Source organism: Microchirus variegatus (genome assembly GCF_963457635.1).
Source record: "Microchirus variegatus genome assembly, chromosome: 1".
Taxonomy (NCBI): Eukaryota; Metazoa; Chordata; class Actinopteri; order Pleuronectiformes; family Soleidae; genus Microchirus; species Microchirus variegatus.
In genome coordinates, this window is record NC_139802.1 from 19,547,267 (window position 1) to 19,691,445 (window position 144,179).

General features: G+C 41.5%; 3 protein-coding genes across 13 annotated transcripts in view; 1 reads left to right on the forward strand and 2 right to left on the reverse strand.

The window, feature by feature from the left end:
- Window positions 1-14,198, reverse strand: part of capn7 (calpain 7) — a 17,523-nt gene extending 3,325 nt beyond the window's left edge. The window contains exons 1-21 of the mRNA XM_083895496.1: window positions 13,843-14,198; window positions 12,829-12,937; window positions 11,122-11,279; window positions 10,953-11,020; window positions 10,241-10,471; window positions 9,862-9,948; window positions 9,403-9,529; window positions 9,169-9,254; window positions 8,686-8,779; window positions 7,767-7,913; window positions 7,290-7,396; window positions 7,090-7,210; window positions 6,087-6,231; window positions 5,632-5,731; window positions 5,228-5,363; window positions 4,957-5,032; window positions 3,950-4,095; window positions 2,510-2,572; window positions 2,282-2,412; window positions 2,112-2,204; window positions 1-1,104 (exon numbers count right to left, since the gene is read on the reverse strand). The exon at window positions 1-1,104 is cut by the window's left edge and continues 3,325 nt beyond it. Of these exons, the coding sequence (XP_083751622.1) occupies window positions 960-1,104; window positions 2,112-2,204; window positions 2,282-2,412; window positions 2,510-2,572; window positions 3,950-4,095; window positions 4,957-5,032; window positions 5,228-5,363; window positions 5,632-5,731; window positions 6,087-6,231; window positions 7,090-7,210; window positions 7,290-7,396; window positions 7,767-7,913; window positions 8,686-8,779; window positions 9,169-9,254; window positions 9,403-9,529; window positions 9,862-9,948; window positions 10,241-10,471; window positions 10,953-11,020; window positions 11,122-11,279; window positions 12,829-12,937; window positions 13,843-13,944 (2,472 nt within the window). The 5' untranslated portion in view covers window positions 13,945-14,198 and the 3' untranslated portion in view covers window positions 1-959. The remainder of the gene's footprint in view (window positions 1,105-2,111; window positions 2,205-2,281; window positions 2,413-2,509; window positions 2,573-3,949; window positions 4,096-4,956; window positions 5,033-5,227; window positions 5,364-5,631; window positions 5,732-6,086; window positions 6,232-7,089; window positions 7,211-7,289; window positions 7,397-7,766; window positions 7,914-8,685; window positions 8,780-9,168; window positions 9,255-9,402; window positions 9,530-9,861; window positions 9,949-10,240; window positions 10,472-10,952; window positions 11,021-11,121; window positions 11,280-12,828; window positions 12,938-13,842) is intronic.
- A 2,119-nt stretch (window positions 14,199-16,317) lies between these two features.
- Window positions 16,318-23,229, forward strand: nes (nestin). The gene is made up of 4 exons (XM_083906741.1): window positions 16,318-17,251; window positions 17,640-17,764; window positions 18,810-18,883; window positions 19,922-23,229. The coding sequence occupies exons 1-4, from the start codon at window positions 16,418-16,420 to the stop codon at window positions 22,609-22,611; spliced, it is 3,723 nt and encodes a 1,240-aa protein (XP_083762867.1). The 5' UTR covers window positions 16,318-16,417; the 3' UTR covers window positions 22,612-23,229.
- An 11,680-nt stretch (window positions 23,230-34,909) lies between these two features.
- Window positions 34,910-115,273, reverse strand: mef2d (myocyte enhancer factor 2d). 11 transcript variants are annotated; one of them, XM_083891427.1, is made up of 13 exons: window positions 115,084-115,273; window positions 102,863-103,259; window positions 93,611-93,814; window positions 78,565-78,699; window positions 78,320-78,457; window positions 67,484-67,709; window positions 63,858-63,911; window positions 55,736-55,914; window positions 53,515-53,535; window positions 50,473-50,590; window positions 49,851-50,037; window positions 47,976-48,044; window positions 34,910-36,399 (listed from the first exon to the last, which is right to left on the reverse strand). In XM_083891427.1, the coding sequence occupies exons 2-13, from the start codon at window positions 102,914-102,916 to the stop codon at window positions 35,952-35,954; spliced, it is 1,833 nt and encodes a 610-aa protein (XP_083747553.1). In that variant the 5' UTR covers window positions 102,917-103,259; window positions 115,084-115,273; the 3' UTR covers window positions 34,910-35,951. The 11 variants fall into 11 exon arrangements, with proteins under 11 accessions (XP_083747553.1, XP_083747550.1, XP_083747558.1 ...); XM_083891424.1 differs by having other exon boundaries at window positions 53,506-53,535; XM_083891432.1 differs by lacking the exon at window positions 78,565-78,699.
- Between the last annotated feature and the right edge of the window lie 28,906 nt (window positions 115,274-144,179).

Here is a 144,179-nt window from a genome sequence, read left to right on the forward strand (position 1 = left end):
TCAAATGGTTGCTATAGCAACCTGACGCTGACCATGAAATACTTGGGAGCCCATGCATATTTCCATCCAGGATTTCTATGATGCATATTTAAAATGTACATAAATATTAGGGGTGGATATTGCGATATCTTTTGGCGATCAGTATATAAGTATGCATTTTTTTTTTTTTTTTAATCCCATTGTTGTGTGAGCATATCTCCATATATGACTTGATTTGATTTAAATATGATAATATCATATTGTGGTGTTTCTGGCCATTCCCACCCCTAAAACATATACAGTAGATGGATGGAAACACAGTGTCAAGTAGCATGATCTTGACTGTGTGTCTGACGTATCCTTTTAATGCTGAAGGTTCAAATCTTTTGCCACTGAAATTCAGGGGCTTAAATTATGAAAGAAATGCCTCCAAACCATAAATTCACTTAACGACAACTACGTCACCTGAGATACTCATTCATCGACAAAACAGAACCTGAAAAGACTTGGTTGCTTTCTACGGCCATGACGCATAACTGGACACCTCTTGACTGGCACATGGATGTGGTCATAGGATTTGTCACTGACTCGTGAAATCTCATCAGATTTGGTTGATTTATCAGAGCAACGCTGATGCCGTTTCATCCACGTGGTAGAGGGACCTACAGCACAGGATGTGAAAACGTTCGATGGTTACTAATCCATATTAAAGATCAGCTTCATGTCTCTTTACCAAGGAGTTATACTTTGTTGATATAATTTTCCGTGTTGAAGGTGAAGTACACAAAATGTCTGTTAACATCAGCAATAGGAGACAAGGAAAGACTGTGGGAGATGAGGTCAATAGTCACGTTCTCTTTGGGCTTCATGGAGGTCTTGATCACTTCATCACATTCAAACTGAAAAATCCAGACTGTCCCTCAAAGCCCTGGTAAGTGCCGTCCTCTTAATCCCTGCGTCATCCACACCCAGTTCCATCTTCATTGGAGCTGGGAGACCTTGAGCGGCAAGGTGCTGGCAAAGTCCAAGAAGAAAGGTCCTTCCTGTTTGGGGAGGAAAGTGGTGGGTATAACGTTGTAGATGCCCGCTGGGACATGGTCTGCCTCCATGTAGCAGAAACCACATCTGGGGGAAAAAAAGAGAAGAAGTGAAACAAAGGTGTGTTCAATGCTGAGATGCACGTAGATGTGAACTTCATGTCAGTTGTACCTTTGAGTTTAAATATTCATGAGTCTTTGAGGCCTTCATATTGTGGAAAAATATGAGATATTGGGGCAGAAGTAAGGAATAACAACCTGCATTATAATCAAACACAAAGGGGAACTAAAGGAATATACTGTATGTTGGACGCTAAGCACGATGTAACACATCTTAAATGGTTAACATGTCGACTCATGACAATGAGTAAGCATTCCTGTTTGTGGTTAATCAATTTTATAAAAGAAATGCGGTCATGTCTACTGAATCATGAGCCGATCAAAACGGACCGATAAATATCTGGAAAATGATATATTGACCCAAAGACACTTGACGTCTTTGTCAATGATGATGTAATGTGAATGACTGGGATATTTTGAAATGATGAATACTTATTTAGGTTTCTCTACAAGCATTTAAGTTTGTTTGTTGTACATTGTGTCCGTGAATTGAGGTCGAAAAATTAATTTCACATTATTGTTGTGTAATGACGATGATGATGATGATGATGATGGACCACTGACCAGACTGTGAACCTGACTGTGTCTGACAGACTGATGTTTCTGTGCTAATGACTCCATGCCGGGATCGATTCTCTGTTCTGCTGAAGAAAACTTCAAATGTTTTGCAAATTCGGCAGCCATTTTAGCAACGCATTCAGGCAGCTACTTCAGACCAACAAGACGAGGTTCCTCTCTAAAGCCATTTTCAGACAAGAACTCAGGAAAATGTCTACAGATCTTCATCTTTATCTTAAATGGTAAACAAAAGGTAATTTGATTGATTTATGATTTCACTGCTACAAAGATATCATTAAAACTGAATAATTTCAGGTTTGTGGACTAAACTACGTATATGATTTCATGTTGATTTATTTTGTTCTTATCAGTTGATATTGTTCATTATATGTTCAAATAACAATAGATACACTGTACCTGTAATCTCCACTGCTCTTCTTCTGGAAAGCTGCTGGACCTGGATCTCCCACCATCGACACAGTCACCATCTCAAAGCCGACACTGTACTGCCTGCACACACAAACAAATTAACTTTAACAACAGGCAGAAAACTACAGTGGTTAATCACTCTTGGGCGATAGACTGACCTGGATCCTCGGAGCTCGATGAGCAGCGGTCCCGGGCGCTCCAGGTTAATCTGATAGATTGGATTGTGTTTGTATGAATCCTTATAGTTCCCACAACCTCCAGCACTGATCCCCTTCCACTGGCCATTGAACTATAAACAGAAGCAAGAGACACAAACCCAATGACTAATGAAAAGATATGTATTATACTGTACTTGGACGTAGCATCCAAATGAGATGATTACATACCCTTTTGGTGTTTGTGAAGGGATTCAGGATTTTGGAGAAGGAGAATTTGCATCCAGAGTAAACCTGGTAAAAAGAAATGATAATTACCAGCTGGTTTGACAAAAGAACATGAAGAGTTTGTCTGACTGTCACGCACACATCATATAAGATGTACTGGCCAATGTTCTGAAAGATCAGGTGAACAATAAGAACAATTCACCCAAGAACAAACCAAGATTACTCAACACAGCTTGATATATTTATCATCCTAAATGTTACGCCTGACTTTGAAACAAAGCAGTTAATTTATTCGTGACTAATCGGTTTTCATGTTAATATTTCACAGCAGAGACGTCTGTGAATTTATTTCTACTTATATCTCTGGTGAGCAGGTTTTTAGCTAGGATTTTTTTAGAGGGTGTCCCCCCCTGCCCTCCGGTTCCCCCCCCCTCACTAAAGTCAAGGCATTGCAATAATAGAGGGTGCCCCTCATCTGGTGCTTTTTTTTTACTGCGCACCGCCCCTGCTGACTGTTCTTCTCTCTCTCCTGAATTGTGTGCCGCTGTAAGTGGGCTCTCCGCAATGTCTGGATCCAATGCAGAATGGATAATATCTCTATGCGCAGTTATATCCACACATCCATATATGACACATGCATCTTTATAAAGAGGACCGAGTACAGTCGCGATGAAATACAGGGGATCTGAGTAGATCTTAGTAAAACGTGTTGAAAGATTCTCAAGAGCGCACTTTTTATTGTTTTCACGCCGTGGTCTCATTCGTTCTGTAGAAGACGCTTCAGTGCTGTAATTAAGGGAATAATAGAGGCATCAGATGAGCTGATCTCTTTAGTTAACTGCTCACAGGGAGAGAGAGAAGAGAGTTCTGTCACGGGGAGACTTGCATCGCAAAGAGACTTTCCAGCATTTAATAGGTGCTGTTCCTCCGTGTCCTCGCGTCTTGTTGGAATCGTTTTATTGGTGTTCCAAACTGATGTTTTGCGGCCAGCACGCGCCTGTCTATACCCGCACGTCATCACAACATCGTTTCGGTGGTTACCGGGGGAAACGGGAGGCGTCCTGCCAAAAAGTAGGGCGTTTAATTTCTCATTATTTTCAGTACAGGGCACCCTGGGACGCTCGGATGCCCTGCTGGCTAAAAGCCTGCTGGAGAGAGAGTTGAATTCTGGAGAGCCCTTAAACAGAAAAACTGATCTAAGCTCAGCTGAGAGAACAAGAAAGAGGCAGCGAGAGCTGGTCAGTTTAGTTTAAATTATTGATTTCAGTAAACGGCCCTTTTTACTAACAGCTAATTATGGAATTGTAACTGATAAGAACCAATCTGGAAGGTAATGTTTCCAAAGGTCATGTTTCTGTCTGTCCAAACTTCTGTGTTATAGTTGGTAAGGGTAGTGTGGATGGAGGAGCTGAAAAAAAACACCAAACACAAAAGATTTCTCACCCGTAGTGTGTAGTTTATGGTGTTCTGCTTCTCGTATTGGGATACCACCAGTGTGAAGGTGTGTGTCCCGGCACTGGTCAGCCTCATCTTGGTCAGGTAGTGTGGGCTGTTGATGCGGATGCCGTCGATGAAAGGAGGAGGGTCGGCTGTGGAAAGAGCCAAGAGGGTTTTTCACAGGAGAAGTGAACACTGTGGAACATTTTTCTTTAAGAATAAAAACATATTTTTAAAGTCTAGTCTGCTCCTGTCTTTGTGTGTATATCAGAGAAGTATAGGTGCTGTGATGAGGGTTAGGGTGTGATGGATCATCTTGGGTTGTGTGAGGGGCAGAAATAAAAGGGGTAGAATGAAGTAGTGCTGTTGTAGTTGTAGAAAGTGCAAAGTTCCCTCCGAGAAGGAAAGAGTCAGAGTGAAAAAATCAGAGTGACAGGCTATATTATTACATAACTATAAGGTTTTATAGACAAACATAATATGATTTGCAACAGCTGTTGTAGAAAAAAACAAAATGTGTAACATATCACTGTCAAACAATCTATAGAACACATCTCACATTCATGTGATGCTAAGAAGGGACATTGGTCGCACATTTCTTTCTCTCTAAACTTAAACATGCACATAGGTAATTTGAAAATGTGCTGCAGGATAATATCAATGCTATAAAACATACTGTACATACAGTGTGGTGCGGCTATTTACTGTGATGTTCATAAATAAAAAGACAGGGTTAAGAGTATAGACAACAATTAAAAAAAAAGTATTGTAGACATGCAGTCAGGCAGAGATATTAAATCCAGGTCAGTTACAATGGTAGCATGCTAGCTGACATTAGCCCAAAGAGCTAAAAAGTTCATAATCATTTCATTGGCTGTTGTTTTTCTTTCAGCTCTGAAGTACCGGCATAATCTCTGTGTGCACTATTAGATAATATGATTCTTCCAAATCAAGGTTTAATCTGAACGGAACTACTGTAGTCCGAGTCCAGCTAAAGGCATCAAAAACCTCACCTGGGTAGTAAACTTTCTTTCCATCCGTCTTATAAACGACCAGCGTGATAAACTCCCGGTTCTGTGCAAAATCATCCTGGACAAACAAGCACACAGAATTAGAAAGGTGAGACACTAAACTATCATGTCACAGTGAAAATACCAAAATAATAATGTGAAATAAAGTTGGATTTAAGGACACTTTACAGAGTTAGAAAATAAGGGAAAACTTGTGATGAAAGCACGAATGAATGTGTAGAAGAGTTCAAATAACATGGATTTGTATCTCCACCTTGTCAGTGATGTGTCTGGTAAGTAGTACCCAAACAGCAGCGCCACCTGTTGGACACTGGACCTCCAGCTTGAACTGAGGATTGTTGGCCAGACTGTAGACATCTTTGACTGGGCCCTGCTTCCCATCCCAGCTACTGTAGAGGGTACACAAACCACATCACACACTTCAGAGAGGTAACTGTGTTTTTCTGGGGGATACTGAATTGTACGTGCATGCACGCTCCCATTTTCATCTCAAATCGAAGACAATAGGAGGATTATAGAAGCAAAATTTGAAGTTCTTTGTTGACTTACTGATTTGTTAGATATTTCTATTCAAACACTACAGTCTCCAGCTCACAAAGTGACACAAGGATTTGACTTACAGCCCTACTTTGCACAATTCCTGCAATCAACACACACCTGTGAATACAGGAGGACTGTTGGAATAGGGCGGGGTTCCAACTCAGGTAGATGACATCATAATATTGACAGAGGTCCTCCCATGAAATCCAGAAAACACCTGAGGAGCAACACAGGACAGTAAAATGAAATTCATCTCAGTGATATAATAAAATTTAACATGGAGTGATTGGCAACAGATAGTTCAGTCAAATTTCTACAGGAAAAAACAATAACTTTCATCTTATTGTTCTATATTTTAGAAGCCAACAGTGTTCTGGCCCCTACTTCAGCGATCCCCTCACTGGTATACATCAAGCATCTTCCCCACATGGAAACCTAACTCACTAATATTTTGAATAGGTTAAAGTTGTATTACTGATAAATTGTATTCTGAAGTGTCTCTGCTACACAAACTCTACTAATTGCTAAACGTACACATACTGATAGTAACACCAAGAGCGGAAAAGTGATACCATTATCAAACTTCTGTGCGCTCTTGGGGTCAAAGTTGAGGTATTTGAGGAGTTCAGGCGTCCAGTTCTTATCGTCTCGCTCACTGTAGCGTCCCTTCCAACGCAGGTGACTCCAGGGATTCTTCAGCTGCAGGAAACGCATGCCCTGCAAGAACAATCGATCGATCAATCGATCAATCGATCAATCAATCAATCAATCAATCAATCAACCAATCCCATAGTCAGTATGCTTCACATAAAAACAGAAAAAACCGAACACACACATATACAAACAAAGTTCATATTAAATCACTTGGAATAGAAAAAGGGGCTGCAGAAACACTATTTTTCTATTTTTTTAAGATAGAAAAGATTTAAAAAACAAATAAAAAAAATAAATCCTTTGAGAGAATCGATAGATTACAGCAAGTAGAACCAAGAAATATGAGACAAGCAAGTATCAAATGATGCAAGTGTTCAAGATACATTAATACAAAGTAAATAAATAAAGCAATCAAATTTAGTGTCAGGCCAACAGGAGGTAAAATAGAGATAAAACTAATTTATTGGATAAATTAGCGAAATTAAAATGAGCTAGAAATAAAGATTAAAAGTAACAAAAATAAATAGATATATAGAGTATATCTGAAGAAGTGGGGATTGCTGCCCTCTGCCTAAGTTGAAGGCAATCTGTCATGCTGTATTGAACTGGTATGAATGAGAAGTTGAAATGATGATTGAATATCTCAGTGTTTAGAAAGAAATTTTAAATTTGTTCAAAAGGAAATAAATCCACAACGTAGTGCTGCTGACAAATCATCAGACTTTCTGTCCTCCAACTCTTGCGGCTGAAGTTATCCTCCAAACTCCACGCTTATTTCCCCAAATTGATGAATGACTTATTGATTTACAACACACAACTTTATATGAGCAGCTGTGATTTCATTATTTCTCCTTTGCGTAACGATAATGAAATACAACCTTGTAAAGTCATACTGAAGAGAGTAGATGTGATTACGCCAACCTTGTATTCCCTGATGTCAAGAACAGCGTAGGCGTGTGTTGGCACTAAACCCCATCGCTCCCCTTCCTCCTCTGTCATCACCCCTGTTGCCGTGGTGACGAGGACGTCCCCTCTGTGAAACCTGCCGACGAAAAGAGACAGAAGAAGTGAGACATTTCAAACTTAAACATCCAAGTGACAAAAGTTGCGCGAGTGTCCACCTCTGGAAGAGCATTCGGAAGCTGTCGTCTTTGCTGAACGACTGATTGTCAGAGTGCATAGCGATGCGTTCAGGGATCCAGCCGGTGAGCGCGTGCAAGTCGATGTTCTGCAAAATACGCACGGTATGAGTACGATGTCTGCAAAGAGTGAACCCTTAATCCCAACTGCTCACATACACAATGACTGACATTAAGGCAGTAACTAATTATTATTTTCTCAATTAATTGAGGACTTGTTGTTCAGTTCCAGTGTTTACCAAACCTGGAAAATAATGATGTTCTTTAATGTATTGTTTTGTCCAGTTTTAAGGTTTTATGTGTTATATGGAGCAAAGAAAACAGAAAATATTCACATTTAAGAAGCTGAAAAATCAGAAAACTGTATGTAGTAATCAATTAATAATGGAATAATCGTTGCAAACCTTGGACTGAGCAGTTGTACGTGAAATCAGAAGAATCACTCATGGCTTCACTCACCGAGTTGGATCCAGGAAAGTCATAGCCTCCCATCACCTTCATGTAGGCTTTCTCAATCAGGGACACCCACAGCTCGTTCCTGTTGCTGGAGTAGGAGCACAGCATCTCTCCGTTACGATCCACCGGCAGGTAGTCGTCTATTATCACCTGCACCAGAGACCGAGTGACATGGAAAAATTGAGTTTGGTTGATTAATAATAATAATAATAATAGTTCCGGTTATTTTTATGTGCAGTTACATGAAGAAGTGACGGAAAGTAGTCAGATGCAATGTGTGCGCGCACCCTCTACGACTAGAAACAGACAGACTCGCACTCAGTGAAAAAAAATAGTTGCCAACAGATTTAGCCACTTTACAAAAAGACTAATAAAATCGATGCTATCTTTAGAATATGTTGATAATTTTATCTTGAGGTTAGACATCCTTTTCAACAAACCACGGCTCACTGCCTGCACCAAAGAGCATGAGGAAAATGTGTAATTTTTTACAGTTGTTGATCCACTGATTTTTTCCAACACATTTATGCATAAAACTGTAAAAAAAATGATGTTGTCACACTTGGCCCTGCAGCCTAACAAAACCAAATGGAGGCAGGCTTTACAGCTCTAAACCTCTAAACCTGGCATGGCCTTCTACGCCTCCTCCTCAAAAAAATGAAGCAAAGGCAAGAATGTGACGTCTGTATAAATCCAATTTTTCCTGCTGTTTTCATTTAAATGCCTGCTTGTGGGCACGGCCAATCTCCACTAGAGCACAAGATGCACCATGATTATTTTCTTCTCAGGCTTTTCAAGGCATTCTGGATGCAGCCATGCCAGTCTTTGTGTGATCAGCGTTAACGGACATTTTACTGTATTGTCCTGAATGTGATACGTCTTGAACTGTCCTCATCAGTACAGAGAGTTTACAGAGAATTACCTTCCTGGGAACACCATTGATGTGAAGCTTGACCATGTACTTCCCACAGGGGTTGTACTCTGGTTCCCCTCGTCTGTTCTGAGGGTAGATGATGCTGAGACAAGACACACAGAAACACAATCTTAGAGTTGGTTACAATTTTAAAAATTGCGTGTACATCACACTAACACAGCAAGTAGGTAGAGTTCATTAAGTTTAAGGTCAATACACATCATCCCCATAAATAGCACAGTGCCATTTGTTGTTTTCCAGATGGTTTGTCTGCACTTCTTTGCTTGTCAACACAAACACTTTCATCTGAACTGAGCGTCATGCAATATTACACTGTGACGAAATTACACTGGAATTTTTGAGGGAAATGTAGTGTCTTATTGAATTAAAAAAAGTTATTTGTCTGGCATTTCTTTGCTGGCAAGAATAACTCTGTGAGAGAAAAACAGGATTTATGTGATATTTGCCTCAAACAAAAACACTGTACAATACCTTGTGATAAGTTTCTTGTTGTAACGCCTCTCATAGGCTGCACTGATGGCGAGGGATGCCACAAAAGAACAGTCAGACACCACCGTCTGGACAAAAGGAACAATGATCACTTTTAGGCGAGAGTAGGTGTGGGAATGAAGATACTTTTCTGACATATTTAGATGCAAATGAAAAGACTGAGATAATTTCATGACTAGATCAGCTGGATGGTCCCACTCCAGCAGCCACTCTGACCTGTTTGATACTGAAGCTGGATACAGACATGATCATGGTCGGGTTATTGCAGATCTCGTCTGGACGCACCCAGCGGGAGAAGATGGCTTTCTGTTTGGGTGACAACGCCAGTTTCCCTAGTTTGTCCCTGGTAGGAAGAATTAAAAAACACACACTGAAGTAAGGAGTCTGAAGAAGCTTTGTGTATCAACGCCTTTGCTGTGTTGAATTACAACAGCTGACACTTGACACTAAAAATGAACAGTGAAATACAAAACCCCGGGTTTATTAATTTTCTCTAGTATAAAACATAGCATTATAATACAAAATTACTTTCTCTTGTATAAAACATCCAAGAGTGAAATTATTCACAAAGCTAAATCTGACTGGTTTGTCCTGGCATTAATATTGTCTCTGATATTGTGGCTCAAATATTTAAAGGAAATCTGACATTAAATAAATAATTAAACTCATACTCACGAGAAAGGGACAGGGAAGGCAAAGCGTTCCTTTAGGTCGACACTCATAAAGGGAACATAGGCGATCCCATTGACTGTAGATGTGCTCCTGAAAATCAACAACGACCAAAACCAGATTTGTATTTCCAAACACCTATTTCTATTTCATGTGATTTCAGTGTTTCATGCTAATAATGCCAACAGCAGAGTACTGGGAAAAGGACTTCCTGCACAGACCATTTAGCCACTCCAATTTCACAGCAGATTCAAAACATTTCCAGGAACTGTTTTCCTCCACATTCTAGTGAACTCTGCCTATTTCCCGGACTTTTCCGGGTATGGTGATATCTATCAGTCACTAATCTTTCTGCAGAACCATCAGTCCCCCCGTGCCAGCTCACCTGAGCACCTCGATCTCCTCAGACGTGTAGCGACCCTGAGGATCACTGGACTGGACCGGCCGAACCGGCTGGGGATGAGGTCGGTCGTGGAGGCTGAATTCTGGACCGAGGGGGAAAAACTGGCGGACTGGTGCCCCAGAATTGCCGCCACTGACATTCCTGTTTGCAGAGTTCCCAGTCCTGTCCTGAGCTGGAGTTGATCTGGATTGGGACTCTTTAAGACCCTCCGCTCTGAAACAATATTGTGCAGGTGTTGTTTTTGTTTTTTTTATTAAAGCTACAAAACAAATATCTAGGCATACAGGTGGACAGAAATTCAAAAAGGAGAACCCAGGTAGTCTTGTTGCTCAGAGGCTATAATGATGATAATGATCAGAAAATTGACAAATATCTGTTTTGCTCACTTGGTTACAAAATTACCATAAATTAAATTAAGATATTATCTGCTAAAAAAAAATCTTCTACAGTTCGTAGAACTTTTCAAACTTTACTGAGTGATGGTCTTGTTTTTGTGAGGCAGTAATTCAAATAATTCAAAGAAAGACCATGAGATGTGCAGAACTTAAAGGTCAAATGTAAGAAAAATGAACGAAACAACAAACTTAAGAGCAGGGTGCATGAACGCACACTTCCTCTGAAACTGTAAACAAAGCCTGGTCCTACTGACGTTCTGGCCTTTGACATAGGTGACTACATTAAATGTCACATTTACCTGTCTAACGCTTGGCGAGCCAGCTGCTTCAGCTTGGTCTGCAGCACCTGGTCAGATGTCTCACTGGACTGTCAGAACAACAGGAAAAGAGAAAGAAAATGTAAAACAAGTTGAAATAATGTTTGACAGACAGAAAAAAAGAGTATGTGTGTGTGTGTGAGAGAGGCACCGTCTTAATGCAGAGCTCCACAGCCTGAGTGTACAGTTCAACAGCTTCGTCTTCATTTCCCTTCTCGTCTTCCTCAAAGGCCTGGGTGACCAGGAAGTGGGCACGCTCCATGTCTACCTGCTGGCGGGACTTCAGCGGATCGCTCTTCTGTGCCTGGACTGGGGTCAAAGTTCCAAGGATGTGAATAGAGCAAATAACAAACACAATGTAAATAACATGACTGAGGGGCAGGGAAAGTTGTCGCTCAAACTTTTGCAACCCTCTGTTAATGTTTCTCCATCAGTTAGTGTTGATTTCAACTCCATTGCAATTACAAACATAGTGATTTTTTCAGCTTTCTCCTTCCACTGATATTCTAGTAAAAAGGCTGGTGAAACTGGTATCCAGTTAAAGACCGGACGATGTGGGCCAAAATACCACAACCTTGTCTCTCTTTGACCAGTATTAATACATAAATGGATATGACTTAATGATTTTAAGTGTGGTTGTAGGAGGTACTTGCACATAATTAGCATTTCTTATAAAACTTACAAACCGTTGCCTTTGCTCTGCTTGCGCCCTTTGCCAAGAGGCAAGAGGAGACTGGCAGGAATCATGTCAGTAAAAACAAGGCTGCCAGCAGCAACAACAGGTAAAACAGATTTTTGCCAATTCATAAAAGGCTCTGCAAGTGTATGCTGGTTTAGGAATATATTTGCCATTTTATCTCGCTATTAGAGAGGATTTTTCAAACTGGAAGTTTAAGTTTGTGTTGCTTTGTAAACCACTCATTCCCTGCACTTAAGTCCATAGAGAAAATTTGCTTTTTTAGTTTACTGGGACAAACAAGTTGCTGATCTACTGCTGCCTCATATGGTAAGTGTGTGTCACTTCGCTGAAGTCACAAAACAGCCCACTTTAACTGACAGATTAGGACAGCAGATGGATCAACTAGCTCCTATGTGCCATAATAAAAAAACACAGATGGGGGGGGACTAGATAAATAAATCATAAAGAAATATTAGAAAGGGTGTTTAATAAAGAGATAGGTTACACAGTTACTATAGCTTTTTTTAATGTGTAAATAAACATTCAGAAGCTCCACACAGCACTGAATGTTTCCAGTCTGTGGGCACACCCATACAGCACACACCCTTAGTGGGAGGAGAGTCATGGAAACATGCGGTCAGACTGCAACAGAGAAAGTATGTCTTCAGGGTGCAGTTTCTAACACTGCAGAACATCTATTACTACTCAGATATATAACACAGTGAATACATTTGTAAAAGAAAACCTTATTAGACAACACTAGTTTAATCCAAGTGTGTTATTTTTCTTCTGTTTTTTTTTTTTTTTTTAATATAACATTCTAATGATTTATTCATAAGGTCCGTCTTACAACACTGGTGCAGTGATTACTTGGATGCATTATTAACCGAAAAAAAGTTTTCCAAAATAAAATAATAATGGAAAAGGGTCAGTTGTTGTCAGGATATTAATTAAAAATTCAGAAATATGACATCTCAGTCATGTGTTTGTGTATCTGTCAATATGTGCAGGTAGATTGACATTGAAGCAACATTACTCATATAATAACATCAAACAAAACAAGTCTGAGTGCATGTATAATGTTTAATGCCACCTTTTAGCAGGAAGTACCTCATTCAAAAACAGGAAAGCTAAACTATAACAGTTTAATTAAGTGTGTATCTGTTCAGGTGATCTTACCGGCATTATGGAGAGCCTGGACACGATCTGTGTATTCATTCACTTTGTCCTGGATTCCGTCCAGTTTGGACCCTGCCATGCCAGCATATATCAGGGCCTGTGCTGCCTCCTATTGTAAACAAATGCAAAATAAACAGGGGGTTAGGAGTATATGGATTTGTTTTTCTTGATTGTGATCCAACTTATCATCAATGTTACTCTAAACCAGTCTACATCTCTCACTCTTCTTGGTTTTGTTCTGGACAGTCATTCTCGGGTACACATCTTCAAATGTCTTTGATATATTTTTATTACCCTAATTTGTTTCTATTGATTTCTTTATTAGGTGTAATCACAGAAAATATCAAAGTAGTTCTTCAATGCTAGAATGTGGCAGCCACTCTTGAATTGGATTTTAACTTCTCTGCCATCTTACCTTAAATGGATGTGGAATGTTTTACACAATCTTAAATTACTAATAATAATAACAATAATGTTTGAACAAGCAGCATGTAGAAACTATTTTATACCTGTGTTCATTTTTCTTTCTCTTTGTTTATGTCACATCTTCTCATTTAATAACTCTTTGTGAGATTGGCTTGTTTGTTTGTACATATTCAACAGACCATAGTATTTGTTGTTATCATTAACATCATTTTAATAAAACTAGAGGAGACTGCCTAACTTGTGTCCACTCTGTTTTATGTATTGTAATGTGTTCTGTACTTTGGTTGTTTTTATTGTGAAGCGCTGTGTGATTTTATATCTGTGAAAGGTGCTATATAAATACAATTTACTTACTTAACAAGTTTGATATCCTGGGATGTGAATATTAATGACATCCTAGTAATAATTATAATAATTTGAAAACCCAAAAACGTAACAGCAAGAAACGTTGACATAATGCTGGGGTATAAGGGTATGCTCTTTTAGACACACCTTTAAATGCTGAGCTGTAAGTCAACGTTAACTTGTTATAAGTGAGAAAAGCTCATTGCTAATGTTGACAGGCAGCAGCCACAGTCACTCACTTACCTTGTAGTAAAATACAGCCTCGTTGTATTTGCCATTTTGGTCATAAGTAACGGCTGTTTTGGCGAATTTAAAGGCGTCGACCTCCAGCGCAGTGCAGTCCATCCTGAACTCAAGCTGTTGACACAAGCTGCGAGTTTATTAGCTAGCTACCTGGCATGCTAGCTACGGCTAGCCACTGTGATTCGCCAATTTATCACAAATGTCCGTCTTTCACAAGCAGCGCAGGTCGTTTCGTCAACTCTAGTGGAAAATACGGACACTATGCCTGAAGTTTGTCAATATTTCGACATTTTAAACTGCCACTTTAACGCTTTAAATCATCTCAGGACAGGGAACGAGTGTAAAGCAGCTGATTCCAAAACAATCCTATTTCCGTGTAACACATGTTGCGCAGGCGCAGAACAGGTCGCGCGCTGTCATTATTACACAGTGCTGTGTTCAAATGACGTTGTTATTTTTAGAACTTTTGTCAATTTAAAGTCGACACAGTGTTACAGTCGAGCATTTTTGCCCCACAGCAAGAATGCTGCCAGTTTGAATCCCGGTTTTGGGGATTAAGTAAATCGAAAGGGGTCTTAAACTCAAATGACCATGGGGCCACTAGGCATTTAATCTAGTCAGTAAGGGGTCATTATTGACCATGTACAGTACAAAAGCTAATAGTAAAAATGATTGTAGTGGGTATATTCTTTCAAATATAATCCGCAAATTAAAGTAATTTTGAGGGGAAACAGCCAAGAAGGTAAACGCTACAATCAATTATCAGCAACTGCAATATTGTTTGTCAAAATTTGCATTTTGGTGTTTGTATTGGGTTCTCAGTGAAAATGTCAATGGTAAAAGAGACTGAGTTTGCTATAATATACTCCTTATTCTATTCTGAAGGACTCACCCAACAACATATTGAACTCGTGCGGTAAACTGTTTATTTTAATAATAATAAACAAAATATGCACTGCAAATTGTTGATGCCTTTTGTAATGTGCAGTTGCTGCAGTGTTAAAATATGTCCACTAGATGGCGATATAGAAATCAAACATGAGCTCTCCATGTCATCACTGAAAGCATCCTCACAGTTGGCAGAGGTGGAAAAAGTACTAAAATATTGTACTCAAGTAAAAGTACTAAGTAGAAGTAAAAGTAGTCATCTGAAAATGTACTCAAGTAGAAGTAAAATGGAGTTCATTTGAAATGTACTTTAATTAAAAGTTACTTAGTTACTTTGCGTGGGGTGTGAGGGTAGTAGAAATATGACAAGGGGTCAGAAATTCAAAACTATTTTGGAGCTCACGCGCCCGCCACGACACAGGATATTACGTCACTTTTGACGCACGCCCTCTATGTTCACGCGCCAGTGCTGGTGATAATCACATCATCATTCATCTGGTTCTGGTGTATATTTCCCCCCTGTAGGTCTTCATTGTGCTTCATTGTTATTTTTACTAGTAACGAATAGGATTTATAAAGTAACTAAGTACAATACTTAGAGTCAATACGTACTCAAGTAAAATACAAAATACACAAAAAAAAGTATTCAATACAGTAACTTGAGGAAATGTATTTCGTTACTTTCCACCGCTGACAGTTGGACCTACAAACTCTCGAGACTCTATATGAGTATTTCCGTGTGGAATTGAATCGATCCCCTGCTACAGTTTCATATTATCTCAGGTTTTTATTTGTTTTGAAATCTTTAAACATTTCTGTAACTTTTTCTCCAATGGGAAATGAATTGAGGCAAAGGTGAATTTTGAGGCTATAGGTCAAAGGTGATGACATGACTTGAATAAACCCTTGTCTTCATTATCTGAATCCATACCTTTACTACAAACCTCTTATTTTAGGGTCGCCATTTTTGATTGACACTTCATGACATTTCTGGAAGATATGATACAGTGTCCACCAACCTTGAGGAGGACATTTGAACAACAGATATAAAAGGCTGAAAGGTCAGTGAAGATATCGAGGAGCTCCCTTTTCATTTTTATTGGTTGGTTTTTATCCTCTTGATTTGAATCTTAATGTCTGATGTGGTAATTCGATTTTGATATCAAGCAATTTAAATGTGACCTTTCATCTGTTGCTGATCACTATAATTGTAATCTTTTGTTGTTTCTGCATTTTAGTGACAAACTGTGTCTTTTATTGATTTTTTTCCCGACATCAAATCTGTTCATTTGATACTGTGTCTAGGAAAAGGAGAGTCAGTGATGAAAGAGTTAACCTTGGAAATTACATCACTCCCTCTCTCTGTCCTTTCCCATCTCTTTCAGCTGTTCTACTCCACCCACCCCTTCATGTCATCTCATCTCCCCCTCTCTATCCCTCCATGTCTCCTCTCTCCTCCTTCTCTGGCCCCCAGTCTCCTCCCTTTCCATCCCTCCTCCCCTCTTGTCCATGTGTCCAGCCCCTTCGTTAATTCCCATATGAAAGGGAGGCTTCTTGCTGGCAGTCTCACAACCAGTTCCTCACAAGAGCCACGCACACTCACATCGTGACCCAGGCCTGGACACAGAGCCACTGCCAAATAAGAATCAGTGTATCTCCGTGGGAGGCCTTTGTTTGTAACAGTGACATGGAGCTTCACAGAGTTCATAAAACCTTCCACCACAGTCACCTGGGTGAAGAAAAGCACCAGATGCTGGACCTGAACCGACGTCTGGAGACCTATCTGAATCGGGTCAAACTCCTGGAAGAGGAAAATGGTCTGCTTGCAGAGGAGATTGGAGCTCTGAGACGCAGCAATCGTGGAACTTCAACACGGAGGAAGGGCATGGAGGAGGAGTTGCGGCAGACAAGGCTGGAGCTGGATGCAGCCTGGAGGGACAAGCGCCACACTGAGATGGAGATTGGCAAATTGGCTGAGGAGTTCCAAGCTCTGGACCAGCAGAGACAGGTGGAGGCTCAGTCTCATGTGAAAGCCAAGAAGATGGTGGAGCAAAGCAAGAAGGAGTTAGAGGAGGAGCAGAGGGCACAGATGTGGCTGAGAGAGAAGGTGAGTCAGCTGGAGCACGAGATGAGGCTGCTAATTCAAAACCACCAAGAGGATGCAAACCACTTAGAGGCCACACTCACCTATTCGAGAGCAACAGCGCCACCCATGATGACTCAAAGGGGCAAAGACCAGACACCAAACCTCCAGCAGCTCGGACAGGAGTACTCCCAGAGGGCCAACAAAGCATGGCAGGAGGCAGCAGAGGCATATGAGGGCCAGTTAGCTCAGCTGGAAGAGTCACTTGACCAGGCCAGGAGTCGTTTGACCCAGGTCAACCAGGAGAAGAGTGAAAGCCAACTGAAGCTCCGAGCCCTGGAGAAGGAGATCACTTCAGCTCAGGACGTCAGAGTGCACCTTGAGAAGAGTGCAGACCAACAGTGGAACAAACACAGCCAGGAGATCCAGCGACTGCAGGTAAACCCAGAGCAGCTACACCTGCTCTTTGGATGCTACATAATCATTTTTGTTATCCCAGTAAACAAACTGCTATAAACCACAGGCTTCATGCTCAGTAAACAGTGGAGGTAATTTTAGTTCAGGGTCACAAGGAGGTCAAACACCCATTAACACTTTTAAGGACAATTACGCTAATTTCTCATGGTTGAAAGTCTCAAACCATTGAGGCAAGTCACAGCTGTATGTCTTACAGCATTAATAATTAATTTTCTGACCTATCTAATCCCATCTGAGGACTTTACCTTCTCTCCAACTCCATGAACAACTTTATTTTGACGATGTAAGAATTCTTTTGAGTCTTTTTTTAAACCCTTTCCTCTTCCTGCCGCCCTTCCTGTTTTTCCAGACACACTTGGAGGGCCTGGAGTCAGAGCGAGAGGAGCTCGGTGAGCAGATTGAGCATCTGATCCAGGAGAACCGAGGCCTGCTGCAGATGAAGATGTCTCTGAGTCTGGAGGTGGCAACGTACAGGTACAAGGCACTGTTGACTGCTTTTACACATCAAGGACATTTGATTTGCACCACGCCACTGCATCATACATATATACGGCATACATAAATACATAAAAATAAATACTGTATTCAACCGGAGCGGTGCTCAAACTGCCACAAACAGGCCACAGAAAAGATTGCTGACCTTTAACAAAATATTTCATCATGTAACTTTCATTGTTTGTTTCTTGATTACAGATTTAGATAAATGAGGCATAATCTAGTGAAATTTAATTTAAAGATTTTTTATTTTATTCTATTTTGAGCAAATAGGTGTGTAATATAGGCTCCCTGTGCATCCAGCTAAGCTATCATCAAAACAACTCTTTGGAGCAGCATCAGCCTCTGTTGTCCTGGTCAGAGTAACTTTGGCGCTCCATTCTCCTCCTCCCCTTCCTCCTCCTCCTCCTCCTCCTCGGATTATTGACCCTCACCCTGCAGTGAAAAGCTACCCATTAATGAGCAGTGGGAGTCTAGAATAACACCAGAGGGGAATGGGAGGAGCACAACTAGAGGACACATTTCAATGTCATCCACTGCACATGAAACTGTTCATACACAAGCAGGTTTTTGTAAAGGTGTGCAGATACAAAAAAAAAGAAAAGAATGGAGACTGATGTGGTCCACGTGTGAGTATGGAGACAGTGGTATTAATGCTGCATGAGCTGCTCATCTGCGGTCACGCTCTCTCTCTCTCTCTGTCTCTCTCTCTCTCCCTCTCTCTCTCTCTCTCTCTCTGTGTGTGTGTGTGTGTGTGTGTGTAGGGTTTGTGTGCTGCAGATGGCTCCTCAATGGCGAGGCCTTTCTGTCATTACCATAACAACAGTCTTCAGTCTGTTTCTGCTGCTCAAAAAAAGTTGCCTCTCCTCAGACATTCTCATACACAGCTCTGTTTGTAGCTTCATCTATGGTTCAATTAAAACAAAAAACATGAAAAAAAATCGTAATCTCTTGGCATTCTTACATCTCCAGAAACCACAAATAAAAATAACCTCTGTATTTCTGCTGTTGTCTGTCTCTGTAGAGCTTTACTGGACAGTGAGAGCCTCGGGGGAAACATTTCCCTGTCAAATCCATCAAGACGCATCTCCAACACAGGTAATTATCTAAATAAACAGCATCCATACATCAGCACCATGTCAGCGATTCCACCTGCTGTGGTGTTTAGAGCCTCACCATAAATTCTCTCCCTCTCCCTGTAACATCAATGCTCACCCTTGTAAAGGTATAATTTCACTTAGTCTAACTAAAAGCCATCAGAGTGTAGTGCAGTGGTGGGTGCATGTTTGATATCATATTAGATTAATTGGAGAGTGCAGGCTGGGGGAGGGGGTCGGCTATGGAGGCTGAGCTCGACAATTTTGGTCCTGTAATGTAAGCCACCAATGGCAGTCCCCGAAGGTTACTGAGCCATATGGCTTTAGTTTCCAGTAACATATACGGCAGTAAAAGGAAATGACAATCAATATCTGCCCATTAGTGTCCAAACTCCTCTTAGAGCATATGTTTCAATCATGCTTTGGGGGAGCAGGCTATCCAACATGTCTCCATCAAACATAGATTTCGAGGGATTAGTTGAAGAACTACTTAGCTCTATCAGGATGCAGTGTATTTAGCAGAAGAGGAGAAAAATATTCCTTTATTCGGTTAGTACTGTCGCTCTCTTTTTTCAATAAAAAAGTAAATATTTGATGTTATGTTTCTAGGAACGATGGCTATCTAGTAATGGTGTCAAACAACGTTTTCCCGTGGGAGCATGTTGCTTAAAATGGAAGCAACAGCTGAACCGAAAGACAGCTGTTCTTTGGTGGTCGCCATGTTGGATGTATACGAAAGCTGTTCAACGTCTCATTTCCTTTGTCATCTTGTTAAACCCTCCTCTAGCATGCCAGGAGTTCTTCTTAGATTCTGTAATTGGCCAAAACAGTGTCCTTGCCAGACGTGTGTGCAGAGGGAAATCTAATCAATGGCCGACTCAGCTGGGTTCACCCAGGCTACCTGTGCCCATTACTGTGAATATATATAAATAATATTGCTGTCTGTTAGACAACTTTTTGTGGGTTATCCACAGGTATCAGACCTCTAGAGCAGATAAACTCAATGTGTATTTATGAGCCTTGCTCTTCTCCTCCACAGACGCAGGATTATCTCCTCAAAGGATAAAAACAAATTACCGAACCCAGCTATCGGCGAGTCACAAGACCACTTCAGTTTCACCTCGCACTGCTCTAACAAGAGCAACACCAAGAGCTATAACAACAATAGCACCACTCTGCAGCAGAAAACCCACAACATTCAATGAAACCCCAAATATTTCAAGGGAACCTCCAGATGCAGCAAAGTCAGCAAAACAGGAAAGCCCTTATCCAAAAATTCTGCAGGATGGGGCTGTTGAAAGTTTCAGACCCCAGGAGGTTCATGAGAAAGTCACCTACGCTGAGCCTCTATCGCCACCTAATGAGCAGGAGGCTGAAATAACATTGCAAGACAAAGAAGCTGGAGAGGACAGGAAGGATGTGGCTGATGGATCTCCTGAAGAAACACCAATCATGGAGTGTGCTGTCAGTCAACTTGTTGAGTCAGGACTCAGCAGTGAGCCGCTCCTCGTCAATGAGGAAGTTAGTCTTCATCAGTTTGCAGAACCCAACCTGATCCTGCACCATGTTGGGATGACGGAGAATCTGCATGTTTTCTCAGATGAATCTAATAAGGAAGTGATTGTTGAAGGCCCGACTGAAAATGAAGATACGCAACAGCTACATAGTTCAGTTGAAGTACTGGGGCACAAGGAGTGTCCAGAAAAAGAAATCCAGCATGAGGAAGGGGAGTCTTCGGATTCTGAAACAGAGGCAGTACTTGAACCAACATTTGAATCCAGGACAAGCAGCCCAGTGTCTGAATGTGAGCCAGGAGAAAGTGAGTTCAATCAACTGACAGACTTAAGCCAAGACAAAAACAGCTTTGAAGACCACGCAACAGATGAGGCAAATGTTGAGGATAAGTTGTACCCTGATGGAGAAGAAATGGATACATGGGATAGTGTAATAGAAAGGAAGGTCGTACCGAACACAGACGATGCCATAAAAATGGATGAAGCAAAAACACAACATGCTGAACCAGAGGAGGACATATCAGCAAGAGAACAAAAGCAGGAAAAGAAAGAAACTTGCCCAGACTTAGGTTTAGCATTAGGTGATATTGCTGCTTCAGTGACAGAAGAAAAAGGAGACGATGATGGACAAGATGAGTCGTTACACCAAGAGAATGGAACGCCTCCTGATGAGAAAGAAGACAACGAAGAGGAGGACTCCCAAAATGTCTCGGTGTCATGGAGGACAGAGATAGAGAGTGACAGCTATGCTCAGGATAACACTCTCGCGGACACTCGTCCTCTGATTCGATACAAAAGTGATGAAACTGATGCTAACGCTCAGGCTTCTCACGTGGACGAGAGTGAATCCAGTGAAGGTGAGCTGGAAAAGATGAAAGAGATGGAAAGTGGAATGTGGAGCGAAGGCAAGGCAAAGAGGTTTGGAACTATGGAAGATCTGTGTGAAGAAGGGGAAATGTTGGATGAGGAATATGACCTGGGTTATACTCATATTGAGGACAGGGATGTCAGCCACAGTATGGCTTTTAGCAAACATGATATGAATGATACAGAAAGTGCAGGAGAAATAATACAGGAAGTCCATGAGGAATATGTGGATAAAGACCAAGAAGAATGTACCGAACCCAAGGCAACCACAAAGGTGGACTACGATGAAGAGATTGAGACAGACAAACTTGTGGAGCAGGAATTAGAAAACCTCTCTACAGACAGCTTCTGCACTCACTTTGCACAGCAGCAGATCAGTGAGAGTGAGGATATGCTACATCTACAGGACAAGCCTGTCCAGATGATGGCAAATGAGCAAGAAGACGATCCTGCAGTCGCAGTAATCAGCCAACTTGCATCGGCCACTACAATCATAGATCAGTCTAATGAAAACCTATACGTCAAAGATTTGAAGCCTCTAGCTGATGAGGTGGTTGAAAATAAATATCCAGCAGATACGTGTGCTCCAGAGACAAGAGAAGATGACGATGAACAGTATGTGTCCATGGTCAAACATGTAACAGAAGAACTCCTTGGCCACAGTGACTGTGAGCCTGATTTGGATGAAATAGATGCAGACTCAGTGCCTCATGAACACCTGCATGATGTGACTGTCCCGACTGATGTGAAAGAAGTTACACCTACAGGAGCATCTGAGCCTCAACAATATCTAGATGATGATGTTGTAGACTGCCCTGATCCAGAAAAAGCCGAATGGGAAGTCCTGAAGAACCCAAGTGAGGAACATGATCACAGATTCGATAAAGTCCTCTTCAGTGACAGAGGCTCTGATGAGGGTGTTACAGTGCATGAAGAGGAACCCATTGAATCCTCCCCTGACAGCATCCCAGGAGAAAGTGATATATTTGTGATGAAAGACTCAACACAACTCCTGAGCACTCATGGGAACGACAACAGCCTCCCTGGTGACTTCACCTCTCGCATGAAGAATGAATTCTGGGCATCCTCCTTGGAGACTGGTGCAACTTATCAACCAGATGCTGCCTTTAATCAACAAGCCAATCAGAATCTCCTGTTTAGTGAGAACCTAGTTTGGGGGAATGCAGACAACCCAAATGTGGTTAACGGGAACAGTCTGGTGGCTAAAAAAGAGCAGGAAGCGACACATTCCGAGGTGAAGCAGGTGCTTAGTCGGATTGTTGTTGACCACTCTGAGGAGTCCGAGGTTGAAGCTGAATCCTGGTCATCTGGGGAAGAACCAGTATAAAACAGTATTAACACTTTGAGTTAAACCAGTTTAACACTTGATCTGTTTTAGACAGTGGACAATTATGTTTTTGGTAAAATACATTTACTAAAAAACCCAAAGTTGTGCCTTGGTGCACACCTAAGTGACACTAACCACCAATGTGCCAATTTAATTTTCTCTTGCCTTGTTTCGTAGACATTTTCTTCTTCTTCTTCCTAATTGTTCAGTCTTTCAGAGTGCATGTTGCAGAGGGAGATTAGGAGTTTCTGCATGAGGGAACAGCGTAAAGACAGAACAAAGAGTGTCATTTGAAAGTCAAAGAGTTTATTGATCGTTGCCTAATCTGATTGTACTCACTGATGAAAATCAATGAGACAAGGAGGGTAGGATTCCTTGTATCAGACAAACAGGCAGTGTCTTCTGCCAGTGAGTTCTCTCATTTCACTGGGAAACAATTGATCACCTTTGCATGTGCCAGAATGAAAGGATGGTTCATATTCAAGATTAGCAACATAAAATTGCAAAAATTGTTATTTATTAGATGGAGTACCCAACTGGTTTATCATTTTACTTCCATGAAACTTTTTGTTTTGCTTTCAGTACATTGAGAGTCCAAAATAAACTGCAGTGATACGCCCCAGTCTCCTCGTTTGATTATTTTCATATATTATATTAGTTAATTTTCATTCAGAATGTTCACTTTTCTGGTGAATTTGTTTTAGAATCCTGTTAGCAGATCAGAGGCTGAATCTATGTGTTTCATGACCCAAGACAACACCTTGGATGCACCCTTAGGTCAAATGTGGTCAACAGTTACTCATACTACACGTTACACTCAGGAAACCCAAGACAGCTTGTTTTTGTAAGGGGATTTTTAATTCAATACTCAAAATTATGCTTGAAAAAATGAATATACTGTTGGGAATTGTGGATTCAAAGCTCTAAGATAGCTTGTGCCGGTTAGCATGAATCAAGTGCAATTGCTAGCTCTGTTTACTAGCTTGCTTTCACACACGCACTTAAGCCTATAACTCCTACTTTCTCTACAACTGATGGAAAATATATAAATATACTGTACTGTCTTTGTAGGACACCACCTCTGAACCCTGTCATTCTGAAGGCTCATCCCTGGGCTGGTTCTTTTCTGTTGAGACATAATTGTTTGATTCTCCTAAGTAAGCTAGCCTAGCATGTCAGAATGACAATGAGATTCGTAGGTGGTGTCCTGGAAAGACGTACAGTATTTATGGAGAATCAAGTATAAATATTGGGTTTAAATGAATCAAGAAATCCAATTTTCCCTACAAAACATAATTATACTACACCTAAGAAACGAAATGTTCTCAGGATAATTTTAATTTGTCAGTAAATACAGTGTTGGAAACCAGACAAGGGTGAATTCCAATTCCTTGCTTAACCCTCAATCTTAACCCTCAATCTCAAAAATGCGCGCTCCCTCTAGTGCAAGTGCTGTCCCGATTCTCAGAAAAATTAAGTTGAGGGGCAAGTTTAAGGGCTGTATCGCCCTCAATATTGAGATTTTCCGAGACTACCCTTGGGAGCAAGGGCTACCCAGAATGCATTGCGCGTTTTGAACTAACAAAGATGGCGTCGAAAGCAGTGAAACGAGTGCGATACAAATTAAGTATTTTCTTTGTTAATAGAGATATAAAAATAATGAAAAACCATTGTATTATCTTAGTTTAGGCCCTTATTATGGATTACTGACGTCATTGTTGCGTAACATTTATTTTTATTTTACGATCTTTTGTCAATAGCCGGCCGGTGCGGACAAGCGATCGTTTGCTATCGTTTACTATTCAATAAGCCGTGGTGTGTGGTAACTGTCAGCTGAATATGTCCGTGGTTGTGGTATTTGTATGAGTATCATCTTATAACTAACTGACAACCTAATAACTTGACTGACAAACGGATCGCAATAAATAATCGTGACGTAAATGAGTTATTCTTCTTCTTTTTTGGAGTTGACAGACTGGACGCAGCTTTCGCGTTATTCTGCCCCCCACAGTCTGAAGACGTATCTGCATTTAAGGGTGAGCTTGAGGGTTAAGATTGAGGCTTAAGATAGGAATTGTAATTGGCCCAAAACCCTGTTATGGATAGGAGGACACTGGTTAGCAATGACTGACGTCAGAGGCTTCTAAAACTGAACCTTTTCATAAACCCGTGACATGGTTTTCATCTTTACAGCAAAGGTCAACAAACACAGCTGTGTGCTGCCTTCCAGCAACATCCATCCCCTGTTTCCTTTGGGCTTTACACTGGCAGAGGCTCTGAAGCTGTGTGTTTGTTAAGTGTGTGTCCGGACTTGGCCTCTTCCCAGCTTCACTGATCCCAAAGCAGGCGAGCTAACAAAGCAGCCCCAGGGCCCTGCACAAATAATAGCCATCCCATCAATCCATGGGGTGGTCAAGGAAAAAGAATGAAGCCAGGAACAATGTTTCACCACCACCACCACCACCCACACCCGCTGTCATTCATTAGTCAGTTTACCAAACAATGACGGCTATTTTTGCTGGTGCTCAAATTCAGGCCGGAAGGAAAGCGCAGATGTCCTTGTTCACTGTGGGACTGCTGAAGTGCGGGTGTGGTATAATGGCATTACGGCAGCTGTCTGGCATGTCTCTTTTCTCAATCCATCAATAGAGCTTCTTACCAAAGACTCCCACACTCACTAATCATGATAAGAGGGAACATTACTGCTTCCAGAACAGCAGCAATGTGCTCGTTCACTTGGATATGCTTCTTCTCCGTGTTGTGGGAAAGAATGTGTTTCTACTGTCGTTTTAGTTGTTGTTTCAGTGCCAACATATTAACACAGACTTTTTTAATTAATCTACCTCTACTCTATCTTCTTCCATTTGAAAACTGTTGTCTGTGATATTATCTTTTGGATAACTTCCTGTCTGAACTTTCCCCTCACCTTCCCTGTGCACTTTTTTCAGTCAGGAGGGACATTTATTCACAGAAAAAGAGTTTAAACAGTAAAGAGAACCATCTCGTAGTGCAGGTGTGTCTCCTGACTGGATAACGCCAGGGTTCTCAAACTGTGGTACATGTACCACCAGTGGTACTCGAGCTTCCTCTTCAACTGCTTATACCGGGGTATGTGATCGGAGAGGAACTGAGGAATTGTTGACCAGAGTGCGTACACTCTTAGAAATAAGGGTTCCAAAAGGGTCCTTCTACAAGGGCTGAGGTTCTACCTGGAACCATTTGCTTCTGAAAAACCCAAGGGTTTCTTGGTAACACTAATGGTTCCAGTAAGAACCATTTTGATCCAGAGAACCCTTTAAAACCCCTTTCCTGAATAAAGAGTTTTAAAAGGGTTCTCAGAGGAGCCAAACAGGGTTCTCCTATGAGGACAAGCCGAAGAACCTTATATGGTTCTACTTAGAACTTTTATTATTTATTAAGAGTGTAGAAAGTAAAATGAATTGAATTGTCTGAAATGTGTACCAGTGTGTGAAGTCTATGTGAGGAAGAGGAGGATGATGAGAGACTGTATTTTAACGTTGGTGATAATGGTGTTACTTTGAGAGATCAATATTCTCTCATGTGGTATTTGGTATAAAAAGTTTGGGAACCACTGGGATAAAGGACACCGGAAAAGTTTACATTTACCATCAGAGTGTTTCTATTTAAAATCAACTTTAAAAAGCTGTTTTTTTTATCATGTAAGGATCTCAAGAAATTAACAAAAAAAATAATGATCTTTGTGCTCGACAGGAGTGACCTCTCTCAGTCTGACCTGGGATTGGTCAAGAACTTCCTTCTTCTCTCTGGAATTATATGATTTACATTACAGAAAAGGGTTATTATGGAATCATTAACACATTCTCAATTACGGCGCAGTGTTGAAAACACATATTTTCAATATATTAAAATATGGTTTGGCCTTAACTCAAAAATGTTCATGTTTGAGTAATTTTTTTTTGAATGAAGGTTAAAGTTTGTCTTGAGTTAATGTAGTTTTATAAAGCGTGTGATCATCATTTTTTTTTCTAAGTATACAAGTATTTGTGTGGCTGTGTCGATTCTGAAAACGTTCGGGTCAAAGCAGTCGTCGCCACTGAATCATCCTGGAGGTTGGATTTATCTTTTCTTTGCGGCATGAATCCGTTTATGTTTCTTGGCAACTTGATGCAGGAAAACCCCACGACCGAAGGTCAGAGCAACTGACAACAACACGCGTTCACCGCTCGCCAAGTTTCACTAACAAGCTCCCTGGTTACCACCAAACTTGGCACAGCTGCTGATCAAGATGCAGTGACATATCAACGTGGTGAGAGAATGATTTCCGGAGAATTCGGAGTGCTCGATTGTTCACCTGCTTCTTTTTCTCAAGTATTTTCTTCAGGTTTTTATTATTCTGATGTTTCTGACACATCCTGAGGCCTGGGCACCAACATTTTGTGCATTTAAAAGCATCAGTCTCATGGAAATAAGTACAGTTTAAGATAAAAATGCAGCTTAAGTGGAGTCATTTCTGAGAGGCAACACTGTCTCACAGAGATGACATTCCCACAAAAATAAATTCATAAATACATTCACAAACTATGTAGAAGGGACACATTTTAAAGACTCATATGTACAGCTTTTCTCTTCACATTCTTGAGCAGGTGCATTTGAGTGGAAGACGAACCACATTTTACTCACTGTAAACATTTATAACCAGGAAATGGTTATCATCTCAAGGGTCACGCAGTTAAAACACCATGACTTTGTTACCCTCAGTCATTTAAATAAGTAACAGATTCCATTTAGAACAAGCTTAGAATGTAATATTTAGAAGCCGGACCGTGCTCCACTGCTCCAGTCTTGACCAATGGCTGTCAGCGATTGATTACTTACTACATGAGGAGGTGTGAGTTCAGTCCATTAGGAGAGAAGTCAGCCTCTTTCAGCTCTTTGTGGTGGAGTCTGTGCACATATGTGACCTGCCATCAGTCATCCTGTCTCCATTGATTCACTGTGTAAATGATGGAGGAGGAGGAGGAGGAGGAGGCGTCTCCCCACTTCAAATGTCCATTACATCACGTGTGTCTATATGTGAGCTGCAACAGTACAAGCAAACGGTACATAAGCAATAAATCCATATCTCAACTGGACACTGAATTAAACGCAATTAATTTGATGCTTCCAGAAATTCCTGTAGCTTATATATACATGTATATATATACATATATATACATATATATGTATATATACTGTAACTTGTGTGTGACTAAAACCTTGTTAATATTGATTCAGTGCAGGCATCAATCAATCAATCAATATAGTATATCAGTACATTTGAAGACTAGTGCAACATCTCTTGTTCACCAATGCATTTTTTATGAGCTGGTCAGCATTAGCTGACAACATGTTTTCACACACACACACACACACACACACACACACACACACACACACACACACACACACACACACACACACACACACGCGCACACACACACACACACACACACACACACACACACACACAACGTGGCTGGAAAAGTGTACAGGAACATCTGTGGTAAGTATGGACCTGAGGTCCCAGGAACAAGATGGAAGATGCCTGGAAAGGTGGTTGAGCAGGACAGGGGTAAGATCCTGTGGGACTTCTAGATAGTGGCTAATCAACCAGACATGGTGGTTGTCAATAAGCAGCAGGAGCGTGGGCAGTAGTGATAGATGTGGCGATCCCAAGCAACAGCAACATTAAGAAGAAGGAACACCAGAAACTTGAGAAATACCAAGGGCTAAGAGAGGAGCTATAAAAGTGGAGAAAGGCATATGTGGCCACAGTGGTGACAGGAACACAAGGAGCTGTGACCCCCAATCTGGGCGAGTGGTTCCAACAGTTTCCAGGAACAAGATCTCAGGAGGAACAGTTAAGCTACTGCGCAGAACCCTCAGGCCTCTTGTGAAGGACCTGAGCTTGAGAGGCTAAAGGGCCGTACAATAAACGGAGTCTTTCAGAGACGGAAAGATTATTCTGTACGCAAACATCTGGTGGGAGGAGCTGAGGGGAAAGAGTGTTCAATGATCTATATAATAGATCTATATAATAGAAGCAACGACAAACAAATTCACCTGATGACTCCAGATTTAAAGGTGCCATATGTAAGAATGTGGCCAAAAACGGTTACTACATTCAAAATTCAAAATACAGAGGTCTTTTAGGTTTCGTTTTCTGACGTAACTGACAACCCGTGGTTGCTCGGCAGCTGAGACTCTACTGACTGCAATGATTGGTAGACGGCGGTAGGTGGCGCCACATGCCAAAACATGATTTCAAAACATAAACATGATTTGTGGTCTGCAAAATTTTTTTTTTAATGCAAATATTTTGGCTGTACTGTTGTTGTTGGTGAGTTCAGTTTGTTATATGAACATTATTCCTGAGTCTCTGTGACATATTAGGAGGATTTTATGGCCAGTTGCTTTAGATTTATTACATAATGTACCTTTAAAGGTGACTAGTGCAGTGCCCGTAGGAAGTATGTATACCTATCGTGGGAACTGAAGAAGATTTTTCAGTTATGCTAACACATGATAAGGAACGTAAAGGCTAACATAATACAAACACTATGCAACCTCATTAGGCACAACACAAATGTGCCTAATGTTTTTATGAAGAAAGTCAGCTCACTGTCAAAGTGCATCAGGGCAAATGGATCATTTCCTGAATTTCCAAAATTCATTAAAATTATTCCTTAAGAGGTTTGCAAACATTTTCAATGCATCCTTGTTCATGGCGACGTCGACTATAATGATGGTAAATTTCAAGTCATTCCGAGATACTTTTTGTTTTTTTGAAGAAAGTCAGCTCACTGTCAAAGTGCATCAGGGAACAGAACGCCAAGTTAGCCGCAAAGTATTTAGCATGCTAATGCAAAATAAATATGTTCTTGCGTATTGGTGAATTGACACCTTGTTGTTTCAGTATAACACCATATTCTTCGGTGAACTGTGTTGAAATGTCTCACTCACCGTGAGGACAGCCTCTTCACTCCCACCTCCCTGCTCAACACAGCGCAGCTGCTGCTGATGAGCCACTGCTGGTGTAGCGTGATAAATCAGTGAAAATTTAAATTCCTCAAAAAAATGTGAAAATCAAGGATGCACACCATCGGGCCATGCTCAACACATATCCAATGTCTTAGGGCGATCTGACAGTCAGCGAGATACAGACACACAGACGCAACTATCTTTATGATGTCACGGCATAATGACACGCCCCTCATCATGACATCACTGCGAGACGTCAGTTAATTTTTGTTCTCCATGTTCTTTTGGTTCATTTGTACGGAAGCGTATTGTTGCCACACATACAAAAAAGTGGGGTGTTCAGTATCGCATTATAATGAGAAACTATCACGTTATTTCCAGAAAAGATGCTTTCTCGTTAGAACAAGATGTTTTGACGTTATATGGCAGCAATACGCTTCCGTACATTAGTCCCTTGTGGGTCATTAGCATGTTGCTACATGTTGTGTGTGTGTGTCCCAGCATCATCCCCTCATGAGTCACTGGTCTTTATTAAAACAGCAGAGGTTGCACCGCAGACTGAAATCTGTCAGCGACAGCTGCAGCGCAAATCCTGGACACAAAATAATCCCTCACGAGGACAACGTTAGCAAAGGTCGCGATCTGGACGTTTGACTTCACAGTCATGTGCTTTGTCACGGACGAGCGCCGTTGCAGAGTCACCGCTATCACCATGACTCAGATCTCCACTTGTTCTAAAGATAAAAGAATCATTTGGCTCCAAATTCGACCTTTTGACTCACATGTGTGTGTTTGTTTACTTTTATTTATATATATATCCAGTCTATCTTTGTGGGGACATTTTTTTGTCTGGGCCCCACAACTTTAAAGTGCACTGGTTTTAGGGTCAGGGCACTGAGTGTCCTCACTAAGAGACAAAGACAAGTCATGAATTTCTATGTGTTGTTCGTCTTGCTGCTGCAGTTCCGCTAGCATACAGGCTGACGTGTCCTTAACCCGAAGGTGTGTGATAGAAAATGTGCTGTATGAACGTGTGAGGGAGCTTGAAAAACACTATATAATACAAAATAAAGAGCATTTAAGACAGAAGACATGTTGAAGATGTGTCTCTGGTGATGGACACGACGACTCTGAGGTGACTGTGCAGCAGTCAGCTGGCAAGGAGCAGCTGGTTTTGACACACACTTTTGCCTCGACAGGACGCTAATAATAAACACACACACACACACACTGTGTTTCCTGATCTCTCGTGTCTCACTATGACCCACACATGAGCGACTTTTACGTTGCATCTAAACTGTTTTCTCTGTAGATTTATATATTTATATAGATGTATAATCTTTCAAAGTCTGGAATTATTGTTGTCCTTCATCAGAAGGGACGTGTGTGTGTGTGTATGGGTGTGGCCCCATGCATAGCTAACTTCATTTGCACAGACTGATTAGATTTCTGCTGCAGACACACACAAAGAGACACACCAAAAAGACACACCACACACACACACACACACACACACACACACACACAGAGAGACACACACAGAGATGCTCTCTCTCACACACACATGCACACAGACAAATACAGACAGAGACACACACACACGCAGACACACACTCGCTGAGATGAACACAGACACAGAGACGCAGAGACACACACACACACACACACACACACACACACACAGACACAGATTTCATGAGTAAGCAATGTAATTTAAACAGATATATAACGAAGCATAAGTTTTGTGATTAGTTTGGCGTCTTCAGTATTCCACATCTTTTATATTATGTATATATCTGTGCCTCACGTGAAATTCATCTGTTATTTATTTATTTATTTTTCTTAGAAAAAAAATTCATGTATTCTATGAACTGCAGCCTTTGTCCGTCCATTTCATTACGTCCCTAAAATCTGATTTAAGCAACGTAAACATAATATCCCCCCAATTTTTCTTTTTTAAATATATAATTTAAGGATCAATTATATTTCACTTTATATGAAGAAAAATAATGATTAAAGAAAACATAGCAGAGAACCTGAACCGATGATAAAAGAGGTTAAAATAACACGTACGCTCCATTTTTTACATAATTTGAAGTCTTAAGAACCACACTTATTAATTCTTATTAATATCGTTAATAATATATATATATATATATATATTACTACAGTTCTTTTTTTAAACTGTCTCGCATGTGAACACGTCAGTCAATGAAACAATCAACTGAAATTCATTGAATCACTTGTGGGCCTTTGGCAGCTTCACTGCATCACTGCAGCTCCTGACCTGAAACACACACACAAACATTAGAGTGACCTCTTGTGGCAGAAGAGCGACATGTCACCATTAAGGAAACAAGACTCAGATGCATCTGAAGGTCAACTTGTCTATTTAATATATAAAATACGGTAAAACATACGCAAAAAAGGGGGTGTGGAGGGAGGGGGAGGAGTTGGAGGAGAAGGAGGGACCAATGATACTTTGGTACAATAACAAACACTTGTTTTGTAAAAGCAGTATAGAATTTGTAATAACATATCAGTGCATACTTTATTTATGAAAATATACACAAATTGTATATCATTCTCCAAAAAAAACAACAACAAAAGAGAATTATCTTTACAACAAAAGAGCAGACTAGCCGAAAACACAATATATTAGCTATAATTTATTTAAAACTTTTTTTTTTTTTCGTCAATTTTTCTTTTCTTCTCATTATTTTCTGTGTGATGTATATTTGTGTTGATATTACATTGTTTATTTCCTAAAGCATGATTCGCTCGCCTCTTGCCCATGCAATGACATCATTGTGTCTGGTCAGAAATAAGTTAGACGTGTCACACTGTTGACCCCCCCGCCCCGAAACCACGCCCCCGCGCCACTCCACTTCCTGTGACCATATATGGACTAAACGTTTTTGTACATTTAACTTAGAAAAGTTGCAGCATTGAAGCGATTCCGTTCCGTCTGTCACGACATTACAAATCGTGCAACATTAGTAACACACACCCCTTTTTTTCAAAGAGAGAGAAAAAAAACAAAAAAAACAGAAAGCAAATCCCTAAGAGAGAAAAAAACAACAAAAAATATATATATTTATAGAATATTTTATATAATAAAATAAAGACAAATTCCAAATGAAACAAACGATGCCTAACCTACACAACAAAACAAACAGAATTCTATATCATCCTGCAGCTCAGTGAAAGCTGCCATCATCGTGATGATAATAATAATAATAATATTAAATGTCAGAGAACAATTAAAACAAACTGTCACCAGCACAAAATAACACTGGAAAATGAGTGAGACTCCTAAACATCATCATTATACAGGAGCAACATTGAGTTTTTCTTTCATTATTATTATTATTATTATTATTACAATAATTTTAATATCTTCTGGGAGGAATTTCAGGTTCTTTAAAACGTTTTTCTCAGCACGATTGTCTTTCAGTTTTTTTTGGAGATCACAGCGACCCCTAGTGTTTCATCACCTGCAGCAGCTCCCGGAGTAAAGGACGCCATTTTGGTTGCTTATTTGGACAAAAACGTGTATGGCTTTAAGCCGTAAAACAGAACATTCAAACTCTGCCGTTGTTTTGGCGCACAATGGCCTGGCACTGTTTTTTTTGTTTGTTTTTTTGTTTTAAATGTACATATAAAGAGGATTTTGATTGGTTAGTGCTTGCGCTGGAATACATTTGCATAACGCGATTTGTTTGGCTGGTGTTGGGTTGTTTTTTTTATGTGTTTTTGGCGCGAGTAAAGCAAAAGTGTGACGTGTGTTGATCTGTTGCGGAAAAGCCAAATACTGGATACGAAAAGAAAGTACTAACCCGACATACCCAGGCTCCTCCTATTGGCCAATACCAGCTGTCAATCACACCGGCATTAAAAAACTGACATCATGTTCTACCGAAGAGGACTTCTTACGTTACTTGACGTTAAACAACTGAGACGCCCCCTAGAGTACAGTATGAGTAATGTATGATCATGGTTTTTGTTTTTGTTCGAAGCTCAGGGCACAACAGTCGTAACAGTCAGAGTGTTTCCGTCTCAGAGGTTGTTTATTGTCGGGACGCGAGAAAGAGGACGATGGCGGGGTTTAGTGTGTCACTAGGTTCGGGTTCAGAGTTATGCATCGGATTATTTGTGGTCATTTTCAGCGCTGATATCTGGACGTTTGAGCAGAAATGGAGCATCTAAATGTGCGTGCGTGTGTGTGGTCTTGAGATTATGCCTCATAAAGATGGAGGGGGGTGACAGGCCGATGATAAGAAAATGGAAAAAAAACACATCCACTTTCACTCTTGACCCCTGTGTGTTCAGAATATCTACCCGTTTATCTAAAATCACATCCTTCACAGCTCCTCTGCCTTAAAAAATAATACGAAATAAAAGTCAGCCAACCAGTGACGGGCGAGGGAGAAAACCTTAGAATACACATGGCTTTAAAAAAAGAGATAAAACAAACTGATGGACTCTTTGATAAGCTGCAAAATAAATGACTTCTACTCAATAAGTAGTGATTATAGCACAGAAACAGGGCTTAACTGGCTTTAGAGTGTGAAACAAAAGTCAAAATGATGAATTATCAATAAACGATCATATTATTATTATTTTAAATTAGTTTTTTGGCTCTTCATGTCACAATTACTTCATATCGTTTTCTAAACAGATTGAACACATTTAAATGACATTAAATTAAATTAAATTAAACCATAATTTAAACGGGGGTCGACGAAGACGCCGGGAACAGAGGCCGTGTTTGGCGAATTTAATTAATTTAAATAAACGATATGGAAGTTCATTATTATTATCAATAGTAATAGTAATAATAATAATAATAATGATAATAATAAAAAGTGCACAATTTTGTCTGATTGTATCAGTCTAACTCTGTGTGTGTGTGGTGGGGGGCGGGGCCTCAGGTAAAGTGAGCTCAATAAATCAGTGACGAGAGTCTGAAGCAAACGCTCGCTCAAAACAGCCCCCACAGCTACGACTTCCCTTTTCCGCCTCTACGGCGCCCTCTTGTGGACATAAAACACTTTATATACACGCATAAATAATTTGAAAACAAAAAGAGAGCGCTCCGCTGAGAATCAACGTTTGTTTGTTTTTTTGATGTTTGTTGTCGTCTCCTCACCCCCCAGCAGCTGCCTTTTCCACCGCCTCAAGCTCTTTAAATATAGCTATTTATATATATATATATATATATGTATATACTGATATATATGATCTACTTTTTAAACCTTCAAGACACCTTTACCCCCCCACCCCCCCGCCCCTGTCTGACACCCCGTCTCACAAACAGAAGCCACAAAGGTTTACAGACTGCTTATATACACCAGCGTTCCTGTGTCTGATGACCAAACTGAAATTTGTCCAAATTGCTTTGTTTTGCTTTTTTTTAAAGAAAATTGAGGTAACAATCCCATTTACACACACACACACATTGCAACACACACACACACAAATTGTTCTCATCATCTGTTGTTGACACGGTGTGGGAAGAAGGAGGAGCGTCTGTGTCACCGAGCTATCGCAGCTCGTCCCTGATTCAATGCAAAGTCTGTACCTCGGAAACAAATCACGTTCCTCGTTTGTGTTTTTTACAGCAAATCTTCACAGTTCAGGTTTTAAGAAAAAAACTAAAAAAAACCTGGGGGGCAGGTGGGTGTGGCGGGGTGCGGGTGAGCCGACTGTCCTCTGCAGGGCCGAAGTGGGTCAAATTGAGTCATTATTTTTATTTATTTTTTTCCTTTTAGTGTCTTCATATTCAAAACCAAATCCAAACTCTAAAAAAAAAAAACCAACAAGTTCGAGACGGAACGAACAAAAAAAAACTCCACGCTTAAAACAAAAAAAAAAAAGACAAAGAAAAGCTGAGGCTCTTCAAAAAAAACGAAGCAACAACGGAGAGCGACAGCAGCCACGTCCTCCACGAGTGCGGAGATCTGGACGGGTTTTTGTTGGCGCCGATTCGAATGGTGGCGCCGTCACGTTCGACCGACCCTACTGTGGATACATGGACAGTGAGGACAGTGAGGACAGTGAGGACGTCCCCAGGCCTAAAGTGGCCAAATTTAGTTTTAATTTCCACAGACTGAGGGGAAAAAAATTGTGATTTAAGTTCTTTATGATTGTGTAACAAACCGTCCTTGGTTTTTCCGTTAATTTGTGAGTGAGAGCTCAGCATTTACTGTGTGGACAGTTGGGTCGATGAACAGTGTGTGTGTGTGTGTGTGTGTCACTGGGGCTGGTAAGGGCATGTACACAGGCCACAAGTACACATCCTCCATCCGTCCATCCGTCCCTCTGCCGGTGTCCCTTTATGTCACCCAGTTTTCCAGTCTCATTCTCTTGACGTTGGTCCCGTCCTGCTCCTGCGGCTCGGCCGATGAGGGTCGCAGGAGGACCATGGTGGGCTGCTGGGCCCCGGCGCCGGCCTGGTGGAAGTCGGCGGCCCCGGCTCGTCCCAGGGCGCCGTCGTCCCGGTCGCTGCCGTCATACGAGCTGCCGTTGCTACTGAGGCTGTCGACAGGCGAGCGACCTTGGCCTCCGGCCTCCAGGCGCAGGGTGCCGGGATACGCGATGGACACCAGACCTTGACCCAGGCCTCCTCCTCCTCCACCACCACCCACTCCGACTCCCCCGATACCGCAGGTGGAGCTGGGAGTGCTGCGGTCGCGGTTTGGTGAAACAGGTTCGGACTTGATGTTGATGTTGGGGTTGGTGTGGACTGTGAGAGCGGCGCCCTGAGATATGTTGCCCACCGGCCTGGAGACACAGAGAGAGAGAGAGAGACGGAGAAGGAAGACAAGAAAATGAGTGAGAATCCAAACAGTTCACTAAAGAGTCTGGACCAGTGGTTCTCAAAGTGTTGTACGTGGGCCTCCAGTGGTACACGAGCTTCCTCTGGTGGTACTTAGGAGAAAAATCAGTAATACTGCTCTACGGTATATATCACGGTATGTGATCGGAGTGGAGCTGTTTCGTGTGTCGAAATGAAACAAATAACAATAATTGAATAATAAATCTTAACCTAATATCACTATGTGAAATCTATGTGAGGAAGAGGAGGGAATGAGCGAGCAAATTATCTTAATGGGAATAAAACTTTCTGTAGCTCACTTTGTTCGACCTATTAACACCACTGTATTTTAAAGTAGACATATTATACCCGATTTCCACAAGTTAAGCTAGTTCCTGGTGTCATAATGAACATGCTTTGGTCAAAATACCTTAAGGATGAAGCACCACAGCAGTTCAATCACTCTGCCAAAACAGCCCTGTTCAGAACGCTCTCTTTTGAGTGCCTGTCTCTTTAAATGTAAATGAGACACAGGAAACTACGTCAGTGTCACTGAGGCTCCGGCAGCTAACAGCAGTTAGCATTTGGAAAAGCCATCCGACTCTAGCCGGCAAATTTGCCGTCATATATAAAATGTAAATCCTCTGAGGCTGTAAGTTTGTGTAGAACTCTGTGCTGCACTGTGCAGCCAGGAATAGAACACTTCGCTGACTTCCGCTCTTCCGGGTACTATCGCCCCATCGCCTGCACTCTTGTGTTTTTTAGGGACAAAGCGGAGCTCCATGAGACAACAATGCCAGGAATGTGTCATTGTGACATAGCAATGAGTGCCGAAGTCAACATCATCTGTTTTATCTCCTGTACTTAGACTGAGGAGGAGGAAGTATTAAAATGATTAAAAATGCATTGATTTTGCATAACATGTCTCCTTTAACATTTTAACAATAATGGTATTACATCGAGAACTCACTTACTAACTTGGTAGAAAAGTTTCAAGAACCACTGGTCGAGACCATTCTTACAGTCACATTAATGCATCATAAACTTGACTTTTATCATGATTCCAAAATACGACGCAGGGCGACAAACCAGGCGAATGTCGGGCTCTGGTCGACAAAGACAGACAAAATTACAAACACGACCATACTCAAGGTCACATACATGCACAATCCAGAAGCCATGCAGCCTAAACAGTCACGCTGCACAGCAGGGATGGAAAGATGAACACTTTCATCATTAATCGCCATAAAAAGATCTCAAATAAGTTGGTTAAGGGGAGATGACATAAAATAACAAAGCATTTGTGATTTATTACCTCAGGACAGCGAAAAAAAGAGATACTGTATGATCTGATGATCCACAGAGAGGTAAACTGTGGGACACATGACACCTCTGGCCACTAGGTGGAGTGGTTTGTCCAGTTTAAGAGTCAGACTGAGAGGAGACTCAGCAACACATTTATTATTGATTTATTTAAGTTTAAGCCACTTCAGTTTCCAAAACATCAAAATAAAGAGAGTTTTCGTTATTATTTTGATTATGTTAACGTAACATAGACCTCAGACTTTGTATTTGCAATCGGTCAGTTTTGAAGTTATGTTTGTTTTTTTTAACCCAAAATGATGTGGAGACAAAGTCCCCCATGATTTATTATGATCTTATTTAAGACTCAGTTTTACACTTATTTTGAGTTCCACATGAAAATCTTCATATTGTACCACCTTCACGAGCAAGCTTCTAAAATCACTGCTGCTTCACACACACCACGCCATGTTTGTCTCTATCAGGTTTCACCAACAAACAAACAAACAAACTGCATCATATCTCAACCGGAAACAGGACCACAACTCTTTATTAATTATTCTTATGTGAAGCAGTAACTTTACATACTGACTATAAACGGCGACAGCTGTGAGGAAACAACTTTTTTCTCACGGTCAAAACAAGAAAGTTGAGATTTGCAGCTCTGGCAAAGCACCATTAACGCTGAAATAAACAACTTTTCATTTAAAACTTGTCGTTATGGCGTTGAAACTGACTGCGCAAGAGTAATGGTGATGGAAAAACAACAACACCTCCCGTGTTTATATTGATCCCCCTATAATTCTTGCTTTCGCTTTATTGTCTTTGCCACAGGGAGGCAGTTTTCACGGAAAAATTATGGCTCGATTTGCAGCGAAAAAAAAAAAAACCACCCCAAAACAACAACTCTGTTTCCAAATTCTGTTCACGTGGCCAGAGCAAAGAAAGACAGAACCTCACATAAGTTATGTTATTACAATGCCACACACTTCTCTGCAATAGTTCCTGCTGATTTGGTGTGTGAGTGGTTGTTTCTTTTCTCCGCGTGTCGTAAACAACAACAAAACAAGAGACACGACTGAAACTACACTGCAGCCAGAGAACAGGTTTACACAGCCCTTCACCCTTCTGTTGCCGTCGCCGACGGGATTTGGCACGCGTACGTCTCGTTACCGTAACTCCTATAGACCGTTTGTGATATCTAGAAAACTCAAAAACTATGGACTGGCGAGAGGATAAAGTGGTAGAAGATGGACGGATGAACAGCGGAATGCAGAGAAATAAGAGCTTTGCTCTCATGTCATTACGGTAGACCCACAGGACCAATCACAGACAAGATTGTCAGTACTGTATTCCCTTAACAGTTGAGTAAGCGCAACGCTCGCGCAAAACAGCCCCCACAGCTATGACTTCCCTTTTCCGCCTCTACGGCGCCCTCTTGTGGATATGTAAGATATTGAAAGTAAAAGTTATCTTGGGGAAAAGGGGGCAAATAATTTGACAATAAATCCAGGCTTCCTGATTATCATTATGGTCATAAGATGGTTAAATGTCTTATTGCGGGGCGTATGGAGTCTCCACTGCCCCCTACTGTCTGTTACCAATCCTGCGAGATCAGGGCGGCGGGTCTCGTGAGAAACGCAGCGATATCGGCATTTTAGACGTTCATCGTGGCAAAAAAGCAACGGAATACAACGAGGAGGTAGGTAGTTGGAGAACGTGAAGAAGAGGAAACGACTGAGATAACATTGGAGCGGCTTTTTTTAAAAAAAGCATGCAAAACGGCACAAGTTTTTACGACGAAAATACTCCCAAACTGTAGGGGGAGCTCAGAGGAGGGGGGAAAAGGCGAAAACACGACCAGACTTAGAAAGTCCCGGTTTAATGACCAGGATATCTGTAAAAAAAATTTGTTTAAAATATTTTTTTATTTTTTTTTTAAGGCACAATTTTAAGGAACGACTTCACGAGAACGTGAGAAACGCGAGACACGGAGCCATGTCTGTGTCACTGTCTGTGTCTCTACCTGCCAGCCTTCTTTGATCAAACCCTCCACCTCCTCCTCCCCCTGGCTCTCCTCCTCCTCTTCTGAGTCAAATCTGTCACTGATCCAAACCTGCCTGTTGACGCTGCACTATGGCTCATTCCTCTGACGGTGTTGGCAGGCTTTTTTCAGCATGTGCTCCTCTTTCTCTCACTCTCTCTCTCTCTGTGTGTGTGTGTGTGTGCTTCCAGCGTGACTTGGTCGATCTGAATGTGATGCCCCCCCAATTACTGTGTTTTTCCCCCTCGGGTGTGTTCTAATATGTCATATCATGAGCCATCTGCAGCACTGTATCTCTAATACTCCCTCAATTACTGGCAGACTGAGAGGAGTTAAGATAAGTCTCCTTCAGGCGATCTGGGTCTGTGACACACACACACACACTTCCCGCCGTGCCCACTTCATCAAACCTGCGAGTCATGGCTCGAGCCATTGCAGGTAGATGGATGAAGGTGCCAAGGGGGGCGCCGTCGTTATGGCGAGTGAAAATGGCAGCGTCAGCGGGCCGGTGACAGTGATGAAGGCGAGGAGAGAGGCAGTCTGAACACCCCCGCCTCCCCCCCTCCCTCACCCGCCTCCCCGAGCGCTAACAAAACAGCGAGCACAGCCAGAAGCACACACTGAGTTCCAGAGTTCCAAAGCCGTGTGAGATGCTGAGATACGGCCTTGTTTCCCTAAAATGCTTTTTTTTTTTTGCTTCTCTGAGGAACAACAAGCAGTAATTAAAAAAAAAAACTATTTAATTAAAATCCTAGAGATTTATTGACACATTAGTGAAGCTTGACTCGTTACTCGTCAATTAATAAATGGCTGTACTCAGGTTTTCTCAGGACGTCACGAGGAGGGAGGGATTAACTGGATTTTATTTTTTATTCTATTGTTTATATAATAGTTTTTACCCTATACATTAGAGCTGAAATGATTAATCGATGAATCGATTATTAATCGATTACTAAATTAATCGCCAACTATTTTGATAATCGATAATCGGTTTGAAGCTTTATTCATGATTAAAACCAGATTTCTGATTGTTTTACCTTCTTAAATGTGAATATTTTCTTTGTTTCTTTGCTCCACATAAACAAAGAAATCATTGAAACTGAATCATGTTGGTTTGTGGACAAAACAAGACGTTCAAGAACATCGTTATTTCCAGCTTTGACAAACACTGATCAACGTTTTTTAACATTTTCGGACATTTTCTGGACCAAACGATTCATCGATTAATCGAGAAAATAATCGACAGATTAATCGATTACGAAAATAATCGTTAGTTTCAGCTCTACTATACATAGTACAGTACTGTGCAGAAGTCTGAGGCAACCATTAGATTTGTTGTTTTAAGCAATGCTATAAGGACAATAGAGAGTAATTATTTCTATTTGACTTTACTGGAACACATCCAGAAAATATGTATGCAGTTTTAAAAAAAACACACAAAAAAACGAACAAAACAAACATCCTCTACATCCTCTTCATTCACAATTCACATGATCACAGAATTTGACAGACAGAAAAAAACTCTACTGCACAGTACTGTATGTACACTTGTTTTTACAGCCATCCATCCATCATCTACCGCTTTATCCTCCACCAGAGGGTGCTGTGCTATCTCAGCTGACATAGGGCGATAGGCAGAATACACCCTGGACAGTTTGCCAGTCCATCGCAGGGCCACACATAGAGACAAACAACCATTCACATACATTCTCACACCTACGGTCAATTTAGAGTGACCAATTTACCGAATGCCCAAATGTGCATGTTTTTGGACTGTGGGAGGAGGCCGGAAAACCCGAAGAAAACCCACGCACACACGTGGAGTACATGCAAACTCCTTGCAGAAAGGCCCGTGTTACAACCGGGGCTCACTACACTACCCTTTTACTGACGCATCACTGATGATTTGTGCACATTCAACTGCACTAACCCGGCATGAGAGGTGCTTTACAAATAAAGTTTGATTCACTTTGCATAGTTCCATCTCATGCTGCAGAAACAGTCTAGTGATATAAAAATACCAATTATTTAATGATTTTTTTTTTTGTAATCAGTGGTCATTTTATTTTATTACACGTCCTACATTTTATCCAGTGTCCTGTTCATATTTAACGTTGTTGTACGGAGACACAGAGACAACAGAGTGAATTCTTGAGGATAATTTAGTTAGTTTCGTTTAGTTAGTTAGTTTAGAGTTTAGTTATTTAACAAGAACTATTGCAGCGCTTCGGAATCATTTTTGTCGTTTAAGGAAGTTTAAAGCGGAACTAGACCGGAAGTTCCTATTAACGCTGTTTTTTTTGGTGTGTATCTGCGTCATTACCTTGTTTATGAAGCCTGACGGTTCTAAACAAACAGTTCAGCCATTGCTGAGAACGCTGTGTTTTATTGTAATCTCGGGGCTCAACGAGATCCCTGAAAATCCCGTAATAGTTACGTAAACAGCGGTTCTCCTGAACAACCGATCGTCCTGCTCCAGGCACTAGTCCGGGCACATCCGGTTGTGTACATTGAACCGCAGAAGAAGAATAACGTCGGTTGTGGAGGTGTTTCACGAGCGACAGTGTCTTCTGACTCTGGGTCTGACTCCGGTTTAAAGTCATAAAAGGGACTGCGGCGGGGAGTCGTGACGAAGCTATTTTTAAACACTGTTAAAACAATGTTTTGATAATGAGGAGCAGTGCATCCACCGTTCCAGAGGGGGGAGCTGCGCTTCTAAGAACGGATGTGCTGGATAGTACTGGCCAATCACAAGACTGTCTTCTGGGGGTGAAAGTTCACTCAGAAATCTCGCAGCAGAAAAACAGCGGCAGAAAAGAGGATTTCTATCGGCTCGTTTATAGCAACTAGGAGGTTTTTGACCATAAAAACAAGTTAATATATGTAAGTAGACCTCCATAACTAACATATATGTGCAACAGGACCACTCTATTTCACTTTTAACACCACAATTAATTTGTTTCTTGTACTTTCACTCTTTGTTTACTAAAGTTTAGACCCTGTGCTGAAGTTTCCTCTGAGCAGAAGCAGCAGATATTTATTTATTTTTATTGGAGGGGGGGGGAGGCAGTGTTTGCTGCAGCTGCTGAGTGACTGAAGTGCAGAGAGTTCAGTACCAGCAGAGGCCGTCGTCTCTGCCAAACAGCAGGTTGGACTGCGAGGCCAAGCTGTGGAAGGAGGTGAGGGGAAGACAAAAAAAAGAGAGAGAGAGAGACAGGCAGACATGTTTGAAAAAGCCAGAACAGCAGGGTAAACAGCAGGACGGAGCCGGTCACGGTCAGTCCACACACAGCTGCTTCAGTCACACTGAGACGCCGCTGTCAGGAGCCGCGGTTAAGGCAGGAAGTGTTTAAGCCTCCGCTGACACCAGTTTGACAGTCGTCCACGAGGCGAGATGTGTTTTTCACAGTCAGCGACGATAAAGCTGAAATCTACGGCTTCCTCTCAAACTGGACGAAGCATGTTGGAATTACGGGGAAACCGTTATTTCTCTAATCGCTTAATCTAATCTAATGATTTATAGAGCAACGGTTTGCTCCATAAAGTGTCAGAAACTTGGAAAATACACATTTAAGAAGGACTAAAGGATTAAAAGACTTCATTTAAAAGACTTTTAAATTAATTAATACAATTCTCTTGAATTAATTTGCTTTTATGATGGTGCATTTATAAAAATACAGAGATCTGTTCTGACTTCAAATTCATTTGGTGATGGTCATATTATACTGTCGCTCTTAGGGGTGGGAATCTTTTACTCTCTCAAGATTTGATTCCATTCTGATTTTTGGGTCCACACTCTTAGAAATAAAAGTGCTATGTAGAACCATATAAGGTTCTTTGGCTTGTCCTTATAGGAGAATCCTGTTTGGCTCCAGGTAGAACCTTTTTATAAAGGTTCCACCTGGAACCCTTTTTAAAGCCTTTAGTCAGGAAAGGGGTTTTAAAGGGTTCTCTGGATCAAAATGGTTCTTACTGGAACCACTGGAAGGGTTTTTCCAGAAGGACACTTTTGGAAGCCTTATTTCTAGGAGTGTACGATTAGATTCAAAATCGATTTTCAATTCAAAACAATTTGATTCATAATGATTTCTGCTTCAATCTATAGGTGTGCAAAGGACGATCTACTACATTTATCCATGATTAGATGGAATTGCTGTGACTGTTGCATAAAGGCACAAAATCACATATTGCATAAATAACAACAATAAAAGTGCCTCTTTATAAATAAAAAAAAATTGATTCTGGGTCATTTTATATCGATTGAGAATCGCAATTCTTATGTGAATCGATTTTTTGGTACACCCCTAATAGCTCTGCTATTAATAAAACACAATGTTGGATTTAACACTAACTGACACCGTCAAAATATGAGAACTTCTCAAGAACATATTTTAAAGAGAGAATCAAAAGTATGACGATGAAACTGCAGTGATTTGCTCATCGCAATTTTGTTCTGAAAATAATCAATTGTTCCGTCCTAGTCGTTTGTTTTTACTCGCAGAGCCAAACTGGTCGATGTAAAGAGACGAGTTAATGGACTAAAGACCTAAAGTTCCTGCTTTTCCTGCCGCCGCAACTCAGTGAGAAAAACAACAACAACAAACAACAAACGGCACCCAGACTCATGTGCAGCGAGCGGTAAAAGCTGGAAGCATGGCTCAGCAGCAGCCGCGACATTAACATTCAGATTGGCGCGTGAAGGGTGAGATAAGAGTCAACAGGTGAAAGCTGATTTAAACTGAGCAGGAAACAAACAGAGCGGTGGACGTAGTGGAAGAAGAATGATTAAAAAGAGGATGGGGGGAGGTGGAGGGGGGGGATGACAGATATCATTGCATCGCGGAGTCTGCCGCGAGCAAAAGTGTGGACGACAGCGAAGGCGACGCCCGCTGCCAAACCGTCAATCACCATTTGATTGGAAGGGGGCTCGCTCGCTCGCTGTGAGGAAATCAAAAACAAGCTGGAGCAGCCCGGGCTGCACAAGCACCCACGTCTGCCCATGCTGTCCAAGGACGACACACTTCTTTTTCTTTTTCATTCCGCTCTGCAGAGAGAACAGTTTGGTGTGCCGGGAAAGATTCCCGCTTTTCTGCGGCGCTTGCTTGTTTTAAGTGACAGTGATTCTGTCATTCCGTTCCCACACACAACACAGAGAAAGCTGCCTGCTGCTCCTTCCAGTGTCAGGCATGAAGGTGCCACAGGAATGTCAGGCTGCAGCCGTGACGGCTAAATTTAAAACCCTGCTCCTTTCGCTGAAATCACGACCATTGTTTCTCGGGTTTTAAGGAAAGTCAAAGCTGAGCAGTGACATTTATTTATCCCCGATAACAAAAAAAAAAGTAACCCTGCTGCCTCCCCTGACCGATTCACATTCAAGTCTGCACCATTCTCATCCAGACTCATAGAAATAACATCAGCTTCTGGAATTAACTTTAACATTCAGGAACTTTTGTGACCGTGACCCTGTGACCTTGAACTTTGACAACCCATATAACCGTTAAAAGGTCTGTATGTTACACACGTGGACCGGAGGAGCTGGGAATCAAATTTACGCAGACATTCACAGCGATCCTTTATGTAACATAATAGTTTGTGACATATGTTCGTACATTTTCTGGTTTAATTTCACATATTTAAAAGGATTCCCTGAAGGTGTTTGCAGATTATTGTGTTTTTAAGTCCAAATGTTGTGTCTTGTGACGCAAGAAAGATATTATATGAGAGATAACGTGTCCTCAAGAACAACAAAGACAGATTGACGCCATGAAAACATAAAGCCTATAGCTTCTGGCTTTTACCAGGCACAAAGGTCCTGTTGTCATGGATTAACCCTTAGAACATTTAGGCTACTTTTTTCCATTACTTTGTTAAAACATATACAGAGGCTATAAGAATGTGCACTGTAGAGTGTCTTATATCCTTTTTTTCCAGATTAAAATGTTTTTTTTTTCATTTTCACTAACTTTGTTAACACACTGAAACAAAAAGTACATTTTTTGTGAAATTTGGAAATAAGTCACAGTTTTTATAAACAAAATAAAACCCAGTCTACTTTGTGACTTCTGTGGCAATAATCACTTTAAAAAAAAAAAACTTTGACTTAACAACACATAAGATGAGGAAAAAAGTGCATTTTGTACAGCCTGAAGGTGTGGCCTATAAACACACACGCCCACAGGATGTCCATATAAGGAGTTGTGTATTCCAAGGTATCTGCAGGTATCAGGTTTTAATGACACCTTGAATAAAATTTAAGACTGAAAACACTATAAATATAGGCTATAGGTGGGGGATCCCGCTGTATGACAGACGTGAGCCAACTTTGAAAACGGACATCGTCCAGCCAACTCTGAATAAATTTGCACTTACCAATAGCTACACTCTTAGAAATAAAAGTGCTAAGTAGAACCATATAAGGTTCTTTGGCTTGTCCTCATAGGAGAACCCTTTTTGGCAGCTCTACCAAGATCCCTTTAAAATTTATTCAGGAAGGGGTTTTAAAGAGTTCTCTGGATCAAAATGGTTCTTACTGGAACCATTAGTGTTACCAAGAACCCTTGAAAAACACTTTGAAAGGGTTTTTCAGAAGCAAATGGTTCCAGGTAGAACCTCAGCCCTTGTAGAAGGACACTTTTGGAACCCTTATTTCTAAGAGTGTAGCTAGCATGCAGATAACCATTTATATCAGCACCGCTCTACATCTCCTTCTTGAAGTCCCGCGAGAAAAAGAAGAAAAATATAACATTAAATTTAAGACATTTGAGTAATGTATTTAAGAGCAAGATATAACATTTTCATTGAATTAAGCTTTAATTTTAGATTCATTATAGACTTTTTAAGGATGCATGGACACCCTGTATAATTTCCATAGTAATTTATCAAGGTTACTAAGGGTTAAAGGGTTAATGATTTAACCCTTAGTAACCTTGATAAATTATATTGATATATTATATATTATTATATTGATATATTATATATAAATATATATATATTATTATATATATATATATATGTGTGTAATTTTTTTTTTTTTTTAAATCATCATTAGTATGTTATAAGTGTCTCTAGGTTACTGGTGTTCTGGTTAAGGATCCAGAAAATGTCGGCAAAAGGTCGACATTTTCCCTACAACTTCTTCAAACGGGAATATGAGTGTCTCGCCTCCTGCATATTGTCCCCAAGCTCCACCCTTCTGGACATTCCCTGAGAATGTCTTTAAAACACTTGCTGTTGTGCTTTAACGCAGCTGTCTGGATTTCACGAGGCCCTAATGGCCGCTTCCTCACACTTTTAAGGTGACAAGGAGTTGTGTGGTGTTTTCAGTTCGTCTGAAGTCTTTGCCGCTGTTAACAATAACAAACAAGCCATTATCATATTTTTATATTTTCACATTGTGACACGGAAAAACAAATACGCGTCTCTCCGCTGACAGACCAGTTATTTCAAATCTTCTTTAATGTGAAGGGAGACTGCGAGCAGCTCTTTATCTTTGTTCCGAGACAAATAAGAGGAGGCTGTGACTGCTCTAAACTCAAGGATATCAGCATTAAATGGGCTTGTCAAATGTTTAATGCATATTTCAAATAATCACGAGAGCGTGACAAGTTACTAACTGATAATCAAATACCAAACTGGGTTTCATTTAATGTGAACTGAATCTAAATAAGTGGCTCTGACAGCAAAGCTACAACTAAATGATTCTTTTTTAGTGCCGTGTTTTTGGCCGACACGTGTCGGAGGAATTGAAGCTTGTGTGCGCCTGTCACCCGGGAGTGACAGCTAAATGGATGAAAGGTAAAATTTTAATGCGGTGAGCATGTTGCTGGTTCACAGCTGTGCAGTGGCACAGTGTCTGGGACTCAAAAGACCTGCACAGAGAGACGCTCTCTTTCATTTTCAGGCTTTAACGAGAAGCTGTCACCGCCGCGCTGATGCGTCTTTGTTGGTTTTGATGCTTCTGAAGAGAATCAGATCTGAGCCTAAGGGTGGCGTGACAACTCTTACAAACCACGTGAGTGAGAGAAGAAAAGAGAGAGCGTCAAGTGAACTGAAAGAGCAATGAGGCACAGATACAGCAAAGCAACAACCAGCACGGAGATGGAAAGACACAGCGGTTTGATATCATGTTTGTCATTTTTCTCGAGCCCCGAGAGCAGCTCAGCGACTGCTCTCGTGGATGCTTATCGTGTCATTCACCTCAGGTTAGCAGCAAAATTGGAGATGCAGTTAACCATGTCTGCGTTCTGTTTCTCTGCACCCCACATGCTGTGGAGAAAAGAAGGGGGGGGGGAGAGAGAGAGAGAGGGAGGGAGGGAGGGAGGGACAAAACGAAAAGCGGTTACAAGCGGCTCCCTTGACCACAGGTGAGCCTAGCGTAAGTGAAAGGCTGCTCACACCTATGTCCTATGTCGAGGTGAGAGAGTGAGGAGAGTAGACAAACTAATGCTACAGCCCTCACTGGCACAAGAAACATCATTTTAATCAATAATCATCAAGAATTTATCTACAACATTTTTTTTTTTTTTAAATGGTTTGATCACATCCATGCACACAGTCGCCTCCACCTCCACCAACAGGAAACCTCCAGACATCCTGCAGAGCTTCTCCTGCCGACTGACACATGAACTGTTCAGAAACAGTAACGTCCGAGTGAGTTGATGCGAGTACGGAAGAGGATTAGGGCCACACAGGGAAAAATATATAGTATAATATATATAAAATAATATAGTTCAGACTTTAAACTCAGAATTATGTCTTTATTCTCAGAATTATGTCTTTATTCTCAGAATTCTGACCTTATTCTTAGAATTCTGACTTTATTCTCAGAGTTCTGAGTTTAAACTCAGAATTTCTCACTTTAAAACTCAGAATTCTGACTTTAAAACTCTGACTTTTAAAATATATTTTTTTCTGTGTGGCCCTAATCTTCTTCCGTATGCGAGGACCCAGCACGACTGACCAGAAAAAGATGTGAAGCCATGTTTACGTGACTCCCGATTGTTAAAATGAGTCTCTAAAGTAACGCTAAACTTTAAAAACAGAGGCACACATACGCAGTACACAGGTACACTGGTTATCTGTAGCTCTGCTCTTTTTGTTTAAAAACAGACTGCTCCAGTTTGACTGTAGGTGCGCTAAAGGAGCTAATGCAGCTAACGGAGCTAACTGGTAAACTGTGCCTGGACTTTTAACAGTTTATACTCTGTCAGTGTTAAAATTATAATATTATATTATTATATTATGTATATTATTATTATTATTATTATAATAAGTTCATATAAATGGTAGGAAGCTATAGCTGCCAGCTAAACTGGAAAAAACATTAGCAAGCTGAAACGGGGGCATATCACCACCTAGCATAACTTAATTTAATACAATTTCCATGCTAGTGTTTGTACAGTGGAACAAGGACAGGCATCTAACTGTACTTTTCTTTTCTACTCTTCGACTCTTCCAGTGACAACATTCTCTGACCAATCAGTGGCCGGCAGTCTGATGACGCCAAGTTTTAGTATCGACTCAGCTCACTTGGAACATCACCAGAGCAGGCACTAAAAAAAAGGTACCAGGTACTATCGTTAATGGAAAGGCAAAGGAGTTGAGCCGGATTGTGCCGAGTTGTGCTGGAACTGTGTAGTGGAAAGGCTCCACTCCCTCACCTGGACGTTCTGAACAATCTCCTGAAGGACATTGTCTGGAGTTCATGACTAAAAACAGTGTGCTCTTTACACAAAAAAGTGAAAAGAATACTGAAGATTGAGCAGTTTCATGTGACAGAAAACACAGTTTGCAGGCTCGCTTCTCTTCCAGTAGCTAAATGAGTGAGGGACTCCAGTGGGATTCAGAGTCAGTGGGTGGGTGGGGGTGGGAGGGTATAACTAGGTCACCGTGAAGATGAATCAACCGCAGCTGGGCTGACGCTACAGCTACAGCCTCATATACAGTACGGGAGGCTACGTGAAGTCTTTGTGTGTGTGTGTGTTATGGCTGCTACGCTGCACAAATAACTAGTCAGCTGTTTAAGTGTAAAGGACAAAGGTCAGGTCGTTTACAATGTATGAAATTACTTACACCAAGTTACTGAGCGACGCCAGGTTCAGCTGCTGCTGCTGCTGCTGTTGTTGCTGCTGCTGCTGCTGCTGCTGCTGGGAGACTGCCGGTTGCTGTTGCTGTTGCCAGGCAGCCATGTTGCCAGGCACCAGCCCCGGCGGTGTGAACGTCTGGAGCGCCGTGAGATCTGCACTCATCAGATGGTACTCTGAGAACGAGGGATGGGAGAGGGGAGAGAGAGAGAAAGAGAAAGGGGGAGAAGGGGTGTGAGGGAGGGGAGGGATTGTTTTACATCATACAACTTTCTGGGGCATCAATATTAATCAGAGCTAATCCATATTAATGGAGACCTTTGAAGTGGAATCATTCCAGAAGCTCTCACACAATGAACAAAGTGAATATTCATAGTGGTTTATGGCATCACATGGGGGAGCTTTTCAAGTTTTTCCACATGACACTTAACATTTTCCTGACGCACAGTAAAGTGGACTGTACCCTTCACTCTGCTTCATGTAAGCACTTTTACATTTCTTTTTTAAACATTTCTGTTAGCTCTCTGCGACCTAATGCAAACAGACAGATTCAGTTTGAGCTTTTTAAAATGTCTCATGCGCCTCCACCACCGCCACCGCCAAGGTCTTACCGGTGTTGTAGGCCGTCTGCATGCCGGAGAAGGGCGCAAGGAGGCTGGGCGTTGCCACGGAGACCACTGGCGTGGTGAGAGGCTGGGCCACCTGGGACAACCCGAGCCGCTGAGCATTCTGGGAGGACACAAGAGATGGAAATAGGAAGTTGAACAAAGGGAGACTGAAAGTGAGAGGCTCAGGGAGTAAAGGGAGATCTATGTTCATATGAGGAACTGTCTAATATTTAAAAGTGACACTTTAGATTAGGGAATACATATTCACATTTAACTAGGTGCTAACTAACTTTATTAGTAAATATCATGCACGTTATGTAGGAAAAATTTATTAATTAGAAAAATAATTATAAATTAATGAATGTCGTAATAGAGGTAGAATTAGGTTATGTGGAATAAGGTGTACATATGTGCTTCATGATTACTAATAAAGAGCTAGTATGCTACTTATATATATATATGTCAGTTCTTACAAGTTACTTGCACATTTTGTTTTAAAACAGCTTGTGCAGAAGACACGGCCTATGTCCAGATATATCAGGAACAACCTGCCGACATACTGATGCATATGAAAACGTCAACCATGTGACATTCACACAGATTGAACATGCACATGCCGGTGAAAACAGCAAACGGATCTTATTCTCGTTTCAGAGACAACAATGAACAATAAGGAGCAGGGATTTCTTTGAGTTGAACAAGCGATCAGAGCGAGTCAATGCAAGTTTCCAAACAGGTCCATTTTCTGGGCTCTGAAGTGCCAAGTGCGGATGGCAGGCGTAACCGCAGCAACAACAGCTGTGATTATTACAGATGCAGCCTGAGAAAACGCAATGGATATGAAGCAGATTCCTTTTTCTGCAGTGATGGAAAAAGTATGTGTCTGTGTCTGTGTCTGTCCATCCTCTCTTATTGTGGTCAAATGCCAGATGTTTGTGGCTGTGAGTGGGTTTTTGCAGAGTGGAAAAAGGCCGAAAGTGCAGCATAACACTTCAAGACTCAGAGCTTAAATCCTAAAACCATATCTGGTCTGTTTTTGAGTGCCTATATGTTTAAGAAACATTTGTTTCACATCTTCAGGCATTTTCTGTGGAACCGTCCATGTAAGAGCTACAGCACAACCCAAATCTTTCCAGGATCTCATATGTTGTGAGAGCAAGAACTTGGTCCAGTTCCACAGCTGAAATGTGTCTTTCCCTCCTTATAAGGGGCTCAGTGTAGGAGAGTTCATGACTTCATCCTGTTTCGAACGGCCGTTATGATAATAGTTAACATGTGCTTTTCCACTGTGCAGCAGAGTGGCTGCAGGGACCCTATGTTGTGGTCGATGACAACTTAATTATACTTTTACTACTGAAATATTTCACTGTAAACAAAAGCTGCTTTGATTGTAGTTCAAATTAAAACAAAATGAATCATCCGTGACTCCACTGTACCCGGCAAATCAGTAGCACATAACTCTGATTAACATTTCCTGCCTTATATGAAGCTTTTTGGGCAGCTGAAGCCAAAACAATAAACCAAAACAAACCCAACCTTAATAACTAACATCTGACATAATAAACATATTATTTTCATTCTGTGTGTACGTCTGTGAGAGGGTATTTTTTTTTTATGTGTGTGTGTGTATGTTTCTGGACGCTGCCAGAACATCCAAGCACCTCACTAAACTTTTCAGTGACACTTGGGGAAGTGTCTCGCGTCTTACGGTGGCGTTGGCACGGCAACGCTGTCGCCAGGACCGGGTGCTCATGTGATAAAGCGTCGCAGTGGAAAGGTGTGATGAGACACATCGCTGCTGTGCTGGAGAATCATGCGGATAGAAACACATGCATCGACAAGTGTGATGGAGGAGCGCGGATTGTGTGTGTGTGTGTGTGTGTGCAAGAATGTGTTTACATAGAAATGTATATGCATGAGTGTGTGAAGGAAGGTATGTTAGAAATGAAAACATGACGCGAGGTGTGCATTTGTCCTAAAGAATACGTGTAGTTATGCAGTTTAAGGCCCCGAGAGTTTGCCGAGTGCTTCGAGTGAGTAGCAGCACGCTCCACCGGTAGAATTGTCAACATGTGACGTAGGCTAGCATGTTCGTTACATTCACTATGCTAGTTTGCATTTAGTGGTGTCACAATTCCATAGGGAAGCCCTTCCCTCAACGAGGGGAATTTACGGGGGAGAAATGGGACGGGGCCTACATGTATAAGTGTGTGTGCACCGTGTGTGTGTGTGTGAGCTCCATGTGTGAGACTTTGTTGATGTTTCTTCTTCACGTTGACCCTCAGAGCATCGACACTCAGGCGAAACCCAACATGCACATGCTGAGCAGCTTCCACGCAGCGGCGAGTCAGCTGGTCACTCTGGTTTGCTGTCTTTTTTTAAAACAATTCTCTGTTGTTTGGACAGACGTGAATTTCAGAAGTCAAAATCGCACACGTCAAATAGTAGTAGTCCAAGGCAGTTCAACGAAGTGCTTCTACATATTTTACAGCCAACTGTGCTCTGTGCACTCCCTGTGCTGAGAAGCAGCCAAGAGGTGGGCAGGAGTTCAGTAAATTGTGTCTGCCAGCAGGGACAACAGATAAAAAAAACTAATTTTAGCAACTTAACCAAAGACTCACCGAGTAAATTCTATGCCAGGTTAAGTGTACACAAGAATACGTTCATTGCTTTACTGTACTGTTTGACAATACATTTTAAGTTTGTGAGAGTTGAGTTTTGTAAATGGACTCTGGTGTGGGAGAGTTAGAAAAGGCATATTGCTAAGATAATGTACACTTAAACTGATATAGATTTTATCAGGTATGGTGGGAGTCCTGGAGGTTTGAATCTCGCAGTGCACCCAGCTGATTTGTCCGCAGCAGGAGAGTTGCTCTGATGCTCCGAGTTTCCGTCACTTCTTTTCTCAACACGTCGCAGCACCGGAGTCAACCCTGATGGGATGCACTTTGCCAATGGCGTCACACTCATGCTCAGTGAGATCACACAGAGATCAACAGCACATCCTCGAGGCTACAAGTCTCGAAGTCTATTCACCTCACTCACCAATTCCAGCTCGTCCTCTGTCTGCCACGGGCCGGGCGAAGGAGGCGGGGGAAACAAGAGGGCGGTTACGTTTCTATAACAACTGAACTAACTCTAGTAAGACATGAACATGTGATGTAATACTCTCACTGAATAGAGTCGGCTCTGAAGTTCATGTTAGATGGCCGACGGACAGAGAACCACTGAATCCAGATGTTGAAATATTCCCATCTGTACAACGTTTGGATGTAAAATGTTTTTTTTTGTTTTGGTTTTTTAATACTACAAAGAAAACGTATCAAAACTGCAGTTTAACTAGAGACTCCTGAGCCAATTATATTCTGATAACGACAGTCTTGAAGATCTTTTGCCTGGTTCACACCGGACATCTCGCGTGTGCACCGCTGCTGCGTTCCGGTGCGTTTTTAAAGTAGACATATTATACCCCATTTCTCCAAGTTAAGCTAGTTCCCTGATGTCCTAATGAACATGTCTGTGACATGCTTTGGTCAAAATACAAGGAGCAGTTCAATCACACTGCCAAAAAAGCCCTGTTCAGAACGCTCGCTTTTGAGTGCCTGTCTCTTTAAATGCAAATGAGACACAGGAAACTATGTAACAGCAGTTTGTCGACTCTAGCCGGCACATTGCCGTCATGTATAAAATGTAAATCCTCTGAGGCTGGAGGTTTGTGTAGAACTCTGTGCTGCACTGTGCAGCCAAGAATAGAACACTTCACAGACTTCCACTCTTCTGGATACTATCTCCCTCGCCTGCACTCTCGCGTTTTTTAGGGACAAAGCGGAGCTCCACGAGACAACAATTCCAGAAATGTGTCATTGTGACGTAGCAATGAGCGCGGAAGTCAACATCTGTTTTATCTCCTGTTCTTCTGACGATGACCACAAAAACATGAATGAGTCATCTTTTTTCACACTTTGCCTACTCATAGGGCCTCCAGAGTCTCAAATATTAAAATTATAAAAAGTTGATTTAGCATAATATGTCTCCTTTGAATTAGCTCTTGAAGTAAAACCATGATCACCAACGTTAAACTACAGTGGTGAAAAATGGTCGAGAAAAGTCAGTGACAGACTTTTCACAGGAGGCACAGGATAATTTGCTCTCATCATCATCCTCCTCACATATACTTCAGACACTGGTATAGAGAAATTAGATGAAGTTAAGATTAAATTCCTTAGCTCCACTCAGCTCACATACCCTGGAATACACAGTAGAACAGTATTTAGAGTTTCCTCCAAGTACCACCAGAGGAAGCTCGCGTGCCACAGTTTGAGAACCATGGTTTTAAACTGTTTTAGCAGCTGTGCTGCAGATTATCTCTCTCTCTCTCTCTCGTCGATGTTTTTTGCCAGAAATAAATCAGAAAGTGAGGTCAACCGCAGCCAGTGTGAACACACATACACACACTCACGTGAGAGATAGACGCGAACGAGACTCGGCACATCTGCGACGCACAAACTACTGTGCCTACTGTGAACCAGGCGTTAGCCTTGGGGTTTAGACACTTGAGGTGTTTAGATTCTGATCCATCATGCAGGCATTTGCCAGGTTCTCCTGTCATGTCGTCTGTATACTACAGCAACAAAGGGGACATGGAGTTGTTGTTGATGTAGTGGTTGTTATTTGTTTGCAGACCCACATGCCTGTAATCTGGCCCTTGTCAGAGTATTTTTGAGGTGAAGTGAAATGTAATGTGGGAAGTATCTTCTGTCCTCTACACCAGCACAAACTCTTGTTTGCGATTTACTGAACTGAAAAGTGATCAAAACTGAGCTAATTTTGATAAATCTGACCTAAAACAAAATACAACCTCACCAGCTGACATGTCAGTGGGGCTGGTTTTCTGTCCCAGTCCATCCCTGGCCATAAATAATTTGTTATAAATCCAAAAGCTGCTGGCTGTATAAAATCTGACCAAGGGCTTTGATTGACTTTATGCACATCCCTACTGGACACTTTCAGGAAAAATGTCCAGACTTCAGCAGCAGCATTAAAACTAAAGTCACAAACAGAGACGGACTACCAGCAAATAACCTGTGCGACCTGAGAATGAATTGAGAATCTTGATCTTTAAACCATCAGAGCATCCGAGAGTTGCTCTCTCATGAGCGTCACTTGATATATTGAGTTACACGTATCCTGCATTTTCCCCCTGTGAGTCTAGACCACACAGAATGGTTTGGGCTTTGTTGTCTTTGTCTGCGTTGCTTTTGCTCACCGGCTGCATGAGACTCTTGCTGCTCTGCGAGGTGATGACCCTCAGGTCCGGCTTGCGGCTGTTAACCATCTGTGGGTTGGGCGGCGGTGGAGACTTCGCCGGGACAACTTTGCCCAGGCTGTTGCCGTTGGATACAGAGAGGAGGCCTGGGGAGGCTCTGGCACTGATGTAGCCATTAGCTGGAGGGACACAGAGAAAGAGTGAGACAATACATCAAGGAACAGAGGAAGTTGTTTTTAGTGACTGTGTTTACCTGCAAACTCAGTGTTTAACTGCCTGCCTGGGTGTGTATGTCCAGCTCTTTGTGTGTGAACATGTGTGTGTGTGTGTCTGTTCTCATTAGCGAGTTGAGTCGCTCCAATACGCCTCACACTCCTCCACATTTTCCTCAGCTCAAACAGCGTTTACTGGCGGCCCTCTGATTTTATTTCTGCGGCTCCTCTTACATCAAAACCACGTCATGCTTTCTGCAAAACTACCTTATTCACACTCGCTTTCTGTCTCGTTACAGTTTCCCACTTTTGTTTCAGTCGTCATGCAAACAAACACACACACAGAAAACTGTCCCTGGAATTCTCCCATTGAAAACATTAAAAAACAACCCAGAATAGATAAAAAACAGTTTCTATTCAGCATGCTTTTATGCACACGCAGTAGAATAGATTGGTGGAAAAAAAACAGTTGTTTGTTGAGGCTCATCTCCAGGTGGTTAAATACTAGAATGAGGCTCTGTGTCCCGAGCTACTTCCACCAGAATGAACAGACCAACGTTTCATACGTCATAGATTACACAAGACAATCTCTCAATTACTTTATTGAGTTTACTGTTCACATCACTGTTAGACTCTTTAGTCTTTATATATATATATATATATATATATATATATATATATATATATATATACATACATACATATATATATATATATATATATATATATATATACATACATATATATATATATATACATATATATATACATATATATATACATATACATATATATATATACATATATATATACATATACATATATATATACATATATATATACATATACATATACATATACATATACATATATATATACATATATATATGTATATATATATGTATATTTTAGGTTAATTTGCATTAAAGGCAGTTGTTACCAATGCTGGAAAAACAACCTTTCCACTGACGAGCCGTGAAAATGCAGCATGAACTGCCCTGTGATTGGTCTAAATCTCCTGTTATGGGCATTGACTGTATATATATACAAAAGTTTTGGGTCACTATGAAATGTCCTTATTTTTGAAGGAAAATCACCTTTTTTCAATGAATATAACATTAAATGAGTCAGAAATACACTCTGTACGTTGTTAATGTGGTAAACGACTATTCTAGCTGCAAACGTCTGGTTTTTAATGGAATATGTACATAGGTGTATAGAGGCCCATTTCCAGTGTTCTAATTGTACATTGTGTTTGCTAATGGCGTTAGAAGGCTATTGGATGATTAGAAAACCCTTGAAAACCCTTGTTATGATGTTAGCGCAGATGAAAACAGTTTGCTGGTTCTTTGACGAAAGGGCAAAATTATTATGTTGAATAAAAAATCATTATTTCTAATCTTGTCAATGTCTTGACTATATTTTCAATTCATTTTGCAACTCTTTTGATGGAAAACACAAAAAAAACCTTGTATAGGTGACCCAAAACTTTTGAAAGGTACACACACACACACACACACACACACACACACACACACACACACACACACACACACACACACACACACACACACACACACACACACACACACACACACACACACACACAAAAAGGATACAGTTTCAAAAGTGAAGCACAGGTTGTGAGACATTAGCAGCAGTTAACCACTAGGAGGCGACTCTGTTGGTGTCAAAAAGGTTTGAATGGAACTCTATGGGAAAATAAGCCAACGTTTCTCTGGATTTATTATGACGGTTAACATTTTCATGACAAATTAATGATCACAATCGGCTCGTTTCAGGTCAATTTTGCACATTTTGTTCAGATTTAGGAGGTAAAAATATAAAATAAAGCAGCAATATGTTATTCATATTTGTTGATTTTCTGTTTGTTAAAAATTCTGAAGCTTCGTGGACAGTGAAGCTCAGCGACTGGTCGGGACGCGGCGACGTCGGTGTCATGACAACAAGGCTCCAGCAGACAGTGGCCCCGGTCCTGCTGCTTATAGGTTAAAATAAGACCTCGATTCAAACAGTGACTCAGTCACGGAAGAAGGGGGGGGGGACTTTCCCAGCCACACACACGCACGCACGCGCACACACACACACACACAAGATAGCAGACAGAAGTTCTCCATGATGCCACCTCCAGATGACAGAGGCATGTGACTCTGCTTCATCTCAGTCACACACACACACACACACACACACACACACACACACACACACACACACACACACACACACACACACACACACACACACACACACACACACACACACACACACACACACACACACACACACACACACACACACACACACACACACACACACACACACAAACCTGACAGCAACAACAACAAGCAAACTATATACCTCTGCTATCAGTAAAGTAGGAAGGAGAGAGGAAAGAGTGACGGGAAGGAGAACGTGAGAAGGGGCTGGTGGTGGGTGAGGTTGGAGGGGGGAGGATTGAGGGTGTAGCGATGGAGGGAAAAAAGAAAAACAGACATGAGGAGGTTTAAGACATGTTTGCTTGAAGTTAATGAACAAATTAATCTTCACTAGTAAACAGACAGCAAAAAACACACAGTTAAAATTAACTAATAACTGAGAGAGCAGAAAGAGGTTGAGAACAAACTAAAAAGGAGGACGATAGAAGGAGTAGCAGTGGCGCGTAGAGGAAAGGTAGAGAAGCCGAGGTGGGAGGTATCAGAGTAAAGAAGCAGCGATGTGAGGAAGGATGAGAGAAAACGAAGCAGATGCTGAGATACAGAGAGGTGAGGAAAGAGGTTCAAAACCAAAGGAGACGGCGAGTAGGAGACGACTGAACAGAGAAGGGAATTATCACAGGACGAATGAAGTGTAGGATGCAGGGAAGGAGGCGAGAACTGAGGCGCAGAACAAGGAGTGTAACGCCGAGGAGGAGAGGTTGGCAAAGAAGCCGGGAACGGAGAGTACAGCGATGAGAGTGAGCGAGTACGTCGGGAGGAGAAGTGTTGAAACACATCATTAACTCAATCTGATGAGAAGTGAGCTGGCGCTGTTTAAAGGGCCAATTCACCCAAATTAAAAAAAACAAATCAGTGCTTCCTCGCTGCTAACAAACCACCAAGAACACAACAGAATAGTTTTTTTTAGTGCTCAGAGCAGTGGAGTTGGACAATTTAAACACAACTACTTCTAAGATAAAATCTGTCGGCAGTTGGAACGAAACACAAATGTTATGTTAAAGTACACTACAAGTTTGGGGTCACTAAGAAATGTCCTTTTTTTTGAAGGAAAAACACTTTTTTTCAATGAATATAACATTAAATTAATCAGAAATACATTCTATACATTGTTAATGTGGTAAACGACTATTCTAGCTGCAAACGTCTGGTTTTTAATGGAATATGTACATAGGTGTATAGAGGCCCATTTCCAGTGTTCTAATGGTACATTGTGTTTGCTAATGGCATTAGAAGGCTATTGGATGATTAGAAAACCCTTGTGCAATGATGTTAGCACAGCTGAAAACACTTTTGCTGGTACTTTGACGAAAGGGCAAAATTATTATTTTGAATAAATATAATTATTTCTAATCTTGTCAATGTCTTGACTATATTTTCTATTCATTTTGCAACTCTTTTGATGAATAAAAGTGTGACTTTTAATGGAAAACAGAAACATTGAAAAAAAAAACATTTAAATGGTAGTGTATATGTGTATATGTGTATTTGTATATGTAGAGTCCAACTCAAAAACAAGGGAATATATATATATATATATATGTATATATTTTAAAGTAAATTTACAGTTCTGTGTAAAAGTCTCATTGTACCACTAGCTTTAGTTGTTGTCTCTGTCAACGAATCAAACGCTCGCGCATGTTTCTTGAACAGACCTGGTGTAATAAGACCTTTTTTAAAAAACTGATATTTGTAGCCATGAAATAGTTGGACAAACTATTGAAAAGAGTAACTACTCAACACATTTATAATTAAACTGTATGATACTGTATGATACTGTGTTATAGCTTTGCGGAAAACAACAAATCTAAATGTGCTCAGTCGTGTGAGTCAAATCGAAAATGTCTAACTAACTTTCCACACTGTGAGATTACATGACGCAATGGCACAAAAGCCAATCCTGCACAGAGATCGGCACAAATATCCTCTTTTCTGAGAGAGAATGAACAAAAAACTTGAGAACTGCGTTTTTGTACGTAGACACAAAGTTAACATACACGTTGCCTGTGGTGTGAACGCTCCATTAGTCTTGAATCTGTTATATTTTCTCAGTTAAGAGTTTTTTTTGTACTTGGGACGAAGAAGACCATTAAGAAAGTTATCAGGCTTTAGTGCTATCTGTAAAAAAAAAAAAAAACCTTAACGTGAGTGTTTTTGTAATCATTTCCAGCAAGAACGATTAGTGTCAACACAGCCTGAGTAATAGAAATGTGTACGTTAGTTCTTTATGTGTCCTTTGCATGTCTCTTACACTCTCTCGCCGTGTGTGTGTGTGAGTGCGTGTGCGTGATGTCTCCTATTACGTTGGGCTGGCCGTGGGAATGTGTGGAATGCCGAGTGACGTCAATTGTGACATTCCCAGAGCCCCGGGTCCCTGGACAACAGCTGAGAATGACAGATCCATGTGAGGAGGAGGAGGAGGGCAGAGAGAACATGGGAGGGCGGCAGAGGAGGAAAGATGTAAGACGTGACGAATGGGAGAATACGGATATGGATATGGAAGAGGTTTGAGAAGAAAGTATAAAACACTGAGGTGGGGAAAGCAAAAAAAAAGTAGAAAATGAAAAGATCAAGTGGAAGAAAAGAAGACGACAAATAGAAGGCAGAGACAGAGAGAGAGAGAGAGAGAGAAAGATGATGGAGGGATTAAGGACAAAGTAAGAGGAACAGACGGCCGATAGCATCCAGTCATCTCAGCTGTGTTTTTGGAGCTGAGGAAATATCGAGTTTCAACGTGCGATAAGAGTCGTGACTCTGTCAGGAAGCCTAAATTTGGCATTCAGACTGAAGCAACAACTCAAAAGAGCCAGTCACCACGACACTTGTGTGTGTGTGCCACTCTTATAAATAGGCAACATTTTTAGTGTTCTTGATGACGTGATTAAGGTGCTGTATGCGACAGTCAGCTTTTTTCAAGTGAAAACTACTGGCAATCCAAAGCATCTGCGTTACAGAGGAACCAAAGTGGACCAGAAAGAGAACTGAATCTGCTTTCAAATGAATAAACAATGCCTAAGAAAAAAGTGCTGAGTCCGTTTTGTGCTAATGTAAAGAGATCTCCGGACCCAAGATAATGCACATTACATTACATGTCATTTAGGTGACGCTTTTATCCAAAGTGACAATTCTCACATCTGAGAAGTAGCAGTATTAAGGGCCTTGCCGAAGGATCCACATTAGGTATTAACTAACCTGCCCTGACTGGGATTTTAACCCTAGCCCTCCACACCAAGGTCGGCGGACAATACCACTGAGCTATAACAGCTATTCACAACGAACAAGGAGAAAACGGTCATTTCTGAGGTCACAGTGACCTTGACCCTTTGCTTCCAAATCTAATCACACGTTCACTTGGCCTCATACTTGGGAACAACATTTATGCAAAGGATTGCCGTTAGTAAGTTATGTGTAAGTATGGGCATGAACGAGTGGCTGTGTGGTGCTTGTGAAGGGTTGAATCAAATCTGAAACTAGCGCTAGCATCATGTCCACTTTGACGCCGCACTAACAGAAGTAAATGAACTATTATTAATTATGTTTGAAATGTCTAAATCGCACGGAAGCGAGTTGGACTTTCTCCAGCTGAAGATGTTTCTCACAGACGGTCGTCTTGAGGCGTGAGCTGCAGGATCAACACAGAGAAAGAGCGATGGAAAACTGCCAAGGAACTGTCCTTAAACAAATAAACACACTTGATATTTACTCTTCTATTCGTTCTCAGCACAGACTGATGCACTGAACTGCTCTTTCAGCAGCAGCCGTGTCTTTGAAACTAATATCGTTATTGAAACTTGGCTTTTTTCCCTGATACCAAGCAGGAAAGTTAATGAAAATATGCTGATTGAAAAGAGTATGCTTAGAGCGAATGTGGAAAGAAAGAAAAAAAAAAAACCAAAGCATCTATTACTAAAGGCAGGCTGGCACTATCAGTCTGAGCTAATGGGATTTAAAGGGAGAGCTCTGGCCAGTGTCAAAGTCACCTCTGAGGAAAAACCTGTGCCAAGACAAGGGACAGTTGGACAGGGGGTTGGGGTGGGGCCTTAGATTATTCCTGAGAGGAGACGAGGGGGAACAGCTGACGGAGACAGGATGAAAGGGGTGGGGAGGGCGTTAGTGGGTGGAGCCAGGGAGAGTGAAAACTGACTGTTGTCAGGAGGGTTTAAAACCGTTTAAATCATCACAGTGCAGGCACAACCTGACATTCGCGAGGAGGTTCGAAGTTACCAGGGTGTGCATTCACACTGGACACAGAAATCTAGCATGTTTTTAGCAACTTTTTTTCTGTTTTCCTGCCTCGTCTGATATATCCTCCGCGTGCTCCTGGACGTCGACCAATAGGATAACAGAGTGCTCTGATAGATGGGGGAAGAGGAAGATCAACAGTACCTCTGACTCTATGGTGTCTCCTACCAAGGAACGACCAAGTTGGCAAGAAATAGCGGAGGCTAAAACCCAGTGGGTAATGATTGACAGCTCCTTGCCCCGCCTTCCCGACAACCTATGAACCTATGAAATGTAGTTTTGCCAGTTCCCCGAAAAAGACTCCACGCCACTGTGATTGATATTCTGACATTGTGGCCATCGCGAAAAAGAAAAATGCCGCCCGATCCCGGCATAAGGAGGTTCAAATCTCTAATCCAAGTTGTTCGCTTCAGTACAGTACAGTAACTTTGTGTGACACGATGATGAAAAAGCCAATAATCAGCTTTTAAATCAGTTCAAAGGCCTGGTGTGTTATCAAAAATGAAGTATTCAATTATTTAGCTATGCCATTATCCCCAAATGAGGAGTCACAGTGAGCAACCCAATTATACACACAGTATAATGTGAATATGTGCGACCTGTCCAGGGTGTACACTGTTAGAAATAAAAGTGCTAAGTAGAACCAGATAAGGTTTTCGGCTTGTCCTCATAGGAGAACACTTTTTGGCTCCAGGTAGAACCTTTTCATGAGGGTTCCACCAAGAACCCTTTTAGAACCCTTTATTCAGAAAAGGGGTTCTCTGGATCAAAGTGTTACCAAGAACCCTGGGAAAGGGTTCTTCAGAAGCAAATGGTTCCAGGTAGAACCTCAGCCCTTGTAGGACACTTTTCGAACCCTTGTTTCTAAGAGTGTCCCCCGCCTTTCACCCCATGTTGGCACTAGCGTAGAAGGGGAGTGAGTGAGTGTGCCATATGGACCAAAACATTATATTTCAATAACAACTTTCAAGTCAGTCAATATAAATCCTTTCATAACACATATATGATAATTTAACACTGATTTTATACAGAATGTACATGAAATAACAGCCGTTTTGCCTGTGTGCGTGTTTGTTCAGCCTGCTTCTCGTTACCAACGCTCTCTCCTGTTTCTCTCCCTCACAACTTGAAACCCATTCTGTTCTTTGGACTGTTTACAAGCAGCCTGTACCGTGACCGCCAGCTGTCGTCACCCAACAGGTGTTTTTGTGCTTGTGTGTGTGTGTGTGTCATGTGCACAAGACCGAGCCTGTTGCAACACACAAAATACCCTGCAAACCTCCTTCACTGTGTCAAACTAACAAGTCATTTTTTTCCTTAAAGTTCAGCGAATGAGCAGAAAGAGAGGATGAGTTGATGTAGCACTGCGAGTGTGTTTGTACCAGCACAAACCCACTTAACGAAGCATGTGAAAAGAAAATGAGGTTTACTTACGGACTGGACTTGGGCACGCTCCATTTGAATTCCCCAGATCTCCTAACAGAGCACCTGAGACGAGAGAGCGCCGTGATCATGAAATAAAACAAAACTAAACTGATTTCACATCAAACAGTTCAGCTGAGCACAGTTTCACTCAAACGGAGCATATTCCTTTCTAGTGAGTAAAATACCATTTAATCAAGTGCATAATTTAGAAAGCTCCACTGCAAACGAGACTCACTTCACTTGGAAAACAATCATAATTGGTTTTAGTGTGCACTTCCAGTTAATTTTGTAAGAGCCACTTTCACCACTTCTCAAAGGCACTTGTCTCACATTTTGAAAAGGGGGAAGAAAAAGAATCACCACACTCATTTAAAACGGCGGAAGAAAAACATGAAACACAGGAGGAATAAGTATTAAAACGGAGGAATGTTTTAACTGCATGACTTTTTTAATAGACATGAGAGTCAAAACAACAGCCAGTCAATTTAAGATCATTTCCACATCCAACCTTTTTTTTAAACCTTTTTTTTTACCTTTTAATAACCCGGGTCAAAATTGAAATCACGATTATTTCAAAAGATTTCTCATTTAATTAAACTTCAAACAAATTGAATATATTGCACGTAAAAAGTGGCTTTGAACATGAAATTTTGAATGAACTCTTTGATTTTACCTTAAAAACAACTATAAATTATTGGATATAACTTAACTCATGCTGCGGGACAGGACGTTAGACACTGTAATGTGGAGGAAACTGAATGAAAGAATGGAGAATTTACTTTAATGGGACCAACTGGTGATTGAAACTCCTCAGGAAAAATATTTATTGACGTTATTAATCAAGTGAGAAGTAGGTTCATTTTCTCACGTAATGACATAAAAACCAGTGGAAATCCAGACAACCATAGACTATAAATCAGAGGATGCTTTGGGGAAATGGCTGTGGTGTATTTGACAGATAATGGTCAGAATTTATACTTCTGGTTTCAAAAAAAAAACAAAAAAACCTAGCAGTCGCTAAACCAAACTCAGTGCTTAATAAAAAGCAGTGAATTAGCTTTTTAGCTTAAACATACATTTACAAAGACACTTTTATGTTTGTGCTGATGAACGATTTTACATAACCACTGAATTTGAACTCCTCCCTTGGTTTGAGGAAGCATGTTAGCATCTTTTAGCTAACAGTTTTGGTTTCTAAAGCTAGCAATAGCATGCTACACTGATAAAATCTCATCATCATCAAAGCTCCACACTCAGAGCTAAGGGTGGGTCAAAATAGTGATGGGCAAGATTTTAATAAACAAATGAAGGCGCTCTAAAGTAAACAGTCCATGCCAGTTTCACTCACTGCTTCGCAGCTGCTTTGTTTTCCATGACTCATTCGCTAACTGCTAGCTATCCTCTCTGCTTCAGCAGAGTAAATCTCCATGGCTCGTCGTCAGTGTGTGACAAACAGGTAAATCGTTCCACGTGAAGAAAACCATTGGCTGTGTTTATTACATTGTTGTGAGAGGGACAGACACCTGCTTTTTTTCTTTTTAACTTAAACTTTTAACTTTATTTATTGACGGCTTTCACAACCTAAGGAGCATTTAAACAAATAAGCAGAAAAAACTGTTTCAAAAACAAATTATGGACCTAAGCATGAAGGAGAGTAAATATTTGTTTTGTACTTTTCAGGTTGCCACAGAAATGACTCAAAGTATATAAGCTAATATTGTGATGTTTATGTAGGCCACTATAAAACATCTTTCCTTATGAACCTCAATAAAAATCATGACGTGTTTACAACTTGTAAACAAATAAATATCACTCACGACTGCTTGAAAATGTCAACGCAGATTAAAAAGCTCTGTCTTGACACAACACCATTTGTTGTGCATTTTTATGTTCATTCAAACCTTATTCTAACATTTCCCCACACGGCAGGCTGCATTTTTAACTGCTGACACTTACTTTCCCTGTTGTGGTACAGATTTGGTTTTTGGCTCAAAAGCTCCTTTCGGGGACCTTAAGGGCAAATATCTGGCTCGACCGAAACATTAGAAAAACACCAATTAAGCAAACACGATAAACCTAATATGTCTCTGGTAATGTGGGACCCATTACTGCCACATGAAACCTTCCTGCATTGGAGAATGGCATGTTATGAAAGATGTTGTAATGCATTTGCTGCATGTTACATCACCTAATTCTGACTTACAATGAGATTATACTGGTCAGAACAAAGCTTGATAAGTAACCTTGTCTGAGACGCAGAAATGGGACACAAATCCTTTTAGTCAGAGGGTGAAGGATTGGTTTGCCACACAGGCAGCAGGTGCACACAGGAGACGAGAGCACCAGCCTGGGCCAGAGACGAGATGAGATTTCTGTCATTATTAGTCAGTGCAGTCTGACTGCAGTGACCCAGACTGACAGGAGGACAGAACGTCAATACACCAAGACACACTTGGTCACTTTGCTGCTTTGCAAACTGAAACAATGTTTTATACAAACCATCAACAGAGCTCCGACATAGATCCAACAAAGTGCTATATCACCCTAGAAAAATGTCTCTAAAGCAGCCCTACGCTACTTAAAAAAAACATTTTTTTAAAAAAAATAATATATGCAAAATGATTTTTGATGAGTCACTGTCTGCACCCTGAGTAAGTGAATACTAATCCTGTGAGAAGCGTGTAACGTAAAGCTGCTGCAGGCAGGTTTGCTAGAAAAATTGAACTTCATATGCGACAGATGACCCGAGAAAATCTCTACATCATGACAGGTGAGCTATTGCCTTCAGTGTCCAACATTTGGAATCATTTTCTTTTTTGTAGGAGCAACCTTTCCACCAAAAGAATCTGTATACAATATAATTGTAGTGAAACAGCTAATAGAATCACCTTTTGTCTTTCTCTCTCTCTCTCTCTGAACTGCCAGTTTACGTTATGCTGAAAGGTGATAATGGTATTTTTCAGGCCCGTGTACTGAAGTCCAGATATTTTTCTGGGAGTTTTCTGCAGTGGTTGCACACAAATGTTGTGATAAATGATTAAAAAAAAACACAACAAAGTTATGATTATCTGTCTCTGTGGGCCATTTTCAATGACATCAGTGACATTAATTGCTTCCAAATGAAGTTGTTGAGTCATAGTTTGTGTCAGCCTTTTGGTGGTGGTTTTGGATCAGCTTATCAACTGAATTTGGTTGGAACGTCCAGCCTTGTATGGATATGGCTCCTTCTCTTCACAGCTTGTAGTATTTACTTACTATCTGAAATTGACTTCCAACAAAGTTGGCTTTAGCTCATGAATATGTGTCAATACCAGCTTACAGACCTGCAATGAACTTTAGACGTTCTGAATTTTCCACTTCCTTGTCAAAAATGAATGGATTTTTGCTCTGTTTCAGTTTGGTGCAGTCGTAGCTTTAGTCAAGAGGTTTTAACTGTTTTAACCTCTTAAAACTGACTGAAAATTGACTAAAAGTAGTTCTCCTTTTTAGCTGTTAATGCTCAGAAATCACTCTATTACTATTCAGGTTGGACCTATACGATCTATATGTCATAAAGAACAAGAGATTATAAAGAACAGGTGAACCTGTCTTGGAGCCACATGAAAACACCGTTTTAAGCAGAGCAGCCTCTTTACCTGCGCTGGCAGGCCGCTGTGGTAACCCTGGCGACACGGCGTTCCTCTGCAGAGCTGGTTGCTGTGGTGACAGGAGGCGAGGGTCTGTAAGGGTGGAGGTGACGAAGGACGTGGTGGTGACCAGGGCGCCGCCGGGGTTATTACTGAACTGGAGGGCTGCTGCCGCGTTCTGATTGGACACCGGCACGGTCACTGGCATGGAGAAGGTCGGCTGTGGGACTGTGGACTGGTGGAGAGACAGGAAGAGGGGCGGGGCTTAGAGTGCGTCGCATTAATGTTACTACACACACATATCATACAGTCATGGACAGCAGCACACAGTCACACAAACCAGTCACACAAGAAGAGTCTTTCCAGAACCACGTCTACAGGGTCTCTGCAGGTTTCAACAAGTCAAATTTAAGACTTTTTAAGACTTAATGAATACAATTTAAGACCCATTCCACATCCATACTGCCAAAAAAGTACATAATACATGAAGGAAATTTGGAGCCACAAATCGTTGAACTTGCACTTATCCATCTAATTTGGATTAGCTGTGGGCTTTCATTAAGTTTTCTCCCCTGCTATGCTAAGCTGTAACACGCTGCGGCGCGCGCACAGCACACTAGCTAGTGGTGCTCGATAAATTCTCACCGGGCAGCACAGGTGGCCTACTTTAGTTCCGTGTTTGAGTTATGCTATCGCATCCTCAAAACTCGAAACATTTAAAAGCCTGACTGAAGTTTATGCATGTTTTAAATAAAAGTAACATTAATAGATTTTTAAGACCTTTCAAAATTATATTTAAGACCTTTTTTTGAGATTTTAGGAGAATTATAGACATTTTAAGGCCTTAAATTCAAATGATTGGATTTAAGACTTTTTAAGAGCCTGCGGATACCCTGGTTTACTTTTAAAAACTTACATTTGAAACAAATTATAACTTTAATTATATGTCACTAACTTGTATTCATTAAAACTAGTTTCAATTATATGTTTTTAATGGTTTTGATTGCATTATCCAATTTGATTTGTGTTATTTTTAAATGTTCCTTTTGAGGAACCCTTGGAGTCGATGGATGTATAAAAAAGCACTTAATTGACTTTACAGAGATATTGTTTGAAGTTTAGTGTCAATTCTCAAGCCTCTGCATGTAACGTAAACACAAAGTAAGTAAGGGGTCTCAAACTGGGATGACCTGGGGGCCACTTAGCGTCAAGTCTAATCAGGAGGGGGCAAGGTGAAAAAAAGACAATATCAGTGAAGATATTTGAACTTATTTCAAAATAAATGTTGTTTTAAATGGCAAATAGACATTTTGCTGCATGAAATAGATTGTAGGGCCAAAACTTTTGGAGACCCATAAATTCATCCTATCATTACGGTGTTCTTAGACTGACGCACACATTTCCAGGCAGAGTTGCTGCTGTTTCGCTTGATTAAATGTGAACCTAAATGAGTTGAGATCGGTCCGGCTATCAATCAGAGTGAATGATGCGTCACCTTTTTTGTCTTTCTGGTGAAGTTTATGAAGGAAATCAATCTTGAGAAGTCAAAGTGAAAGGGTTTTGTTCAGAATGTAAACAGAGGGTTTAGGAAATAAACTCTTCAAATGCCTGAACACACACACAGACATAACAAACGTCTTTACACACACACACACACCCTCTCCGTTTTGGCATGCAAGGTGACTTGTTGGAAAGCTGTGTCGCCTTTCACGCCACATGCCGGGTTAAAACTCTTGTTGCAGCAACAGCAGCAGGTTATTGGTGACATTTTCCAAAGCGTGCGTGTCACATTCCAGCTGCATCCCAACACCCCCCACTGACATGTGCTGTTCACCGGGAACGTTTCGGAATGTCCCACCGACTGGGATAGATCACGCTCCGTGTGCCTCAGGATCATGTTAAAGGTCCAGTGTTTAAAAAAAAAAAAAAAAAAAAAAAAGATTTTAAATAAAATAAGTGAAGTTATTTTCATTTGGCAGAAATCGAGGATAAAATAGTTCTATTTAATGATCACCGGATTGTATGAAGATGTTTTTACAGTGGCCCACAATGGATACACTAAATATCTTAAAGTTTACATATTATAGGGATGGGAATTGTATGGAAGACTGTTTCTGCCAGAAAAAAAAAGAAAAAAGAGGTATAAATATAAGGTATATTTTCTCTCTCATAATTAAGACTTTTTATCTCAAAATTATGAGAACAAGTCCTAATTATGAGATTAAAAAAAAGTCTAAATTATGAGTTAAAAAGTAAAATTATGAGATAAAATCATAATTATTTGATAAAAAAAGTCAAAATTGTGAGACAAAAAGTGCAAATGCAACTTAATGGCAATGTTTGTAAGGGCCCTTTCTGTAACAATGGGAATTGTTGTTGTTTATTATAGCTGAGTCATGTTTGATTTCTTCTTTTTGATCAATATTTGTTAGACATTTGGAGAATTATGTCTTAATCTGACTAATATCAGTATTTGACACAAAAATCCCATCCCTTACGTACATTTAAGGCCCTGAACATCTAATCAGACTTCATTAAAAGGACTGAAGTTGTGCCATTTTTCCTCCTTTTATCCTTGTTAACTCCAGACTGCATTGAGTGATGACAAAAAAAAAAAAGAAGCAATTTTGGGTTGTCCTGCCATTTGACCCATTTCACCCTGTTCCATTTCAATCTGAAAGAAGGACTTCTAAACATAGAATATGGGTCAGTGCAGTACGCAAAGTGCCCGGGACCCAGTTTAACACAGAGGAGGATGAGGGCACCTTCCTTCCTTCCTGCCCTTCATCTGCACTTCTTTACAGGAAATAATGAGTGGAAATATGGAAACGAGTGAGAAACAGGTGTAAATGTGTATTAACCCCCCCCCCCCCGACATACTGTTGTATAATGTTGTTATCGATCATATTGTTGATTAAATCCCATCGGACATTGAAATCCTCAGACATCAGTGCTGAGGAGGACGTTCAGCAGAGTTCAGCACACACTGAGCTGTAAGTGGTGAAGTTAGCGTCTAACAACACTGCACCACTGCACACCGGCCAAGCAGAGGGAAGGGGGTGGATGAATGAAGGGGGTGAAGGGGTTAGTGCGAAGGGGATAGAGGTGTTTTATCCTCACAGGAGCTAAAGGAGGGAGGGGCTAAGGGATTTTCTGCAGCTCTACTCTTTTCCCCATTTATCTATTTATCTTATATCGAGAGATGCTAAACAAAAGGGCACGGCTTCGCTGCTGAAGGACGGAGAGAACTTCATTTATTAGGGTTCGAGCATGACTGTGGAGTTGTTCTTTTTATTATTATTATTGTTATTATTTTTCCATCGAAGTGAATCTCGTTTTTGAGGGCCTGAACATACCCCAAAACTCGGATTTTTGCGACCGCATCAGACCTGGTGAAAATTTACATCTGAAAGTGGTTTCGGGGAATGTGCATAAAACATTGGAAGTGGGAGGGGCTTATAAACCCTAATAAATGAAATGAGAACTTCATTTATTAGGGTTCGAGCATGACTGTGGAGTTGTTCTTTTTATTATTATTATTGTTATTATTTTTCCATCGAAGTGAATCTCGTTTTTGAGGGCCTGAACATACCCCAAAACTCGGATTTTTGCGACCGCATCAGACCTGGTGAAAATTTACATCTGAAAGTGGTTTCGGGGAATGTGCATAAAACATTGGAAGTGGGAGGGGCTTATGAAAATGAAAATCAGCTTTCACGTACATGAATGAAAGTTGGTACACATGTTGATCATGTCAGGACGGTCCAAAAAGACAATGACGACTTTGCCGTAAGTCTTACAGGAAGGCCACCATCTTGGACTGAACATCCATTTTTTTGCCCCAATGCTACAAAATCTATGTAGTTGTACATATATTTTATAGCATAACATACAAAATAACATTAAAGATACAATATGAAGCATTACTGCATGAAAATATCTCATTAGCTTCACCGTTCTCTGCAAACTTGAGGAAGGAAGGACATTGTGTTGTCATTTTCCATTTAATTTTGTGACAAGTCTATCATTTGCTTCATGTCCTGCCTCCAAAGTTCTCCCTGCAAAGCGCAAACACACTCACTTATTGTTTCGACTCATGAGAGACAGGAATTGTGAGTTTAAGGATGTTACAATAAGAAATGGTAATGTCACTTAAGCCACCATCGGTGACTGCAGCTTTGCTAAGGCTTTAAGTCTCATCATAAGGTGCCTTTATTTATTTATTTATTTGTTTGTTATATTTTTATCTCTCATCAGCAATTTTTTTTTCCCCCTTGAAAGAAAATCAACGTCGGCTGTTGAGAATCACGCAGCGCGATCAAAGGGCGAGACTGTTTTCTCTGCCGTTGCTGTGGCGACACGGTGACTAATGATGTATCGGGCGATATTAATGAAAAACCTGCACATTTCCTTCAGTCAGAGTTCAACTACTAGTTAACTTGATGAATCAGGTTTCTAGTCCTGAAACTATAACCCAGGGCAACGTGATTATTTGTTTTATTTTTTAAGTTTTCTCACTGGACAAGCTCTTTATTTCGTTATAATGGTTGTTAAATTAAGATATATTCAAAACTGTACAAATCAAATATGTCAAAATATTATACAATTCGATGTAAAAAATACAGGTTTTTTTAATGATTGCATAACTCTATTTTGGTGAACTTCATATCTACATTTTTTTCCATGATGGCGCCCACCGCCGTGGTTGCTAGGTGATCGGTGACATAACTACACGACCTCTTCTTCTTCTTCTCTCAGTGACAATTTGAAACGCCTTGTCGACCTGCTCTCTTCACTCCGCTCCGCTGAGCATCAATCCGGCAAATTACACTCCTGCTCCGTTCATGGGCGACGGCGCTAATCACAGACAGCAGGGTTAATTTGACGCCGGTCATCTTTGAGGAAAGGAACCATTGAAAATAAATCAATAACCAGATACTCATTGACTCGCAGCTTGACTAGAGGAAGCTCGAGGACTCTTCTGTGTGAAGACGCTCAGAGGAACCACTTGACAAGGTTGTTTATCTCTGAATGCTCAGGTAAATGAGACGATATTCAGCTCATGTCCTGGTTTTCTCTCTCTCTCTCTCTCTAGTCCTTGAAGCATTGAAAAGTTTTTGTTTTGCCTCACATCTGCAGGCCGCGGTGAATGGGAACACTTCAGCGTCAGGTGTTGGCTGTGCAGACGATCATTATCACATGATCGTCTGATCTGTCATCATCTCACGTTTGTTGTTTTTGCCCACTTTTCCATAAAAAAAGTACTGCTGAATAAAAGCAGATTTATCACATTTCCATCAGGATTACCACTTCATTTACCACCATTGTTTGTTTGACTGACACTGAATTCATCTGCCTGTGCTCCTTCTTTTATAGTCTAATAAAATATAAGTGGAGCTTAAGCGACAGACTGATACATTTCAAGGTGTTTTATATTGCGTATAAGTTGCAGAGCCTAATATGTGGGAACATATTGGTTTGAACTTTGAAGCCAAATGACCAATAATTTGGAGGAGGTGCTTTCTCAATTGTGAAAAAAAAAGCTTAAAAAATTGAAAATGCGACTTCAGTTAGTGACGCGAAATATTTAGAGCTGCAACGACTATTCCATTAATCAAATATTTATCAATTACTAAATTGCTCTTAATTAGTTGAAGTTTTTTGGGGGGTTTTGATGATTAAAACAAGCTCTATTTTGTGGTTTCTTTACTCCATATTAACAAAGAAATCATTAAAACTAAATAGGGCTGAAACAGTTAGTGGATTATTTATCGATTATTGAATTAATCGTCAACTATTTTGACAATCGATTAATCGGTTTTAGTGTTTTTAAGGAATTAAAACAAATTCTCCGATTTTTTTTTTTTGCTTCTTAAATGTGAATATTTCCTGGTTTCTTTGCTCCGTATAACATAGAAATCATTAAAACAGAATAGTTTGAAAAGACATTTGAAAACGACATTTTCTGACATTTTATGGACCAAACAATACTGGATTAATCGAGAAAATAATCTACAGATTAATCGATTATGAAAATAAACCCTAAAACTGAATCTTTTTGGTTTGTGGACAAAACGAAACATTCGAGAACATTATCATTTCCAGGTTTGATCAACATTTTTATATATTTTTCAACATTTTTCAAACCGAACAATCCAGGAAGCAATTGTCAGATAAATCGAAATAATCGTTAGTTTTCGACCTACAAATATAATATAACTTATTTTACACTAAAGTTAGCAAGTTTCACAGATCAGTTTTTCAGTCTCATCTTAAAGCAATAGCACCAGTCCAAAAAACATCTGTGAAATAACTCTGTTTGCTTGCCTCTTCTCTGAAATCGGAGTCTAATTCGCTTTTTTTTTTTTAAATCCACACCTTCAGACACACATTATTAACAGGAAGGTTCATATTTCCAACGCTTTCCATGGTGTGAAACGACAACATGTGTTCCTGAACACACACACACACACACAGTGCACGGGCGTCGCGGTCACCCGGGCTGAGCGACGCAGCATCACACTCTTCTCAGGTTAATGTTCATGTTGACTGATGAAAACATTATTCATGTGCTGGTGTTTTTCAGTCTCCTCACAGAAGACATTCAAAGCCAAATGAAGAGATAAATATAACATTTAATTTGTTGTGTTCGCTCACATTACTTGTGAGGAAAAGAACCAGGCTAATTTCATTTCATGTGCTTTTGACTTTTTGAACATCTTTCATGAATAAATAAAGGTTCTTTTGAAAAATACCTGCGGCAAGGATTTTGGTTTTATGGTGCCATTATTGAACATTTGCTGTATTTATACGGTGATTTCTAAGGTTGTATTGGTAAGAGGTCTGCAACTATCATTCATTTTTCATATTCAATTAGTGTGTTGATTGTTTTCTCGATAAATCGAATGCTCCGTAAATGTCAGAAAATGTTCATCAGGGTTAGCTGTACCAAACCAAAATTATTCAGTTTTAATGATTTATTTGTTTTGTTGTTTTAAGAACTACAGAAAAAAAAATCTGAAAACGTGCTTTAATTATTGAAAAAAAAAAAAAGGATTATCAAAGTAGGCGAAAAGAATAATCGTTGCAGCCATCATTGGTAAGTTTCTTGACAGGCCCGTAGTAAATAAAACATTACATTATGTTTTTTTAGTTTTATTTATTAATTTATTTTAATCAGTTGTTAATCAGTGCATTAACACATAAAAGCAGTGGGAATTCAAAGTTAAAAATGTATTATTTATAGTGAAATTATATGCTGCAGACAAAATGCAAAGGCTAATTAATATTTAATAATGAAAGCCAAAAACAGCAAAAAAAAAAGAACAACAACTATATTTGATGTGCAGCTCAAGCAAGGGTTATTAGTAATGCTGTGTTTTTATTTATTTAGTCATAGAGAGCCTCTGCAGGAGACGCACAGGTCATTGTTAAAGGAGGAAAATCATAATCCTCTAACCCAAAATTTAAAATCAAACCCAAAAACTCCCTCCAGTACAAAATATTTCTCTTTGACCCAGACGAAGAGGGAGAGATCCAGGAGCTCGGGGCTCCTCTCGCGTCCTGCTGTCCTCCCTTACCACTCTCTCCCTACCTCAGGAGGTATTTCAGTACAAGTAGGATTAAGCTTGTATATCCCGGCCCCTAGATGTCATGCTGGGGATTATGATGCCGTTGGGAGGAGTGTTGTGTATGTGTGTGTGTGTGTGTGTGTGTGTGTGGAGCTGTATGCTTCATTTGACTATTTCCCTATGAAACGTGGGGTGAAGCAGGCAGTCGTCTGGCCCCAGGGACGTAGGGGGGCAGTGGGGTGGTGGTGGTGGTGGGTGGGGTGGATAAAGACGGCATGAGCGCCAAGAAGATTGAATTCTCTTCTTTTTCTGAGCCGAGCTTCTTTCTTTTTTTTGTTGTTATTATTTTAGCTCAGCGCTCACACAGCAGCAGAGAGACTGACAGTCACAGAAGTGATTACATGGAAAGGACAGTGCAAAAAAAGTTTAAAGTCCACTTTTTTTTCCACCCACGCATCATTTATTTATTTATATATTACTTGGGAATGCTGAGTCAGCATTTCTAACTACTGTTTTTCATGTATTTTTATAGTATTGTTGTATTTTGTTGGTTAAAAGCTGAGGGAAGAGAAAAATGTGTGCTTTTTCTTGTTATTAAAATGTTTTTGTACCCTTCAATGACTGATGTCTGTTTTAAAAATAATCTCTTTTTAAACTGTTGTATGTGCTGTCTTGTCCAGGTCTCTGTTTAGAAGAGATTTCTATAAATGACAGTTGAACAGGCCAATAATCATCAATCTTCAATTACAATTAATAAATGATAAAAACAATGATGAGTCTAAATTTGAAGCGCCCGTTATGCAATTTAACGACTTGCTAACAAAACCAAAAGCCTAAAAAGACAATGTTGTGAAAATCTGCTTGTGTTGGTTTGTCGTTGCTCAGCTAGTTGTGCAGTAGTAACTGCCTTAATACACAAGTAAGGCCGAGCAAACTAATTCATTAACTAATTAACTTCAGCTGCAGATACAGATATTGCCTGAACTAGCTAAGAAATTGTGTGCTCAATTGCTACGACTCAAGCTTCAGCTGTGCCTCAACTATGCTAACTAACTGTCCTTGTCCCAGTATAGAAGAATTAGCATGGAATCCAGTTATGGAATAAAGTGTGTCCGCCTCCACTACACTAGGGGGCGATACAACCCCATTTCACCTTGTTAGTATTCAGTGGTTTCCCGTTTAGCTTTCCAGTTTTGCTTGTTGCTAACTGTTAGCACGTCCTGTGCCATTCGAAAGTCTTCCTATCGTAACATGAATTAAAAAAAATATTCAGTTCTCTTGTCTGTTTTGCCATGTTTTTGTCTCATTCTTCTGTAGACTGACTTCTCGTGTTATTTCATGGTCGAAGCCACGGAAATTGGATTTAGTTCATTACAACTTTGCTCAGAAAAACACATTTACATATATTTTAAAAGTCTGGTTTGAAATGAACTTAGACATTTCATTCATTTTTTCCTTCATGTCGTGTAAACATACTAATATGAGGAGAGAGTTTTTGTTTTTTTGTTAGTCCTATACTGTTACAACACTAACATATTGTGAAAGTTCACCTTTTTATCGCACTTGCAGTTTGTTATGAAGTTCTACATCGAGCTTGTGTCCCATGGGCAAAGCAGTTGTTGGTGAAAGGCCAAAAACAGGCCTGTGTTCTCCGACTGTGTCCCCTAATTAATGTCATAAAGTGACATATGACTAACTATTAAAATAGAAAAACACCATAAACAGAGGGAGGGGGAAAAAAGCCCCAACTTTTCCTTTAAGGCATAACCACACGTGTTAAAATGCGAGGAGTCTGACTCTCCTGCAGCGCCTCAATGTGACTGTCCCATCCCTGGTGACCAATCCGAAAAGGCGGCAGGCAGTAAATCGAGTGCTGCTCATTAAAGTGACATTAATGGCATTATTGAGCATGGAGGGGGAAAAAATGAATCATGGGGAAATTGGCACAGGAGTGCAGCGGTAAAAGGGCTTTGGCTGGACGCCAGTCAGGAGGCAGAACCGGGATGATGTGAGAGGAGGCAGCACTCACCTCGGTCATAGCGTGAGCTGCTGCGTTACCTGTGCTGGAGGTCAGCAGCAGCGCTGGTGCACACAGATCTAATTCAATTGCACTCGCGTTACTCCAGTGTTGCTCGTTGTTACACAACGGGTAACAAGTTATCCGACTGCTTAAAGGCATCCTCTACATGTGTTGATTATTCTCATAAAGCATCATTTCCCCTTTGCAAAAGCAGTTGCTATGCCAACTTTTGTGCGAGCTAAAGACCTACTTAACTCTGCCTCTCTTGTTTATAAATGAACTTGCAGCGGCATCAGAAACAAAGTATTAAAGCTTTAATTCTCCTGAGGATGCACTTCATTGTGATGACTAAAAGGTCTTAAACAGCCTTTTCTAACGACTTTTTTTTTTTTTTTACTCCCACAAAGTTGAACATCTGCAAAGAAGACGTTTTATTAATATTTTATGTGCCTTCCTTAAGACTATAAGTCTCTCTTTTTTAATAAGAACTTGATACGATGTCTGCCAGACACAGGACTCTGTTAAAACATGAGTTTAAAAAAATAAAAAGAGGCAATAAATTAAGTACACAATTTAAGTGTGAATATAGAACCGATCTCAACACTTTTTTTGATCGTTGATTAATCAGCTGCAGAGTTTGATTCTGTGATTTTAGCTTCTCAAAAGTGAATATTTTTGGTTTTGTGGATAAAATAAAACAGGCATTCGCGGATACTGTCATTTTAAATAAATGACATTATTTTAAAGGTTTTGGACAACAACAAAAAGAAGCATTTTTTGGCCATTTCCTGACAATTTTTTTTCTTCTATTTTTTAAGAGCAGAAGCAGCTGTAAATACAACTTTGACACATGAGTTGTTAGAAAACAGCTGCTTATTTACAAATATTATATATTTTTTCCCTTATTTTATAGATCAAGCTCAAACGACTTGGGTAACGGCAGATATTACTCAGACTAATTCAGTCATGATTCATCATTTTATGACCTTTTATGGACCAAACTTTTTTGCCCTCTTGTCCTTCAGCGTGGCTTCTCGGCCCCTCCCCTCCCCTAACTCAAGTCACATATCCTCTGAGGAGATAGTGGGGGGGGGTGGTGGGTAAGAGGTGAAGGAGTGAGGGAGAGTGAAGGCGAGTGCTCTGTGAGTAATCAGGCCGCCATCAGGTTGTCTGGTAGCAGCAGGGAACCAACATGAGGAGGACGAGGGGCGGTGTTACACAGGGATGGATGGGGGGGGGGGGGGGGGTACTCACTGACAGCCTATAGTTCTGCATCATTTTATCAAACTCCTCGTCAATTTTTTTGTATTTCTCCTCAGTGCGGGGGGTGAGGGAGAAGGGCTCCTCGGGGTCTGGGCTCTCAGAGTCCCGGTGCTCTTTCTTGTTCAGAGCCTTCGTTTCCCCCGAACAACAGACGAGGAAGAAAAAGACAGAGAGAGGTGGATAGAGAAGAAGAAAGAGTGGGTTAGATAAAGTGACAAACATGTGATGGTACTCACGCCGTAGCGTTTGAAGAGACTGTCCAGATCCTCAGTCTTGCGGTACTTGTCCTCGTTTAGCGGGCTTTGGTCGATGGAGTCGTCGCCGTCGGGCTCGGGGCTGTTGCAGCCGTTAAAGCCTTTCTTTCGCAACGTCTGAAGCGGTCAGAGAGGAGTAGAGGAGAAGGAGGAGGCACATTTACATTTCATTTTTCATGCACATGAATCAGGGATCAGACATGTTCTCAAACACACACACACACAGATTCTACAGAGTCGGTGAGTCGACTCCTACACTGAATCAGTCAGATGGAAGAGTTTGACCCTGGTGATGACATTTTGTACACCCAAAAAAACATTTTCTAGCAGGATTTTCAAGAAGCAGAAAGAAAAGAAAACCACTCTCAAACTCTGATAATTCTAAATCGATCAGGGAGGTCAGTGTTCATACCAAGTTATTATCACTGAATGTGCACCAGGTGCTTTCAAGAGGTCGCGGACTAAAAGGGTGCAAAACTTTTTCAAACTCTGTATAAACTCATGCATGTCAGAAAACACGGCGCGGTGTCACGCCTCTGCACACACCGGCTAATCAACAGTGTTTGTAATTGGTGTGAATCTTTGCACTGAACCGAGCAAAAGGGTAAAGGGTGAGTCGGGAAGCACGCGGCAGCAGTGTCGGTGCAGCGGCTAACGCCCGTCAGGATGTGTCAGTGTTAGCACAATCTGCAGAGTGTGAGCGAGAGAGAGGAGAGGAAGAAGAGCAGTGTGAAGAGAGAGAGAGAGAGAGAGAGAGAGAGAGAGAGAGAGAGAGAGAGAGAGAGAGAGAGAGAGAGAGAGAGAGAGAGAGAGAGAGAGAGAGGCTCTTATTTTGAGAGGATTCTGCTAAACAAGATTTGCCCTTAAGTAGCTTTGCCTGGTGGGCACTTGACCGCACAAGCCAGGCAGAGAGTGAGAGATCCTCACTGCAAAATGGATCTTAAACTAAAGCTGGAGCTTGAGGCTGGAAGGAGGCAAAGAGAAGGAAATCCCTCGCCTTGAAATTTATCAACAAAGCGGAAACGAGAAATCATCTTCTGCTAAAAGTGTGTCTGTCTTTCTGTCTTCCTGTTGTTGTTGTCCTGTTGTTTTTGTGCCGAACCAGCATTTCCCAACTAATTCATTTCACAAAACCCAACTTGTATCTGAGATCCCAACTACAGCTGCCACTGGTGCTGCAACAAGTTATCGGTTAATAATCAACGACTACTTTTTTTGATCATCAATCTGCTTAGACGTTTCTATGATCCTCTAAAGTCTGCCCCACACTAGAGGAGGATTTTCAGACAACAGACAAAACGAATCATGTAACAATCCTGAGAAAGCACAGACTCGACGATCCAGTCCAGAAGCAGGAGCACAGACTTGCCGCTTAATCGAACGATTTACAGAGATTTGGGTTTCTCGCCGAAACTTGCGTGATTTAAACGTGACTTCAGAATATAAACAAACATGGAGGCGGACTGTCGGCATGGTCAGTTAGTGGCTGTTGTGGAAGTCATGGCTGAGAATTTGGTTTGTACAAGTTACGGTTAACTGACTCTCATTGGTTACTGCGGGGTCTGCTCACGCCGCAATGTTTAACACTTATAATTTTAAATCGTGAACACTCTGATGCCAGATTATCTGTTCAAATCAGCCTAAAATCAGAAGGCACCCACGACAGTCAAAAGGGTCAGATTAGGACCCAAAATCTGGCCAATTATCCTCCAAAGTGGGACGGGCCTCTAACATCGTCACGTCTCGCCAAACTGCTTCAGAAACTTCTTTGCGATTGCTCCAGAGTGCAGTTGGATCAAAGCCTCTTCCACCAAAATGTCACCCTCTGGTAGCAGGAGAGTTTTAATACTCTGCCCCATAAAAAGTTACAGGCTGTTCTTCAGGGAAAAGATGAAATATTGATGACTGTTTGGTCCCCGTGTCCTTGATTATCTACCTGCAGACGAGAGAAACTCACTGCTGCTGAACTTTCTTGAGCGGATGATTCCGCCTCAAACACATCTGAGGCGACATGGCCGTACACGGGAGCACAAGTTCAGAAGAAAACTGCAGAGGTTTAGTATCACATTGGCTTTTTATCCACACAGAAGCAGAAGTGTCTTCTTCTTGATGTTAGATATACTTCCGTGGCAGTGTTACAGTGCCACATACAGGCCTGGCATAAATTGTAGAGCGTTTAGCGATTTTTTTGAAGGGTTTCTAGAGTAGGAAGACAAGTCTTGGGACATACGGAAAACTTTTTAAGAATGAAAATAGTAGTGCTGGGCGCATTAATGCCAGTTATGACACGCTTCCATGCCGACTGACCGGAAAAAGACGCGCGTGACCTCCTGTTTTTACGTGACTCCGGATTGTTAAAATGAGTCTCTAAAGTAACGCTAAACTTTAAAAACAGAGGCACACATGTACGCAGTACACAGGTACACTGGTTATTTGTAGCGCTGCGCTTTTCGTTTAATAAACAGACAGCTCCAGTTCCACTGCTAAAGGAGATAACGCAGCTAAAAGAGCTAACTGGTAAACGGTGCCTGGACTCCGGTGCCGCGACACGTAAACATGACGTCACAGGCGTCAATCGCCATGGAAACGCATCCATCATGCGTTAACGTTAACCGCACCAGAAAATAGACAAGATTGTACGATGAAAGTTCTTTTTCCGTGTGGACAAGGCTACATATGAATGGCTACTCTCAATGTAAAAAACCTACAGAGGACCAGGACAATGTTTTGTCCAATAAAACTTTACGTTTCTTCTTTATTTTCTTGTTTCCCCCATTCTTTGTTGTGTCCTGCTTCTGTATACTTATTATTTCTGTGAATCTTATTTCATAATCTCTACGTGCTTTGCTCTGTTCAGCTGCTGGGGGGTTGGTTTCTGTGTGTGTTGTCTTGTTTATTAAAAGTCAATTCAATAAAAACTTAATTCAAAAAGAAAGTGCAAGTGTGGCTTCTGGGGGGGGGGAGAGGCTGTAAATACAACTTTGACACATTATTGCTAACACTGATGCAGTTTTATTGGCAAACCGCTGCCTGTTTACAAATCATGGACTACATTAGAATTAATTGAGAAGCATATTTCAGACATCCTTGTGCATATAAAGCCGATATTTACTTCCCGCTTAGCTCTAGTTTGGCCTCCATTAAAACCCGAGTAAATATAAGACTTAAGTTAAGGACACAGTCGAGGGCTAGGGCAACATTTTATTTGTGGTGGTTATTGACTAATGACTTCAACATAACATTAAATCATCTAGTTTCAGAGAGAACTAGACTTCTGCATCTCCTCTAGACTCAAGTTTTGAGTGGTTTCTAAACTAAATCATGTTTATCCAACTGATGAAAAACAACAAACATACACTCACCCACAACTCCATCAAATGTCATTATTAAAAGCAAAACAACAGCCTAAACTGTAAGTGAGCTTAACGTCCTCAATGATTCAGCATCTGAGCCGAAAACATCCAGTTGCTATCACTTCTGGCACATGCTCACGTAAACATTGATGTTAGCGAGTTTAATGTAGCTTACTAGGGCTGCAGCTATCAAGCGAGCAATCTTTTTTTTTTTTATAAATAATTAAAAATATATATATATTTTTAAAAATAATAATAATAATCATAATTAATTATTAATAGTGATAGTAATTTTGTGCTTTGCGTCCTCGATACTCAATTACAAAAATATTAGATAGCTGCAGGCCTACTAATCATCCCCAAGCTTAAATATAACACAATATTCCATTATTATATCAAATAGTTTATAGTCCACAATAAAAATGTATTCATGAATTTAGTTTACTGATAGTTATAACTTGATATTAAGTGGTGGACAACATGAACAGACATGAGACAGTCTGCTGAGCTTCTAGGCTTTATATTTCCAACTCAAACAGGTGTTAAAGGTTTGAATTAGTTTACCGTTTACAAGTCAGCTCCGTTAGCTGCATTAGCTCCTTTTAGCGTCGGTTAGTGCGCCTACAGTCAAACTGGAGCGGTCTGTTTATTAAACGAAAAGAGCAGCGCCACAAATAACCAGCGTACCTGTGTACTGCGTATGTGTGCCTCTGTTTTTAAAGTTTAGCGTTACTTTAGAGACTCATTTTAACAATCCGGAGTCACGCAAAAACATGAGGTCACGCGCATCTTTTTTTGGTCAGTCGCCATGGAAACGCTTCATGCGTTAACGTTGACGCTGTTAAACGCCGTTGACGTGTTAACGTTTGACAGCACTATTTTGAATTTGAACTGAATTTCAGATAACAAAAAAAAGTGTCTGAACATGTTAATGTGGTGAGAGAAACTCAGGACAGAGAGCCTCAAACCCAAAGTGTCATCATTTCACCAGCTTAAGGTGAAGACAGACTTCTTTACACTGAGACCTGAATAGATTATCCATAAGGTAACAAAACCACTCTGAGATCATTTTCAATATTTCACAAACCCCATTTTCCCTTTAATTAACAACCACCCGCGGTGTACAGTTTGACTACAGGCGTGCTGGTCTGATTAAAACACGGGCACATTTTTCACGACTCCCCCTGCGCACAATCACTGCTAAGTGAGGATGATTCAACTCGTGTGTAATTCAGCCTTGGAAGTGGCGCTGGTGGTAAATCATACCTGCAAGAGCTCGTGACTGAACCCCAAGGAGGTGGAGAGACGTCTTTTAGTTTTGGATGAATTAGCCTTAAAGCCTCAAAATCAGACGAGGGCAGGAGGCTAATGATGCCACGTGGATGTCACAGTGGAGAATCTCTCCATTTGAATAAATCCAGCCCCTCTTTGATAAGAATCTCATTAAATCTGAAAGCCCATTATATTATTATCATTATCATGGTGGTGAAATTGGTTATGACACAGATTTGTTCCATTAAGGGTCACGACAACAAGTCAACACTCTCGGATCTGCAGCTTAATGCAAATGTAACGCACAGGAGACTTTGTTGACTGCACTTCACAGAAAACACAAAACATCCAGCGCACAGTGTGTTCTGTGTGCTCTGACCTCAAAAAGAGAAGACGAAGAAGAAAAGAAACACAGCTTAAGTAGACAGTATATCAAAATAAAACCATTTTCTACACGTTGCTGACTGTGCACGGAGGACGTGATTGAGGCGTGGACGGCCGGCCCCCGACTGTCAGAGGACACAAAGACATAAAAGGTTTCCGGAAAACCAAACTGGGACAATGGTGGTGCATCGTTCACATGGACAAGCTCACACGACACACACACACACACACCATGTATTACTATATTTGTGAGGACTGTCAACAAACAAAGCATATTTTATATGCATAAAGGGATATTTCAGCTTTTGTTGTATGAGGTGCTAACAGATAATCCGCTTCACCAGGAACATGGCAAGCTCAGTCTCAGGGAAATCACTGCAGCCTACAGTATTTTAAGAATCGGTTTCCTGCTGTTTCTTGGCATTAGACGCTTGTTTTGCTATTGTAAACCACTCGCTCCCCATGCCACACTTCAAAGAGGAAACCCTGGATTGGTTCAAGTTCAATCCTGATATTTTGTGATTCCAGCATTTGAAATCCTTTTGTTTAGATTTAACTAAGTGACACGAACTTAAAAAAGCATCCATACATCAAGTTTACACACTGCAACTCAAAGGGTTCAGTGTCTTTTCACTGTAGAGGCCTGGACTCATACTACTGGAGTTGCAAACACACGTTTTGTCACACCATTCCTAGTGAGGACACTCATGAAGAAGAAAAAATGTAATCTCGAGCCCCTTACCCTAACCCAATTCTAACCTTAAGCCTAAAACCAAGTCTTAACCATCAAAAAGCCTGGGTGAGGACCAGCCAAAATGTCACACACACGGTCTGGTTTCCATGACTTCACAGAACTTTATTACTTTGCTACATGCCATACAACATGTCATCACCTTAAAATGTTATAACTTATGTTACAGGGGGACACGATGTCTTTCCCCACAAGGAAGACAAGTCCGTATCATGTGACTGTGTAATCAGATTTAAGTCCCCACAACATGAGTAATACCTGAAACCCACACACACATGTACACATACAGTATTCTAAGAGTGCAAATATGGACATCTTTCCTCTCTCTCTCTCCTGCTGTTTCTCTGCTCTAATGTCACAGTGAAAATTTTGTGACAACGCTCACACAGACTCTGTAGTCCACCGATCAGCTTGTCCCTCAGTCAGTGAGCCATCTGTTCACCTGTCCACCGTCTCTCTCTCTCTCTCTCTCTCACTCTCACACACTCTATTATGTTGCCAGGGTAAGATTCACCCTGCAGAGAATCACGCCAGCCTCTGACTGGCTGCAGCTGCTGGCAAGCCCCGCCTCCCACTCCCTCCTCAACCTCCCTCCCTCCCTCGTTTGCTTCCCCTCTGGCTCGCTCGCTCGCCCACCTGCGTGTCCGCCCGCCCTCCGTTTCCAGCTCTCTCTCTCGCGCTCTCATCTCGCTGCCCACCACCTTCACTGCAGTTCTCGCTCTCTCGCAGAAAAAGTGCAAAGCCTCTCGTTTATCCAAAATGATCTCGCCTTTTCTTCTAAAGCCTCCATATGTGACTCTCTCCCTGGTCATTTCCTCTCATCCTCTTCCTGTGTTTTATTCTTTTTCCTACCTCTCTCTCCCTTTCTCTCTCTCATTCTCTGTGTCCTCATTTGCCCTCTCTCGCTCTCTCTCTACCTGTTCCCATCATAACCTCTCTCTCTCTCTCTCTCTCTCTCTCTCTGTCTTGGACAGTGAAAGTCAACACCGGACAAAATTATTCACGTCTTCAACTCATTCTGGAAACAGACAATTCAATCAAAGCCCACTGTTTGATTTAGGCCACGTTCCAGTGCGACAGCGAACGCTGAGACAGCGTTTATCGTTCCATCACTCCTGGATCTGCACGACAATGATGAGTTTCAAACTTACAAAGCCCAGCGTCGTCTTCCTTTTCTCTCTCGTCTTCTCTTGTTATCATTGGTACTTTTTTTTTTGCTAAATTGTGTGTCTGTGTTGTTGTCCTCTGTAATTTGGGTGTTTAATTTGATATGATAGTTTTTTTTTAAAACGACTTTGTGAGCCTAACTAACATCTACTCTGTTTAGAGAATCACACAGATCATGTTCATCCAAATCAGGGTTCCCACACCTTGGTTGACGTCAAATTCCAGGACTTTCCAGCGCCAGTTCCCTCAAATTAAAAAAGGACTAAAATGTGCTGACACAGCTTAAGATGGGAGGGCAACTTTTAAAGAGCCACTTCTCCCACGATGGTGTCCGCTTTTATTGATTTGCAGCACTGAAGCTCTGCATCTGGACCAGTGTTGGTCAAAGTCAGTGTTTGTCATTTTCTTTGTCGAGACAGAGATCTTGGGTTTTTCATTTCCCAGACATCACGTCGTCATTTGGTCTCTCTTGCTCTAACTTTACTCTCTCATTGTTCTGCATGGAATCTCATGTCAACAGTCAACAAGTCACAGTCAAGTCATAGAGTGTATTTCTGATTCATTTAATGTTGTATCCATTGAAAAAAACCACACTTTTCCTTTAACAATAAGGACTGAGTGACCCCAAACTTTTGAACTGTAGTGTACATCTGCTACGACACGAGAAGGCAACATTACATTACATTAGGCAGTGAGCAACTGTAATTAATATTTATAAGAGACAAAATGACCTCTGCATTTGGGCGCACATATCCGTACCGGTTGCAGTTCAAGCACTAAAGATATTTTAGTGTATCAGATATTTTCAAGAAGTCTGTTGTATCGGGGTCAGGTGACCTAAGCACAGGGACCACATCTGGCCCAGAGTATGACCTCTAGAATACCAGAGATTTTAGAAGGGAAGAAAAGAGGCATCACCACCTCCAGCCTGAGCATCCATCTTTAGATCAATTTCCACAAAACATTTGTGTGTTTTTATGTGGCAGAGTTTCAGTTGGAAGCCTGTGTGTGTGGGGGGGGGTTGTTACCGTAGCTCACAGATCAGTTACTTGAGGGGCGAATCCCGTCAAGTGGTATTTTGTGATACATGAGGTTCTGCCTGGCCGTGGCCCAGCAGGACAGAGGATTGAGGCGGTGCCCAAAGTCTTTGAGCTCGCTATAGAGGGCTGCCTCAGCTCGAGCCGCTCTAAGGATAGAGAGAAAAAAAAAAAAAGGGCAACCCCATTCTCTGACCATGTTGCTTTCCTCCTCTTTCGTTATTCATCGCCACTCTTTTAGCTTTCCGCGCGCTTGCGTTCCCTCTGTCCCCTCGCACTCTTCCTTCCTCTGCCCTGATTGGAATCTGCAGTCGAGCAGATTAACACATTCTGGCAGGAGCGGCAGGCCACACACACACACACACACACACACACGCGTAAAAACACACTCTCTTTCCAGCAGCATGTGCATCTCAGAGAGATGCTGTGTGTGTGTGTGTGTATGTAGTGACTCAAAGACTTGCACTCTGAAGGAAGGAGTGAAGGAATGTCTAACTCTGTGCTAGATGCCGAGTCCACACACACACACAGTGAGTAAGAGCTGCAAGGGACATTGACACACACAAGAACAGTATGTGGAGAAAGCACGTGTGTGTGTGTGTGTGTGTGTGTGTGTGTGTGTGTGTGTGTGTGTGTGTGTGTGTGTGTGTCTGTGTGTGTGTGTGTGTGTGTGACTAAATCCACACTTCATAATTCATACTCAGAAGCACTTGGCTTGGAGACACTCACAGAGGAAGGAGCACCAAACGGGCACATTTTGTGACTATCCAATTATGCCCGCCCTCCCTCATCCCTGTACTCAACCAGTGATACAGCACCACGTGTGACAACAGATTATTTTAGGACCTCTTAATCTGATTTCTTCCTCATTACATGTGGTCATTAAACGCTGGATGTGACGTGAAAAAAGAAATGAAAAAAAAGCTCAGTATTATAAATGTTTGAGTGTCTTTATACGATGAAGCAAATCAAAGGTCACAAGGAACGATGGTGCGTACATGATGCAGTATTAGTAGTCTATTAAGGGGATTAGCCTGTCAAACGATCATATATAACAATGAATGTCTACTACTGTGTGTGCGTGTGTGTGTATCAAAGACATATAACACTATATTTATGTGACGGGGCTCAATTATTGTGCAAACAACATTAAATCCACATCAGTGAACCACACTAGTGCACACACGCGTTCACGCACACAAAGTCCCGCTGCCCCACATTCCAGCTCTCCATAGTTGGATTAATCCAACACTGAAAAGAGTTCCTAACTCGTGCACTTTTTACATTTGCAAGGTTGATAATACCTTTGATAATAACAATAATAATTATATTATTAATTAGTATAGCTTTTTTTTTTATTACAATATATAGAGAACTTAAAAATGATTTTAAAGGAGACATATTATGCAAAATCAACTTTTTAATCATTTTAATACTCATATTTGGGACTCTGGAGGCGCTATGAGTCGGCAAAGTGTGAAAAAAGATGACTCAGTCAGGTTTTTGTGGTCCTCCTCAGTCTAAGTACAGGAGATAAAACACACGATGTTGACTTCCGTGCTCATTGGGACGTCACAATGAGACATTTCTGGAATTGTTGTCTCGCGGAGCTCCGCTTTGTCCCTAAAAAACGCGAGAGTGCAGGCGAAGGCAATAGTATCTGGAAGAGCGGAAGTCTGTGAAGTGTTCTATTCTTGGCTGCACAGTGCAGCACAGAGTTCTACACAAGCTTCCAGCCTCAGAGGATTTACATTTTATATATGACGGCAATGTGCCAAATAGCATCGGCAAATGATGGCTTTTCCAAATGCTAACTGCTGTTAGCTGCTGGAGCCTCAGTGACGCTGACATAGTTTCCTGTGTCTCATTTGCATTTAAAGAAACAGGCACTCAAAAGAGAGCGTTCTGAACAGGGCTGTTTTGGCAGAGTGATTGAACTGCTGTGGTGATTCATCCTTAAGGTGTTTTGACCAAAGCATGTGACAGACATGTTCATTAGGACACCAGGGAACTAGGTTCACTTGGAGAAATATGGTATAATATGCCTCGTTTAAAACAGAAAAAGAAGAATCAGTTTGTGTCTTTGTGTTTTTTTTGCATTTTTTCCCCCTCAAAATTGCCACTGGAGATACACAGTGACAAGCCTGCTAAACTGTCTGAGCAGATGAAGCTGACACCTGCTCAACAAAGTGTGCGCTGTAGTACATCTGGCAAAGGGACAGCTGAGGACAAACACACCGGAGAATGTTGCTTAATGCCTGGCAGCCTATATGGAGAGAGTGTGTGTGTGTGGAAGAGTGCGTGCGAGTGGGGTTAGCAGCATTGAGGCCGGAACAGTCGAGAACTTCCCATGCGAGCCTGAATATTGTATGAGGTGTTCTCGCAAACACACACACATGCACACACTCACATTCTTGCACAGCAATCTTAGTGAGGACACTCGTGTGCATATCGCACTCCCGAGCCCCACAGCTATATGTAAAACCGAAACCTAATTCTAACCCTAAAACCAAGTCTTTGCCCTTTAGAGTTGTGAGGAGCAGACGAGATGTCCTCACAACGATAGGTTTGAACCAAAATGTGTCCTCACACACACACACATTAAGAGAAAGAAACAGACAGAGTGGCACACTTGAAAACACAAACACATACGCACACAAACAGGGCCACTGAAGCTTGAGCTGATGCGGCCTGGAGCAGCTACACACACACACGCACACACACACCCACACACTTTAGGGCCATCTGCAGCTGGAGATACAGCCCACAGAAAAGCTTTAGTGCTGACACTCTGAGACAGACAGAAAGAGAAAGGAAAGTGGAAAAACTATCGTGACTGTGCAAATCTTGAGATTTGGAGGAAGGAGAGAGTGGGAGAAGGGTGAAAGGAAGACAGCGAGAGACAGCGATAAAAAGAGAAAGAGAGAGATTGGAGAGGTGGAGGTGAAAAATATGGCACCAAACTGTGTTGCTCCACTGACTGACTGAGAGTTCACCAGTTTACTGGGCCTGAACCCTGATGGAGTGAAATCAGATTGGATTGTGCATTTGACTTTTGAAGTCCTTGACAAAAGACACAATCACAATTCTTCCAAGAATCCAAGTATTTTGTGCCTAAAACCAAAAAAGACCCATAAATGTTATACATGATCAGCCAGGACCTGAACTGAGTCCCTGATCGTACAGAGTCTAGCAGCAACTATTAAGTGTGAAAACGACCTAAATGACATCTGGTACCTTCAGCTTTGATGAGGTTTCCGCTAGCAGTTTGCTTAGTGGTTTTTACTAGTTTTAATTTTCACTGCCTAACCCTGACTCTAACCCCCTATACTTGTGTGTAGTTGAATTGGAAAATACCGGGCCAGTGTGTTACACTCTTAGAAATAAAAGTGCTCAGTAGAACCATATAAGGTTCTTCGGCTTGTCCTCATAGGAGAACCCTTTTTGGCTCCAGGTAGAACCTTTTTATAAAGGTTCTACCTGGAGCCAAAAAAAGGGTTCTTAGTGGAACCCTCCAAAAGGGTTCCACTAAGAACCCTTTTAAAACCCTTTATTCTGGTTAGGGCATAAATAAAAGTGTTTCGATGGAGAGGAAACTCCAATGGGCACATATCTGTCCTAAACCAAGAACTTGAAGCACATTTGTTGTAAAGAGTGAGGGTCAACACAGAAATACTCAGAGCTCAGTAACTGCTTTTTAAAAGTTGGTGACAACCAGTCAAAATAAACTGGGAACTCTACTTTAATGAAAACACACACACACACTCAGAGATTTACAGGAGGTGTATGTTGTGTTTTTGAGGCGTGCGTTGAAGGCTTCACACGACTTTCAGGAAAAAAAAGAAAAGAAAAAGGGAACGATGCCTTACAGCAGCAGTTAAAGGTCGAAGTAACCTCCCAGGAGTTCATGAGATGAATCAAACAGTCTTTGCCTCTGGGCATCTTCCAGGGTTATTGGTAAAAGATGGAAACTACACTCATCATTTGGAGTCAAAGATCACCGCACCTGGGACACGGGTAGCAGTTATTGCCTTGTTCTTCGAAAGTGTGATTAAAGAAACCCTGGTGAAGAATGAAAGGTTAAAACTGATGTTTAATATTCTCACTGTTTCATGTAAGAGTTCTCTCCTCCAGTACTGGTCTGATGTTACTTTAGTACTACTGTGAGCAACACATGGGGAAAATAACACTTTTGTCTAAGTCATAAACACACAATCCTTCATGACTGCATGCTGACTGTTCTGTGGCTGACTGATGGTGAACTCTTGCAGCTGTGCGAGTGCAAACAGCGTTAAGTTGACGCTCCGTATGAAGGCTGCAGTGCTGTACTGCAGGATGCACAGCGCGCTGAATCATACCTAACCATCTCGTGTTCAATTCATGAGAGGGCCATTATGTATAAAAGGGTCAGCAAGGCGTGTGAATGTGCTCCGCGTTTGCCTGACGAGCTCCAGTGAAGCTTTTTCCCACAGGGAGTAAAGATGCCAGGAAAAAAAATTTATTCCTATTACAGCAACATAAAAGCAGAACTTACTGATTGCCCGTACAGCTTCTCTTCTAACCTCATCAATGACCTCTCTGCTAGTCAATATGCAAAAACGGGCAAACTTGCGTTCCCAACCCAGTTGCTTTCGAGGCTCTTCGTCTATCTAGTGAACATTTTGTGCCGATTCAATCAGATCTAGGCGTCATGTTAATTCAGTGTGTTGTTATTGTTGTTGTCGTCGTTGTTGTAGAGGTTGCTGGGTAACAACAAGGCTGATGCCAGAGGGGTTAGGAGAGGTGAAGCCCAGCTGTTCTCACCTCTGCCCTTCCTATAAGCTAACAGGCACTGAGCCAGAGGGCAGCCATGCACAACACTGGGATGTACGGGATTCAAAAACTCCAAACTGGACTAATCTGGACTACAGTAAATACAAATGGAAGTTGTCTACAAACTCAAACCAACATTTAAGCCAGATTTACTGTATGTCTTGAGTGATGAAAATTCAATTTTTATCACCATGTCGTACCTGTAGTTTTCTTTTGACAGGGACACTGTCTTATTTTGTCTCCATGTAGACGTTTCATCCTAAAAAACTCCTTAGGTGTTGTCTAGTGCTGGACACTAGGTTAACGCATGACGTGACGTCATGTTTTACGTGCCGCGACACCGGAGTCCAGGCATCATTTTCCAGTTAGCTACGTTAGCTGCGTTAGCTCCTATAGCGCGCCTACAGTGGAACTGGAGTAGGGCTGCCACAAACGATTATTTTGATAGTCGACTAATCACCGACTATTTTTTTATATTTTTTTTAAACATACAGTTTATCACACCTGCATGCAGCTGCTCTTGTATAACAATCATTAGCTTTCAGGTAGAAGTGTTTAAGGTATATGCTAACTAAAAATGAAGACAATTAAGATGGTAGTTCTTTGAACCTTTAATGAAATATGCTTGTAGCAACAAGCACAAAGTGCAAACAGCTGAGTAAACGGATGAGGCACTGTTATAACGCTACTTAAAACACATTAAATATGTGTGCTAAGGCTAATGAATCAAATCGTAATCGCTAATGTTAACATTTACAGCTATCAATATGAGTAAGTTAGCGATCTCCATTATCTACCGCTTTATCCTCCACCGGAGGGTCGCGGAGGGTGCTGTGCCTATCTCAGCTGACATAGGGCAATAGGTGGGAAACACACTGGACAGTTTGCCAGTCTTTCGCAGGGCCACAAGTTAGTGCTCTGTTTACGCTAATGTTAGCAGCTAATTAGCCAGTTAGCTTGTCAAGATGACGGTCCCTCTTCATCGTTGTCAGCCACAACATGCTTCCTTTTCAGGTGCTCGTGCATCGCACTTGTGCTGCCGTGAAAGGCAAGTTCTCTCTCATTTTTCTTAAAATGCTCCCACACTTTTAAGCTCTGTTGCCGCCGGGTAGCCATGATACCAGACACGGCTGACCCAGATTACCACTACTGCGCATGTGTTTCAAGGAAAGAGAGGCGGACAAAGGGGCAGACGTGGCAGTGGAAGGTGCCGCAGCAGTTTTGAGAGAGAAAACAAAGTTAAAAAAATAAATAAAGATGACGCGTCGACGATTAAATTAGTTGTTGACGATTTTAATAGTCGACTTAATGGTGACTAGTCGTCTAATCGTGGCAGCCCACGATTATTAAACGGAAAGAGCAGCGCTACAAATAACCAGCGTACCTGTGTGCTATGTATGTGTGCCTCTGTTTTTAAAGTTTAGCATTACTTTAGAGACTCATTTTAACAATCGGGAGTCATGCAATGCGTGTCATGCGCGTCTTTTTGCGGTCAGTCGTCATGGAAACGCGTCATGTGTTAACATTGTCACCGTGAACCACTGTTAACACGCCCAGCACTAGTTTTGTCACAAGCATGTGGAGAGATGGAGTGCTAATCATGTTGTTGGTTTACTAGCTTAAAATTGAGCCACAGTCAATAGGCTGGTTAGCTTAGTTTAGCACACACGTCTGAAAAACATGAGAAACGGCTAATGTTGCTCTGTCCTACAGCAACCTCTACAAACCAGCTATAATGTTTAAATGAGTGAATTTAAGATATGATAATAGGCAGATTTTTCTGAACATTTCCGGTCATTATGCTAAGCTAATTACCCCAGGGCTCTACCTCCCTAATAACCATTCGGAGAAGAGAATGACATCACTCATTTGATCTAAAACTTACTTTTCTCCTTGTAGCAGGAAACATGTAGCGACGAAGGCTGAATTAAACAAAACCAGAGTGGGATTAACAGCTCCTCACATCACCCGGGACCAATGACACTGAAGACCAGTCACTTAGACAAGACTGCAATGAACTGGACTTGACCTAATTACGGCTGAGAGAACCAGATTAGATTAGAGCTGATTAAATCTTAACGATCCCACTGGGAAAGATAAATATAATTGTTAGAGAACCAAGTACTGGTCAGACGCACAAACAAAGACCAGGATGAACGCTAACTAAATGATATTTCAACATGTGGAACTTGAGTTTGGCGAGAATGAAGCCTCGCTGTGACAGTTGTTTTGCCCCACCCCCCCTGCTTTACCTCGATGATGTCGGCGTTGGTCCGGCTCTCGTGCGGCTCGTTGTACTCGGTGTACTTGAGCAGGACCTTGTCCATGTCGGTGCTGGCGTACTGGAACAGCTTGTTGGTGTGGTTGAAGATGATGAGGGCAATCTCGCAGTCGCACAGGACGCTCAGCTCGTATGCCTTCTTCATCAGACCAAACTTTCGCTTGGTGAACGTGACCTGGTGGACGGAGGGCAGAGGGTGTGAACATAAGATTTGGTCAGTTAAACAGGCATTTGGTCACAGAGAATGTAAGAGTTTATACATTTTAAAGGGTATTTTTTTTCATTATTCAGCACCACCTGAGAAGATATTGACCTCTTGAAGCAACACCATTATCACCAACATTAAAAATGTCGAGCACAAGTCCGCTACAAACTTTTCACAGGAGGCAGATTTACTCCCAATAAGATCATTTGCTCTCTCATCATCATCCTCTTCCTAGTATACCTCACACACTGGTATAGTGAAATTAGATAGAGCGAGAGATTATTTGTTTAGTTTTCTACGATCGCAATTCCACTCTGATCACATACCCTGGTATATGCAGAAGAACAGTATTTCAGATTTTTGAAGTACCACCAGAAAAGTTACAATTAATCGATTCCTAAATAATGGTCAACTATATTGATAATCGATTAATCGGTTTGAAGCTTTTTCCATGATTAAAACAAGATTTCTGATTGTTTATCTTCTTAAATGTGAATATTTTCTCTTTGTTTCTTTGCTCCACATAACAAAGAAATCATTAAAACAGAATCATTTTGGTCCATCGTCATTTCCAGGTTTAACCACTTCTTCCCTGACCCTCTTTTCGGAGTCCCTGCTCGAAAATGACATGCCCAAACTAAATAGAGTAAACCTCTGCAGTTACAAGCTCTATGTGGATTATCTTGGTATCAAACTGAAGATAACACTTGTGAGATTCCACCAGAGGTGTAAGTTTCACGGTAGATGCCACCGCGACATTCACCTTTCTCTCATCAGAACGATCTAATGTCGCTCTGTAATGATCAATCAGACCGGGATTTGGCCCCAAAGCATGCTGGAAAGTGTAGTTCTTCATTAGAAGTGGTTTTGTTCCGGTGGAAATAACTTGTTTTGATAAATAGCAAAGGTAAGACGACATTTCTGCTTGTATTTCTTGAAAGTCAGTTATTGTTTTGCTCTTATTTTGGGGCTGGATCTGTGAATCTTGGTCGTAGAGTGATAAAAATGTCTGCTGTCCAGCCGACACGTGTTTTTTTTGTTTACATAATCACGCTGAGGCTCCGGTGCCGCTGAGGCTCCGGTGACGTTTTTTTCCCGCTCCTGCTGTTTGATCCATCGGTGAACATAAGAATGGTTTATATGAGCTTTTAGCTGAGTTTCTGACCTTGCTGTGGGTATGCAGCACCGTTGCCCCCGATCCCGGGGGCAACCGTGAAGAAGAGGTTAACCAACACTGATCAACGTTTTTTAGCATTTTCTGACATTTTATGGACCAAACGATTGATCGAGAAAATAATCGACAGATTAATCGATTACGAAAATAATCGTCAGTTGCAGCTCTAGCTAGTGTAGCACTGGTGGTACAAGTACCACAGCTTTAGAACCATGGGTATATCGCCTAGTGAGTTAGCCTGCAATTCCCTCCTCTAATCTGGACACTGGAGATACATAATAAAAATTGTAGGTGCTCACGTTAAAGTCATATGTAGAATATAATCTGAGTAGATTAGTTCTAAAGTTGGTGAGGACAGAGCTGTGATGTGCTGGTAATTTCAATGTCTGCTGTGTGCTGGATTATTTGTATTCCAGGAGCAGTGACAAGCTAAAGTCATGTTGGTGACCTCAGTGAATCTTGGCACAAAGTGTCACAAATTAAAAAGAAAAAAAGATTACTTTAGGGCTCATCTTCAGCTCAACCTGGTCAATGGAGTTTTCACCGTTCATCGTCATTTATATTTGTGCATCAGTGAAGAGGAGCAGACGCAGTGTGAGAACAGCGTGTTAAACATACGCCACAGAGACATTTTTAGGAAACAGACTTCCAGGCAGTGTCCAAACACACTCTCTTTAAAGTACCACGCGCACACACACACACACACACACACAGTCTCACACACACTCGTCACGTTCACTCTCCTTGTCATCTTCACACTCTGTCCTGCTCTTTTCCATGCTTTCCATCTATGTTGCTGTCTCTCTCCCGCTCTTTTCCACACTCCTTCTGTCACACATTATTTCCATGTTTCTCTCTCTCTCACACACACACACAAACACACACAGACTTGCACAGCTATTCTTCTTAGGACACTGCATTGATGCAGAAACTCACTTGGACCAGGCTTTATCCTGTTACTGGTCCTCATGTGGTAACAAAAGCCAGCACACACACACGCACACACACACAAGTGGCGGTTGTTGGTCTTTGAAACAGGGGAAGCTGATTTCAGTGCCAGTTATTTATACATAAATTCTTACATAAATTATGCAGATGAACAACTAGAACAAGGAAATGTGATAATTATGTAAAACTGAAATGCTAGGTTTTTTTTCTCTGTATCGCCGAGCAAATAACAACCAGCAAAATCCACACAGGACTGAGGCAGAAAAGCCCCCGCTGCTGTCGTCTTTGTTTCTGCAACACTGTCAATCAAAAACTGGCTCCGCCTTTCAGACAGTTCCTCCAATCATCCCCCGCCCACTGCTTCATCGAGTCCCAGAGAAGCTGAGCTTCCATGGAAGTGACGTTCTTTTGGCACATTTTAATGCGGAGGCTGCTACGGGAATACGGAAAACACGTATGGACGATCCGTGATGAACTACTGATTCTGAACTCGCGCTTGATTAGTATTGAAATTTAAATATGACATTTGCCCACATTTTAGAGGAAGCTGAGTTCAGGGTCCCCTCGCTGGCTTTCATATCACTTCCCTGTCATAACCCAAGTGGTATTTACAATCCACACAGATTTGGTACACATACACAGGAAGGAGGAGGCCAACAGGGAAGCAAAGCCTTCAGGTGTTCATATCATGTCTGGTGTTAACTGAAGGTCTGAGGGTCAATGACACGTTTTACACGTGACAAAAAAAACACCTTTGACATCATTTTAAGCGAATATTATTGTCAGAAAATTGAAGTCATGGCACAAAGTTGGTCAGGCAGTTTATGGTGGTCCGACACTTCAGTTAATCACCCGCCATATCTTTAAATGCAGTAATATATGGTTTCTACAAACAAAATCAGGTGTTCAAATGCCTTCAACATCTACTAGTGCAGTGCTCGTAGGAAGTGTGTAAGGAACGTAAAGGCCAACCTAATACAAACACTGTGCAACCTCATTATCATAGCCCTACGTTAATGCTAGCTTATCTTTGGAAACAGGTTCGCCAAGTTAACCACAGAGTGATCTGTAACCACAGATTGATCGGGCCATGCTCAACTGATATCCAAAATGTTAGGGCGATCTGACAAACGGTCATCGAGATATGCCTGTCACAGAAGTATCAATAGGAAATGCTGCCATCGAGTACTTTTAAAGTCCAGAACAGAAGTTAAGCTCCTTATCAAACATTCAAATTCAAAGCCTTTTATTTTTTTTAATGTTTACGCATATTAACTCACACTCCCTGTACATAAATACGCAATAAAAAATAAATTGACTCCAGTTTCAGTGTGTTTCATGTTTTTTTAGAATGCGACACAAACACAACACGAAACTTCCTGTTCCTGTGATCCAAAGCTTTGCATGTTCAAAATATTTAGTACTGAACATTTAGTTACATACATGGGCATAATAATGGGAAATGATATCATTCGTTGCCATGTAAAACCCGGCAGACGTCACCACATGCTCCCAGCGTCTACACCAGAAGTCACGCGTTGCTTAGTCACAGAAGAACAAGGAGCAGCTGTGGTTAAAAGTCTGAGCAGAAAATAAATAAATAAATAAATAAACAGCAGAGTTTTAGACACACATGGACGCAGACAATGTTTTCCCTGGTCATAATACTAATAATAATAATTACACTGTCTGCAAATCAATGTAGTCGTTATATAATGATATGTTGACATAACCTCGGGGGTGTGAAGTGAAGGAGGCAGCGAGGAGGAGGAGGAGGAGGGGATGGAGAACAGATAGAGAGACAGAGTGAATAAAAAAAAAATCATGTGACACCGTTCATATCTCTTGATCCTCTCTGCTCCGGCGCCCCCGACATGTTTATGCCTCTCTTATCCCTCGTCTCTCTATCTTCCTCCATCGCCTCTTGTTTTCTCGCTCCCTCCTTTTCTTTTCCTCTGCCACAACATCCTCCCCTCCTCTAACCCTCCACCTCCTTCCCTCTGTTCCTTCGCACTCATTGCTTCCTGCTGCCACAAATCAAATTATATCGGGGTCGTATCCACGGGCAACAGACGCCCCTCCTCCCCTCTGACCCCCCCCCCCCCCCCCCCCACACACACACACACACACACAACATATCCCACCTCATCACACACTGCTACCATCGTCTTACCTCCCTCCATCTTTATCTCTCTGCTCATCTACATATCTCCCTCGCGCACAAAATGAGCAGATAAATTATGTGGCGACGTTGGAAAAGGGAGGAAATTATGGCTGTGCAGGATGATAGGAGGGGCGGGCGATGAAAACAACAACGGCTCTCCTCACAAATTATAAGGTCCCGGACAAACATCGCCTCTTCTGAGAAAAGAGAAAGTGCGACTTTGGGGGCCCACTCGACTTTTCGATCGTCTTCATCTGGCCGCGAAAGCATAAACAAGCTCAAGGTAATTGACATTAAGAGCGGAATGGCCAGGTAACCAATGGCAACTGAAGAGTGAGACATCCATAAGGAGAGGAGGAAAGAAAGAAAAAGAAAGAAAGGAAGGAAGGGGGTGAGTGTCAGGGTTGTGGTTGTGTGGCAGATGGATGAGGAAACTTCGGCGCACAAGCTTCGTGAGGTCAAGGTCAATTTAAAGACGCAAACTGTGAAACTGAAACAGCGCGTCAGGTCAAACATGTGGACATGTGACTGAAAAACACTTGTCTGCATCAAATTAATGACAATAGGAGACAGACTTTCTTCATAAGGTCACATTTTGAACTGACTTGCTGCCGTTACTCACACGCGGTTATTGCTGCTTTCAAAAAGTGAAACTTTTAAAAGTGAAATTATGGCATTAGAGGACATCCTTCTTTTTTTTCAGAAAACTTAACAGGCCGTTAATATAACTGGGTGGTGGAGTGATAAAACATGATTGTGTCTTAAAAATGTAGGGGGAACAAAAAAAAAATTCAAATTCAAGACAGAAGTAGAGCTGCGAAATGAATCGTCAACTATATTGATAATCGTGAATATTTTTGAATGTTTTCTTTGCTCCACATAAAGAAATCATTAAAACTCAATCTTTTTGGTTTGTGGACAAAACAAAGACATTTGACCAACACTGATCAACGTTTTTTTTTAAATGTTGGACATTTTATGGACCATTAGTCCAATTAGTCCAGAAAATAATCGACAGCTTAATCGATCACGTAAATAATTTGCAGCTTTAACTGCCAAATAGGAAGGTTATTCTGGAAAAATGGGCAAAGGCACTTAACTCACAGGATATTTTCTGGCTCTTTTTATGGGAACAATAAACAAAAAAGACACTGGTATAGTGAAATTAGATGGATAAATGCTGCTGCTGCCGTTTTTTTAATTTCACTATTCCAATATAGGAAAAAACAATAAATTTTTTGATGGATTGAAACTTGATTTATGTCTCAGAAGTTAAACGTTGGGGCAGGAGACATATTTTTGTTGTTACTGATCAATAGACGGAATACAAATGTGTCAATATGGGACGGAGCCTGTCACATATACACATATGTGTATATATACATATATACATATATACACACACGTTATAATATTATATTATATACGTAGAAAAGAAACCAGAACATATTTGCATTCAAGAAGCTGAAAAAATCGAGGTTGACATTTAATTTAGGAAATGCTTAATCGCGTAATATTCGCAGCCCTAAAACTATTTATTGAGCGATGTGATGACGACACGCGTCCGCTTTTTATTCCGTGTAAATCTACAGCCTTGTACCTGGGCGTCCAGATATCTTCCCACACAGTCGCTAATCCCTCACTCTGATGACACAACCTGGTGTTTTCATGCCCATGATTCATGTTCCTCTCTGGCATTATATACTTAATCCATTCTGCCTGATGTCAAACAGCCCGTGATTCGGCATGAAATGAATTATAGTTTTGTGGTTCCTGTGGACTCTTTCTACTGAAATGCATCAACAAGCCTCTTTCATTTGAAAACTAAAAAAAAAAGGGTCTAACATTTCCAGTCCTGTTCTTTCTCTTGCCGTTTTGGTGATGCTGTCATGTTTCCAGCCGGGGCCCACACTCTGAACGCTGTTTGTTTTTGCTGAGCTTATGGCAGCATCTCCGAATCAACATGTAGGAGGGTGACGGGCTGTGTGTGTGCTCCAAAAAAAAAAAAGAATAATAATTTGATCCTCTTTCAGATGCCACAGTGTTCATTAGCTGCAGCAACACAGAGCCGGCGTGTAAAAACCACTTATTTCTCTACAGACTCCAGACTCAGCTCCACTTCAAACATGTCATCCTGCTCCTGATGAAAGAACCAGATTCTTTTTTTACCCCTCTATGTTCAATTATTCTGCAGATAAGCAGAGAAGATATTTATTGTGCAGTCTTGGTTCAATAGAAGCATCTGAAATGTCATCACCCCCCCCCCCCTCCCCGCCTCACCCCAGTCGCCCCTGGCTGCAGTAATTAAATCACTTCCTGCGTGTTGATTACCTGATCGGTGAGTAATCTTTAATCTACGACCGTGTTTGACCACTGAGCGCGGCGTCGCCTTATTGACAAACAGTTTGACATGTGACGCAGCCTGAGCGATCACACCCGACCTCCGTCCCCACTCCTTTACGTCCAGTTGTGTACTGATGAATAACAAGCTATCTACTAGCTACAAGCTATCTATACTGTTCTCTGTACCCACCCCCTCCCCGCTAAGATTGATGAGGAGAAAACCCAGGACAATTCTCCAAATCCGTTTGAGAAGGTGGGCACGTCACATTCGTTACTCAATCTGCTCAATGGAGCGGAGACCATTTACCAGTTGACTCATTTTGGATGGATCATTTAGCCTTTCATCCTCTGTGACAATGCGACCGATCCTAACGACTAACTAAAGGAACTTGAGGTTTGGGGAGAGGAAGGAGGAGGATGTATGATGATTTCTAGTGCTTTTTCCACTGTAGGCAGTATTTTTGTTGGGTTCAGAGAAGAAGCACAATGATAGCTCTGCAGAGTCATGAGCCTCATAAAACATGATGCTATTGTACCGTTCTCATGTGGCACCGCTCAGAGACAAGCGTATTTGTTGTTATGTGTTAAAGGCACAGCTGTGCAATACCAAACGTGTCTTACAGTTGTGCTTTCAAGTGAAAATCAGATTTTCAATAATTTTTTTTTTTTTTAAACTAACTTAATTTGTAATATTACATTTTTGAAAAAAATTTTGACAAAAGCCGAAACATTAATTTAAAAAAAAAAAAAACATTTATACAAAAGTTCCAAATTAATTTTTTGGAAAAAAAATATTTTTTGTTTTGTTTTGAAAACAACTGAAGTTGAAACATTTAGATTTTTGGGACAGTTAAAAATTTAATTTAATTGAAACATTACATTTTTTTAAGAAAATGTTTTAAACAAAAGTTGAAAGAGTTCATGTTTTTTTGTTGTTGTTTTTTTACAAACGTTGAAACTAACAAAAGTTGAAACACTAAATTTTTGAAAAAATATCACATCATTTTAAAGGGACACTGTGTAGTATTTATGGGTTTATATAACCCAAAATCTACTATTTTATACATATTATGTGCTCCTGCATTCTCTAGTCGCTGTATAATAGTTTTTGTTTCATTTTCGTAGTGTTTCAAAAAGTCATGTAAAATAACATGGTCGCGGGCCGCGGTTGCATAGCCACTGTTAGCAGCGAGACGCCATGTTTATACCGGAGCCTGTAAGGACAAACGCGAGTGAACAAATCAATCGTCTCTTTACTTGTAGTGGAAGTCCCGCCTCCACTCTCTCCGCTTCGTCTGCTACGGCCGCGGTAGCTCGCCCTCTCCCTCACCTCACGAACCTCATCTGCTGACAAATTTCAGCCTCTCCTCTAGATGTCACTATAAACTACTTACTTATAATATACTTGTATATATATATACTTATAAATACATTTTAAACTTTAAATAGAATAGAAAAAATGTAATAGAATGTCAATTTTCGCCAATCATCGACTTCATAATGATTGAAAGGGCAATCTACCAATCGAGATAAGGCTCTCAACTGATTTGTGACCAATTGATGGACGTAAGGATGAGGAGGATCTAAAGCAACGGCGACACGATGGCATCTATTTTGTGGTGCATAAGTGGTGCAAGCAACAAAGAGAGTCCAGAGTTGAAGTCGTCACGCGTCGAGAGCGAGACAAGCGAGGATGATGTCATGAAACCTTGTGCATGTGTGGTGGAGAAGAAGCATGTGACGAAACCATTGTTTGAAACCTTATTTTGGGGCAAAACCATATTTTTTTTTTTTTTTTTTTATTTGTGACTCAGTCGCTAATTTCTCATGATCGTATATTTCTCTGGATGGTTGGATCAATACCTTTTGGAAAAAGCGACCATTGAGTAGGGGGAGGGCGATTAGTGATGATATTTCACCGAATTTCAAAATAAGTCTGCTTTGATATAGAACAATAATTATATACATAATAAAATCATATTTATCAATGCAAAGTTGAAATAGCATGCACTGAAATGGTGTATTTATGCCGCTGTCAGTGGTCTTCTTTAGTTTACTCCGTCACATACTGCACGTCTGACAGTAAATATTTTCCTGTTTGCCACAAGAACTTAGTATTAATTAGTAATACACTCTATATGTACATATAAATAATAGTGTTCCTAAGGTAGATTTTTTTCAGCTGACCTTTAACACGGTTAACACTGATAAGACGTTCTCTGCTGCTGTGAACCTGTCATATACACTCCCTCGTCACCTCGCGTCAACCCCAGTCTGGACCAGTTGGTTCTATAACAAGATAATGAGGGCGTGACACAAGCCCCGCCCACTTCCCCATTGTGGGCGCAGCTGCACAAACACAAACATCACCTCAAGTGACTTCACTGACCTGTTTGTTGCGCTCATCCGTGATCCTCTGAATCTGAATCTTTTTCCTCCCCATGTTGCCGGCGTGGTGGTGGTGGTGGGAGGAGGAGCGGGTGAGTGGCGAAGAGGGGTCAGAGGTCAAATGTAGTTGAATGCCGTCCTACTGATGAAGTCTCTCAGGTAACTTTGCTGACCAAAGCGGCCGAGCAGGAAGGATGTCACCGTGTAAATGTTTTTGTTTGTTTGTTTTTTTAAAAGAAGAAAAGAAAAAAGAGGGAGGAGGAGGAGAAGAGGAAGAATGGGGTTCGGTGTGTGTGTCGCCCTCTTCAGATCATGGTCCTGTTTCTGGGAGCCAGGTCATCCACACTCAGGCTCAACTGGGATGCTCTGCCCTCCCCTTCACCTAAGCTGGGCAGCTCCTGGAAAACAACACAAGAGGCATTTATGTCAACTACAGCTGCAACTAACCATTCTTTTCATCAACGATTAATCTGTCGATTATTTTCTCCATTATGTATTATGTATGTCCACAAGCAAAGAAACCAGAAAATATTCACATATAAGAAGCTAAAACAATCAGAAATCTTGTTTTAATCACGAAAAAACGATTAATCGATTATCAAAATAGTTGACGATGAATTTAGTAATCGATTAATAATAGATTCACTGTTTCAGCTCTAATGTAAACGCTGTAAAAAAGGAGGAAGAGGGGCTTTTATTTGTATTTACCGTGACCCACTTTTACCCATAAAAACACTATCTTTGCCTTGACCACTCATACACGAGAGAATAAATGATGCAGCAGAGCATCAGCGGCGCCATCAAATCAAAAGCACTTTAGGCCGGAACATGGAGGGGGGTTGTTTGTGGCACTACATGCAGAGCAGGAGGCCCTCGGGCCCCATGAGGAGGGAGGCTGTGCTGTGTCAGCTTCATTAGAGGCATCACCGCCACATCACTGATCTGCTGGTCGCCCGCGGCAACCGGCTGCCCAGCCAGGGCTGCTTGTCATAGCCGAATGTGAATATTCCCAATCAAAGGCAGGGCAGAGAGGAGTCGCTGAGTCTGTGGATTTTTAACATATTTTCCGTTTCCAAACAACCGTCCCACTTCTGACAAGACGTGAGATTTTCGCCCTGCGTTTAATGTGATGCATGGGGGACAGAAGAAGAAGAAGCAGAAGCAGCAGCAGCAGCAGCAGCAGCAGCGGGACGGAAACTTTTCCACATTTGAATGCACACAAAAAACAACCTCCAAAGACGTGAAGGATTTAATGCAAATTTTCCACATGTGTCCTATTCAGATTTTCCAAACTATCAGGACAGACATATGACATGTCTGCAAAGCAGGTATGAGTGGGCAGATTTCCACAGATGATACATTAAAGGCAGACTGGCCTCTGTTGTCCTGTGTGCAGTAATAACATTATGCCTTATTAACTAAACTGAACACTGGCCTAATTCCCCGTGACAGAGATATAGAGTGTAAAAATGTGTGTCTGATTCAGCCATATGGCTAACTAACCGTGAAATAACTGTGGTCTGCAAATCTATGCGATGATTAAAAATCCCACAATGGGAACACGAGAGAATTTCAGATTTCAAAAGGAGCGAAGCAGAGAAGTTAATGTTTCTGCAAATACATGCAAACACATGAATGAATGAATGTAGCAGTAGCAACAGAGGCAAAGACTGTTTTCGGCCCTGTAGCTACTATTTGTGGTTCAGCTGTAAAAATAGCACTCTGGCTAAATATATGCTGTATAGATATATATACACATGTACACAGGCTCCCTGTGCACATAGACGAGGAGCCAAGTGGTGGAATTAGAGAGCTGTAGTATCGTGAGTTTACATTATTTACATTTTTCACAAATGTGTCAACAAAAAATATATTTGGTTAATGTGTTTGAACAGGATGTTTTTTCTGTTTATTAAAACAAGTTATCTGATTTTGCAGCTTCTCATAAGTGAATATTTCCTGTTTTCTTTTCTCTATCCGACAAAGAAATCATTCAAAATGAATACTTTTAGTTACATTTTACGTAAAACATCCGTATTTTTCAGAATTTTTCATGACAAATTGATTATAAGAACAATTGCTAGTCGCCGCCCTAGTAATGACTATTGCGGAACTGCTGTGTTGTGACGTTCTCACTATTGTACACGGATCATATCTGGAGTTCCCCTGCGATTCACCACCCAACAACACAGAAAATGAAGTTTGACCCTGCCACTGACAGTTCAATCATAAAGCCACTGTATCTCCACTCCTCTGACGTCCTGTAAGGTGTGGCAGCGTGATACGTTGGCTGCTGTAAGGCGTTAGGTCTGCGTTAGGCTTTACAGAGAGCCCCCCCGAGCTGTGCTGTTCCACAACAAACTTCAAAAACGCATTTGCGCACGTCAACTTCTGCATCTTAACGTCCCCAGTTTGAGCCCGTACAAAAACAGACTTCACACCAGCTCCTCTGCATTGTTTGCATTCCAGCTACCTGGGAGAGCAGCACAAGAAGAACGCCCTCCATTTACATCCATTCTAATGAAACAAAGAATGCAAAATAGTCTGTCATGGGACTGACGAGCCTTTTGTGCTGCTGTGGGCGCTGAACAACACACTGGCTAAGGAATGGATGCATCCGACTTAGCTTTGGCGACAATTTGCTCATGAATTATGCACTGGATGATGACAAGACGGATGATGGAGGAGAGCGAGGGGGGGGAGGGTTTAAGAAAAGAGGGAGTTATGAGTGTCATAATCGCTTTGTTAAAAGGCTTGATGAAGAACTGGAGGCTGTCTGAGCCTGGATTCAGCAGCGCTCTGCAGGAACTGATTGTACAAACTACTGGCAACATCAATCTAATATTTGGTTGCAGCCCCTTTGGCACAATCATTTTCTGTCGAAATCTGTCTTAAACTCCTCTGCTTCTTTTCACCTCCCGTTTGACTGGCACAAATTTAATAAGGGGGACGAGTAAAGGATAATGCATTCCACCTGCATCACCTCATTAGTGCATGTCGGAGAGAAAAGAACAGGTGTCTCCAGTATGTTGTACATTCATTAAGTTTCAAATTACACGAGTAAAGAGGTGTCGGCAATGTATTTTAACGAAATAATAACAGTGTGTGTGCGCGCTCGTAGCCTTCATTAGCCACAGAGCGGAGCGGAGGATCCGCTCCAGTTGTGGTGAAGTTCAAAGGCAGAGAGCACGGTAGGATTTGTCTATAGGCTGTGAGCTGATCACACATGAAAAGGCTGCTTTATCTGCCCGCGGTGGTCAAGTCTCAACCTTTTACCCTTCATGCTGCCGGAGCTCACTTCCCATGTCTGATGTCAGGCAGAATCTCTGCTCGCTCACATGGGAAGCGGAGGGCCTGGAGTGTGTCTGCTGCCTCGCCGAGCATACGAGGGTGACAGAGAGGCTCTGGACAATGAAAAGATAAACGCTGATAATTAGGATTCTACAGCAGACTGAGATTAGAACCCTGGGGAACGCCTAAAACAGTGAATTCACATGGGGCCAATAACATACTCTCTTTCTGGGGGTACAGGAAGTTAGAGCTTTTGAGCAAATTGCACAAACGTCAAAAGTAGAGCTGCTACATATGCTATATTTCATCAGTGTTTAAGTAAAGATGCTAGAATATAAAATCGGCTGTGGATAAGCAGGATAAATACAGTCTGTAATTTGAATCACTTAGCTTTAGAGGAGCTCCAAAGCCTTTAGAAAGCCGGGGATAAACAAGGAAGCTTTACACTGACAAAAGGTCTAAAGACACTAAAATAAACAACCTTGACCACATATGGTTTCACAAAGACATCATCTAAAAAAAAAAAGGGGAAGCAGCGAACATATCACAGAGCATTAGAAAAGGATCTAAAAAGCAAACATGAATGCCATTACTGAGTGTTCACTAAGCTAAAGAGAGGGCAAATCAGGTCATAACCTCGGGGCAGCCTGCAACAAAGATTAGTCTGTAAAAGAACAGTTTGAAAATACAGCATTGCATCGTTATCCCCGACATCTGTTGCAGCGGCCATTAAAAATTTCAAAGCTTCAATCTCTTATTCCAACTGTGTGGGTGGAAAGACATGAGCTGCAAGGGAAATATTCTGATTTTAACATTAATTCACGAGGAGAAAGTTAATGGGAGATGTCTTTCTTTTTTTTCCCAGCTACAAAACGCTTTAGAGTTTGTTTCCTCGTCTCCCAGTGCGACTGCAGTCATCTCCAGCTGGAAAATAAGAGGCTTCCCATGAGCATTAAGGGGTCAACTGACTCGGTAAAGAGCACATCCACCAGATTTTTCCCAGCCGGTCTGTGAACCGTTGACCTTCCACCAGACAACCTGCCCTGCCGTCCTCTCCAACTCCACTCTCCTTGATATTACTGATACATCGACACCAGTGTTGCTGCCGCAGGGCTGAATGTGTCACAACCTGCAGGGAGGCAGTGACTGTGCCATGACTCACAAACAACAAGGTAACCCATGCTCTCTTAAATCATAGCGTGTGCCGTATGACATCCACACTCAAGGAAATACACTACCGTTCAAAAGTTTGGGGTCACCTATACAATTTGTGTTGTGTTTTCCATTAAATGTTACACTTTTATTTAGGGATGCACCGATTGCCATTTTTTGGGCCGATTCCGATTTACGATTTTTCAAGAAGTTTGACCTGCCGATACCGAATTTAGCCGATTCAGATTTCAATTTTTTAAACCACTTTACAGCATACAGAAAGGTATATATTTTTGCATATTTTCTTTAATAGAACATTTTAACATAGAAATGCAATCAGTTCACATCCAATACCCAACTAAAAATACAAAAACTAATCACTACCTGTATGTGTAGTTTATTTAAGTTAAGAACATATTTCACAACATAGTACCTACACACAAATAAGTTAATGACTTCACTCTCTCGCTCTCGCTCTCTCTCTCTCTCTTTCTCCTCACACTGGTTTAAATGACAAACAAACAAATGCTGAGTGCTGATCAAAATTTTTGTGCAAGTGATTTAAGGTCCTGACTCTTGTCTTAAATATGACAGGCTTCATTCAGTGATTGAAACAAATATATAAACATTAATGAAACGTTTACATGCAGAGCGCGCTCACTCGCAAAGCAGACAGCAGCGCTGCGGCTGCGCGGATGTTGTGTAATCAAATACACCGGTATGGCGGTATATTAAAAATTCATATCATAACGGGGAAAAAAACGGTATTCGGTGTGAACCGGTATACTGCCCAGCCCTTCACTCTATTAAAATCGGAACATTTCTGACTGACCGGCCGGTCGCCGATTGGGGCCGATCACGTTCCAATCACTGGCCGATTAATCGGTGCATCCCTACTTTTATTCATCAAAAGAGTTGCAAAATGAATAGAAAATATAGTCAAGACATTGACAAGATTAGAAATAATGATTTGTATTCAAAATAATAATTTTGCTTTCGTCAAAGAACCAGCAAAACTATTTTCAGGTGTGCTAACATCATTGCACAAGGGTTTTCAAGGGTTCATCCAATAACCTTCTAACGCCATTAGCAAACACATTGTACCATTAGAACAATGGAAATGGGCCTCTATGTACATATTCCATTAAAAAACAGAAGTTTGCAGCTAGAATAGTCGTTTACCACAGTAACAATGTAGAGAGTGTATTTCTGATTCATTTAATGTTATATTCATTAAAAAAAAGTGCTTTTCCGTCAAAAACAAGGTAGTGTATATGGCTGCCAACTCTATCATGTAACAAAAAGAGGTCCTTAATGATCATATCGCTCCTGAAACATCCAAACAAGACTCTACACACAGACTATATTAGAGGAAACGCAACTGTGAAACAAACAAAAACATTGAACTCGCCTCACACTCGAACCAATTAAAGGAAATAACCGGAGCAATTAATCTTATTTAGTCTTATTTGTGAGAAAACGCCGCCCAATACAGTTGTTGAAGTGCCACAGAGGGCGAGGGATAATCATGACCCAAGAGTGAGGAACACAATTATCTGTGTGCTTCAGTGTGAACGCATCCTTCTTACATTTGCTCCATGAATCACTGGTCATTGATTGCTGGCGTTGACGTGGCGAGGAGACATTTTGGGGTCATTTGGCTTTTGGGTAACATTTATAGTCACAAAAAAATAAGGAAATATTGAGGTTTTTCTTTGACAATTAATATCAAAAGTCATCTATAATGTACAATACCCACAGCACAGTGACAAAACATCATTATGGTAAAATTCTGTCATGAATTCAAGGCCCAAAAAGCTTGATTTTTACTAAAGTTGCATGATTGGCAAATCATCATCATCATCACAATTGCATTATCTGCAGCTCTGGGCAAAAACAGTGAATCATCAGTGTCTCAGTCACTTAAGAAGCGAAGCATGCAAACATATTTGTCACGAGATCTTTTACTAATTACATAAACATTTGATAGGAAATTCATGAAACGCTCACATATCCGCGAGCGTGTTGTATTGGCAAAATATCAGAGGAGTCACCAGAGATGACCCCCGGAGGATTTGAAGGCATCAGGTTTCAGTAAGAGGGCAAACGTGCCTGCATGTAGCTGCTCGAGGCATGACCTCTGTAGGAGCGTATCAAAATGACTGATCGGTCTCTCAGTTTGAAGCCCAGGTGGATCAATAGCTCACCAATATCCATTTGTCACTCAAACCGGCCTGTCTGGGACACATGAAACATAAGATGACAAACAACGCTCGGCAGAGCAGAGAATAAACGAGGAATCAGATCAGCAGGTGTCTGTGATTGTAGCAGCGTGAACCGTCACAGTCTCATGAGTTTTGGACTAAAGGAGGTTTATAGTTTACAGCTTTAATAAACAATCAGGTTCCACGTGACAATTAATCATCACACTGATGACACTTTAAATCTTCGTATTTTAATGCTGGGCTTTGGGCAGTGTTACATTGTGAAGAGGTGAGTGTGTCGAGTTAAACGAGTGCTAACAATAACAACCGCTATTTAGCGCAGTAATATAAATAGACGTCACACTTTCTCATGAATGTACTATATTTGCCACGTCACCTCGCCACTTAAGTTTGTGTTGCTTCGTAAAGCACTCACTCCCACACCAAAGTCCATTAATCACAGCAGCCGCTGATCCACTGCTGCTGGGTTCAATTGCCGTATATATGTTTTCGCCGGGGTTTGTTTGTTTGTCTGTCTGTTAGCAAAATAACTTGAAAAGTCGTTGACCGATTTGGATGAGGGCCTTACCTTGGTTGTGTGACGTCAGCTACTGGACTTTGAATTGGGAGTATTTCTACTAGGGATGGGAATCTTTGACTATCTCAAGATTCGATTCGATTCCAATTATTGGAGCTACGATTCAATTCAAAATCGATTTTCGATTCAAAACGATTTGATTCATAATGCCTTCTGCTTCAATCTGGGTAATATAGGTGTGCAAAGGATGATGGAGACACTCTTTTTCAGATTGATTACGTTTTAAACATGCATCCATGCTGAGATGGAATTGGTGTAACTGTTGCATAAAAACAATATCACATATTGCATAAGTAACTATAAATAAAAGTGCCTCTTTATTAGTGCTAGACACGTTAACGGCGGGTTAACGGCATTAGCGGCATCAACGTTAATGCACGTTAATGCATTGCGCGTTTCCACGGCGACTGACCGGCAAAAGACGCGTGTGACGTCATGTTTACGTGACTCATGATTGTAACGATAAGTCTCTAAAGTAACATACGCAGTACACAAGTATGCTGGTTATTTGTAGCGCTGCTCTTTTCATTTAATAAACAGACCGCTCCAGTTCGACAGTAGGCGTGCTAACGGCGCTAAAGGAGCTAACGCAGCAGGCAGTTTCACTGGGCTTGCGTTCAACTGCATCTCAGCACAGGGTGCAGTCGCCTGTATGCAGCACACTATGTATAAGTACCTGATACAAGCCCACTTCAATAATCCAGAGCTGCCAGATTAACTCCACTGATCAGACACACCTGCCAGCATTGAGAGCCATGATCACCATAATTTGAGTTATAGGAGGGAGGGTGTGTGAGTGAGAATCTTAAAGGCTGGCTCCTCATTGGGGCACCAAGGGGGCTGGTGGGAGTTTGGCGTCTAACTGGGCTGCTGAATTTCCTCATGTGATCCAGCCAGCAAAGCTCGGTTTGCAGCCCAACCTTGAGGGTGTACTGCCAGCACCAACTGTGTGATATTTACAGCCTGTTGCCTCATGTTCCTGGGAAACCATTGGACACAGCTCCCACCACACCCCAGCTTCAGTCCCCCAGCATATCAACAGAAAACCCTACGGTTGATATTGTGGTGGCGGTTTAAGCAGGTGGAGTGAAGAGTGAAGACGGGAGGAGGGGGATGGCGGACGGAGCTGCTGGCCTTGTAACTGAAGTCTGGCAAGCAATTGTTATTGTGGCTGCTCGTGTGAGCTGCCAACCCTGGCAGTGGAATATGATCCCCCCCCCCCCTGCCTCTTAACCAATCATGGTGAGACTTTGGAGAGGTGGGGGTGAGAGGGGAGGGTTGATGCACTGCAAGGGCAGCACTTCTAAGGTGGTACTTCAGGGGACGGGAGGGGCTGGAAAAAGAGGTGCCTCATGGCTCATGAATCACGCCTCCACTGACGGGGGCCACTGTCAATACCGCAATCTACTCGAGCACGGCACAAATACATAAAAACAAACACACTCACAAAGAAAACACACCCACGCACTTAACACAGTGTGCCCTGTCTGTCACTGATGCACCGTTTGCACTCACAGCCTCTGGCACAAATACAGCAAGAACAGCCATAATACAACAATGTACTGTATGTGCATCTCATCATAAACACACACACATACACACACTCACATAATGACGCCTTTTGTCCCATCACTCAGACAGCATGTGGAGCACAGCAGACGTTGGCAGGTCTCACAAAACGTTGATCGGAGACTTGTCCCTGTCACCGTATCGCCGACGTGGACTATGTGGTTTGACCTGTCAGGTTACATCACCGGCCGACTGCAGACGCAGTTAATTCAACTGACAGGACACACCCCTTCCTGCCAAAGGTGCCGGTGGAACAATGTGTCCGTTGGCACCAAACGTTTCTACAATTTCCATTTCCACCAATGCCAAGACCATGAGCACAGTCATGGTGCCGTAATAAAGGTTTCATACAATTGAAGACTTGAATGAGCTACTAAGCAAAAATTGGTTAACTGATGACAATAACTTTGTAAAAGTCAGACATTAAAGATTCTCTCTCTCCCTCACAGATGTCCATTAAATGTCTAATTTGGCACATTTATTTCCTTGGGATGAAGAAAGTTGGCGGGTGTGAAGTCGCCGTCACTGCCTGATTCATACCAGAAACACGATTTGGTCTATGCATGTGCAAAGTGTGGCTACTTCCTGTCAAAACAAAATTTGTTGTTGTTTTTAGTTATTCTTAGCTATAAACACGCATGACAGTGAGGTTAATTTCTTTGGATTAATGGCAACGGGAAGTCACCATGTGCGTAGAACAAATCTGATCGTATGTAAGGTCCAGAGAAATGAGCCAGAGATAAAAACAGCTATGTTAATTAAGTAATACATTCTTAATCAGATAATAATTAATGGCAATAAATGACAGGGGAAATGAAATATTTTTTTGTCATCAGTGGTTGTATGAGGTGCTAACTGATGGCCAGTATTTGGTGTTTTACTGTAGTGAGCACCTGAACTGTTATCGTTCAACTGATCTTTCTCAGCCGTGTAGAGCCGGTGGAGCGGTGGAAGTGTTCAACATTAAGCAGACATGTCCTGAGGCGAGAGAGAGAAAGAAAACAGACGGATGCTCCTAAAGGATCACTATTTCATTCCATTACATTAACCTGGAAAACACAATGGGGAAGGTCTTTGTACTTATAAATAACAAAACACAGGGAATATCTGGCAGCAACATCTTCTTTTTGTTTCTTTTTTAAAAAGAAATGTAATGCACTGTACAGTAATGGCTGGTTCGGTATTGTGTTTTTGGGAGGCCGTCCTTTTCAAGGTCATATGGTAAAGTTTATATAATATATATATATATTTAGGTGTGGATCTATCTACAGAAATTGAAGGGTCAAGTTTCTCATCCCTTTTTTCCTGACTGACATCATTTTGTAGACACTAACATCCATACGTACTAAATTGATAGTATAAATGATCATTAGCTGCAGCTACGAACAAATTGACTTGAACATTAGTGTCAACTGCACCTATGTCTCATTATGCTAATAAGAGTCAAGTGTGAGGTGTTTATTTCAAAACGGCAGTGTTTCCTGTAACTGCCGTTTGCTTTAGATGGTCGTGTTATGATAATCGGTGTGATGCGTTTCCTCCCGAGTTTCTGGAATGTACCGCTTGAGATAAAGGCAGGTTTTTTTTCTCCCACACATTTTCCCTTTGTCAACAACAAAAGATCTGTAAACGAGAAAAATGCCCTCGAGACAAAACACTGACGACATCAACGTGACACCCGAGGACACGGGGCGTGTGCATGTGTGTGTGTGTGTATTTAAAGGTTTGCCATCACCAGTCCAACATGTTCTCACAGACGAGCGACGTCAAATGCCACGCCATTCATTACACGTGCTCTGCTATGCAGTTTATTTTCAAGCGAGCAGGTGAGTGGGAGGAGGAATGCCGTTGTTTGAAGAATAATAATACCTGCCTATATTTAGTGCACGCAACAAAAATGTTTTGTGAGATTTACCCTGTCGCTAACTATTAAATTTGGGCACCGCAAGTGTGCCGACAGGCCTCAATAATAATAATAAACACTCAGCCAAGAGTCTGGCACACACACACACACACACACACACACACACACACACACACACACACACACACACACACACACACACACACACACACACACACACACACACACACACACACACACACACACACACACACACACACACACACACACACACACACACACACACACACACACACACACACACACACACACACACACACACACACACACACACACACACACACACACACACACACACACACACTGCTGCAATCCTTTCAACAGATAATCCCTCCCTGAAGAAAACAGGTCTTCTGCAGCCACGCTCAACAAACTAACTGTTTATACATGTGGTCATTTAGAAGCATGAGCTCAGAGAGGCATCCTTCAATCTGGCCACATGAGACTGAGCCAGGGTGGCTTTGTTGTCAAGATACCCTTCAAAACAAGTGGCGAGCAGCTGCTCGGAGACCCGCGAGTCCATCTCCTCGTCTTCTGAGGGACTTTAAAAAACTAAGCAGGGCCAATAGACTTGTAGAAACAGGCACGCGGAGCAATCAGCGCTCCCATTGATTGATTCGTGTTTTGTCAACACCTTAATAATTTCAAAAGTATATGCTGGCGTCTACTGAAGACTCGTGTAATCATCTCTCACACGTCTGTAAGGAGGGGAACAGAAGATACCAAGGTGGACAAACAGTTTTCTTAGGTACACAAATGAAGATGAAGCAGCGATCGCCTGAGCTCTAGAGAAACGTCCCCAGGCCACTGAACTCTTATTTTCCTTCTGTTTGACTGAGTTGGTTTTGAAAAAACAGAGGTGTGAGCCGGTAAAACACCAAAGTCAGAGTGAGGCCACAGTTGCACAGCTTCAAAGTGTTTGACAGACGATTGGAAGTGCACTCCGTGGGTTCCAACAGGTGTGAAGGGCACTCACTCGACACATTAATGGCCACATAAGGCTCCGATTGAAGAAAGAAAGAGAAGGAACAGGTGTGATGTCATTAGCCGCACAACAACACAAGCTAACCACCATAAATCTTAACAACAGTCTCCCCCTCCAGCCTCGATCCTCTTTCAGACAGTTTTGGAGCTGGGGGGGAGGAGGTATCAGCTTTGGCGGCTGATGACGGAGAACAGGCCACACAGAAAGTCGCCTCGCACTCCTTACTATCTGACTTGGTAAGTCCTCAGAGGCGCCAGCAGGGTAACCCACTGACGGCTAACTGGACTGATTAGACGGAGCCAACAGAATGTTAGAGACCATGTCTTCATCCTAAACCAAGCATTAAAACATTTGGCGAAAGGTTAGTTCTACCCAGGCAGAGCAAACACTTAGAAACAGCCATTGAGTTTGACTTTTTCTCTCCAAGTCATTATGGATACAACCACAGCAAGAGAGAGAAACAGACACAGAAACAAATTTCTCGATTCATCGCTCTCACCGTCAAAGGTTAAAGATACCGAACGGTGTCGTGGAAGCGCTCTGACACAGCGTCTTGAATCTGGATGAAGGCCAGTCGATTTTGAAACGAGGTCCAAGTGCAAGATAGTCCGAGTCCCTGATCGCAGAGGGAAAGAGTCCTGAAGAGACAAGAGGGTCCAACTCAGAGCAGGACATGTGCCACTCCAACCATCGACTGCTCAAGTGACAACTGCTGCTGGAACGCCTCACTCTGGACGCCCCCAAATTACCCTTCTCACTGGACACCCCCCCCTCCCCCTCCCCAGTGCTGCTGCTGCTGCTTCTCGTCACCCCCCACCAACCTTTGCCAAACACTCACACAGTGCACTCACTGCCAGCAAACCCCTCCCAGGTCACCCTTTGCCCTAATATGCCTTCAACAACTGCCACCAATTCGTCAGTGTCCCTGCTGTGGCAGTTGAGGCCCTTGTTGGTTGTTGTACACACGTATGAACATCACAGGGAATCACTTTACAATCTGTTGCTCTGAGAACTTTTAAAAATTGACCAAATAACAAATGCCAAATTTCTCATGGACAATACTGAGATATGAAAATAAACCTTTAGTTAACCTATAGGTTATAAGTTATCGTGACTTACTGGATAATGAAGCTAATTATATGATAATTAAAATAATCACATAAGCAAATGTTGGTACTATGTACATTTGAATTGATACTGGTGCCTTGCATTCAGTGTTGGGAACACCTGTACACTGTACACAAGTGCTACGTAGAACCATATAAGGTTCTTCAGCTTGTCCTCATAGGAGAACCGTTTTTGGCTCCAGGTAGAACATTTTATAAAAAGTTCCATCTGGAACCCTTTTGGAGGGTTCCACCAAGAACCCTTTTAAAATCCTTTATTCAGGAAAGGGGTTTTAAAGGGTTCTCTGGATCAAAATGGTTCTTACTGGAACCATTAATGTTACCAAGAACCCTTGAAAAAGCTTTTGGAACCCTTATTTCTAGGAGTGTATCTCGACTCTTTCTGTAATGTAAAGTACATTTTTGTCATTGGAAACACACACAGGACAGAGGGAGGTGCAACGGCTAAGAGCTGTTCATTCACACCCTTTTCTGCTTTAATCTGTCCTTTATAAAGAGGGGTTTATGGAAAAAGCAGCTTCTGTCAGATTTTTCTGAACATTCTAAGAAATTAATTTGTGCTTTACTTTGGCTGCTTTCATGTGTGTGTTCTGTCAGGCCCAAGCGCTGCTGTGGCTTACAGCGAGAGACAGATCGGTTCATGAGTGTCTGTGGTGCAGAAGCAGCTGCACCGCTCTCTCTCCCATTCTCTTTTTCTCTCTGAGTTTATATTACTCTCTTCAATTAGAGCAACCACCAGGTACTAAAATGTGGCACCGACATGATGCGACTGTCGGTACTACCAACACAACCCGATTTGAAAGCACCAAACTCGAGTACAACTACAGATTGTCATTATTAATCTATAGATTGCCTCCTCCATTAACTGATTATTTGTGGGGTCCAAAGAAATGTCAGAAATGGTGAAAAATGACAACATGTCTTGGTTTGTGCATAAACTACAAGACATAAACAGAAAATGTACACATTTAAGAAAAGAAGAAACACCCGTACTGATTCATCAACTGACAAACGAGCTAGAGCTGAAACAATTCATCGATTATTAATCGATTACTAAATTAATCGTCAACTATATTGATAACTGATTAATCAGTTTGAAGCTTTTTTCATGATTAAAACAAGATTTCTGATTGTTTTAGCTTCTTAAATGTGAATCACTTCTTTGTTTCTTTGCTCCACATAAGAAAGAAATCATTAAAACTGAATCGTTTTGGACATCGCCATTTCCAGGTTTGACAAACACGGATCAACGTTTTTTAACATTTTCAACATCTTTTAACATTTTTGTTAAAAGTGTAGCCTGATCTCTTAAGGTTAGACTCGGTGCACTGAGAGATTTATTTTTGTTAGGAAACAGGAGGTGGCAACAGGAAAAGGAAAATACATCCAAGAATCTGAAATTGTACTGGAAGCCTTTTAAAATATTCAACAACGTCGTGGTGTGAATGTGTGTGTGTGTGTGTGTGTGTGTGTGTGTGCGTGCGTGCGTGCGTGCGTGCGTGCGTGCGTGTCACATCGTTGTACATTTGGATCCTGAGCTGCCGGCAGAGGGGACGGCAGCTGCCGACATACCTTCTGTTGCAGTGGACCCTTTAAGGCACCCCACCCCTCCTCACCCCCAAAATGTACACACACACACGCACACACAACCCCACACACACACACACACACACACACACACAACCCCACACACACACAACCCCACACATACACACTTGCATGCTCAGCTGTCAGAGAGTTCAACGCACCGGTAATGTCTCGTGCCACTCAGGCCAAACTCTGTGCACTTGAGTTTGTCGCTCGCTCCTCTGCTCTCTGACTTTGCCGACTGCTCCTTCACCACATCTCCCATCACCGTCGGCGCCGACGAAAACGACGACGACGACGACTGTCGCTGATGCTACAATCGAAGCTTTGAAATCCAAAATGCTCGCTGATCTGAATTTGGCGAGACGACTACCGGGAGGGCTGTAAAAGGAGACGTTCGCTGGCCATGACCAATTGCACTAGTCGCTCCGCTTCCCAAGGAATGATTCTCAGCCCGTGCCCTTTCCTGACCTTGAAATCTCCAAGGGGGCCAGGGGGAGGCGGAGGGGTGTATGTATGTATGTGTGTGTGTGTGTGGGAAACGGGAGGTTGCTAAACAGTTGTGTCATTGAGTTTCCACATAACACAGTTGACTGTACAGTACACTGTGGCATGTGTGGGCCGCATACGTGTCTCTGACCGGACCGCAACGGGTTAAACATGGGGCAAAAATTCCACAAAGGGCCACTTTGGTCCTGAAACAGCAACTTATATGGATAAATCTGAGAGGGGAGTGACTATCTGGAGCAGGAAATCTGCCCAAGAATGGGGAAAATATACAATACCACTAATCAAAACAATCCCGATGTCAAAGCAGTGAAGACAAAATTACTTCCACAATAAACAAAAGCCTTATCTCGCTGCCTCTTCTCCAGGTTTCCCCTCTGCTTGCTATAAACATTTGTCATCCTCGTGAGCGGCTGCCCGCGGGCCCTCCATGTTGAACACACAGCGTTGGCCCGCCGCCTAAATCGGGGATCTATGCAACCTACCTCCGTTTTTTCCTGAGACAAATGCAAGCGCTGGCCAAGACTGTGTGGTGCTGGCTACATGCGGTGGGGATCCGGCACTGAGGAAAAGTGGGGGAGGCACAAACACTGAGAAACAGAGTACTATATATCATCTTTTCTCTCTCAGTGAAGAGGAAGCAGCTACTTTGCCCCGAGGCAAGTGTATTTATGTTGAAAGAAATAAACACAAGCGCATCAACCCCAGCTCTCGCAGGGATAAACCTCCATCCATGTCAAATACAAAGTAATAATGCAAATACTTGGGAAGAGTTGTAGAAACGGTGTTATTGTTCCACGTGAACGGTGTATGACATGACTGACGTGACCTCACAAAAGGAAAACTAAGGAGGTTTTTGTGGAAGACGAGCTTGTTCATAGGAATAGGTTTGCGAATAAACACGATACGCTTTCAAGGGTTTGACAGTGAATACCCTGCTTATGTAAATGTGCCTGCCTCCAGAGGACAGGGTAAATTAAAAAAGTGACAAAGCTTTTCTCCAGTGCGGCACCAGTGTAAGCATTTCGCTTGCAATGTGACCTACATTATTGAGAAACACTCCACATTTTTTTATTTTTTTTTTGACAAAATCTCCCAGCACAATAAAGCTCACAAGACAAATAGGAAATCAGCATTGACACAAATCTGTGACAGGAGTTTGTTTTAACCAGCTCAGGCTTCTCTTTAATCAACACTTACACGATACTGAATCTATGGCTTCTGTGGTACTGGTACCACTGCGCTGCCTGCCATAAAAGATGAATGGGTCACTTCAAATGCTACAAAATAATAATAAGCAACAATAAACAACCATTTAGTTTATGTTTATCAGAGAATTATGAACTATAGTAGTAGGAGTGAGAGTCTTTTACAAGGGCACGATTTGATTTTTGGGGCTACGATTCGATTTTCAATTCAAAAAGATTTGATTCATGATGATTTCAGCTTCAATCTACAGGTGTGCAAAGGATGATCTACATTTAGATCCAGTCAGTCATCATGGAAACGTGTCATGCGTTAACGCTGACACCATTAACGCCATTAACGTGCCCAGTACTACGACATTTTATATTGATTCTGAATCGTAGTAAATGAAAATCGGGATTCTTATGTGTTCTTATGTTTGGCACACCCCTATATAGTAGAGCCAGAGTCCAAAGTTAATGTCACCCAAAGCCAAACAGATTTCTTTTTTTTTTTCTTTGAATACAACCTGATACAGTTAGATTGTATTTTTTTGAGGTGTCACATGCCTCATACCAGCAGCTCCCAGCAGAGTCCCAGGTCACTGACTTTCATTTCAGTCTGCATATTCAAAGGTAAACAAGGTAACAATCTAATACCAACAAGGTTCTTTTCGCAGGGTTTCAAATGTGCAGTGATTCAACTGTGTCTGATATGAAAAACCATCTACAATGAGTGTAAAGGATCTTGATGAAGCACAAACAGTTTGTATGTCATGCTCACGTTTCCATTCTCCATCACATCCACCTGGCGGTAACCTACAGGGAAAGCTAATTTGGGTAAATAAGGTGAAATCAAGACTTCCTTATTCTTTTGTATGCCAGTGATGTTGTTACCGTAGACTGCCCCAAATATTATATCAGAAAATAATGACACTAGAGGTCGACCTATGTGGGTTTTCAGGGCACCTGATGACATAACTTGGCCCATATATTTAGTTTCTGATCTGAAAAAATACAAAAATATCCCTGTATTGAGATTAGGGCTGCACTGATTATTCAATGATTTGGAATGAAAACAAATGTTGTGATGTTTCGGCTTCTTAAATATAAGAATAATATAATTTCCGTTTGTACATACAGACACCATCATTTCAAGGTTTTGGGACTTTTTGACATTTCATTGAGCAAACTAATACTAAATGAATCAAGAAAATAATCGACAGATATATAATAATAATCGTTAGTTGTAGTAGTAGATGTATATTATTACGTTATCGGCAGATTCTTACTACTTTTACTATAACAACTGGGTTACCTTTTGTTTCACCAAGAAAGTCTACAACATTTGGTTTAACTTTCTCCAAGTGAACCTAGTTCCCTGGTGTCCGAATGAACATGTCTGTGACATGCTTTGGTCAAAATACCTTAAGGATGAAGCACCACAGCAGTTCAATCACTCTGCCAAAACAGCCCTGTTCAGAATGTTCTGTTTAGTAGTTAGTAGTTTAGGTCTACCTTAAAAAAAAATTAAGGGAAACTTAAGGGACAGGAAATTACATCAGCCACAGAGGCTCCTGGGAGCTAACAGTAGTTAGCATTTGGAAAAGTGATCGTTTGCAGGCTCGAGCAGGCACATTGCAGTCATATATAACATGTATCAACTGGACAGATAAATCCTCTGAGGCTGGAAGTTTGTGTAGAACTCTGTGCTGCACTGTGGAGCCAAGAATAGAACTTTAAGTGGACTTCCAGTTTTCGGATAATGTTGCCCTCGCCAGGACTCCCGTTTTTTACGGACAAAGCAGAGGTCCGCGAGACAACCATTCCAGGAATTTAGCGCATCGTGACGTAGCAATGAGTGTGGAAGTCAACATTGCATTTCATCTCCTGTACTTAGACTGAGAAGGACCACAAAAACATGAGTGAGTCATCTTTTTTCACACTTTGCCTACTCAAAGGGCCTCCAGAGTCCCAAATATAAATTAAAAATTGATTTTGCATAATATGTCCCCTTTAACTATGACACGAGATAAGAGCAAAAGAGCATGACACTGCACTGGAATATCGTTGTTTCATAGAGAATCGCAGTCACCAGAATTGTGCTTCTCTGTCTCACATCCCCAATCCTCACTCTCCAAAACCAGGGACTCATCTAACAGCCCCCACCCCAGAGGCGTCACAGCTAAAGGTTAAAGGCCAAGAGCAGCAAGACGAGCCTTAGGAGTCGCAGCAGTCAGAGTGTGTCGCTCAGCTGTCACCAACCTGTGTCGCTCCCTCCCTCCCTCCCAGCCTCCTGTTTTTGTTTTCTTTGTTTTTTTATAAACACATTTCTGGGAGCGAAGATGAAAGTCCAACTTGATTTAACACGAGTTTACAGTAAAACTAGTAATTTCACACCCATTTGTCCACTTCTAAATGAGGTGAGACACATGTTTCACTCCCTGTTCACTACACACACACACACACACACACACACACACACACACACACACACACACACACACACACACACACACACACACACACACACACACACACACACACACACACACACACACACACACACACACACACACACACACACACACACACACACACACACACACACACACACACACACAAGCTCTATTTTAATGTGTAGTAAGCTCTTTCCCTGCTCCTGCCAAACCACTGAAGGTAAACAGCACATCAGCGCTGTATTCTAATTAATGCTCTGTGCTTGATACTTTATTATATTACAATCCATCAAATAAATTAAAGCCATAAATCACTCAACACCTGTGGCTCCCATGCCAGCATGACCAACCAGAGAGTGGAGAGACAGCAGATATTTAGCTTACGCTCCGGAAAAATAACCAAGAGCAGACTTTATTTAATGCAGCTGTTTGAGTTCAGTCGGTTTAGTAATTGAAAATGATTGATTTTGATTTATTTATTTATTTTTGTTCAGGTTTTATTTTTGTTGCAAGCGTAACCCTTTGTCAGATTTACCTGGCAAACTGACTGTCACCTTGACGTAGCATTTCAGAGACTTTGTTGCTATGGTTACCTGCAGTTTTATATAGCGTGACTTCCGATGTTCAAATGCTGTAACAAGTGTCTTGCTAGACAGGTGGTGTCTCACCTGGGGGTCAGGACACAAGCTCGCACATTAAAGATCGGAGGATGATCTACTTGTCTTATACAAGAGTTAATTCATCTTATGGATAGGGTTGGGTACTGTTCATAATTGAACCGATACGGTATCGGTATCTGGAATTCAGTAGTTTTAAACTATTTTTCAGTTGTAAAACAAAGTCTACAATTCTCCGTTTCAGTTTTTTATTCAGAAGATTTAAGAACAGTAAATAAATAAACGTTGTTAGCTGATGCAGCAGTCGTCACTTTCCATGAGTCAAAAAAGGTACATTCTTCAGCTTTTAAATAAATACAATTTATTACATACAATACAAACCGCTTTTGGTTCGCAATTATTGCTGTCGTGCTCTCGTAGTTGAGTCGCGTCGCGTAGCTCTCACATTCTCGCGCGCTCTCCCAGAGTATTTCAAGTAATTTGGCACTGATTTATTAAAAGTGAACCAATACTACCAAGTGCAAATACAAAAAGCACCCTCTTTTGGTACCCAACTCTACTTCTGGACTAAAAAATACTTAAAAATCTTACAAGACGAATAGAAATGATATGGCTAACTTCCTGTCCCTACGCCCTCTCATGAACATATCTGATGGGGGGGGGGGGGCATCAATGTACCGACACACTGACATCACATACAGGAAGCCACACCTCTATTCGTATTCGAAAAGTTACCTATCAGTGAGCTGACACTGAGAGACCCATCCTGCCTACTGCACCTTTAAATGTACTTATAGAACGATTTTGACACAATTATTATTATAAATTTTTTTTTTTGTCTTTGTCAATAACGATGCAGCGAGAGTATAAAATACTTTGTAGAAAAGGAAGAAAGACTTGAGTTTAGCCGATACTGATCATTACTTTGTCTCCAGGTCAGAAGAAAACAGCTCTAAAAAGACGCACAAAAAAACCCCCCACATCAAATCTTCAAACTGAATCTCAGGCCACTGAACCTTTCGACAGAAGCGGTGCCACGACGAGTCAAACTTTCCTCACCAGATCTGCAAATGTTGCTGCCAAACAGTCCAGCTGTCTGTTCTCATTCCCAGAAACAAGAAACCAAAGTTTCCATTGAACCAAACTGTCCACCGCTGACAGCTGCTCTCGTTGACTCCATCAGATACTTTCTGATTCAAATTGACGCTGATTTGTTAAATGATTTTTATTATTTTCAGAATCCACTCTTATCTTATTTATTGTTTGTTGTTTTATGTTTCTGCAAAGTAGACAAGACTCTTCTATTGCCCGGACGATAATCAAAATCTGAATCTGGAAGATTTTACACTGTAGATATGAAACTCAAAGATCCAACAAAACAGATAAAGTGTGTTTTTTGTTCATATATTTTGAAGCTCTAGTTCCAGGGCTGAGCTTAGTTTGGCATGAGAAGGAAAAGAGGCAGAGGACGATCATGCCGGATGAATGAATTCATGATATTTACTTTGGGTCATACTCGGCAGACAAAATAAAATATGGAAACAAAACTGAAGAATAAAATGAGAGGGTGTGTGGGCTGAAGCTGAAGCGAGTTAACGCGTCTCACCTACCAAATCAAATCATCACAGAAACCTGCTTATACAACAAAAGACAATTTATGTCGCCGTTAATGTCATTCCGACTTATAACAGACATCCATTAACTCCACTGTAGTCTCTCTCTCATACGTATATATATATATATATATATAATATATATTGCCAGATTGAAATGTTCTTGTAAAGTTTTGTGAGCCTGTGTCAGTGCGCTTGCATGTTGTTCAACATTTTGTGGGCATGAAGTGCTCAGTCGTGCGCGGACAAATCCCCAAAGGCGACGAGGCGTTTGATGTGATACGGTGGGGAAAGGGGGGGGCGGGCGGCGAGGGGCCACGAGGAGACGGCCCCCTCCCCACCCGTAACCCTTCACCAGCTCCCTGACATTGACTAACACACACACACACACACACACACACACACACACTTCTCCTCAGAAACAGCTGACGTTTTAACAGGCTTACAACAGCTGACAGGCTACAGGTGGGGCAGAGGGGACCCTTCATAAGCCCTCCAAACCCCCTCCTCCTTTTAGTGCCCAGCTCATAATTCTCCTCATACACACACACACACACACACACACACACACACACACACACACACACACACACCTGTTGTGACTCCAGAGGAATTGTCCTCTGTGAAAAGCCTTCCTTCATACTGTATCACCCACCTCCTCCCCATCAGTGCATTAAAACCAGGGGCTTTATGACCCTCCAGCATGTGTTTGAGAGGCTCAGGAGTGTGTTCCCTGAGTCCGACCGCAACAACAGATGCAGAGCAGGAGTAAAGGGCTAAAAGCACTAAGCTCCTTTTGCTTTGCCTCACTGTGAAGCTGGCGCTGGCATAAAGAAAAAAAAATGTTAATCCATAATCATTTTAACCCACAAAAGCAACATTTTCACTCACAATCACAGGGACAGTGTGACCGTACGCCCGTGGATGTTATTAATGCAGGGGTCACGGACGAGTCAGAGGATAATTGACCTCGCGGTGGACTTGTTTTATCGCCACAGGGTATTTAGTTCCTTTGATATGTGGAGGGATCAACTTCTTTTTTGGCCGCATAGCGAGTTGCCTCCTCTGACGGAACCTAAAAGACTCTTCGACTTATACAAGAGTTAATTCATCTTATGGATAGAGTTGGGTACGTTCATAATTGAACAGATAAGGTAAAGGTACCTTCTTTCGGTACATTTAAAATGTTTTTCAGTCGTAAAACAAAGTCTACACTTCTCAGTTTCAGTTTTTTATTAAGATTTAAGAACAAGACCTTTCTCTTCCACAACCAACACTTCTTCTTTCCTGTCTGCCCATTGTCTATTAAAGTTAGCCGAAAGTTAGCCACACGGCTCACGCTAGCCACAGACGGCAGGCTTACGACAAGCAGGCACTTTTTGAGGAGTCTCGACATGTCGTGGCTCTCTCCACGACTACGCAGGGCAACAGACAGACACGCAAATGTTGCTAGCAGCAGCACTGCTAGCGTTGGTAGCTGACGCAGCAGTCGTCACTTTCCACGAGTCCAAAAAGGTACATTCTTCAGCTTTTAAATAAATCCAATTTGACCAGGTGCTTCATCTGGTTTGAGGTGTTTGTCGTCGCAAATATTACATTAAGCGATGTCTGCGTCTAACTTTCGACAATTTTTGGCTCACCATTATTACTGTCGCACTCTCGTAGTAAGTCGCCAATACTACCAAGTACATGTACAAAAAGTACCGGCTTTCGGTACCCAACCCTACTTATGGACTAAGGGACAATTTCTTAATCTTAACTGGCCCTCAAAACCAAGTGTTGAGGGTTATTTTGTCACTTAGAAATGGGACACCCCTTAAATGCAGATACGTCTTCAGACTGTGGGGGGCAGAATAACGCGAAAGCTGCGTCCAGTCTGTCAACTCCAAAAAAGATGAAGAACAACAACATATTTATGTCACGATTATTTATTACGATCCGTTTGTCAGTCAAGTTATTAGGTTGTCAGTTAGTTATAAGATGATACTCATACAAATACCACAACCACAGACATATTCAGCTGACAGTTACCACACACCACGGCTTATTGAAAAGTAAACGATAGCAAACGATCGCTTGTCCGCACAGGCCGGCTATTGATAGAAGATCGTAAATTAAAAATAAATGTTACGTAACAATGACGTCAGTAATCCATAATATGGGCCTAAAGTAATATAATACAATATACATTTTTATATCTCTATTAACAAAGAAAATACTTAATTTGAAGCATACTGGTTTCGACGCCATCTTTTTTATGTGAAAACATGCAATGCATTCTGGGTAGCCCTTGCTCCCAAGGGTGGTCTTGGAATATCTCAATATTGAGGGCGATACATCGCTTAAACTTGCCCCTCAACTTAATTTTTCTAAGAATCAGGACAGCACTTGCACTAGAGGGAGCGCGCATTTTTGAGATTGAGGGTTAAGATTGAGGGTTAAGATTGAGGGTTAAGCAAGCAATTGGAATTCACCCTTAAAAACACAGCTATTACAAGACAAACAGAGATGATATAGCTAACTTCCTGTCCATATGTATGACGGAGCCGAAAATACTCTTTTTTTTGTCTGTTGACAAAGTTTCCAAAGTGAACTGTGGCAGAGCGTCGGCGGGCTATTTAGGACGACAACTATCAGTTTGAGGAACGGAAAAAAACGCTGGTAAGAAAAGAGCGGATTTAAAAGCACAGCACTTCTTAGTATTGGAGGAGAAAAAAAAAACATAAAAAGGGGGAGAAAAAAACAACAACAACACATTTTTGGATTATAAAATCCTGCTGTGTGTGCAAATAGAGACAACAAGTGCAGTTTTTCAAACCCGCCCCAAATCTGTGTTTTCTTCCCTTCACTCGTCATTCACAGGACACAAACAACAACAACGACGCACAACACTGAAAAACTAAAATATCTGATGCATAAGTTTTTTGGAATTATTGATCAATAACTCCAGCATAAGCAGACAATACAGTTTCTCACAGGCGTTCTGTTTTTTTTTTTGGGGGGGTCGAATTGATGCTGATCTTTTGGCCAACACAAATGCAGTACGTTCACTAAAACAATAAACAAACTCACAGGTTGTCCTTGAATGTAAACGTTGCCAGGAATCCCAATTAAAAAGTGATGTTTTAGTGAGCTGAAACAATTAATTGATTACTAAGTTAATTGTCTACTATTCTGATATTCGGTTTGAAGCTTTTTTCATGATTAAAACAACATTTCTGGTTGTTTTAGCTTCACATGACAAAGAAATCATTAAAACTGAATCATTTTGGTTTATGGACAAAAACAAGACATTTAAGAACATCGTCATTTCCAGGTTTGACAAACAAACATTCGATTAATCGATGAGGAAAATAATGGTTAGTTGCAGCTCTAGACTCCAGTGGTGCCATTGCAGTCACCTGCTCCATCTTCAAGTCATTCTCATGTAACAAATGGCTTTAGTGTTGAAACAAAGTAAGAAATAGCTACAACCTGTTCAAAGCACACGGACAGAACTCTGCCAAAGTGATGACTCAGGAAGTGGTGGAGCTGCTGATTTACGAGTGTCATATTTAGTTAAATTAAAACATCAATGTTTGGCACGAGTATATCACAAGTATGTTGGGATTCTTTATACTTCAGTTTGTGATATTTTTGTGTATAATATAATATTCTTATGTGTATGGTGTAGAATTCCCCAGTTTGGGATCAGAAAGCTCATTTGTTTCTTATAAAATGGCCCTGTTCCGTTGAAAAGTCCCTGTAATCATTAGCATTAATATTCAAATTGGTGCTTTTCCTCTCGTAGCGTTGGTAAAATTGGCCTGTACTGTACACTAATGAAGATATACAATGATGTCACTGCTAGAAGCCACTTACGGCTATTTTTAGAAAAACGCACAAAGACGATTGGTGTTGGTCAAACCTGAGATGAAGCTGCGTGTATGTGCGTGTGTGCGCGTTTGTGTGTGTGTGTGTGTGTGTGTGAAATGAATAAGTAAAGAAGTGTAATGATCCAGATCAATACTGTGCAAACACATCTCAGCTCGTTCTCTTCCTCCCTCTGCTCTCATCTTATCCCTCTGCTCTCGCTCTGCCTTCACTTCCTTTCTTGAACAAAAAAACAACAACACAAGAGGATTCTTTCTCTGTGATCGCGATGCTGTTCCAGCTGTAATGTGATAACCAGTTCAATAACGTAAACAACTGCCAGAATCCTCCAGAGGAAGGATGCAGAGAGAGTGTGTGTGTGTGTGCGCACACGAGTCAGTGGGTGGACGTTCATGTGTGTGTGTGTGTGTGTGCGCGTTTTTTCGTTTTTTACATGGGAGTGTGTGTGGGCTGAAGAGCAGAAGAGGCCCGGGCGAGAGGTGAGGACGAGTCAGCCACGGAACACGCCATCAAATAAAAACGTTATCTAATGCCTGCACTGACACGGCCCGCCACAGAACAAGTACACTCCATATCGACTGAAAGCGCAGATGTGCTTTTGCCCGGCGAAGAAAACACTTCGTACATCAGAGCGGAGAGATGTATTTCAGCAGCACTTTAAAGAGCCATCGGAGGTGTGGGGGGGGGGGGGGAATCTGCGCGTAAATAAAAATATGTCGGCTTAAAAGACCTTTCTTCAGAGCCTGAAAAGAAAGAAAAGCCTCGGTTTTCACAAAAGGTCTGAAGCACAGCGACTCTCTGCTCAGAGACGAGGTCAACCTGCGTCAGCAGCAGCAGTCGTCAGGTTTACGGCAGATGCTTTCAACCATATTTAAGGTCGCGTTACTGATTCCAAGGTCAAATGTTTGGAAAGGCAAGCAGGAGCAGGCTATTATACACTACTCAAACAAAACAAAACAAAAAACATACAGTAATGACAAAATTATTCCATGCAAGGAAACCCAGCCTGCGACTAACGATTATATATATATATATACACATACGTTAGGGGTGGGGAAATCTATGCACATAGGAATCGCGAAACTAGTAATCCACAATTCTGAATCAATTCATAAACTTCAAAAATCGATTTTTGAAAAAAAAAAATGCAAGTTATTTTTTTGTACAGGAAGTAAGTTTTTATTTGTTTTGAATAAATAAATGTTAACTTTTGTCTTAAGTTTGCCTTTGTGTGATCACATTATCACATGATTATCTTATACAGACTGTATTTTTTTGATTTTGCCTTAACACACTATGCATTGTATCAATTTTTGAATCGAGAATCGTTTGAATCGAGAATCGTTTGAATCGAGAATCGTTTGAATCGAGAATCGATTTTGAATCGAATCGTGAGCCACCCGAAGATTCACATCCCTAGTATACGTATGTGTATATATATATAATTATATATACATATATACACATACATACATTTTCTTCAACGAAATTGCATGTTTATAATGTGTGATGTAAAGAATATAAAGAACAAAAAAAAAAACAATATCGCATCTTTAATTCCCATAATGAACTGAAAAAACGTCACATTTTACACTTAAACGTGCATCTTGAATCTTCTGTAATACTTGCACACATAAACAGATTCACAGTGAGTGTGCCTACGTGCACACACACACACACACACACACACACACACACACACACACACACACACACACACACACACACACACACACACACACACACACACACACACACACACACACACACACACACACACACACACACACACACACACACACACACACACACACACACACACACACACACACACACACACACACACACGCCTACAGTCAAAGCAACGTGGTACACAAGGAAGTGTGGAAAGGGAATTTTTCTCCCACGTCTTTCTCTCGCTCTCTCTGGAACCACTCCCATTTATTAGCTACTCTTCAACTGAGGAAGAATAAAAAGAAGAAAGTTACCTCCCTTCCATCACCTCGCCTCAACACACATACACACATACACACACACACACGCACACACTCCATGTTAGCTTCTGGCTAACTTAATGAGCCCTGCGCAGATGGTCCCATAACACCGCCACAGCTGCGCGACCATAAAACGATGCCACGCCCCAGTGAGGAGAAGGTTGATATACGTTCAGATATTCAAATGAGGCCGTAACCTCCTCTCCACTGGAGGTGTGGGAGGAATCAGACGGGAGACAGAGCTGGGAGGGAGCAGAGGGATGGAGGCTTGATAATGAATGATGAAGATGAAGAGAGAGGAAAACACCAGGACCTCGGATCAAAGAGAGGTGGGGTAAGGGAGAGAGAGGATTGGGGAGACATGAGGGTGGAAAGGGGGGGGGGGTGAGAAGCCTGGCTGGTGTAGAGTTTCAGCTCCTGGCTCTGCTGCTTGCTATTTCAGCTGTGCTGAAGCACGGGCCAGCAGCCCCTGCTCTCACGGCATTGTAACCCCGTCACTATGGTGGCACGGCACTTGGGTTGCAGCTGAACATATCCCAAATTTTTCCCTGCGTCGACACATCACAGCGCTCTAGATTTCACTCTCCTCTGTGCTCTGTGAACAACGTGGATTGGTGGCAAAGATCAAAAAGCATCAGTCGCCCCTTAATGAAGATGTTTTTTTTTTTTTATTTGAAGGATCAAAAAAAAACAACTGTGATTTAGTTCATCGCGCGTCATTTGTCGTGATGATCGTCATGCGCCTTGGCACAGGAGCAAACGTCAGCAAAATGGAAACTGCGACGGGGACAGAAGCCAAGAAGCAAGTTGTTGGTATGTGATGAGACAAATTGCGGCGGAATGTGTTACAACACATTTCAAAATCTCATGGAATTCAGGCTGACGTGACAGTCGAGTGTTTTCACTGATTATGCACATGCTGCGCAGCGGCATCGAAATCTGAAAACTTACCATTTTTGAAGCAATATTGAGAACCAGAGCCCAGGCCAAAAATGTTTTCATAACGCCAATTAATAATCATTTGCATTAGGGTTCATCTGCACCAGCCACTGCTGCTACTCTGTCTCCGCCTCTCCCTCCCTCTCTCATCATCAACAGCACCAGGAGGAATTCCACCCTCCGGCGAGCTGTCAAATCCTCCATTAAGTTTTTTTTTGTTGTTTTTGTTTAACTGTACTCACAGGGAGTCTTGTATTTATCAGGCAGAGTGCACCCAACAACAGCAGACAACACAAAGCCATCGCCTTAGCAACAGTTAGCTCACTCTGGTGGCAAAGACACGGCTCTCTCTCGTCTGAACGCGACCTCATGCACCAGGGCTCAGACGCAGGGAAAAAGCAATCACTTCATGAGGTGCTTTTAGGTCATTCATTAAATGCATTAATTAAAGGCAGATTTCGGAGCTGCAATTAAGTCCAAGACATGTTTTTTTAAGACAGTGCAGAGAGGAAAAGTGTGTGAGAATACACACGTCTGCAAACGTCAGCTCAGACATTTTCCAGAACTTCTCTCGAGTAAAATCTCCAAATGATGTCAGAGTGAGAAGTTCCGGATTATTCAGTCCAGAAAATGTCCCCCACCCAACTTTCCAGACATTTTCTGGAGTCCATGTCTGAAAACAGCCTCATTATCCTCACTGAGAGTAGGAGGATTTTTTTTCTGCCCACTGTTTTTGTATTTCTAGGCACCTCATCACCCTTTTCCAGCTTTTTCACCTCGAAATTTGAGGTTTTTATTTCGAGGGAGCACCACCAGGCCTGGAAAAAAAAATCTATGGGAAAGTCTGATGAGCATTTTCTTCTTTTCCTGCTTTTTCAGAACTTCCCTACCCACAAGAACAAAACAATATTCAGCTAAACCCCGTGTACATGTGTGCTGATGTTCGAGTTCTCGCGTGGAAAAGAGGAAAGTGCTTTGATTATGAAACACTTCTGCTTCTGGAGGCAGAACAATCTGTGTTTTCTGGATCTGAGGAAGAAACACTTTTTTTTTTTAAATCAGATATATGGGATTTTGCTCTCCTGCATTTCCTCTCTCTCTCTCTCTATCTCTCCTGAAGCTTCTTCCAGTCTCGTAGGTGTGCGGCGCTCCTTGATCCTCGTCTCAGCTTCATTTTTTTTGGAGCTCCTTTCTTCCTTTGCACTCTTTTTTTGCGAGGCATTGTTCGCTGAGCTCCTTGGCAACAATATCAGCTAGACCTCCGCTGAACCCACAGTGTTCACAGCGGAGTCGGCAGCTTGACTCCACTGGACAGAGAAGCCTTAATCCGAGCCGAGTACGAAGCTGCCGATTGCTCCCTGATGTTGATACTGATTCTCAATAATCCTCCTGGTTTTACGCTGCTCTTTCTGGATCTCTGGTGGAATAAGTCAACCGTCAGGTCCAGCTGATATATTGAGTTTGGAGAAATTAAATATTTCATATCCTGTGCGTGTGATGCAATGATTAAAATGTCACCGCGATGACAGTGATGTAATAGGCAGGGGAGGTTGTGTATTTCTATCAAACACCAGTTGCACGTGGTTCAAAGAAAAACCTTAAGCCATAAAGTCACAAATGGAAAAGAGACACGCTGTCTCTCAAAAAGTATGCGCCAACACTAAACTGCGCTCTCAGTTTAGGCTGCAAGAATCGACTGATTACTGATTGACTACCAAATTAGATCAAGTATGCCACATTTACAGGGTGGATGTCAAATTCAAGGACTTTCCAGGACCAATTCCCTCAAATTCAAGGACCGAATGTGATGATGACACAGCTTCAGATGTGAGGGAAACTTGTAAAGAGCTGTTTTTCCCATGATGGCGTCCACTTTTATTGATTTGCAGCACGCTTACTGCATCTGGACAAGTGCTTGTCCTTGGGTCAAAGTCAGTGTTTGTCATTTTTCTATTTCCCAGGCATCACGGTGTCATTATTGTCGTTGTTCTGCGTGGAATCTCACGTCAACAGCAGAGAGAGACAGTGGACAGTGTCCACACCTACTCAAATACTCAATTAATTGAGAAAATAATCAACACCCATAGCAAATTGGCATGGGAATAATACACTACTCTTTATATGGACATCCTGGAGTGTGTGTTTATAGGCTTTTTTTCAAAGTTATGATTCATTTTTAGTCGTGATATAAAGTAGAAATAATTGTGCAGAAGTCACAAAATAGAGTTCGATTTTTCTTTGCTTTTCGTTCATAAAAACTGACCGAAGTGAACTTTGAACTGTGACGCGTTTTCCAAATTTCACAAATTCAATTGTATTTTGAACATTTTGTGTACTTTTTTGCTCAGGTGTGTTTATAGAGTTGGTGAACATGAAATATCTTTTTCATCAGATTGCCTCGAGGTTGTGCAAAAAAAGAAAAATAAAGAAATGCTCTGTGTTCTAAGGGTTAATTTATTATCTCCAATACTGGCTCAGTGTCCCTAAATTAAAAAGTGCCACACGCTATTGAAACACACACACACACACGTAACAAGTAACATAATGTTTGGTTCAGAAAACAGAAAAACAGTTGTAGTTGTATGGAAATGTCATTTTAGGAGACGTGGATGAAGCCAATAACTTTCACACTAACTGCAGCTCGACTGAGATGACCTTGATGTGTGACCTTCAAGTATTGCAGTTGCGGTATATGTATGCATATGCAGCATTTGATATTGTATTTATATTGGAGAAATATTTTTTCAAAGGACCAGCCTTTACAACTGTTTCTCCTCTCACTTTTACTGCTGCTCATTTGGGTTATCGCTTTTCTTCTTTTTCGCTCTCTCTTAAAAGCTCGGAGACTACTGAGAATTTAATGGAATTTTAAATAAAAGGCCGTATTGCTGAGGGTTGCCAGAAGCTGAACTAAATGGATTCGAATTGGATATAAGTGGATTTTGACACAACGACCCATTCAGGGTCAAGCCATGCTGGGTTTTGTGCAGCGGTGCAGAGTTCTGCTTCTCAACACTCAACACCAGAGCCTCTTTTTTTAAGGTTAATCCTGCACAGACACCTGCAGGACCGCTGACCTCTGCTCCCACAAAACACTTGGCATCACATCAATTTGCCACAGATTTTGTTCTTTGTTTGACAAAGAGTACATTAAAGCTCCCATCGCACTATATTGGAGTTATGGAGGTCTACTTACATACATTAACCACCAATACAAAACCTCCTAGTTGCTGCAAATGAGCCGATCGAAAGCTCTCATCAGTCGCACTGTTTCAGACCAAAATCTCACCCCCAGAACATAGAACTGTGTTGTGATTGGCCAGCCAACGAGAGCTTTCTCAACTGTCTTGTGATTGACCAGGTACCTGGAAGTGATGTAATTAGTAAGTCAGCTCCCCCTCTGGAATGAGGGATGCACTGCTACTCATTATCAAAACATTGAAGCCCCGCCGCAGTCCCTTTTACGACCCGGAGTCAGACCCAGAGTCAGAAGACACTGTCGCAACTGAAACACCTCCACAACGGACATTCTTCTTCTTTTGCGGTTCAATGTTCGAAACCGGATGTGCCCGGACTAGTGCCAGGATAGGGCTGAACGATATATCGCATTTGCGATAATATCGCGATATGATCAAGTGCAATTTTCTAACCGCAAAGGCTGCGATTATACGCTGTTCACGTGACATGCGCGTGTAAAACATGTGATATAAATATAATGAACGAGATCGTCTAACCACAGACGCTGCACTCTGGTCACATGCAGGCTCCCTGCGCTCTCACATGCGCGCGTTGCGGAGGACGAGTCACGGCCCGTTTTTGTGAATGGACTAGGTGAGGGCGAGTCGGTAAGGTGACTATGGAGCTTCGGCCGCTGTCCGAACAGCTGTTCAGTGACTGTGCGTGTCCAAGCGTGTGTGTGTGCGCGTGTGTCGTGCGAACGAGCTTGCGCTAATGTTAAGAACGGGGGTGGACACAACAATAAGCAGTCTACACGATTGAAGACGGCATCTCACCCAGTCAAGATCCTACACAACAAGCGCAGGTTCAAAAACCTGAGTCGTCTGGAGACACATCTGTGCCAGCGGAGAGTTTCTCTCTGCTCCGCTTTTTTTTGACCCTCATTTTTATTATCGCTGCTTTGATGTTCAATAATGGACAGTTTTTGAGCCTAAAACGACGTAGTACACTGTAGAATAGTTAGTTTCCACCCCGCATTGCTGCGGTTGCTGCTGCTGTAAAAAAAATAAAAAAAATAAAAATATATGTATATATATATATACATATATATATATATATATATATATGACTTTAATGTAATATAGTATTGGCCATACTTATGATGTATTGCTTGTCCCTGTTTAATAATACAGAAGATTAAGACCTTTAAAAAATAATCGCATCGCAATCGCAATATTGGCACGAAAAATCGCAATTAGATTATTTTCCATAATCGTTCAGCCCTATGCCAGGAGCATGAGAATCTGCTGTTCAGGAGACGGGATCCTTATGTCACGATACCAGGCTTTTTCAGAGCGCTTGCAGAGCACAAGAATACAATAAAACCCAGCGTTCTTAGCAGTGGCTGAACAGTTTGTTTCCAAATAGGGCTTCATAAACGAGGTAATGGCGCAGATACACACCAAAAAACGTTAATTGGAACTTCCGGTCTATGGGAGCATTAAATAAAGGGGGGAAAAAACAACTTCAGTCGGATATAACATGCGGATAGCAAGATTCCATAATCCCAGATCAAAATAAACGTTCCATGGACTCTTTGTTTTCATTTCCTCATCTGTGTCTACTTCAGAGCAATAATTAGGTCAGCACAGATTTCCACTTTGGCTCCATAGCTGGTTATTTTAAGCAATTTATTCTGAGGCAGGCTGGATAAATTTAGCTGCCTGTGCAGGATATTTTTAGCAAAATCAACAACCGAGTGGGGATTTACCTTCCTGTTCCTCATTTCCGTGTAACTTTTATATAACAGATGTTCATGGACTGGTCGCAGCAAAAACAGGCCGGCTGAGACGTGTGGGGAAAGAAGGAAATTATTCCATAACTACATCATCATGGGTGGTGCACTTTTCAGTAGGGAGAAAGCATGAAAGACCTTCAACGTCCAGCTCAAGGGCACTTTGGCAGAACATTCAGCTCCCGCGACCTTTTTGTGTAAGAGGACATTCTCTCCACTCTGCTGCCCTACTTCTCCTGACTCCATCACACAAAGAATTATCCGCTGCTCTCTGTTAATCTGGGAGAATGAACGGAAAAGTCTGCGGTTTGACCACAGAGAGCTGATCATAATTTAGGCCGTGCCCGACATTCACTGGTCACAGCAAACTTCTGGGACCTGTCATTGGCCTCGAGTGCCTGCAAGTGCCGTTCAGGCTGAAAGCCGAGAGCAGCAGTCACCGATCCGTCTGGAAAAAAAGCCACAACATATCGGGTGTTCTTCACAGCAAAACCACTTCCTGATGTTTCACATCATATTTCACAGATTTATCCAAACAACTGAGTATCGACTGACGGTATGTGAGCTAAAGGGATAGAGTGACAGAGGTTACAGGGACAATAATGACCTTTGGCCTGAATTGTCCTAGTATTCAGAAACTGTGAAATTTACACACTATCTTCAGATTCAGCCGAGTAGGAATGGGACCAGATATTCTTTACCGCTACTCCCTCTTGTCCTTTCTCTGCCTCCCCTTTCTGTCCCTGCAAGACGTGCATGACGTCATGTTTACGTGCCGCGGCACCAGAGTCCACACTCTTAGAAATAAAAGTGCTAAGTAGAACCATATATGGTTCTTCGGCTTGTCCTCATAGGAGAACCCTTTTTGGCTCCAGGTAGAACCTTTTTATAAAGGTTCCACCAAGAACCCTTTTAAAACTCTTTATTCAGGAAAAGGGTTTTAAAAGGTTCTCCGGATCAAAATGGTTCTTACTGGAACCATTAGTGTTACCAAGAGCCCTTGAAAAACCCTTTCTTCGGGAAAGGGTTTTTCAGAAGCAAATGGTTCCAGGTAGAACCTCAGCCCTTGTAGAAGGAGCCTTTTGGAACCCTTATCTCCAAGAGTGCAGGCGCCGTTTACCAGTTAGCTCCGTTAGCTTCGTTAGCTCCTTTAACACCAGTTAGTACGCCTACGGTCTGTTTATTAAAGAAAAAGAGCAGCGCCACAAATAACCAGCGTACCTGTGTACCGAGTATGCATGCCTCTGTTTTTAAAGTTTAGCGTTACTTTAGAGACTCAATTTAATGTAAACATGACGTGACGTGGGTCTTTTTCCAGTCAGTCGTCATGGAAACGTGTCATGTGTTAATGTTGGCGCCGTTAACTTTGGTTCATCCAGTTTAACCTGCAGTATTTACAAGAGGCACGTGTAACATGTTCTGCAGCCACAGAAGCAATAAGCAAATAATTATTTGAAAAAATATCATTTAGATTCAATTTACTGACTTCTTCTGTTACAAACCCCCCCCTAACAAAAAACAATTCAATTCATTTAGGAGAGGGGGAAAGAAAATCCATCTCTAATTAACACATTGTGGTCATTCTTTGCCGAAGAGCTCCACTCGATTGAATCACCCCGTGTTTGTTAATTATTGAATGAAGGATTTCACGTCCACCAGTTTGACATTTCCCTGACCCTTTAGAAGCGGGAAAAAACGGCATCATCGCTAAAAAATGGGCGAGATAAAACAAGCAGAAAGAGAGAGAGAGACAAATTGCAGTGCATTGCAGCATCGACACCCTGAGGAGTTTCCTCTAATGATGATATGAAATAATTATGAAGTGATATTATCGAATGGTGGCTTCCGCCATCACAACAGAAACATACCAGGGGCCGCCTGACGAGTCCCTGTCCGACCGTCACTGCGCCTTAGTTAAATAAACTGAACGCGGTAACGACGCTCTCGGAGGACGCATGACTTTCTTTAACTGCACACAAATGAGATTTGTTTGCACAAATGGATTTTTAAGACTTAATTATTCACGTCGTCAAATGCTCGCAGCAAAACCAGCTGTGGTGAAAAAGGATTTTCAGTTTTCTTTCTCCACCTGTGCTTATCGATGTGACTGTTGAACACAGACCAATCTGCTTATCCAGAACAATCCAGAAACATGGAACACATCATGTATCTTCAACTGTCCATGTCTCCATGGCAACAAGCAGGGTTAATTAAGGTCGATTAAGGTCAACTACTGTATGCACTGTCCTTTTTTTTGCTGCTTCATTCCAACAAAGTCTGTCTGATGAATCAAACAACTCATATTTAAGTCCAATTAAATGTCTCTTTGTTAAATCAGTTTGTTGCCATGACTGACAGGCAAACTGCACGAGGGATGAAAACGGTTCGGTCAAAGAAATAAAACCAGTTTCTGTGATTTTTCAGCTTTTTAAATGTGAATATTGCCTGGTTTCTCTTCGCTCCATAGACGTTTAGAAATAAGGGTTCCAAAAGGGTCCTTCTACAAGGCCTGAGGTTCTACCTGAAAACATTTTATTTTGAAAACTTCCCGTACCTGGAATCAAAAAGGGTTCTCCTATGAGGACAAGCAGAAGAACCTTATATGGTTCTACTTAGCACTTTTATTTCTAAGAGTGTATTCTGTAACTAAGAAATCATTATCAATCTGAATCATTTTGGTTTGTGGACAAAATCTGTCATTATTGTTCTTTCCTATGCAGACGATGCACCACCTTCACAATTAATCTAAAGCAGAGTTTCTCTATGTTTTTCTCGACCAAGGACCCCTGTGTGTTTTTACAGTGGAATAATTTAACCGTGAGTTGTTTGATTAGAAAGCAGTCTAGGGCCGAAACACTTAGTCAAATAACCAATTATTAAGTTAAGCTTCAACTATTTTGATAATCGGTTTTATCGGTTGTTTCTGATCGTTTCAGCTTCTTAAATGTGAATATTTTCTGGTTTCCTTGCTCCATGTAACAAAGAAATCATTAAAACTGAATCATTTTGGTTTGTGGACAAAATCAAGACATTTGAGAACATCATAATTTCCACTGGTCAATATTTTTCTACATTTTCTGACGTTTTATGGACCAAACGATTACTCGATGAATCGAGTATGAACATAATCGTTAGCTGCAACTCAAATGTTTTGAGATGGAAGATGAACATTTATTTATTATTGGTTGTTGTTCTGAAGCCTTTGGGACAAAATAATAAAATATTTGCATATCACAATATACTGTATATCGCTGAGAAAGACAAATTATCACAAATATCAAATAGCAGCAGTATCATGACAATGATTCAGTTTTAATGATTTCTTAGTTATACAGAACAAAGAAACCAGACAATATTCACATTTAAGAAGCTGAAGAATCCAGAAACTGGTTTCAAATCTTTAGAGAACACTCAAACCGAATAATAGACTATCAAAACCGTTGACAATTCATTTAGTAATCGTTTAATCGAGCAACCATTTCAGCTCTATTCTCCACTTCATTCAAAAAACAACACAGTCACAGATCAGTTTCCAAGACGACACAAGAACGTGCAGGACTTAAAACGCTCATGATTCCTCTTCAGTTTCAACATCAACCTCTAAATTCAATTTGTCTCAATGAAACAGAAAAACCAATCATTTAAACCACTTAATAGTTTTTCTAGAGTGTGTGTCGCCTCAGCTGAGGAGATCACCAAGGCTACAGCCTTTCCAAAACAACCAACAATATGTCTGAAGTACTGTGTCCTCCAATACTGCATCATCACCATAATCAATATGACATAACAGACAAACACACGCTCAGTTTCCTCCTCTGGGTGGAGCTGTGTCACCTCCTTGCTCTGTGGTCTGAGGAACAACCCCCTCCCTGCTGCCACTATCTGCTCATTTGCTTAATTGATGTTTAACCCGTAGATCAGCAGCCGATGATGGCTCAATTAAGAGCTTTCTGGAGGACGGGGATTAGTCCTGTGCAAGTAAGGCGGTTTGTTGCCTTTCAGCCGCGACCTCTTTGGATCCTAATCCTTTACTCCGGACCTGGAGTCAAGGGCATTGATGCCATGTGGGCAAATACCTCCGGTATATGGATGTGGTCCTCCATATTTCAATAGAAAATAATCATGCATGTATTCAGGAACCATACGCAATGATCATTTCCATTATGAAGTCACACTTTGCATTATCGTAATTACGGGGGTTAATTCGAACAGTTTCTGAACGCTGAGAAACTTGCAAGTCAAGAAAAAGGTTGCACGTCAAAGCCAATGTGTGGTTATTACGGTAATTTAACTCTCACTGTTGCGGGAAGCCGGCGATTCGGCGTCTTTGTCACCAGAGAGGAGAGAGTTGGAAAGTTTCCATTTTTTGGCCTGTTTTTGGACATGGAGACAAAAACTCAAAGAAATGTTACTTTAAATATGTTTTATACTGTTCAATCTGGTGTTTGTTAATACACTATTTTGACATGCAGTAAACCTGTAAATAACTATCAGATATGGATATTTATTCTGGAAAAATTGGCAATTTTCTGGCCCTTTTACGGTTAAAATAAGCAAAGAAAAAAGTCCAGATGGACGTTTTCAGGCTTAGGTATTAAGCTCTGATTTTTAAGCTTCATAAATGTGAATATTTTCTGGTTTCTTGTTCCATCAACATTTCTCAAGATTTTCTGACATTTTATGGACCAAACAACTGGATTAACCTGACTAACACCAGTTTTCTTGAAATGGGACACTGGGGAGAGGGAGAAGAAGAAGAAGAGTTCACTTTTAGATTGGATGTGAATACAGGACATATTTTTATTCGTCTTCCTCTTCCTTTAAGATTTTGAGAAATTAACTTATACCAATTCCCCAGGAGATGACACAGATCATTATAAAAACAAACAAATCCAGCATAGGTAAACGTGCAAATGTCTGTGCAGAGGTCAAATTTGGTGTGGGTCCAAATACCGATCCACATTTTATGGCATTTGGAGAACTTTGAGTTTTGTTTGCTGATCAATCAAACGCAAACTGCTGCCAATTAGTTTTCCTGTTGCTGGATGAGTAGAAGCGATGAGCTCAATAAACCACTGGGAAGTCAGTCAGTCAGTCGCAACACTGAAGAGGCTTTAACTCTACTCTCTAATGTGGGCATGGGAAAGTGAAAATGAATCAAATTGAAAAGCGGAGCACGTTGGACATGTCCGCTCCGGGTCAGACCAAAGAAAACATGTAGTAGGCAGCTTAAGGAGACGCGGGTCTCACCCTCGTCTGGTTCTCTCACCCTGCATGGTGCTTCTCTGGCTTCATTCACACAAGGGAGGCCATTTTGAAATCACAGTAGGGGGAGCGTGGACTGTGAGGTGAGGCTTGCTGGTGCTACTTCCCACATTAAGTGGCTGACGGTCTCCACTTTGTCCAAAAAAAACAAAACACTTTTGACTTCGGCGTCCATTAAGAGAGAAGAAGTGAGGACGTTTCTCTCTCCCTCTTTCAGTTAGCCGAGGTGAAGCACTGCCCTGCAATAATTGAATCATAGCCATAATAGCAGAAGGCAGAGGCCTGCTGTGCAGCCGAGTTCTTCCTGTTCTCCTCACTCAGCGTGGGAACAGCCGTGGACAAAATCTGCCTTAGAACAAGCACACAAAAGAGGCCACGAAAGCAACACGACCAGAGCAGGTAGTAATTGCTTCTTTCTGCAGAAAAGATCCATCCATTTCAAAAGGAGCTCAGCCTGTGGTGCTGCACTTTCAGTGAGCAGGGCATGCTCGGCTAAATGAGCTTAGCAGGTTTTTTTCTGCCATCGCAGGACCAAGCGCGTGGGTCAGCTTCAGGCGAGCACGCGGAAAACGCGTGTGCCAGGAACCGAGGTTGCTCTATTGTACAAGGCTGAATTGAGCCAGTCAAATCAGTGCGGCCACAGAAGAGGAGCCAGGCTATGTTGGCACAGCTTGGCTCTGTTCAGCACCAGAACTCACCAGACTTTTCTTCTTGGTGTTGGAATGTAAAACAAACAGACTCTGCTCTTCTCTTCTGTGCTCCGACTTACTCACTGCTGCAGCCTGAGCTGCAGCCAACAGGCACATTGATTAGTGAAAATTAGACCCAAGTTAAAATTACAGCAAACGCCAATGTCTTGAATTTCACTCTGAAAGTGTGGAGGTCCCTGACTAATGAGAGCGCCGGAAAATCTGCCAGGGGAATTAATGCTGCATCCACGGATGCCAACCGAACAGTACGACGTGTACAACTGACTTCCATCCATCTATCATCGATGTGCCTATCGCAGCTGACATAGGGCGATAAGCGGGTACACTGTGGACAGTTCGCCAGTCCATCACAGGGTCACACTCTCACACCTACAGTCAATTTAGAGTGACCAATTCACCTAATCCCCATATTGCATGTTTTTGGACAGTGGGAGGAACCTGGAGAAAACCCATGCACACACAGGGAGAACAAACTCAGGGGCTCGAACCCAGGAACCTGCTTCTTCTAGGCGAGAACCACTACACCAACCGCGGGCCCCACAACTGACTTCATGTGACACAAATATGACAAAAAACTGCACTAGGGCTGACACAGTTCGGTTTTCCTTGGTCCAGAAAAACATGGAAATCCTCTGCTTTAGATTACTTTTAAAGAGGGGTGCATCGTGTGCATGGAAAAGAACAATAACGACAGATTTTGTCCACAAACCAAAATGATTCAGTTTTATTATTTCGTTAAAATATATGGAGCTAAGAAACCAGGCAATATTCACATTTAAGAAGCTGGTTTTAAGTTGTGTTTGTATGAGTGGCAGCCATCTTGGACTACCAGGTGTTTGGGGGCATTTCAGTTGTAGTCAGAAACCAAAGAAACCTCGCCAACACCCGACTTAGGATTCAAACACTGCTACTTTAACAGCTCTGATCACTCAGATACAGTTGATTTTACTACTACTGTCAACAACACGTGTGCGGAGGAATTCACCACACAATCCTGACCGGCCACTTCAACACCATAATGTTCAAGCTGTGTAACAAACATTCTGCTTTCACTGAGGATTTACAGGCCAATGAATATAAAAATAAAGTCTGAAGTCTATTCTGTCTGAAGATTATTTCCATAATGTTGATTTTTTTCTCAATGAAAAAATCAGCTTTAATGATTTCTCTGTTATATTGAGCAAAGAAATAAAAGGATATTCACATTTAAGAATCAGAAAAATATTAAACAAACAGGAGCAGTGCCATGTGCGCTCAGACGATCCCTCTCCGTCACTTCATCACACCTCTGACAGACTCTGTGATGTCTGGAGAGCGCAGCGACTCACTGCCGGTGTTTGCAGTTCAGCAGGAAGCTGCAGACGGAGAGGATGATTGTACTTCCTCAAATCAGCAGAAGCAACGAGGGAGGGAGTGAGGGAGAGAGGAGCGGAGGAGAGGAAAGGAAAGGGGGAGGTTGTTTTTTCTCCTCTTCCCCTTTGCTGTGTTTTGACTGAGACCACAGGACGCAGCACATGGCTTATGCGAGAGTTTTCTCCACAAACCCTGAAAACTCCCGAGGCTCAGCAGAAATAAACCCAAAGACGATTTTTCACTATTAAAAACATCGACTCCTTAAGTTTTGTCCCGGTGCAGGGCTTTGACTCTGTCGAGGCCAGCAGCGTGCAGCTTCAGCTTCTGTCACGCTTCTCAGGGACACAAGAGCCCCATCGCTGGAGCTGAGCCCATAAGTGATCTAGAGCTTAATCCCTTTTTCCCTCTGAACAAGTCCAGTGACAATATTTTTGCTCAGTGTAGGGATTGTGTTCGAATGTGCGCACAGGAGGAGGCAGAGTTCTTACAAGGATGTATATTAAAAAAAGGAAACTGGACTCATAGGTAACTTGGCAGCATAAATAACGTTAGTCGTCCTCTGCCATCTCCATAGGGTTCTGTTTTTAATTATCCGACATGCTGGTGCTCAGTTTAGCAATTTGCACCTTTAAAGTCACATTCAGTCCTCGTCATAGTTATGAGATTCAGCATCTGAGAAACAGATTTTTTTTTTTCCCCCTCAAGAGCTCAAATGTGGTCCAACATGACATTAAACTGAACCAAACAAATATGGACACACTCACTGCCTCTGGGGCCTGACTCGACAGCACTTTTTAGTTTGGTTTGGTACGATGTCAGTTATGCATATACTACCGTTCAAAAGTTTGGGGTCACCTATACAATTTTTGTTGTTTTCCATTAAAAGTCACACTTTTATTCATCAAAAAAGTTGCAAAATGAATAGAAAATATAGTCAAGACATTAACAAGATTATTTTTTATTCAAAATTATAATTTTACCCTTTCGTCAAAGAACCAGCAAAACTGTTTTCAGCTGTGCTAACATCATTGCACAAGGGTTTTCAAGGGTTTTCTAATCATCCAATAGCCTTCTAACGTCATTAGCAAACACAATGTACAAATTACCAATTAGAACACTGGAAATCGGCCTCTATACACCTATGTACATATTCCATTAAAAAACAGACATTTGAAGGTAGAATTTAATGTTATATTCATTGAAAAAAAAGTGATTTTCCTTCAAAAATAAGGACATTTCTAAGTGAGTCCAAACTTTTGAACAGTAGTGCACATGCATATTTGTCACGTCTCAGCGTGTTACTTGAATGAAATTGAACATTTAGTCCTGTGATTTCAGCGTCTTGAACGTGACAACTCCTTTGGAAAAATAGACCTTTTGTCACGTCGCTTTTAA

What these genes read in the sequence shown, in the direction of transcription:
- nes (XM_083906741.1), top strand. Translation starts at nt 16,418, where the DNA reads ATGGAGCTTCACAGAGTTCATAAAACCTTCCACCACAGTCACCTGGGT. An exon ending in CTGGAGGTGGCAACGTACAG is followed by an intron (nt 17,765 to 18,809) that starts GTACAAGGCACT and finishes CTGTCTCTGTAG; the next exon opens with AGCTTTACTGGACAGTGAGA. An exon ending in AAGACGCATCTCCAACACAG is followed by an intron (nt 18,884 to 19,921) that starts GTAATTATCTAA and finishes TCTCCTCCACAG; the next exon opens with ACGCAGGATTATCTCCTCAA.
- mef2d (XM_083891424.1), bottom strand. Translation starts at nt 102,916, where the DNA reads ATGGGGAGGAAAAAGATTCAGATTCAGAGGATCACGGATGAGCGCAAC. An exon ending in CCAACGCCGACATCATCGAG is followed by an intron (nt 78,700 to 93,610) that starts GTAAAGCAGGGG and finishes TGACCGCTTCAG; the next exon opens with ACGTTGCGAAAGAAAGGCTT. An exon ending in TGCAGAACTATAGGCTGTCA is followed by an intron (nt 67,710 to 78,319) that starts GTGAGTACCCCC and finishes TCTCTCCACCAG; the next exon opens with TCCACAGTCCCACAGCCGAC.